General features: G+C 37.2%; 11 protein-coding genes, 1 long non-coding RNA gene and 1 pseudogene across 32 annotated transcripts; 7 read left to right on the forward strand and 6 right to left on the reverse strand.

Moving 5' to 3' along the window:
- Nucleotides 1–3,487: 3,487 nt before the first annotated feature.
- On the forward strand, nucleotides 3,488–4,444 carry LOC113335765 (cysteine-rich and transmembrane domain-containing protein WIH1-like). Its single transcript, XM_026581793.1, has 3 exons — nucleotides 3,488–3,713; nucleotides 3,849–4,032; nucleotides 4,138–4,444. Exons 1-3 carry the CDS (start codon nucleotides 3,698–3,700, stop codon nucleotides 4,181–4,183), a joined length of 246 nt encoding a protein of 81 aa, XP_026437578.1. The 5' UTR covers nucleotides 3,488–3,697; the 3' UTR covers nucleotides 4,184–4,444.
- A 9,869-nt stretch (nucleotides 4,445–14,313) lies between these two features.
- On the forward strand, nucleotides 14,314–15,419 carry LOC113313352 (cysteine-rich and transmembrane domain-containing protein WIH1-like). Of its 2 annotated transcripts, XM_026562119.1 has the most exons (4): nucleotides 14,314–14,463; nucleotides 14,582–14,680; nucleotides 14,881–15,055; nucleotides 15,178–15,419. In XM_026562119.1, exons 2-4 carry the CDS (start codon nucleotides 14,665–14,667, stop codon nucleotides 15,221–15,223), a joined length of 237 nt encoding a protein of 78 aa, XP_026417904.1. In that variant the 5' UTR covers nucleotides 14,314–14,463; nucleotides 14,582–14,664; the 3' UTR covers nucleotides 15,224–15,419. The 2 variants fall into 2 exon arrangements, with proteins under 2 accessions (XP_026417904.1, XP_026417901.1); XM_026562116.1 differs by lacking the exon at nucleotides 14,314–14,463 and having other exon boundaries at nucleotides 14,491–14,680.
- Nucleotides 15,420–15,524: 105 nt separating this feature from the next.
- LOC113313341 (probable glucan endo-1,3-beta-glucosidase A6) lies at nucleotides 15,525–17,418 on the reverse strand. The gene is made up of 3 exons (XM_026562108.1): nucleotides 17,116–17,418; nucleotides 15,709–17,025; nucleotides 15,525–15,623 (listed from the first exon to the last, which is right to left on the reverse strand). The coding sequence occupies exons 1-3, from the start codon at nucleotides 17,165–17,167 to the stop codon at nucleotides 15,586–15,588; spliced, it is 1,407 nt and encodes a 468-aa protein (XP_026417893.1). The 5' UTR covers nucleotides 17,168–17,418; the 3' UTR covers nucleotides 15,525–15,585.
- A 27,459-nt stretch (nucleotides 17,419–44,877) lies between these two features.
- LOC113313389 (aspartic proteinase CDR1-like) lies at nucleotides 44,878–46,362 on the forward strand. Its single transcript, XM_026562153.1, has one exon. The coding sequence runs from the start codon at nucleotides 44,902–44,904 to the stop codon at nucleotides 46,276–46,278; it is 1,377 nt and encodes a 458-aa protein (XP_026417938.1). The 5' UTR covers nucleotides 44,878–44,901; the 3' UTR covers nucleotides 46,279–46,362.
- A 1-nt stretch (nucleotide 46,363) lies between these two features.
- LOC113313365 (protein ACCELERATED CELL DEATH 6-like) lies at nucleotides 46,364–52,305 on the reverse strand. Of its 3 annotated transcripts, XM_026562134.1 has the most exons (7): nucleotides 51,694–52,303; nucleotides 49,412–49,577; nucleotides 48,140–48,634; nucleotides 47,798–47,947; nucleotides 47,615–47,692; nucleotides 47,096–47,520; nucleotides 46,364–46,960 (listed from the first exon to the last, which is right to left on the reverse strand). In XM_026562134.1, the coding sequence occupies exons 2-7, from the start codon at nucleotides 49,515–49,517 to the stop codon at nucleotides 46,403–46,405; spliced, it is 1,812 nt and encodes a 603-aa protein (XP_026417919.1). In that variant the 5' UTR covers nucleotides 49,518–49,577; nucleotides 51,694–52,303; the 3' UTR covers nucleotides 46,364–46,402. The 3 variants fall into 3 exon arrangements, with proteins under 3 accessions (XP_026417919.1, XP_026417927.1, XP_026417913.1); XM_026562142.1 differs by having other exon boundaries at nucleotides 48,140–48,631; nucleotides 49,412–52,305; XM_026562128.1 differs by having other exon boundaries at nucleotides 49,412–52,303.
- Nucleotides 52,306–54,037: 1,732 nt separating this feature from the next.
- LOC113342523 lies at nucleotides 54,038–54,221 on the reverse strand (annotated as a pseudogene).
- A 506-nt stretch (nucleotides 54,222–54,727) lies between these two features.
- On the reverse strand, nucleotides 54,728–55,421 carry LOC113313401 (60S ribosomal protein L27-like). The gene has a single exon (XM_026562163.1). It carries the CDS (start codon nucleotides 55,344–55,346, stop codon nucleotides 54,939–54,941), a length of 408 nt encoding a protein of 135 aa, XP_026417948.1. The 5' UTR covers nucleotides 55,347–55,421; the 3' UTR covers nucleotides 54,728–54,938.
- Nucleotides 55,422–59,039: 3,618 nt separating this feature from the next.
- Nucleotides 59,040–60,695, forward strand: LOC113313420 (scarecrow-like protein 23). The gene has a single exon (XM_026562190.1). It carries the CDS (start codon nucleotides 59,208–59,210, stop codon nucleotides 60,564–60,566), a length of 1,359 nt encoding a protein of 452 aa, XP_026417975.1. The 5' UTR covers nucleotides 59,040–59,207; the 3' UTR covers nucleotides 60,567–60,695.
- Nucleotides 60,696–60,862: 167 nt separating this feature from the next.
- LOC113313408 lies at nucleotides 60,863–64,116 on the reverse strand. 2 transcript variants are annotated; one of them, XM_026562183.1, is made up of 5 exons: nucleotides 63,987–64,116; nucleotides 62,664–63,307; nucleotides 62,220–62,537; nucleotides 61,567–61,944; nucleotides 60,863–61,344 (listed from the first exon to the last, which is right to left on the reverse strand). In XM_026562183.1, coding segments are annotated over exons 2-5 (1,305 nt in total). In that variant the 5' UTR covers nucleotides 63,271–63,307; nucleotides 63,987–64,116; the 3' UTR covers nucleotides 60,863–61,342. The 2 variants fall into 2 exon arrangements, with proteins under 2 accessions (XP_026417968.1, XP_026417961.1); XM_026562176.1 differs by having other exon boundaries at nucleotides 62,220–63,307.
- Nucleotides 64,117–106,138: 42,022 nt separating this feature from the next.
- LOC113358832 (ankyrin repeat-containing protein NPR4-like) lies at nucleotides 106,139–108,621 on the forward strand. The gene is made up of 6 exons (XM_026602542.1): nucleotides 106,139–106,277; nucleotides 106,379–106,870; nucleotides 107,059–107,205; nucleotides 107,300–107,377; nucleotides 107,736–107,878; nucleotides 107,968–108,621. Exons 1-6 carry the CDS (start codon nucleotides 106,139–106,141, stop codon nucleotides 108,619–108,621), a joined length of 1,653 nt encoding a protein of 550 aa, XP_026458327.1.
- A 4,767-nt stretch (nucleotides 108,622–113,388) lies between these two features.
- LOC113313428 lies at nucleotides 113,389–117,559 on the forward strand. 16 transcript variants are annotated; one of them, XR_003341889.1, is made up of 11 exons: nucleotides 113,389–113,665; nucleotides 113,743–114,870; nucleotides 115,018–115,107; nucleotides 115,212–115,301; nucleotides 115,459–115,654; nucleotides 115,866–115,933; nucleotides 116,123–116,185; nucleotides 116,372–116,473; nucleotides 116,869–116,967; nucleotides 117,102–117,156; nucleotides 117,258–117,559. It is a non-coding gene; the product is annotated as an uncharacterized LOC113313428 (long non-coding RNA). The 16 variants fall into 16 exon arrangements; XR_003341893.1 differs by having other exon boundaries at nucleotides 117,265–117,559; XR_003341877.1 differs by having other exon boundaries at nucleotides 117,102–117,136.
- A 4,443-nt stretch (nucleotides 117,560–122,002) lies between these two features.
- LOC113358835 lies at nucleotides 122,003–122,818 on the reverse strand. The gene is made up of 2 exons (XM_026602553.1): nucleotides 122,530–122,818; nucleotides 122,003–122,274 (listed from the first exon to the last, which is right to left on the reverse strand). The coding sequence occupies exons 1-2, from the start codon at nucleotides 122,816–122,818 to the stop codon at nucleotides 122,003–122,005; spliced, it is 561 nt and encodes a 186-aa protein (XP_026458338.1).
- Nucleotides 122,819–134,377: 11,559 nt separating this feature from the next.
- Nucleotides 134,378–137,273, forward strand: LOC113335769 (ankyrin repeat-containing protein NPR4-like). 2 transcript variants are annotated; one of them, XM_026581809.1, is made up of 6 exons: nucleotides 134,378–134,720; nucleotides 134,869–135,363; nucleotides 135,581–135,727; nucleotides 135,852–135,929; nucleotides 136,011–136,447; nucleotides 136,659–137,273. In XM_026581809.1, exons 1-6 carry the CDS (start codon nucleotides 134,615–134,617, stop codon nucleotides 137,247–137,249), a joined length of 1,854 nt encoding a protein of 617 aa, XP_026437594.1. In that variant the 5' UTR covers nucleotides 134,378–134,614; the 3' UTR covers nucleotides 137,250–137,273. The 2 variants fall into 2 exon arrangements, with proteins under 2 accessions (XP_026437594.1, XP_026437601.1); XM_026581816.1 differs by having other exon boundaries at nucleotides 136,053–136,447.
- Nucleotides 137,274–144,179: the final 6,906 nt, after the last annotated feature.

Here is a 144,179-nt window from a genome sequence, read left to right on the forward strand (position 1 = left end):
AAAATTGACCCAAAACATACATAAAAAAGGCAATTGCTATTCTATGGGCGAGGAGAGAATCTTCATTAGCCGCCACCAACTTATCTTCTTTGAAGTATGAGCTTAAATATGTAATTGTAATGAATTACCGATGCCAGACATCCACGATGTTTAAACTTAAATGTTGGTGCGTCTGAAAATGTAATGTCTTCAGTAGCGTGCGGCTTATCATCTTCCACTATAGGAAACCTCCCTAACCCGGGGACGTCGACCTCCTCAATTTGACCGGTAGAGATTAAGTTGTAATCAGCTTCGGTAGATTTTTGTCTCTTGTTGGTCTTTTGGCGACCACTAAACCTCGATATAAACTTGTTCATTCTACGCACAAACATGTTAAATACAATTTCATAATTAAAAGACCAATCCACGAACCATAATAGACATAAATTTAACCGAACAAAATTTCAACATCAAAAAATTCCATAAACATAAATTTAACCAAAAAAATAATTTATCCAATTAACTATATTTATAACTATTTATAATTAACAAAAAATTCAATTAAAATACGAAACTAAATTAACAAAAAGATAAATTAAATTAAATCACGTAACTAAATTAACAAAAAATAATTATCCAATTAACTATATTTATAACTATTTATAATTAACAAAAAAATAAATTAAATTACGAAATTAAATTAACAAAAAAATATATTAAATTAAATCACGTAACTAAATTAACAAAAAAAAATTATCCAATTATTAATATTTATAACTATTAAATAAAACAAAAAATTAAATTAAATTACGAAACAGTAACAAAAGTAATAACATTAACATTAACATACTATTGGATTAAGATGTGATTAACCCAATTTTAATAAGATTTGATTAACCCAATATGAATATCCAATTAGTAATAAAGTCTGATTCAATTTTCAACGTAAAAACCCTAAATAAATTCGAACAAAAAATACAATACATGATATTATTATTACACAAATTGAATAAAGAAAGTAGAAAATACATACCTTATAATGGAGTTTTTAGGGTTTTTGTGGAGTTTTTAGGGTATTTGTACGGTTGGTAGATGGGAATGGAGAAGAAGAATATGAACTGAAGAGGAGCGGTGAAGCAAAGAAGAATATGAACTGTGTAAGAATATGAACTGTGAAGGAATATGAAGTGAGAAGAAGAAGGCTCGTGTAGAAGAGATGGGTTGTGGTTGGGAAGGAGAGGCGGTATTGGTGGAAGGGGCGGTTCATTAAGATTACGCCCGATTTGATCAGACGGACAGGAAGAGTACGCCATAACCCTGAACCCTAATGAAAACAGTGGGACGGAAATTTTTGTTACGCCCGTCTCAGGCGTAATAATATTTTACGCCTGACAAATTCATCACGCGGACAGAAGATGTCCGTCCGTTCAATTCATCACGCGGACACCAGATGTTCGCCCATCTGATCTCACACGTGCTGTGTGACCGTGTTTAACTCGGGCGGAATTTAGTTTTACGTTTCTTCGAGCGGTCATTTGGAATCCGTCTGATCAACGGGCGGAATTTAAGATTCCGCCCCTTACCAAACGTAATTTATATTTACGCTCGATAACAAACGTGATTTATATTTACGCCCGTTTGAAACGTAATTTATAATTCCGCGCAGAAATGAAACGTAACTAAGAAATCCGCCCGTCTTCATGCGTAAAATTGTTTTACGCGCGACCAAATTTGGTCTTCTCCCCATAACGTCACAATACAGATTAAACTCATATTTAGTCTTTTTTTTTGGTCTTTGATCTTTGAGTTTAGTCGTACCATTGCAGTCGCTCTAAGCCTTTTTTTGCTATCTAACACCCTAAAAATATTTTACCTCCTCTTAATAGAGTAGAGTTTCTGGCTCCCCTCTGCCTATAGGTCGATAATCCTTGGTAGTTTCAATATGATCGTTTTTAGGAATGGAAGTGATCAAAAATTGCATTATTATCATGCGGATCGCGTTTCATCCACACACATCCTGACACTCGCTCTAGCCTTTATCGTTTAATGCCATCTTAGAAGTTCATGGGCCTGACGAATTGAAAACTCGGGCTTCTAAACTTCATACATACCCAAGTGATGTAAGACTATTTCCTTTCTCAAAAGATTACATGATCAGGCTACGAGTATTTTTGGCAGACGTCAATCATGCGTCCCCAGTTAATTTGTGGTCGGTAGAAAAATATCTAAACACGTCTGATGACTAATACATATTAATCCACTCAAGTTACACACATGTAATTACCACACCGTCATAGTTTCGTAAATGTCAAATGCAAGAGTCAGCTAAACACATAGTTCCTCAAACACTAGAAATACGTAGCATATTTTTATATTAGCAAATGGTGTATGAGCTTCTCACCGTGATTAGTTTCGTATTTAGGAATATCTACTTTATTAGTATTAGTTTTACATGCATTACAGGTTTTGTTTTTCATAATTAATCAATGACGAACCAATAATCATCATTAGAGAAAGGATACTATAAGCTAATTAATCTAATGGCATTATCATCAGTAGTTAAGCACTCTAACTTCATTGATTTGATTAATTTAATGGTGGTTAGATAATTGGGTCCTAATATCGACCTATTAGCTAGCATTATCTCTAACAATAGGGAAGACGAGCTAGTTAGAGACGAACATCCAAAAATCGGCCCCTCAATGAACGAGTCAATGTCCCTATTCTAGAAGGCCCTAGCTTTGCTCCTCCTTGGGACTGCGGCCCTGCTTTCATTTTTAGAGGAACCCGCAACCAAGGGCGGTACTGTAGTAGTAAATGCAATAAAAACTCTTTATTATTAAGGAAGTGGAAGGTTCCTTAAATTTGATCATGTCATGTGAAATCAGATTGGGGATGTTCTGTTCTGTTCCCACTGGAAGAAGTTTCCAAAAAATCAAAAGTAATCCGATCCTAATCCAACTGTTGTAAAGATGGATAAAACAGAATCAGATACTTGCATGCCGGCCTTCTTTTATGTCATGCAAAGAGAAAAAGCAGTAGAAGAAGAATATGACGTTCCATCTAAATTTCAAACCGTAAAGAAAGAAAGAAAGAAAGAAAAGATAAAACAACAACAGCCCACTTATAATTATTCGAGTCTAAAGTTATTATCATTTTAACTTTTCCATGTTTCCTCTCTTTCAACGCATTCATTTCCAAAGCTTACCCAAAACATCGAAATCATATCTTCTTCTTAGCTAAAATGAAATGGAAACTTCTACGTGTCAAATGTGCACAAGTTTTCACTCCAGTCAAGCCAGGCAAACCGGCAATTTTTACACGTATGGCAACAACTCAAAAACAAACATTACACGAAACGAATTAAATAGAGAAGGGTTTGCTGTCCCAGAATTTGTCTCACCTTCCTCTTTGTTTTTCTTTTATATTCGTCCAGTCTCTCTACGCGTTTTTACCGTATTCTGCATTTTTCCTTCCCTTGGAAGTATCACTTTCTTTCTTTTTATATATATGTATATATATAACACACAGGCTAGGCTTTCGGTAAAGTAAACAAGTACAACCACTCCAATACAATCAAATCACACTTATAAAAGCTAATTCTTTTACTAAACGATTTATACATACCACACCCTTATCCTTAAGAAGAACAAGTTTGATCGTGTATTTGTGTTTCTCTTCTTCTGCTTCGTCAACTTGTGTATTTTTCTTTAAGATTATGGCTCAATCTCAAGGTTAGAATATAATTTCTTTTCTAGTATCTCTTCAATTTCACCATGATGATCTTAGTTTTCAATTTAGAATATTGAGTATGATTAGTTCTTGTTTAGTGTAGAGTTTGATTAATTTTCTTTTGATGTAATTAATAGCTGCATACCCTCCTCAATCCTACCCACCAGCACCAGCTGTAGAGGGATACCCACCACCTGGTGCCTATGCTGCACCACCTCCGGCTGGATACCCAGGCGCTGAGTATGCCGGTCAGCAACAATCTCAAGCACCCGGAGCAACTACTGACAGAGGTGACAAAGGTGACGGATTCTGGAAAGGATGGTAAGTGGCACGATTCCTTTTATTATTGCTTTGTCCTAATCCATTAATCAACTATTAGTCTTTTTATTAGTCAGGTTTGCTAATTAATTTTGGTTGAAATTGCAGTTGTGCTGCTCTTTGCTGTTGTTGTGTGTTGGATGCTTGCTTTTAATCAAGGGATTTCCTCCTCATACCAGAAACATCTTCTTCTCCGTCATGCTGATTAAGTTTTATGAGATTGTGGAGTGATTATGGCTTTAGTTTTCTTGATTTGTTTCTAGATCCATCCATACTCTATCCTTGGATGTTGATATTTGCTTTGTTTTTGCCACGCAATATATTTCCGTGTGTAATTAAAGATGGATCGGATGACGTTTACTTATATGTAGATTAATTTATTGAATTTAAGTTCAACACTGGCTCATTTCTTAAATATGAATTTCAAGGAGTCCATGAAATACATTACCATGAACATTAGTACATTTACCATCAGAGAAAAATTGATGGAAAAAACATTTTAGTGAAAGGTGGGGATCGATGTGATCATGATTAGGGAGAGGAATATCATATGCTAATAGCATTTTCAATAATGAAGCCCTCTGTCTCTGATATGAATATAATGGTACCGGTGGTTAAACACTTGGGTCCTAAAACTAAAATAGCTTCTGATATTCACCTACTTAAAATTTTAATTAATATAGGATAGTTTGACCGGGAGTTTGCTACATCCGGCGGGCCAATGTGTATATTGCCTCCTCTATGAGTTAATTGGGATTATCCGGAACCAGTCCCATAATGGAAAGGGAAAATTAGGCTAAGGTCCAACTCATGAATAACCCATAATATAAGGTCTTTAATTAAAAAAAGTTTAAATCTAGATCCCAAATTATTAAAAGATCTTGATACTCTTATGTATAGAAACCTGATTTGAGACATACTCATTTTTTTCGAGGCATACTCATCCATTATATTATCTAGGGTGGATTTATAAGGAGTATCTAAAGGTAGTGTAATTACCTATATATCCCAAAATAATTTCAATTTGTCATAGTTCCCTTATCCTCGAAAACCTAAAATTAAAAATCAAAATAAACTTTAAACTTAAACATTTAGGACTCCAATTCAACAAAGAAATTAATCAAACAAAGGAAACACGAATCGAAGTGAGCGACGTTGGAATGCGAAATCCAAATCTCAATTGCTCTTAGATGTATTTTAGAATGTATGCGTAACAAACCCATCTTGTTTTTGATTGATTTTATTTTGTTTGATCGGTAGAATATGATTTCAAAGATGAAATTAGGGTTTTCAGAAGATCAGTTCGGCTGATCTTGCAGTATCAATTTTGAGCCGAACTTAGTGTATGATTTAGAGAAACACTATGTTCGGCTAATGCGATTTTACAATCTTTTCAGCCGAACCTCAATTTTCCAGCCGAACCTCAATTTTCCAGCCGAACCTCAATTTTTCAAGCCGAACCTAGTGGATGATTCAGTTTCTGAGTGAAGTTCGGCTGATAACTTTTGAGCCGAACCTCTGTTTTTTGAAATTATACCTAGGTTCGGCTGACAAGTTATCAGCCGAACCTAGGTATAATTTCAAAAAAACAGAGGTTCGGCTCAAAAGTTATCAGCCGAACTGTTCATCTGGTCAGCAGATCTGGGTTTTAAAAAGTCAATTTTTTGGCAGATTCAACTTATAAAAGGAAATTAAACCTCGATAGAAGTTTACCTCTGATTTGAACCACACATTTTGGTCACTTCTAATCACTAAAATCTCAAAAGTCAAAACCCAAGCTTTTTTTCTTCACTTCTTCTTCTTCCTCTCAAAAATCCCAACCCTCTCACATAAATTTGATTTTTCTACTAATTCACCACTAATAATTTAATGTTTAATCAATCCTTAAAATTCATAATTAATCAATTCTAATCATAATCATTTACACTAATTATATAAGGGTGATTATGCCATTATCAAAAATGCTGGATGAGGGGTGATGTTGTTTTTTATTTAGTGACCCTATTTTGACATTATCTAGTATGCCTCAAAAAAATCTAGTATGCCTCAAAATAGGTTTCTATGTATATTGTCAAGCCCATAATTACATAAAATTTAAATTTAGGCCCAAAATTATTAAAATATTACTCCCTCCGTTCCGATTTACTTGACGTTGTAGAGTTTTTCACGGAGATTAAGAAATATCAGAGAGAGTAAAATCTTTCCAAGTTTACCCATATTAATTCTTCTTAAAGATTTAGATGGCCTAGTTTTTAGTTTCTAGATTTTAGGGAAAGTTATCAATCCCGTAGTATTTTACTTGGGATGTATTACCAAATTCTCTATCATTTTGGAACACAATAAAAAATTAGAGTAATTTAAAGTTAGATTACTGATTTCAATAAAAATAATAATATTGTGTAATTCCAAAGCAAGGGAAAATTAGTGAGAATATGAGAAAAATACCAAAACTATCGTCTATTTTGGAACATAGAAAAAACCCTAAAACATCAAGTAAAATGGAACGGAGGGAGTATGTGATGATGTTCCAACCACCTCCGACCACCACAGCCACCGCCAACCACCTCAGACCGCCACCGCCACCACCAACCACCGCCAACCACCTCCAACCACCACCGTCAAACCACCTCCGACCACCCCCGCCAGTCAAACCACCGATCACCACCGCCGACCAACTCCGGCCACCGCTGCCCGCCTCCACTGATAACCACCGCCCCGCCAGCCACCTCCCGCCACCACTTCCGACCACCACCAACATATGGATGTGTACACAAAAGTTACACATGCATATGACATGTGTATCCGGAAGTTACACATCATATAAAATGTGCAACGCAAAGCTATACTTGTACATAGATGTGTACTCTGAAGTTAGACATGTGTAAGCAGAAGTTACACATGTGTATGGCGTGTGTATCTACAAGTTACACATCCATATGCGTGTGTAACCTTTTATTACACATGTTATATGTAAGGTTATCTACAAGTTATTCATCATAAACTACATGTATTACTTTGATTTTCATTTACAATAATTTGTCCGTTCATCAATTGCTACAATTATAGTAATTGGTTGTTTGAACACAATAAACGAATAAAAACACGAGATATGGAAAGAGAAATCCTAGAAACAATCCACTATTATCCTATAATAGAAACGTTTCCTTCCTTTTTTGTCTTTCTTGATTCCAATATATTTGCACATCTGCAAACAAGAATAAACATCCATGAAATTAGGTTGGATGGACAAAAAATAGAGAAACAAAAATATAGAATAATTGCAAAAGTAGCTATCAAACTGGTGTGATGCTAGTGACAAGGGAGTTAGCAACAGGTCAGTTTCAATAAAAACTAAAAATATTTAGTACCTCAAGTTCAATGAAGGGGTTATGATTAGTTGTTTTGTCTTCCAATGTGCTTTGGCTCAAGGACTGCAGTATTGTAAGCCTTAACACGTTCTAGAAATGCAACTGGTACTTCTTTTCCGACAGATTCGACTGTGACAGCGCAGTAGGCTACAAAATTCTGAAAACATAAGAATTGAACATGATTAAAGAGATATACCAATCGAAAATTTAAGGAGGGTAGTGAATACTTATATTATATGAGTACATTACACTTATATATCATTTGACAGATGCTCACGAGAGCCTTGCAGAGATCTCAGCTCGTACTTACTAGTGTGACTTTCGGTTACACATGCATTTTACTAGTGTAACTTTATGTTACACATGTATCAGACTAGAGTTACTAAGGGTAGATACATATGGCATATGTCATTTTTCATAAACTTGCAATCCTAACTTACCTAAAGCAGAGTGAGTTTTTTGGCTCAGTCAAGAGCAAAACATCGAATACGTACATACACTAAGAGAGGGTAACTGAGCACGAAGAAATGGATACAGTTAATTTAGCCAAGTGTGATGTGTTGCTTTGCTGTTACCTTGGTTAGACACGTATACTGCAACACGAACTCAACTATTTTTATCACACCTTAAAGATATGTGCAAGTTTTTGGTGCAGGGCCATCGAATCAACTAATTAAGTCAAATAAACATGCTACAAAACGGACGTATTCATAGCAAGATAACACTGAAAAGATGAAGTTACCTGGAAATAACAAGTTACCCTCTAACCAGTGAAATCAACTCTAAATAGAGCTCGTACGTATAAGCACGTGCATAAAAAATCTACCAAAATCACTTGAAACCAAAACAAAAACGTTCCTTAGATTCACAATCTTAGAATTTAAATTGTATGCAATTATCAGTTCATAGTTTAATGGAAGTTAAACAAAAAATTGACTATACTTACATTGTCCTGCACCACCACTGGATCCAAATCCTCCTCTAAAACCTGCACCTGCACCTCCACCACCAACACCTCCTACAATCACAAACTCAATAGGATAGTTACAACACTTTGCAATTTCACCTCATAAAATCACAAACTCAATCTGAAGGCATCTACTTAATTTTTGCATCTAACTAATAAACAAAACTTCTCATCATTTCTGGTTCACTCAAACTTTTACACATCCAATTAGCATGTGTAACTCGCAGTTACACATCCAATTAGCATGTGTAACTCGCAGTTACACATATAATTAGCATGTGTAAGTAGTATCTACACATCCAATTATAATTGCGTACTCGTAAATTCTGAAGGCATCATACTAAAAGATAATAGTTTATAAGCGTTAACAACAAGTTGATCATTTCTGTTGTTTCACTAGTTTCTCCTACACTTACTTAAACAAATGCTAAAAGCTATTTGGCATTTGAAACCAATAAATAGTTGACTTGAGGAACCAGTATCAACTTACTATTGTTCATACATGTTCTAGCAAGATCATGAGTACCAACATATAAAAAAAAAACAATACAAGCAGAATGTAAAGTAGATCCAACTTACAGTGTCCAGTACAGCTCCAGCATCCATAGCAAACCTCTCAACTTCATACCAAAACACTACCACTAACTCCAAATCCGAATTACCCTCCAAACCTGATGCACTACCACCACTGCCTCCTTATCCTCCTCCAAAAACCTGCACCTGCACCTCCACCATCAACACCAACACAAATTCTTTAACCAAACAACATATTTGTAGGCCAAGACTCAAGATAAGCAAACTAAAATCGAACCAGAATGAAAAGAATGCAAGATTAATGGAAAGAATGCAACATTTTCAAGTAAATAGTCGAACAAAGAGATTCTGACTATCGTCTGAGAGTGATTTAAATGATTCTGTGAAAAAAAAATACACATTCAGTCAGTATGTGTAAATAAAAGTTACACATCTAATTATCATGTGTAACTAGAAATTACACATATATTTATCATGTGTAACTAGAAGTTACACATCCACTTTAGCTTGTGTAACTAGAAGATACACAACAATATGAATATTTCAGTATAATTGTGGTTACCAAGGAATCTTGTTTCCATGCGGTTCCTCTTAGATTTACCGATGCCATTGAACTTCCCTCTGCAAATAAGAGATAAGTCAAGTTAAAGATCATCATTACTTCACATATCAATTTGTTTACTTTACAGTCAAACCACCTACATATCTTTTTGAATGTGAGAATTGAGAAATTATTTCAGAACTTCAATAATACACATATTTCAAAAAACAAACCTATAAAACACTAAAACAAATCATACTTTCAAATCCTATTCACATTAAAAAAAAAAGTGCACACATATTTTATCTTCCTACTCTACAAGTTTTATCCATCAATCACATGAACCTTAAATAGGTTCAAAGAAAATTATCTAATTTCACTGAGTTTCTGTCAAAATCGTTGTTGAAATTGCTTAGATTCAACCGTACGCTTACAGGTATCTTCATTGATTAATATTTCATCTTCAGGGAAGGATTGAACTTCAAACAATCTTCCAAGAAGAAAATCCACCAAAGATGAGCTCAAATCAGTTCGAAAATCAAATTAAATGAAATTCGTATCAAATAAATGGGTAAGACAGATAATGATTCACAAATTTCGAATCTGAAAATCGATTTTCGATCAAGATAAGAGATTAAAAGATAGATTGTTTTTCTTTCAAGAACCCTAGAAATTTTTCTCTCAAAAGTAAAATTGAGGTGAAACTATAACAGATCTATAACTCTGCTTATGATTTCAGTAACAGATTTGAACTGAAATCAAACTATTAAAGTTTCTCAAATGATTTTGTAAAAAATAAAAAACGAAATCTAAGAATTAAATCAACCGATTGAACTGAAACGCTACCTGTTTATTTGATTTTCTAGGAGAATCTTCAGATTAAGTTGCTGTTGATGATGATTATCACTCATTTTCTATTGATTTTCACTGAATCTCCGACGAACAAGAGGTGTTTATGTCGAATTTATGTTTATATAATCAAGATCTTTGGTTGTAAAGCTTAGATCTAGGTTTTGAAATCATTTTCTAAATGAATACTTCGCTTAGAAATCGTCTCTTCTAGTTCTGTTTCTTCATCTAAGAGAGAGCCAAAGAAAATGAGAGAGAGAAAGTGAAAACGAAAATGAAAATGAAACTGAAAAGATAATCTCTAGGTAGTTTTATCACATATTTATACTAAAGGGCTATTTTGGTATTACTAACTTCCTCCAAACCCTAAACTTTATTACCAAGCCCTGAATTCTAAAGTTCTGGGCCTAGAAATATCAAAAACTGAAAGTATGGAGTTGATAATGAAGGATCCATTTAGTGGGGCTTCTATATATTGAACCCATATAGTAGGGGGTTCTGGAATTGTGATGCTTGGGGCTTGGGTAGAAACAGGTGATATTTTAGTAGGTAAATTAACGCCTCAAAGGAAACTTGTCTAAAATTACCTATAGGTAGCAGAGGTCGAGTTATTGATGTGATATGGATCCAGAAAAAGGGGGTTCTAGTGATAATCCAGAAATGATTCGTGTATATATTTCACAGAAACGTGAAATAAAAGTAGGGGATAAAGTTGCTGGAAGGTATGGGAATAAAGGTATCATTTCCAAAAAAAATCCTAGACAAGATGTTTCGTATTTACAAGACGGAACGCCTGTTGATATGGTCTTCAATCCATTAGGAGTACCTTCACGAATGAATGTAGGAAAAATATTTGAATGCTCGCTCGGGTTAGCGGGGGATCTGCTAGACATGCATTATCGAATAACACCCTTTGATGAGAGATATGGGCAAGAGGCTTCTAGAAAACTCATGTTTTTTGAATTATATGAAGTCAGTAAGCAAACAGCGAATCCGTGGGTATTTGAACACGAGTATCCGGGAAAAAGCAGAATATTTGATGGAAGAACGGGAGATCCTTTTGAACAACCCGTTATAATAGAAAAATCCTATATCCTAAAATTCATGGACGTTCCAGCGGGCATTATGCACTTGTTACACAACAACCCCTTAGGGGAAGGGGTAAGCAAGGGGGCCAACGGGTAGGAGAAATGGAAGTTTGGGCTCTAGAGGGGTTTGGCGTTGCTCACATTTTACAAGAGATGCTTACTTATAAATTTGATCATATTAGAGCTCGTCAGGAAGTACTTGGTATTACGATCATTGGAGGAACAATACCTAAACCTGAGGATGCTCCAGAATCCTTTCGATTGCTCGTTCGATAACTACGATCTTTGGCTATGGAATTGAATCATTTCCTTGTATCTGAGAAGAACTTCCATATTCAAAGGAAGGAAGCTTGATCGGAATGAATCAGAATTTTTCTTCTATGATCGACCGGTATAAACATCAACACCTTCGAATTGGATCAGTTTCTCCTGAACAAATAAGCGCTTGAGCCAAAAATATACTACCCAACGGAGAGGTTGTTGGAGAGGTGACAAAACCTTATACTTTTCATTATAAAACCAATAAGCCGGAAAAAGATGGATTGTTTTGTGAAAGAATTTTTGGGCCTATAAAAAGTGGAATTTGTGCATGTGGATACTATCGAGTAATCGGAGATGAAAAAGAAGACCCGAAATTTTGTGAATAATGCGGAGTCGAGTTTGTTGATTCTCGGATATAGAGATATCAAATGGGATACATCAAATTGGCATGCCCAGTAACTCATGTGTGGTACTTGAAACGTCTTCCTAGTTATATCGCGAATCTTTTAGATAAACTTCTTAAAGATTTAGAAGGCCTAGTATACTGCGACGTGTGATTTGATCAAAATTCTTATTTTACAGATTGGGACTAAGAAACTGTCATCCTATTCACTCCGATTGGGATGCCCTTACTCTGACATGTCTCGTGGTAGGCGTAACATGAAGCTCAGAATTATGGATGTATTTAATAATCCAAAAAAGGGAATTGATCTATGATCGATTCCGTAATAGAAAAATAGGAATTGCTAGTTGTACCTCGTGAAAAAGACTTCTTTCGTGGAATTAGCCATTCCATTTCTTTTAGAAAGAAAATATGTTATAGTAAACAAATATGACATGGTTACAAGGGCCTATTCATCGCGTATAGGCTTTAAGGGCATCATGTCATAAACCGTCGAGGTTAATTAGGGGCCTAAAAGATCGAATGGAATGATAAATAGACAAGTAAATCCCTTATGAGTTCCAAGGTATTCTTTAAAAAGGGATTTGACATTCGATAGGAGGTAAACTACTCAATAATTTCACATTTCATTTCATTGAAATGTTGGTTGGTTCTGATTGGGAACTTGAGTAAGGAGTAGAACGTTGGGGGTTTTCTATAAAAAAAATTTAAACGAGAACCCCTTATTTGATGTAACTACTTGAGCCGGATGAGAAGAAACCCTCGCGTCCGATTTTTAAGGGGGGAATCCTATACTATAAAGGAACCTATCCAAATTTTTCTTTTGCTAGGACCGTAGCTAAGAAACTTACTTTCTTACTATTACGAGGTTTATTCGAATATGAAATCCAATCTTGGAAATACAGCATCCCGCTTTTTTTTACTACTCAAGGCTTCGATACATTCCGAAATAGAGAAATCTCTATTGGAGCAAGTGCTATCAGAGAACAATTAACCGATCTGGATTTGCGGCTTATTATAGATTGTTCATCGGTAGAATGGAAAGAATTAGGGGAAGAAGGGCCCACGGGTAATGAATGGGAAGATAGAAAAATTGGAAGAAGAAAGGATTTTTTGGTTAGACAGCAGTTAGGATCAGGTCATGAGTCATGACTGATGACAAAGCTACTGGAAAATCCAAGGTCACTTAACAACCAGCTCATGTATTTGACCATTTATGCCAAAAATAAATAAAATGAATATGATTCACGGGTTAACTATTTTCAACGGGAATCATTAAGAATCAAAAGAAAAATCAAACACATCCTGAATTAAAATTCACGTTTGACTAATTAAACCAAACTGCCAAGACCAAAGACCATCCGGTCCCTGGAGTTAGTAGCTTGAAAAGAAGATGGCTTTAAGCATGAAAGTGATTGCCATCTCGCCTTGTTCATTCCGTCATCCATCCGACTATTCTTTAGTCATCTGATTGGACCACTTGGTCTGGTCTTGTCTGGTCCATAACCTCCTCCTAAACCAATATAGCTTTCTTGAAATGGAGTTCTAACATGGAGAGGGCAGGTTCCCCACAACAACTTTGTTTTTTCACTTTCATGTCTCTTTATTTAATCCTTACTGCAACAAACACACTTTGATGCTTATCGCTTTAGAATAAGGTAGTATAATCCACTTGGAAATGAAAAAGATAAGAGAAGAAACAGAATCATATACTCTCATTACTTTAATTAACCTGCACTAATAATACGATTAATGCCAAGAAAGTGTCCAATCTAATTATCAAAAAAATATAAATTAAAATCAACGACCTTGCAGAAAAATATAAACAATTTTAAGAGATGGACATTTTATAATACAGTAAGTTAAGCATATATGTGTTGTCTATTAATTAGAGTCCAAAGTTAGGTCACCCGTCTCTCTATGTGATGTCAGATGATACCTTTGTCACGCCTAACCAATATTTTCAACCACAAAATTGTCTTTAAGAAACAGTGTCTGACTAAGATTACAATGTCATTCAGATCATATATTTCCGGCACCGCACGATCGACAAATGAGATGGAAATTCGCACAGTTACATTGTAGTGTAATTTTCTTTTTAAGAGTAATGCGGCTGCTAGAAATTCCATTTAGAGATAAAAGGACAAAGATGATTATTTTGTGCGCCGAACGCACTCATGATTCCGGCATATTTACATGTGCTTGTGACAACCACTCGGAAACAAAAATGAATTCAATACTATAAAAACAGTCATCTCTCTCTGCTGTCCGAAAATTCCTGTGTTGTCTTTCTAGTCTAGAATACTAAATTTGGGGCGGGGTATTTTTTTCACTCGGTTTCCCTTTGGTACGTCTTTATGGCGGTCTAATCCTTGAACGCGTTTTGAATTGATTTCTCCTCTCATTTTGTTTTTCCTTCCCCAGTAAGTATCTGTTTCTATAAGTATGCAAGGCCTTAGTTTGTAAACTATTCAATTCAATTTTTATTATAAAACCAGCTAATATCCTCACCTAAACTACACCTTCCTTTCTCCTCAACAGCAACTACATCAGTTTGTATTTTTCTTCTTCTTCCTTCGTTATTATCATCTTCAGCAACTATCTTGTTCATTAACTAAAAGATCATGGCTCAATCTCAAGGTTTGTTTCTTCTCCATCACTTCAGTTCTAATTTCTTGTCATCATCATAGTTTAACTTAGAAGAAATTTCAGTATGATTAGTACTACAGTTTCAGTTTTTCATATATGGTCCGGTGACTTTTTTTTCCTTCCTTTTTTGGTTAATTCCTCCCGCCTCCCTAGCTAATACTGTTTTTCGTTTTGTTTTCTTGAATTTACAGGTCCATACCCTCCTCAATCATACCCACCAGCCCCTGCTGTAGAAGGATACCCACCACCTGGTGCTTTTGTTGCACCACCACCTGCCGGATATCCAGGTGCTGAGTATGCCGGTCAACAACAATCCCAAGCTCCCGGAGCTACCACTGACAGAGGTGATGGGTTCTTGAAAGGATGGTAAGTCACACTTCGCATCATCAATTTTACCTCTCAATTACTAATCAGTTCATAATCTTTTTAATTAGAAAATTTTAGTAGTACTAATTAACCTTTGTTGTTTTTTTGGTTGAAAATTGCAGTTGTGCTGCTATTTGCTGTTGTTGCGTCTTGGATGCTTGCTTTTAATCAGATTCTTCCCTATCACAGACATGATCACGCTTGGCACCTACAGCGATTTCTGTTGATTTAGACGCCTGGATACTGGTTTTTCTTTCTTTTTAAGCACACTTTATTCTTATGCTGGGAATGGGATATATTTTCTTTTTCCAATGTAATTAGCACAGATTGTTTTTATGATATGAGATTAGTTGATTTCTATTTATCTTGCATTGTCTTTATATGTTCTTAATTTTCCGGCCAAGTTAACTTTCACGATCCGAAACGAAAAAACACAAAAAAAAAAAAAACAAATTCATTATATTTTGCTGCAAAGTTTATTACAAGATCAATGTTAAAAATATATAAAAATTACACGTCAATCAACCTTCTCAAAGAGCCACACCAGGAACCTTGCAAGATCCATGACCTACATAAAAACATTTAGACGAGTAAATTAGTAATAAACAAAAATTATACCAGCGGTAAAAAAAAGATGAGATTGTAATACTTACTGGGATCTCGAGAAGTTTGAATTGCGAGTCCATTAAAGGAACAAGAAGCACCACTACTCCTCAACTGAGACCAGAACGAACTAAAAGCAAAATTTGCATGCGAAACTACTGAAATGGGCTGATAACATTCTCTCCCAGGATGGATGAGATCACAAGTTCCATTACCCTGTCCACATGCATATGTTATGGCAGACACCAATTCATTAGTCAAATTCCTTGCTTCATTTGCAACAACACACCAAATCTTACCCTCGTACGGTGCATTATTATTCCCCTTCGGCAACGCTTGGTACTCGGATTGTTGTCTACTCCCGGTCAAGTCGATTTCGTAGATGGGTCTCCCATCTGGATACATAACTCCCCAGTTTCTTTCTGTGCCGGGTCCTGGCTTCTGATTCTCATTGAACAAGGAGAAGATGAAAGTGGGAATGCCCCAAGTTGGTCTTGCCGGAGTACCAATAGTACTTCTAGTGCCTATGATCCGTTCGACGAGATTGCGGTTGTAAGTTGCGGCATTGTAGACGTTAGCTCCGACTTGATCAATATCACCAGCTGAAGGCCAACCAGTTTCAGCAATATACAAACGAACATTTTTAAACCCCAACTTGGTCATTGCAAAGACTACCGAGTCGAGCATCTGGTCAAGAAGATTGGTGTAGGATAAACCACTGAAGGGATCAACGTACGTATAATTATTCTCGTTCAAAAGCGCATAATCTAAGTTAATGTCTCCGGGATTTTCAGACCAAGGGAAGTATGGGTACACATCAAGAAAAAAGAACGATTTAGTCCGATTCAAGAATTGCAACAGTGGTTTTATAACAGGAACGGTTATATCCGATCTAAATGTCCCGCTAGAAGGAGGGAATGATGATTCAATTGCATCCATAGCCAATGGAGTACCAATCTTAATCTTCAAAAGGTCATACTTTTTCAAAGATCGTCTGAGATTTTTCATTGCAGGAACTAGATCAAACCAGAGTTGGCGATCTTGATCAGTACTGTAACTTAGAATTTCATTTCCAACTAGTAAGAAACGTATCATGGTTTTGGGGTAGTATGGAATGATGTTGTGCTGAACCCATAGATCAGCGTAATCTTGGTTTGCAGAAATGGGTGAGATTTCTTCGTTTGGGATCATAATGGATACTTGAATATTAGAACCGGATAGGAGTTGGAGAATTTCTGGGTTTGCATCATAGAGTTTTACTCTACTTGCATTTATGGATTGGATTAGTTGAATTGAAGCTTCAGGTGATGGGAGATTGTTGCCAAGTCGGCCGTAAGCTATGCCGATTTTATTCGACATTTTTGCATCTGTTCAAAAACATAAGTTGGATTAGAAACAAGTTCAATATGAAGATATTAACGAAACAAAGCAAAATGGTTTAGTATTGACTTAATTACTTGAGATAGATAAGAATGATAAGAGAAATAGAGCTACAAGAAACCCCTCCATTGCCACTGCCGTTTTTCTGTGTTCTGGCACTTGATTTTGGTGGCTGTTATGTTCCAGTGTAAATACGTGTGAGACAGTGAAATTAGTGGATTGGGGTTGGTTTTAAAGAAGATGTACAGAGATTAGAGGAAAAAACGCAAAGAGTGAGGGTAGTCTGTGTTTTGTAATGAAGAGGAAAAAGAAAGTGGGAATGGAGGAGAGGTTAATTAAAATAATGATCATGAAAGGTTTGAAGGTTGAACTACTTGCAGATAAATATCCATCCAAGAGACTAATCTACTAATTGAATTCCTGTTTTGAAAATTTTAAATTCGATGGGTTCTTTTTGTAGTTTATTAGTGATCAAGATGGGGAAATCTTTGTTAACTGAATAACAAAAAAGGTTGTTAGTTCAACTGTTTATTGGTCTTGGCCTAAATTAAGCTGTAGTACTGATGGTTTTAAGCGACTTGGTTGGTTAGCATCGATCTAAACTGGTGATTAAGGTTAATCTCTATCTAACTAGTCATTGAGTAGAGAACATGCCCGCACACTATTGATAAGTACATGAAAGGGGCTATTTAGGAACCCAAGCAAAACTAAAAATTGAAATGCAAGAGGCACTACTCTAATAAATTCAGCACGGAAAGTTAGATATTTGGAAAATATCTACTGATCCAGTGTGCCTAAACAACAAGAGATGAGATCAAGGCATCAAGCACGGGAGTTCTCGAGCAGACCTCGCTCCTAGTTATTAGTTCTCAGAATCTTCTCAATTAGTGCAATGCCAGCAAGAGGTCACCAGACTATACATAACGAATCTATTTGTATTTCCTGAATTCAAAAGGATGACCCAACTATAGGAGTATGAAAAATATCACTTATGTGATACATCAATGAAACATTTTATGTGTGCATATGCCATCTCACACAAACACAAGCACACAAAGAAACTTCGTATATTTGGAGACAAAATTTTAAGCACACACACAGGTCAAAGTTTCCTTACATCATTAAATTGCATTATAGAACTTGCTTTTTAGAATTAAAATCAGCAAAATCCATCAAGAAAGTAAAGAAAATAATGTATCGAACAACCAACACAGCGGTACAGACAATGTAGTCATATGCTGACACTTCAGAAATCCAGAAGCAAAGAGCTAACTGAGAATCATGCACCAGGAAAACTTCATCAGAAGGTCTGCTCCAAAATGTCTGTCTTTGTTCAATCCTCTTTCTTTTTGATATCATTGTTATTATTATTGTTGTTAATATGTTTTTGAAAAGGATAACTCCAAAATGTCCCACGAACCATTTCAATGAACAATGGTAACTGCAGAAGTGCAAATGAGATGGGAGGAATACAACTAAACAATGCTATAGGAATCGGAGCCCATGGAAATCTATCTCCAAGCACGATAGAGAGTGATGCACCAAAAGCTACCAGTATAGTGGCCATAGATACGAAGAGGGTTGCAAGACCTATTATCATTTTCCGTGGTAGGGATATCAAAAAGTCCACTTCCGCAAATCGAGAGGTATAAATGGCTAAGAACATGAGTACGGATGTTATGGAAGAGAATAAAGACAAGGCATCTGCTGCAGCAAAGACCACCAATGATGGGCTTCTCAAGAAAATAGGATACCATGAAAATGGGTCATTTGTCCAAATATTTTTAAATCACGGTTCAAATGGACGAGTAAAAAATAGTTTGGGTGAAATGTCAAAAAAAAAAAAAGTAAGGATGAAACTGGTTTCATCCTGTGTAAATTAAAAATAAGAAAAAATATTTTTAAATCACGGTTCAAACTGGTTTCATCCTAATTTAAATTTAAAAAATAGCAAGGATGAAACTGGATACATCCTGTGTAAATTAAAAATAAGAAAAAATATTTGAAAATGGGCACGATGAAACAGGTTGCATCCTGTCTATTTTTACATTTTTGTCCATTTAAACAATATCAAAATCTAATTGTCCATTTCACCCAGGAATTGTTGATTTTGGTCTTTTTAACCAATTTTGTGTTCTTACTACTACTGGTATCACTAATGTTACCTCCTGGAACAGTAAATGCTGCTGCAAATGCTACGGTAGAAACAAGAGCAGCAACTACCATGCATGATCCAGATGTATCTTTCAGCCATTTCTCTCCTTTCTCTACCAAGTCCTTGTATTCCGTTGTAAATATGTATTCAGCTATATCTCCTTTTTTATTTCTGTTGAGAACCTTGTGTTCCTCTGCTATAATGCTTTGGACACCCTGGACAAAAACACAATTACCAACAAAACTTAATGCAGATAATAACAATGAATCAAAAATGACGTATGCTAGCATGAAAAACTACAAAGTGGCTACCACGCCGCGTTAATAAAAAAACTATCAATTCATCTCAGTTAAATACTGTCCAAAATCTAAACTATGAAAGTGCAGGTTTTCAAAGTTTTCTAAGAAATTAAGTACTATGAAAATCATGCAGTTAGATGCCAGATTATAATAATATTTTCACACTCACCTTAAACCACTGCAATTCTCGTTGCATCTGAAGAACTGCTGATCAAATTGAGTTGATATGGAGGTGCTACGTGTGCAGTGTAATGCAAAAGAGTGTTACCATTTTCATCTTTCTTATTAATTAGATCCATCTTATCTATGTCATTGGCGGATTCACATATGACATCAAAAATATTTTCTTTTCGTTCCGCAACAGCCATTTGCAACATTGTTTGCCCACCTAAACCATGCCAAGCCAGGAAAGGAAATCTTCGAAGACACTCTGCTATAACCTCTACGGATCCATGCTTTATAGCTGTCTTTATGATGTTCGGATTTTCACTGAACTGTTAGTCGTCCTTGGCAGCGCCTTTTAAGCTTTATTACTTCTGATAATCTATGCATGTTTGGATTTTCAGGTATCATTTCCGTGGTTCAAGAAACAAAAGAAAAGATATATGTCAGACAATTTTGCAAGAGATACGGTCAGTTCCTGAACGGTTAAGTCTTCTTAATAACACTGTACCTGAACCACTCAACTGCAAAGACTTTCACAAATACCGTGCCTGGAAATTTGCAGACGCAACAGAACTTCGTGATATTCCATCGGTTGTCGCATCGAAATTCAGACTGGTCACATCAACAGATCTCGTCAACCAATTTTAGTTCTCATATTGAGGATGGTGATTACATTGTCCATTCAAAGATATTATGACCCTTCTTCGTATGAAATTCAACTCCACGGATACTATTCCGAGCTCTAAATACCTTAAGGCGAAGGAAGAACTGCATTGTTGGTTTATGTAAAATAGTAACATTTCTTACCAACTTTCCACGTTTCATTCTTTTTTTCTGTAAAAAAAAAACTTAATAGATGAGTACTTTAACATATATATAAATTTTATAAATAAAATATTATTTGAATGGATGAAGTTTCTGTCAATCTCTCTATCAGTTTAATGATACCAAAATTTGGTTGATACCCTTCGGCATAAAGCAAATAGTGTGGCTAGTGGTAGAGGATGGTGTCATATCCTTACTATTAATTACCACGGAAAAATAGGTGGCAAATGAATTTGGATAAATAGCCACAGAAACAAAACCGTGGCTAGCGTAGTGGAAAATAGTATTAGCCACTGGAGTATTTGTTACGCCAGGCCAGCCGTGGCAAGATATCTTTTACCAGGGAATTTTTATCAATTGCCACGGTTCTCTGCCGACACTAAAGCTCAATAATTTTGTAGTGTGATACTGTTTAAATGGACAAAAATGTAAAAATAGCCAGGATGTAAACAGTTTCATCCTACACATTTTCAAATACTTTTTCTTATTTTTAATTTACATCAGGATGCATCCAGTTTCATCCTCACTATTTTTTAAGTTTAAGCCAGGATGAATCCAGTTTCATCCTTGCTCTTCTTTTGGTGTCCATTTCGCCCATACTAATTTTTACTCGTCCATTAGAACCACGTTTTAAAAATATTTGGACAAATGACCCATTTTCTGTTATACAAACAAGACCATCACAGACTTATACAAACAGACAGAACAACAAAGTCCAACACAAAAAAAACTTGCTAATCAAATAGAACCATACTCTAGACATCAACTTCCAAAACAACAACAATAAATAACTTAACTCCTCAGATTATAAAAATCCTTAAGAATATGAGAATTAATAACTGCCTCAGGTAGCACTTCCCACTGATGGGAACATATATTTTTGCGAGCATACTTAGCTAAAGCATCAACACCTCCATTGCACATCCTATTTACAAATCTGACTTGAACTTGAAGTTCATTACATAAACTTACACATTGTTTGTTTGCAGCTGACTCGGTGTCTGGGTCTGAGTCAACCCCTCACTCGCACCGAGTCAGATGTCAAACTGTTTGGTTTTAAAGTTTTGAAGTACCTGACTCGTTGTCTGAGTCAGGGGTTACCTCTGATTCGGTGGCTTTTGAGTCAGGTATAAAAACACCCCTGACTCGATGTGTCCACCACTGACTCGTACAAAAAAAAACGAGATTTACCTCTGCTTCCCGATTGAAAATATTTTGCTTAATTTGTACGATTCGAAAACCGAAGAATCTCTGAATTAGATTTCTAATGTGTTCGAGATTGATTGTTTCCAAGTTCTTCACAAAATCGGGTTAGTTATATGTTTTTTAATGATAATTTTTCTGTAGTTTCTTAGGGGATTTTTGTTTAATGTTCTTGGATGTAATGGTGTTTTTATTAATGGGTCTTAATTATTTTGAGGTTTCAAATTATGGGTATGCATTATCGAAGTGTTCTAGTAATTTTCTATGCATGTATTAGAAGTTTCAACAAAGTTAGGTTTGTGAGATTTATGTGTTTGTGAAAATTCCTAAGAGTAAAATAATGTTTCCTTGTAATTTTTGTGTTGGTTTAGTTTTGTTCAGAGATGTTTTGTTTACTTTCTACAATAATCATGCCATGTGTTGAGTAGTCTATGCAAAGTATCCTGCAAGGATACATGATCATGATATGAACTTGGGATAGCTAGGAAAGATATCACAATGACATCTCTGGACCCTTGATGGATGAGCCGATTAAGACAGATGGACGCAGTAAGTACTCCAAAACCTAGTGTGAAAAATACGACAAATTTTTAAATTGGATTTTGTTTTACTTGTACTAAGGTATGAATAATCTTATATTAAAAAAAAACGGTTCAGTTTCTTTCTTGTTATTTGAACATGAACAAGATTTATGTCACTTGTATGTGTTTATGTGTTGGCTAAGCAGTAAAAGAATCTGTTAGCTTTCCCTATTTGTTCACTTGAATCTCGACTTGACATATCCACACTATGTGAACTACTATTCCAACTGATATGCTAACTTTTCAAATGCATAATTCAGACATTTTAGAGTAGCTCCTGATGTTTTTTCGTGTTGCAGGCATAAAGATGGCACACCCTTATTACTTTCAAAGGTATTAATGTGGATGTTTCGAATGGTCATGGCTCACTGCTACAATATGTTGTTGTTGCTGGCAAACACGATACTGTTAAAGTTATTCTAGAATCTGAATCATGGTGCCAATGTGAGTAAAATTTACCTTTTCTCGATCATGGTGCCAGTGTGAATAACTATTTAAAGTTAAATCCTATATACACGATATATCGTATAGTAAGCTCTTTTGATATGACTAAAAGCTTGCATTTTCTATTGTTGTTGAGTTGATTCCCTGGCTAAAGTTACTTTTTGAAGTTTTCAGCTTACTTATTGGGATGCTAGTGATCATAATACGTTCAATCCTAGCAACGTGCAAAGCCATGTCAAACTGTGGATATTCCAGCAAGACCACATTCAAGATGCAGTCTAGCAAGGTACTAAACTATGATTCCACAGCTATCCATAGGTGTAGAAGCCAAGAAGCTGGGACTTATGGTGACTGGAGCTATATGGACACCCAGGGATAACTGAACCTAATAGGAGTCAATAGAAACATAGGATTAACTCATTTATGTATGGTTACCCCGTCTTATGTAAATAAGATTATAGTTCTAACATTTTTTTTATACCCAGTAACTTGTATTCCTTCTCTTTGTTGTTTCATGTATCGTGTATTTCGAGTCATCTAATCTCAAGGGTGTTTTTTTTCTTAAATATTCCAGTCAATTCAGTCAGCTCTGACTCAAAAAACAAACACATTTTCTGAGTCAGACCTTAGTGAGTCAGATTAACATGAGTCAGGTGATTACAGTCATATCCAGACGACTCAGATGAGTCAGCTGCAAACAAACAAGGTGTTATATATTCTGAAATCATATTTTGATCCTCCCATCTAATTTGTTCAACCTGATGCTTTTGCACTACTTCTAACAAAACTTTGCTATCACCTTTCACTTGCATTCTAATTAGACCCTTACATTGACTCCATTGTAGCACCATCAATAGTGTTATAGCTTCTGCTTGGTCAATATCTCTTACATCTCCTGTATACTAATCTTTTTCCCATCACCAATCACCCAAATATGATATTTTCGAATCCAATATAAGCCGTTTTGTATTTCATTCCATATCCAAGTACCATGCCTCCTTACTTTACCATATAAAGGATTAACATTTTGAAAATATATGGCTTGTAAAAGTTGCACCCACTTAGCATTCTTCTCATTCAGCATTCGCCAAGCTAATTTAGCTAATAATGCTTTATTAAAAACTCGAAGATTTTTAAAACCCAAACCTCTAAATCTTTTAGGAACATTTAACTCCTTTCAGCCAATAAAATAACCACCTTGTTTTGATTTCTTGTTCAACTCGTAATTTATTTGCAAAGATTCTTGTTTGCACCGTACAATATTTTTTTACGATACAAACACGAATCTGGTGTTGATGTTGATCGATCTGCTGCAAAAACCCCTAGATGCTTAAGTTAGCTAGAGTTTTTCACAGGAGTTTGTGTAGAGAAGATTTTGTACCTTTCAGGGTTGTGAACCCCTCTATTTATATGTTGCAGATTAGGGTTTTACCCTAATTTCGAGATAAGCATAACTTGCCCTCCAAGTCTCCTAGAACATTCCAGAATATTCCCCGTGTGACTTGGTCAACAATCCTTCCAGATATTTTTTGAAACTTCCTGTAGGGTTATGGAATTATCAAGCAAAAAGGTGCAAAGGGTTGGTCCAAACAAATGAGTGTAAAATGCCAAGACCATGAAGAGTAATTCACTTAATCTCACAATGGGGCTTATAAATACGCAAGCCTAATCATCCGAGCCATTGGATTGGCTCAGCAAACAACTCAGTTGGCTCAGTTGACTCAGTGGGGAGCAAACATCCGTAAGTATAAAGAAGCGGGGCGCAAACATCCAGGGACCGCGAAGGTAAGTTACCACGTGATTCACAAGAAAACCGTCGTTGCTGCCGGACGGGATTCGGTCCAGCCGCCGAACACAAACACCGGATACAGCCGTCGGCCAACTGCTGGTGTCACCGTCGCCGGAAAAGGCCGCCTTTGCCGGCCAACAACAGATGTTGCTGATGATGATGGCGTCATGCAGACACAAACGACGGAATATGCTGAGAAATCTTCTGACGGCGTTATCACCGAAATGGAATATTCTGACAGCGTCATAGTCAACTAACGCCGTTATTTTTTAACGAAATATTCATGGAATATTTTGACGGTGTTACCGACGTTAACGGGATATTCCTTTCTCCAACGGAATATGCTGACGACGTCAGTCTATGCTGACGTCATCGAACACTGAACTGATGACTGTGGTTCTACTGCTGACGTGGTGCCCTCAACTGGCCCACTTTGCTAACGCGGTAATGGTGACGTGGCAATGATGATCTGGCACCTCCTTTCCTTAACTTGGATATTTGCACGTGGGATTCTATGTATAGTGCTTGTGAGGCCTTTCAGCCATATTTGGCTAAAAGATGAGCGTATTAAGCCCAAGTAAGCCCATTTTTAGTATGAAATATACATAGTACAAACATCTCCCCCTCTTAATCCATAATCTGTTATAGGTTAAGAAGTTCCGGTTTCCAATTCTATTGACGACTGAAATTCGCATTGTTCTGAAATGTTGCATAACTCGCCCCCAAGCACGTTGTTCAGAATGTTATGCAACTCTTCCCCACATATTGTAATGTTTGCACTGAGGTGTTATATATCTCGTCCCCAAGTGACTGAGGTGATATATAACTCGCCCCCTGTATGTAGTTTTGTCATGCTGCTCAATGCTCACGCAAGGGTGCACCTCCCTGCCGCATTTTGCTCGCGCATGGAATGAGAGGTTGAGTTTTTCTTCTATCTTCAATTCGCGCAGGGGGAAAATCCTACTATTCAAGATGCGCAGAGTTGAGATGTGTACATTTTCACATGCCTGGACAGATGAAAATGTTCGTCACATTATCAGACGTCCCATATGAGTGTATGTATGCTTGGAATAAGGTAAAAATGCTCGAACTGTGCATTTACCATATCTTTCAGGTGTTGGAGATATTTTTGACAGCAGACTCGAACCGTAGTTCTCGTCATTGAGAATGACTGTGGATCCGAACCCTCCGCAGTAGTTTAAAAATTAAATACGAACAACTTTGACAGAGTGAGGAATACCAAAATAATGTTGAATTAAATATCTGAATATGAATAACAAGATAAGTACCCACTGCTCGACAACATCTTCGTCGTTAAAACCTTTGCATGGAAAACCCAGTGGGATAAAGCCAACAAAAAGGAAAAAGAGTGCAGCAAAGTAGGATTGGAACGTATTACTCCTATGCGAATCCAACTAATGATATAACTTCTTCAGGTGAAATGAATTCCACGGTTACATGGCTTTGAATCTTGTGTACCGAGATTCTTTAAGTAGTAAGAACCTCGAGATGCTGGCTTGTCCACTATGTATGGACCTTCGCAGTTTGCTCCGGGTTTTCCGCAATTTGGTTCCATTATGGCTGCTCGAGTTTTCTTCAAGACATATTCCCCTGGTTTGAATGATCGTTCCTTGACTTTACGATCATAGCTCAGCTTGATTGCCTACTGGTATCGAACCAACTGTTGCAGGGCTTTTTCTCTCTTCTTCCAGGAGCTCTTTATCCATAGCCATTATGCTGTCTTTTTTCCCAGATTTGACAGCACGAGTTTTGGTGGTCTTAGCCTGTGTGAATGGGGAAAATCCAGTGGATCTTTTTTTTTTGCTGAATCACATTTTTTTATTAGAATAAAGGCAAAGCCTACAAAATTTTTACAGGACAGACTCTAAATTGTAGAAAAACACTGAATGAAAATTAATGAGATCAAATAATCCCCATGTTACAAGAATCAACATAACCTGTAATAAGCTACATTTGGCATTTCAATTCTTCTACGAAATGAAGGTCTTCCCATGTGCATAATTCTTTCACCAGCTCCAAGAGTTGCTCCCCTTTTAGGTAAGGAATCAGCTGAAAAATTAACTTCTCTGAAGCTATGCTCAAACTGAACATCATCTAGAAGTTGCATCACATTAATGTATCTTGTTTTAACAAACCAAAGGACTGTCTTGGTTTTGAATATATTGATTACAGTCTGATAATCAAATTGTATTATCACTCTCTTGCACTTCAAATATACTGCTATTTCCAATGCACACAGAATTGCATATACTTCTGCAACAAAGTTAGTTGCAATTCCAATGCCTCTAGAAAGGGTAGCTACTACTTGACACTCACAATCTCTTGCAATAATACCAAAACCAGCATTCCCTGGATTCCCAAATGATGCACCATCACAACAAAAAAAGGTATATCCAGTCGGTGGATATTTCCAATAATATTCAATTATCTTGGTAAATTTTATACTTCTCTCACCAAGCTTAAAGAAGGAGATTACCTGGTTGTCATAGTTCTGATTCCATCTGCTGCTTTTTATTCTGTGTCCCTCTTCATGCACCAGCTGATATATTCTTCTTTTAAATCTATTGATGTTGGGCTTCACTTCATTAAAAAGTTTTTCATTTCTCTGAAACCATAATTCCCTCATTGTGGCACAAGCTGCAGTTAACCAAATTTCCTTCACCAAAGGACTTTTGTTCTTGGCAGCCTTACAGATATCATTAAAGGATAATGGATTTTTAAATTCAAAGATTTCATTCATCCAGGACCAGATAGCAACGATGAATTTGCACTCCCATAAGGTATGTTGCATACTGTCTCGTTCTTCTAAACAAATAAAACATATTGATGGCAATTCATAACCTTTGTTTCTCATAACTACATCATCCACATACACACCTTGTTGGAGTTTCCAAAAATTACTTGTAATACTTGGATGTACAAATGATTTCCAAATAAATTTAGGCCATGATAAAACAGGTTCTTTGATTCTTATTTTCTCCACTACAATTTTAGTTAAGAATTCTCCGTTTTTGTCTGCAGCCCATACCCTCTGATCTTCACCTCCACTAAAATCTGGAAATGCACTTGCATAAATGAAAGTTTTCATCTCAGATGGAATGACCCATTTATTGTCTTTCAGTAAACTCTTTACTTTCATCCCAATGTTTTCCTTAACATAGTCAGTCATGCCTATTACATTAATCAAAGGATCTTGGCCATACCAAATATCATACCATACAGAAATGTTATTACCATTACCAACACACCACTTGACATCTTCTTTTAAGTAGTTCCAAGCCCATTTTAAGCCCTTCCAAACAGATGATTGCCTCCAATTGGTTGTCCATTGGCCCATTTTATCCTGAAATTTAGCATGAAAGAATATTTCCCATTCTTCTTTTGAATTCAAAATTCTCCACATCATCTTCATTAACAGTGATTTGTTTATTACTTCAAGTCTTCTAATACCAAGACCTCCTTCTGCATAAGGTGTACAAATCTTCCTCCAAGCTAATGTTTTGAATTTTCTACAGTCACTATATCCAGTCCACAAGAAGTTTCTAATGATTCTCTCACACACTTTGATCACTGAAGATGGCCATTTATATATGGACATGTTGTAAATGGGAACACTGCACAATACAGACTTAACTAAAACAAGTCTATCTTGGAAAGATAGTAATTTACCTGTCCAAGCTGCCAATTTGCTTTGTAACATTTCTACTATTGGCCATACCATAGTTGAAGTGATTTTTCCTGGTGCAAGAGGTACTCCCAAGTATTTATCTAGAAATGTTGATAAGTCCATATTCACTAGCTCACAAATCAATTGCTTCATCGGCTGTGATGCACCATCAACAAAGCATTTAATCTTCACTCTGTTTATAATTTGACCTGAACTAGCTTGATATTCATCCAATAATTTAACTAAACTTGCAAGACTCTTTTTGGCACCATTGCAGAATATAAATACATCATCTGCAAAGAATAAATGTGTTGGATGTATTCCTTTCTTGATTATCATAGGTTTTATCTTTCCTTTTTCAACCAATGCAGAGATGTTCCTGCTTAGCACATCCTCCATAAGAACAAATAAGATAGGTGACAAACGATCACCTTGTTTCAACCCCCTTCCAACTGAAAAGAATCAACATGGACCCCCATTTACCATCACATATATTCTTGCAGATTCAAACAAGGTAAGTAACCACTCACACCAAGCTGAAGAAAAGCCATACTTTTGTAATACTTTGAACAAAAACTCCCAACTGACAGAATCATAAGCCTGTGATATGTCTAATTTTATACCAACATTTCCACCTCTTATTTTGAATTTCATCTCATTCACCAATTCTGAAGAAAGCATAACTTGCTCATGAATACTTCTGCCTTTAATGTATGCCACTTGCTGAGGAGAAACCATTTTTTTCCATTAAAAGACCCAATCTTGTTGTGATTATCTTAGTAAAGATCTTGAAAATGACATTACTTAGACCAATTGGCCTGAATTGATTTGCAGTTTTTGCACCTTGAGTCTTTGGAAGTAAAACTAGAAAACTAGAGTTCATACCTTTGGGGATAAATCTTCTTTTCCAACAAAATTTAACAGCTTCCACTAAATCTTTTTGAATGATGTCCCAACAGCTTCTATAGAATATATATCAGAGAAACCACCAGGTCCTGGTGCCCTATCTGGATCAATATTAAAAACAACATTTTTGATTTCTTCAACTTCTGGAATTGCATCCAATTTTTCCTGATCTTCTGCAGTTATGACAGTTGGAACAACATCTAACAATTCTTCAACAATATTAACATTTTTGAACTCAAATTTCTAATCTTCATTTTTGTATGGAAAAAACTTGTGTTAGCAGATCCTTCAACAACCCACTTCACTCTTGATTTCTGCCTAAGTAAAGTGTTAATTTGTGTTTCCCTGCTAGCATGATCATTTTGAGCCTGAACAAGTTGATCCAACACTTCTGTGTTGAAAGGATCATCATCAGATATTTGCATTGCCACTTTAACTTTTTCTTCTGCTTCTTGTAACTTCACATTAACATCCCCAAATACTTTCCAGTCAGTTCCATTCATTTAACACCTTTTTTAAATCTTTCAATTTATGAAAAAATTTATATGTTTGATCACCTTCAACATGTTTATTCCAACATTTTGTAAATACTTGCAAAAAGTCAGGATGACTAAGCCACATCTTTTGAAACTTTCTAGGAACATTTTTAGGCTTTGGAATGTTAGCACAACCACCCAAAAGAGGAGCATGATCAGATACAATCCTCATCCCAACTTTGTACCCCCAATCACCATAAATTTGCAGCCATTGTTGGTTAAAAATCACCCTGTCTAAATTGCATAAAATTCTTCTACTACTATGCTGACCATTTGACCATAATACTCCTGGGAACTCTTCTGTCCATTTCCCTTTCGCCTTCTCCAGACTTTTCTTGAGATTTTCCATAGTAACACGATTGGTCGCTTCCGCCTTCCCGTTGCTCTGAGCATAATAAGGAGCTGAGAAATGTGGCGAATACTCAGGTTCTTACAGAATTCTTTGATTATTCCAGAATCGAACTGATTTTTGGAGCGTGCTCTTGGCATGTATGTCTAAAAGTACCCTTGGGTAAGTAACCTGTGTGCGAGACTTCTTCCCCAAAAATGGTTGCCACATATTCCTTCGTGAGCCTCAATATTTGTTGACCTTCATCGGATGATATGCATCACAAAAATGGCTCCAAATCTACAGGTTTGCGGTACAACTGTCCCTCGATCATCAAATATCTCCATGCATTCTTTTTCACTTTCGAAGCGAGATTCTCATATTCTTGGAGTTCATTGGTTGTCAAGTACCGAATATAAGGTTGACGCCAGTCTGAAGTGTTTAGAGCAAGATCGCCTGAATCTTCTATCACTGGACTGTCAACATCCATATTGCTGTCAATGTTGCCGGTATTTTCCTGAAATGGTGTAGTTACCTTCTATCCCCCACTAATATGTTCGAGGGCTAGAACAAAATGGTCTTCGGAGATGCTAGGTGACTCTTGGAAATCAAGTCTAACGAACCGAGTAGTATCAGTATTGACTGCGGAAGGCAGATATGTTAAAGCGTCAGCATGCCTATTTTCCATTCGCGGTCGCTTACCAATGGAGAACTGGTCGAACTCGTTTACCATCTCTCTCATGCAATTTAAATACAGGGCCATCCTCTCGTCCTTGGCTTTGTAAGTACCAAAAAACCGATTGACTACTAGCATGGAATCGGTTCTCAGCTTCACATTCTTTGCCTCTCGATGTTTGCCATCTTTCAATCCAACAATCGATGCTTCATATTCGGCCTCATTATTTGATACGTGAAATCCCAATCTGGTCGCTTTCTCGATCTTTGAACCATCGGGAGTAAGGATGACACATCCATTCAGCCTCATTTTTTGTATGTTTGGACCTTAGTGTATATATATCCTATGCATATTTTGAGTTTTTTGTTTTCTCCCGACCCATCATTTGGATCCAACTTAAAAAACTAACTCTTTTTTATTTTTATATTTGAGTCAGACCTTAGCGAGTTAAATCCAGATACATCATGTGATCTGAATCCGATCCAGACAAGTAAGATATGGAGATAAAAAATAGACAATTTGTAAATTACCATACCAGATATAGTTGCTAAAGACAGTTGAATTTTGAAGGCATAGCCTAACGAGTCAGGTACAAAATGGTACCTGGTTGAGATTATTCCTACTAGTTACATATATGAGTTGAGCCATACAACCAAGTCATAACAAGACAAACTAGAATGCATCCAAATTGACAAACTAGAATGCATCCAATTCATAAGTACCCATTTTGTACTTATTTCGGTATTTTATCTCTTTGTAGGTGTTTTTGGAGAAATAAGCTTTTGCGACGAAATTGGCTTGAAAAGTTGTTAAAGGCACCTGGGAGGACATTTGTTATTCGGAATCTCGCTTTGGATAAGGGGTAACCCATTTCTAGGCATGTGCTAAAGGGACACCAGAAATGGATAAGGGGGAGGTCACCTTCACCGTTTGAAAACAAGTTTTGGCGGGAAGCATGTTCTTCACACCTGCAGATTTAGGATTCGATTTTTGGGCGAGCTACAATGAGACTAAAGGGCTGAAATTGAATGGGTATCTTCCTTAGGCCTAAACAGGCCTGGTGAAGTCTTTGAATTGCACCCAAATTGGCTAGAAACCGAGTTGGAGCTAAACAGGGAAGGTATTTTTACACGGACCTTATTGAGCTTATTTTTGGAAGTTCTAGAGAGACTAAAGACCTAAAACTCTTTCCAAAGATACATATCTATCTAAGGAAGAGTTTGAGATAAGTTGGAAAGCTCGGAAACGCGTGAAACAATTTTGGGAAGAGATTATTGCCGTAACTGCCAAGAAAAGAAAATAAGAGATTTCGAGAAGTTTTGGGGAGATTAAATCGCTCTGTTGGCTATATATAAGTTGTTGGGAGTTCAAGGAAGGGGTTCGAACAGTTTGGGGTAATTTAGAGAACCACATGAGACAAAAATCAGAGTTACAGACATTCGTTTCTGCTGGTGTAGAAGGAACAACACGAGGAGAATCGACCCTCACCTAACTGTCGCAGAAAACTGTCGTCCTTCTACAGCACTTAGCTTCTATCGTTCTGTAACAGTTCCGCTTGTAACAGAAACAGTCAGTCTGTAACGCTTATAAACGTTGCAAACTGTCTTCTTATTACTTTTTCATTCTTTTAATCAACTTTTGGGCTATAAACATGTATTTTGAGCAAGTGATTAACACGAGGAGCTAAACCCCATCACTGGGACGACGGAGGAAGCCTTATTTCACAATTGTTTGGTAATTATAATTGAGTCTTCATGACTTTTGCACTTGTTTTAAATTGATTTATGATTTTTACTAATTATTTGTGATTTCGTTTGATGTCGTATGCTTAGACTTAGATCTTTGATGCGTCATGCTTGTGATTTACAATTAATGTTGTACAAAATCTACCTTTGGCAAAGAAATAGAGTCTATAAAAGAGCTATAATTGTTTTGAGTCATTATTTGAACCAAGTGATTGTGATTAGTGGTGAAATCCTAAGTCTCGGTACCTCTCGATATTCGTGACAACCTTGTGAATATATTTTTAGTATTTTTATTCTTAGTTCTTAAATCAAACCTTTACACAACCCGAGTTGAACGAATCTTATTACCACTTTTTCTACAACAATTAAAATCATATCAATTTTTGGCGCCGCCGACGCGGATTTGTATTAGGTTTTAGGTTTTAGATTTATTTTATTTCTTTTAGAATTTTTGTTTTCTTTTATGCCTTTGGTATTTTTTGATTCTTTTCAGATTTGGAGCGAAGCTACAAGGAAAAAAAATGCTATAAAAGGAAAGCATCGCCAAAGAAGGAAAGAAAAGAGGAATCTAAAAGGAGTGAAGAAGAATATTTTGTATATAGTTATTTTGTTTTATTTTTAGAAACTGTAAATAGGGTTTTAGTTTTTGTAATTTTTCTTTTTATTTTTGGACACTTTTTGGACTTTATTTTTGGACTGGACATTATTTTTAAAACCCTAAGGAAGGGTTAAGATTAAATATAAACCGTTTGCAGGGAAGGACGACAGTTACGATACTGTCTCGGCCTCTCGGTTTCGTACACTGACATCGGAGTCGGTGGCCTGAGTCGACTTCAACGGTTCATCGCCCGTCTGGTACGGGAGGTAAGACTCTATCCACCCATGAATCCCCTGTCTTTGGGTTTTATTTTGTGTGACAACTCACACCCCTGCAATAGAATGTGGAACTGGTATTACAATAGCCAATACAATGAATATCCGACTGAGTTTCAAAATGGACGTTACTACTTTGACCATAATGTGAATAATGGTTGGGAACATCAGCCTTTTCAAGGTTATGACTCATACCTTGATGAGCCCAATTACTATCCACACACGCACCGTTCATATGAGCAAAATTCTTATATTTCTCCTTTAGAAGAGTCCCTCAGGAAATTAGAGGAGTCGACACGTAAGTTCGCTGAGATGAATAACTTAGTTTATGACGAAAGAGAACTTTCTATAGAGGAGTCCTTCAAGCTGATAGCTGAGACGAACGAAATAATTGCTCGAAATAATCTTAATTTCTAATACAGTGTTTCCAATAATACCCTTGAAACTGAGGATAGTAATTTTCATAATCAAGATGACGAGGATAAAATTGGTAACACTACTTGTTTAAGGGAGGTTCAACCATTTTCATGTTATTATAATGATGATTATGATGAGGATAGTGTTGATAAAGAATTTGAAATAAGTAGGCATAGCGATCAGGAATTTTTTACTCCAGTTGATCTTAATAATAATATTATTTCTAGTTTAAATCCAAATAATTTTAATAATTATTCATCTATTCAAAAGGACGGGGATTTGATTAGAGATACTTCCGTTTTAGACGATGTAGTATTTCCTTATGATTACGAAGCCAACGATGGTTTAGAGGAACGAGTTTTTTCTGAGAATATTGTTTTAGAGTCTAGCGATTTAGAAACATTAGACAAAGAAAGTGAACTCGTAGAGTTGAGTGAGGATGAACCTGACTTAGAAGAATCAATGGACCATTTTCAGGAATCATATGACCTTGAAATTAGGGAAGTTGTGACTAGTGTTTCTAGAGACACCCAAAACTCTAAGTTTGGGGGTGATTATCATTCTTCATGTGCCTTAACTCTTAGAAAGGTCCCTCACTTCGGACTTGACATATGTGCCTCAACCATTTTGCAAGATTATCTTCATACACGTTTTCTTGAACATAGTGATGTCCATAAGGAAGTTCAGTTGTTAGAAACCCATCCTCTGGTTGATGTGGTTTACCCAGCTATGATATCCAGATTGACTTTGTTTTCCCACCAAATATTTTTCGACCAATTGTGGGAACGTATAAGTTTCATATGTGTCGATTATTAAGTTTTGAGACTAAACCTAATTACTTTAGGAGATTAGGGTCGACACATTTGTTCAAGGAAGACCACCACTCTCTTTGTGGTCAGTTGTGCGAGTCAAAACTGATTGACTTTAAGGATCCACAATTATTCAGGTTATTGTTATGTGCTTTTAAGTTTTTACCTGAGTTTCTTCAGACTCTAATACCTGAACCGGACTTTAGCTTTGAGGAATTCCAGCGCATGAAAATATTTTATCTAGACCCTTTCATAGAGCCTGAACCTGAACCACAGCTAGATGTAGTTGTCTTAAACATGAAACTAGACAAGGGTGTGCTTTATTTGTTTATTTTTTTGACAGGTTGCAGATTCCTTTTATTTCTGATAGCTCTATTTGGTTTTGATGACCCACAGAAATTTCGGCTATTAATTTTTGATTCTATGAGGTGATTAATCCTTTCTTATGTCTGGATGAAGAATTTAAACTTAGCACTTCTTGGGAGGTAACCCAATATTCATGCGACACGGTAATATCTTTCCTTATCTCTTTTGCTTCAAATGGTAAATGTTTCTCCTTGTTCATGCTTTTAATTTTATCTTTAGAACATTGAGGACAATGTTAGATTTAAGTTTGGGGGTATGGGAGAAACTTTTTAGTTGCAATAAATAAACTCCAGAGCCTAGAAATTTATGTTTATTAAGGATGGCACTAACCAATCTAAGTGGATGGAAGCATTTTGGTTATAGGAGTTGAGGAACCAATGATTAGATGGAAACATCTAATGAGTCTATTCATAAAAGCACAGAGCTCAGGTGTTAGAAATAACATGATAGTTTCACCATATCTCGTTGAGTCCTTTTCACTTCTATTTTTATTTTATTTTGTTTTTAAACTATGTACTCTAAGTGATTAGGTGGGGCTCACGATTCAAGTTGTTACCAATGCTAGGGTGAATTAGAGTAATTGAGATACCATGGGAAAAAAATGGTAGTTACCAAAAAGTTGAAAAAAAGAGAAAATATTGAGACCAGACCATTTGACCAAAAGGAATAAATTCAATAAAGTCGACCACTGGTACCCTTGTATATGCCAGTTGTGTTGACCTAGAGTTAGGTTATCGACCACTGACACCCTTGTATATGCCAGTGTGTTGATATTAGTCAGACTAGTATTTCAATCCATTAGGATAGGTTCATTTTGGCGGAGGCCTTCAGACAGATATGGGAAACGCCGTTGACTTAGTAAACATCAAAACCATCTATTTTTTTCTATATCCATCTTCTTGATCTATCCATGTGATTAGTTTTGACTCCATCCATAGTGCAACTATCTGAGTAGGGATCTGTCAGTTATGTATTAATTTTAGTATGCTTGAGTGCAAACTCGTGTACATCAATTGGAATTTCGCATCAGGGTACTTCCTCCTGTAGTCAATAAGTATGCCAACCTAGGAGATTCTTTAGTGCATTCCAAGGTTCTGCGTAGATAGCTAGGTCTGGAGTAAAGGTTTTGTGGGTATATCTCTTGTAAGACCTCCCGAGACTATAACTCGGCCACTAGGGACACCTAGGGGTTTAAAGGCTTATTGCATACGCTAAATGCAATCGACGATGCCTGCGACGGTGAGTTGGGATTTTATTTTGTAGTTTTGATTTGCTCGGGACTAGCAAATAATAAGTTTGGGGGTATTTGATAGACGCATTTATGTGTCTATTTTCATCTCTATTGTGTATACTGTTAGTACCCATTTTTGTACTTATTTCGGTATTTTATCTCTTTGTAGGTGTTTTTGGAGAAATAAGCTTTTGCGGCGAAATTGGCTCGAAAAGTTGTTAAAGGAACCTGGGAGGACATTTGTTATTCGGACTCTCGCTTTGGATAAGGGGTAACCCATTTCTAGGCATGTTCTAAAGGGACACCAGAACTGGATAAGTGGGAGGTCACCTTCACCGTTTGAAAACAAGTTTTGGCGGGAAGCATGTTCTTCACACCTGCAGATTTAGGATTCGATTTTTGGGCGAGCTACAATGAGACTAAAGGGCTGAAATTGAATGGGTATCTTCCTTAGGCCTAAACAGGCCTGGTGAAGTCTTTGAATTGCACCCAAATTGGCTAGAAACCGAGTTGGAGCTAAACGGGGAAGGTAGTTTTACACGGACCTTATTGAGCTTATTTTTAGAAGTTCTAGAGAGACTAAAGACCTAAAACTCTTTCCAAAGATACATATCTATCTAAGGAAGAGTTTGAGATAAGTTGGAAAGCTCAGAAATGCGTGAAACAATTTTGGGAAGAGATTATTGCCGTAACTTCCAAGAAAAGAAAATAAGAGATTTCGAGAAGTTTGGGGGAGATTAAATCGCTCTGTTGGCTATATATAAGTTGCTGGGAGTTCAAGGAAAGGGTTCGAACAGTTTGGGGTAATTTAGAGAACCACAGGAGACAAAAATCAGAGTTACAGACATTCGTTTCTGCTGGTGTAGAAGGAAGAACACGAGGAGCATCGACCCTCACCTAACTGTCGTAGAAAACTGTCGTCCTTCTACAGCACTTAGCTTCTATCGTTCTGTAACAGTTCCGCTTGTAACAGAAACAGTCACTCTGTAACGCTTATAAACGTTGCAAACTGTCTGCTTATTACTTTTTCATTCTTTTAATCAACTTTTGGGCTATAAACATGTATTTTGAGCAAGTGATTAATATGAGGAGCTAAACCCCATCACTGGGACGACGGAGGAAACCTTATTTCACAATTGTTTGGTAATGATAATTGATTCTTCATGACTTTTGCACTTGTTTTAAATTGATTTATGATTTTTACTAATTATTTGTGATTTCGTTTGATGTCGTATGCTTAGACTTAGAGCTTTGATACGTCATGCTTGTGATTTACAATTGATGTTGTACAAAATCTACCTTTGGCAAAGAAATAGAGTCTATAAAAAAGCTAGAATTGTTTTGAGTCATTATTTGAACCAAGTGATTGTGATTAGTGGTGAAATCCTAAGTCTCAGTACCTCTCGATATTCGTGACAACCTTGTGAATATATTTTTAATATTTTTATTCTTAGTTCTTAAATCAAACCTTTACACAATCTGAGTTGAACGAATCTTATTACCACTTTTTCTACAACAATTAAAATCATATCACTGAAAAACATCCCGATCGGTTTAACACGAAAATATTGAGATGAACGAAAACTTACTATTATTCATTGAAATTGAGTAGAATTTTCCAAATTCAAAAGAACGTAAACATCAAGAAAATACATTAGAGGCCTCCTTAGTGAAACTATTTTCGTTCTGGCACATGTTTATTTTTGAATTTTGGCATATTAGTAAATAACAAAAGATGTTTTCGATTTTAAGAATATTTATGTTGAATCAAGAAATTTCTTGACATGCCATTCATTTCATACGGTTAATTCTTTATTTGTTTGTCTCCAAGTTTCTGTTTGTAAACTTTTGGAAAAACATCTCCATATATATTGATTTAGGTAAGCAATGAAGAGAATGTCCAAAGATATTCCTTAACAGCTAAAGGAAGAGAATCCCAGGATCGAAACATAAGTAAGTTAAGAATCTTTTAATTAAGGTTATTAATTTCATTTTGTAGGGAAATTTCAGAATTAGTAATGTGCATTTATTAATTAGAATTTCCGACAGATTTCGATCATTATTTTGGACAGAGCATTTCCAGGAATTATGGAAACTGAATTTGTGCTTTAATGAATATCTTGAGAATATTTTCGGTTTTGGAAATTCCTTGGTGTCCAAACTTCCTTGTCTATAAATACTTGAAGTTTTCCTTTCTAGCAAACTAATCCTTCGTAACAACAGACTTCCTCTTTTGTTTTTGTTTTTGTTACTGGTGTAGCCGCCTATTCAGAGAGGAGAGTAACCTAATTAGGCAAAATATCTTACGTCCGCTCAGTTTAAAGCCTTCTTTGGGATTGAGAATCTCTAGCGTGTACCGTTGGTGGGAAACTAGATAATTGCGGTTTATCTTTTGTTTTCGATTGATTTGATTGACTAACGGTGGTTGAAATTTGATTGCACCTAGTTTTTTTATTCTTGAGAATCTTCTCTTCTGATATAAGATTCACTCAAACTAGTTCAGAGTTTCGACATGGATCTTTAGACTGTTGTGAGTTCTAAAGATGATCTTGTGATAATCCATTGTTAACAGACTTTGTTCTGTGTGTGATTGACCACAAGAGATTCAAGTGATTGTGTGTAGGTTTTTATTTAAGATTTAATAAGATTTAAAGACAAATAAGATATTGAAGATCTGACTTTGGTTTATAATCTTTGGTGTGCACAATACTTGTTTCGGTAAAAGAGGATCCAATTAATAATCGGTTTATCCTTGTGGTAGATTGGATTGATTAATTGAGTTGATCGGCATCAACACAATTCTTTTGATTAAGAATGTTGTTGGCTTAATCTTAACGATTACTTCGGTAATTGAACATAAGATAGATCTAAGGACCTGACGAAGGAGTTTATGTTAAGATAAACGGAAGAGACTTTGTCCGACTCATATCACTTGGTTGAATAGAGTTGATACCAAACAGATTTTTTGTTCCTTTACTGTTTGGAATACGAACCAAAGGAATTGTTCCAAGTATGTGGCTTATTTATAAGTTGGAGGTGTGGGATTACAGACGGAACTAGGTGAACTATAGGTTTAGTTCTAGACTACGTGGCTTATTTATAAGTTGGAGGCTTGGTCTCAACTATACGAAGTTAGGTGTAATTTTGTGTAGCGACTTAATCCTGAGAGTATTCAATTCTAGACTAGGTCCCGGGGTTTTTCTGTATTTGAGGTTTCCTCGTTAACAAAATCTTGTTGTGTCATTTACTTTATATTTCCGTATTATAATTGTTTTATTATAATTAAAGTAAATCTCACAAACGTTAATTCTTATTTACTTGATAAGCAATCCTATTGTGTTTGGTCAAGTCTGAACCTTTGTATCAAGTAAACATACTTCTTTGTTGTATTGTCTTGATCTCGTATCCATAGACGATCACACGAAGTGTGAACCGATTAGTTGTATTGTCTCGACTCAGTCCATAGACAATCACTTTCGGATAAAGGACTTATAGGTAGGAAAAGTTTTAGCTTGAGGTATATTTGGGTACCCTCGCCTTTTCAATTGGTATCAGAGCAGGCAAACACGAAAAAATCTAACAATCTGTGTTTGGTGCAATCCAACCTATAAGAATTGAAGCTAATGTCCGATTCAGTTAACGTTATGCAAGAGTATGAATACTCAAATGTTGAAGATGCTACCACTTTGTTGACTCATGATCCAGGAGTTACGAAAACATCTATGTCTATTTATGTCTACCTCTTCATAGGATCGGTTCTCGTTTACCCAGATTCGGTTCAACAAATCACAAACTCGATCATACCATCTCAGGTGATTACTTAACATCGGTTTCACTAATAAAAGTCATATCAATACATAAGTCAAGCCTTTGTGAATAGTTTTACCAAGAACACAAACAAGTCGTGAGCGGTTATACTAAATCACGCATATTGGTTGTTCATAAGATATGCAATGAATAACAAAACCAATAACACCTGGAAATTTCCTTTTCGGTTCACAAACAATTTTATGAACTTACTTCCTTAGAACACATGTAAACATTGTTCCCTATGATGAAATCCTCACCTCATACCCATACATAATCACAATAGCATTCAAATGATTATGGCGATGTCTTATCTACAAAGTTTGATGGTTAAGCAATAAACCTCGTATTGTATTCCTTAATAATATGTCTATCTAGAGTTCAAATATGCATGACTTGAAAGATACGTTAGGGAATGAAACAGTTCAAGTCAAATATCACTAACCTCAAGTGGAAGGATGATTGTTGTCGTTGTAGCTCCTTGCTTCTTCACATCTTCAAGACTTCGCAATACTTGTAATGTCTCACATCCTAATACTTTCAATCTAACCTATACGAAGTTGACTCTAGTACATAATCAAGCGACTCTTAACATGATTTTTGATTCACTAAAATATGACAACCAAACTTGACATACCAACGCTTGGTGGGTTCAACCGAGCCATGCTCTAACACTTAGAGACATCCTCAATGCCTCCCAACTCTCTGGTAAAGTATTTAGCAACAGATAAGCTTGCATTTCATCGGGAATACTCAAATCCATAGATGTGAGATGATTCATGATGCCCTTCATGTTATTTAAATGTTGCGTCATTGAACTTCCGTCCTTGTATTTTAACTTTCCAAGCTTTGCAAATTGAAGAGATTTTGTGCAAGGAGATTGATGGCCATATATCTCTTCCAACTTTTTCCATAAAGAATATGCTAGTGTCTCACTAGCCACATGATGGAAAATAGAATCATCAATCCATTGTCGAATAAAACCAACAACTTTACGGTTAGCAAGACGCCACACATCTTCATCAGTCTTGTCAGGCTTTACTCATTTCTTCTCTATAAGAGCATAGATATCTTTGCCATATAATAAGTCTTCCATCTTCGCCTTCCATATCACGTAATTCTCTCCGGTCAAACTAATCATTCTAGTACTAGTGCTACTTTCCATATTTCCCACGGTTATCCCGACCAACGTAGCTCTGATATCACTTGTTGGGGGAATTACCGATCCGGGACGCTATGCACAATATGGAAGCTACACAAGCAATAATACGCGATACGACGAAAATAAAACCAATCACATAACATCAATGATTAAGGGCAAACTTCCACTATATCAAATAATGGGATACAACGATATCTCCAAAATTGGGTTCCACAAAACTTCAAGGTGCATATAGCACTTGGATAACAATGTCCTCTTTCTCTACTTACTCACCGCTAACACCGCTAACGATGGATAAACAAATTCCTTACCAAATACTTAGGTAAATTCAACCAATAACAAAACAAAGAAGACGAGAAACTTACTACTACTAGGATTTGAACAAACCCTAGAAACCCTTTGAAGATATGTAGGATGCGGTGGATAAATCTTCACCAACCAAACCGATTCTTCGCTAGAACACCCTTCTTCTTCAATCTCACAAAATCTTCACCACAAATCCCTAATGGCGGCTGCACTTCTTTTCTCTTTTCTTCTTGATTTCTTCGCGGCACCAAAACCCCTTTCTCTGTTTTATGTCACGGCTTGCTACACACTTGTTCTCACAAACAAGAGGTTTATATATCACAACCTATTTCCTTTTCTAACTTAACCTAACTAAGCAGCTCCTAGTTAGCTCCCCCTTATTTGATAAGGGTCACCGACTATTGGGCCATAAGGGCGTGAAACCCAACAAGAACTACATAATCGGGTTACAGAGGAGTGATTATTGATACCGGTTAGACCAACACAGCTCTTGTTGCATATGCATATGATCTCTTGCTTGCGGAATTGAGGAAACAGATGATACAGCTGAAAAGGCAGAATCTCTCCAAGTATGACTAGTATTACCTAGTTACGATGGAACAACTTAATAGTATTCCAAAGATAAATTGCCATTTTAGTGGTTTGAATCATACTCTATATGGTTGGAATGCTTGGTCACCTGTTATTTTTGATTGATATAACTCCATTGTATGCCTAAAGTTCAAGCGAACAACACGTGCTCTAACAATCATAGGGTCTCAACATCTACAAAATGTTAATGTCGGATATGATTTGAGTAACAAAGTGATTTCTCTACAAAACAGGGATTGCACCCAATATTAATTAGTTTTTTTATTACGAAATGTTTGTACTAGTTTCGATTATATACATCGAATAAAATGCAATTCTTTACTCAAAAACATCCCTATCTGACTTAACCCGAAAACATTGAGATGAACATAAACTTTTGATCATTTCATTGAGAATTGATGATTAGAATTTTCCAAATTCAAAAGAAGGACTGCCACAAGTACATGCAACCGCACCTATCACTAGTGGAGAATGGGCTTTTCCAGACCCACATACGTGACCCTTAATGGCAGTCAATGGACCGTGGACCGGTCATAGATATAAAAAAAAATCAGAGCACAGAGTAGAGCGTTAAAAACGGTCATTCTACAAGTTTTTTAACACCGGTTATATTCCCCAGTCATCAACTCATACAACGACCGCTAGACTTAGTTGAATCAGTGTTGGTGGGAAATATAACTCGGTTCCCCCCTTTTCCACCTCTTTATCAACGATGTTATATATATCTCATTCACCTCCCCTCTCTCTCCTTCAGTTCATTTACAGAGAAACTCTCTCTCTCTCTCTCTCTCTCCATAACCAGACCACTCCCCCCTCTCACTGAACTCTACTATTGAGAACCAACTAAGCTAAACATCACTAAGATTTACCTTTTACATCTCTTAATTAGCAAAATCATCAGGTGCATGTGCAGTTAGGGTTTTTTATTTAAGTTCTCTATTTCTTATCTTTTTCTTTTACTTGATTTTCTTCATGGGGTTTTAATCATTATTGTTTTGTTTGTTGGTTTCAGGTAAATCTCAAGAGCTTTAGTTGTTTGATTAGAAAAATCATCACGAACAGGTACAGTTAGGGTTTTGGACTTAAGTTTTATTTTCTCTTTCTTTTACTGATCGATTATCTTCATGGGGTTTTAATGATTATTGTTTTGTTTATTGATTTCAGGTAAATCTCAAGAGTTTTAGTTGTTTGATTAGAAAAATCATCAAGAACCGGTACAGTTATGGTTTTGGATTTACGCTTTATTTTCTTTTTTTTTACCGGTTGATTTTGTTCATGGGTTTTAACGATTATTGTTTTGTCTGTTGATTTCAGGTAAATCTCTAGAGCTTTACTTGTTTGATTACCAAATCATCAAGTATATCTGATTTTATTTGATTTGGATGATAGCTCTTTAGTTTATGAGTTTCAATCTAGTATGTGGATCGTATGTTAGGGTTAGTTAAGTTTTGTTGTTGATTCGGCTTGTGGGTTATGTTCTATTTTTATTTTATTTTTGTTGCTGAAAAGAATCATGTTTAGGGTTTTATAAGCATGTGGATTTATGACTTGAATGATTTCTGATTGGGATATTTTTTATGTACAAGCATGTGATTAGGTTTTATAATTTGATTTATGTGTTTGTTGTTAAGTTAGTTACTGAAATTTAATAAGTAATTGATTGTATTAGTGATTACAACATGATTTAGAATCCAACAAGTATATTGTAATTAATTTTTCAAATTTATTTTATTTTAGGAAACTATGCCGAGACTTCCTATTCCAAGTAGCAGTCGATCTCGGTCTGCAAGTATTAGGTCTGCAAGTACTAGGTCGGCAAGTACTAGGTCTGCAAGTACCACTCCTAGGTCAATTGCAGCTACCTGGCCGAGGGCTTTGCTCAATTCACAAGGTTCTCCATCAACTGATGGTAGTCACACTGCTGCAAGTCCAAGTGAAGGGAGTCCCCATGTGTCTTCGTCAGATGGTGATAATTCTCCAGGCCATGTTAATGGGAATCAGGATGGGGGAGATGGATTGCATCAGTCTTTTCATCAAGCAAATATGAAGCTGACAATACTGAGGAAAGTGGGATTAATGTTAACACACAACATTGTATTTGAGTTTCCTTTGTCATATATATAACAGAGATAAATACCAACACGTTCCAGGACAAGATTTAACAAAGATAATATATTTAATACTCTATCCCTGCGACTGAGATATTATATTATATTATATATATATATATGTGTATATGTATGTACATGTATGTGTGTTATCAAGTTACCTTTTAATTTATTTTTGTTTTCTACATATGATCACCTTTTGGTTTATGCATCAACTAATCATTCATTGCAACTAATAAAACGATGTGCCCCCTTCGTTTCAAGAAAAGTGATACTTTCACTTTAGGCTTAATTCTCGAAAATTGAATGCATAATCATTATGCAAACCACCAAAAAGGATGCATAACACACTATGCAACCATATTTTGGTTTATGGATCGTTCCGTTTCAAAAAGAACGATACTTTCACATTCCGTTTCGGGAAAAGTATCACTTTTCTAAAACGGCGCGAAAATATCATTTTCTTCTGAAATGGGGCGCAAATAGTCGCAGACAAACCTCATCTTCAAATTCTTCTTCGATCGTCCCTCCCACCGTGGCAACGGTTGTACTTTTATCCCTTCATTTTTTGGTTTTCCAATTCCTAATTTCTGGTCATTTATTCTCTTTATAAACCATAATTGATGTAAATTAATTACGATAGTCTTTCCTAGAATATGTTTAGATCTCTTATTTAATATTTGCTAATAAATCACCCGAATCATAATTAATAAAAACTAAATTAATGCATAATATTTGTTTCATGCTCATAATTTGGTTAACAAGAAAACGAAAATGCTATATATGCATTTCATTTCTGCACCAAAATAAAAACCACATTCCACTGAATTTAGATTTCAATTTCAGCAAAGCCATGGCTACATTATCATCAATCTCCTCTTCTGCTTTACTACCTCTTCTCTTGGTTCTGATTCTTGTGTCGTCATCATGTTTCATCTTTGCTACTTCATTCTCATTCTCAGACCATAAACCTAGCACGAATCCAGCTGGGTTTTCGGCGCGTTTAATTCACCGAGATTCACCGGAGTCGCCATTCTATGACCCTAAACTTACAGACGCTGAAAGAATGAGGACCGCAGAAGAGCGATCTATCGAACGATATAACCACTTGACAAGACGTCCAAATGGTGTGCGAGCTCCAATTGCTTACCGATTACTCGAGTACACCGTAGATTTTGGTGTAGGTACACCTCTAGTCGACACCCACGCCGCCATGGACACGGCTAGTGATATAACGTGGATCCAGTGCAGACCCTGCGACAACTGCTACTCCCAGGAAAGAGGAGTACCCATATTCGATCCCCGAAAATCGTCTACCTACGTAAAAATTGAATGCATGGATCCATTATGCCTGGGAGACAATGACGTGACGTGCGACAGAGACGGTAAGTTTTGCCGTTACCAGCGGTCGTATTATGACGGTGCGCAGTCACAGGGTGTTTTCTCAAATGAAGCATTCTGGTTTGTAGATACTAGTCATCGTACTGGGAGGATCGGGGTAGGATTAGCATTTGGTTGTGGACACAATAACACAGACGTAGCAGGTCGTACTACTGCAACACCAGGTATTTTTGGTTTAAATAGAGAACCTGCATCTTTCATCACACAACTAGATGTCAAACTCTTTTCCCATTGCTTTGTACCAAAGGCTCGGAAACAAACAAGTCTATTACGCTTCGGAAAAGATGCGATTATCACCGGTGAAACCACTCCGATAGTGGAGTCTGGCACTGGCGGTATAACTGATGCGCGTTATTATGTGAGTTTGGAAGGAATCAGTGTCAACAATACCAAGCTTAATATCCCACAAGGAACCTTCAAACTTTCAGCAGCGGGCGTCGGAGGAGTGATGATTGATACGGGCTCGTCGAACACACATCTTCGTAGAGAGGCATATGAGCTACTGCTCGAAGAATTGGTGAAGCAGATTAAACTGAAAAGAGAGTTTGTCTCAAATTTTGATTTGTGTTACCTGACTTATGGGCTGAGAGACTTGATATATATTCCTGACATCACTTTGCATTTTAGTGGTTTGGATTATATGGTACAAGGTTGGACTACTTGGACGCGTGTTGCTATTGATAATAACATTGTATGCTTCATGCTCAAAAGAGCAGTAGATGAGCTGACAACCATAGGTGCTCATCAGCTACAAGATGTTAATGTCGGGTATGATTTGCCAAGGAAACTCATTTCTCTCCAGAACACGGATTGCCGCAAAGTTAGTTAGTTTTTACAGTCAAATGTGTCTACTAGTTTCAATTATATGGAATGGAATGGAATAAAATGCACTTGTTTACCCGAAAACATTGAGATGAACGTAAACTTTTGATCATTTCATTGAAAATTGATGATTAGAATTTTCCAAATTCAAAAGAAGGACTGCAACAAGTACAGGCAACCACACCGATGAGATATGGTGCCCAAACATATTTATTCCCAAGTGTGATTGAAATCGCTATGCTAAATACAATCATCACACAAACTACTGAGACTCTAAGAGATATGAGACCGTACTTGAGCCTTATCGGGATTATCGACTCGAATGTTGCTTCCGTATGAGTCCTGCCAAATGCAGATAAGAACACTTGGATTGAGTAAGCTGAAGAAAAGAGAGCAATAGCATCTAACACCATGAATAAGAGGAACAACTTCCTTCCCAGGAATATTGGCTTTCCTTTGTTTCTTGGGTCACTGTCACTGAAATTTCCACCAGGTACTGTGAATGCTGCCGCAAAAGCAACTGTAGCTACAAGAGCCGCCACAATTAGACATGATTCCGCTACCCGTAACATGTATGCATCTGCTTTTTTCACTAAATCTTTGTGCTCCCGAGTGAAAACCTCCTGAGGAGTTTCTTCTCGATCATTTCTCACTTTTCTCAATGCAGGTGGTACCCTCTTCTCCACTTTCTTTACAAACAAAAAACCGCAGAAAACAATCAGAAGTATACAACTTATACAACTTCAATTTTAGAAAACTTCTGTAGATGCCAACTTATGTTATATGGACTTATATGAAGAGTAAAATTAATTATTGAGGTGTACCTTAAACCATTTAAGCTCCCCTTGTATTTGTTTAACAGGGCTACGTTTTAGTCGAAAAGGAGGCGCAATTTTTGCAGCAATATGTAAGATATTACCGCCATTTGAATCCACTACGCGGGTAATTAAAATCTTCTCATCTGCGTTCATGTGATCGTACAAGAAATCAAAAATATTGTCTTGTCTATTCTCGGCCGCTAGTTGAAATATGCTTCTTCCCTTGTGAGGAAACCAAAGCTGATCCGGATAAGTTGAAATGCACTTCTTCACAATTTCAAGTGCACCATTTTCTGCAGCGGTTTGTAGGAAATTTGAATTGAAGAAAAAACGATGCATGTCTTCCTTTGTCATGCGCGACATTTCTTCAAAAATGAGATTTACCAACTCAGGGAGAATAACAGAAGATCTCAAATGTTCACTGCGACGAGCTGCAAACGAAATCAATCATCTTACTTCAGTAATTTTAAGGGGGAAAAAAGGCTTAATCATTTATGCTCCCTGTGAAGATTATAGGAGGCATACCTCGACAATTGGGGCCAGGATACAATAGCTTTTCAAGAAATGTAGATGGCTTATCGATAAATTTGTACTGCTGAGTAGCTACAAAAGAGTGGAGGATATTATTCATTTGAAAGCATAACTGATCGAGGTAATTAAAATTAGTCGGGTGGAGCCTTTAATGATTTCAGAGGTATATATACTCACGTGATGATTTGAAATACAGTGCAGATTGTTGAGCAGAGGCCAGCCTTCTCGCAGAGCCCTTTTCTGCTAGAACATCTAGCATAGTTTTGCCATCGTCCTCTCTAGCAGTTGCTAAACTTGGGTGTTCACTGATTAGAGTATATGCCAATTCTGTAAATAGAAAGCTTTGAGAACAATTATCTTTTCAACTATACTCATGTGCACAATAGTGTTCTTAGCCTTTAAGTTCGAAGAAGTTAAGCATAAAGGATATATGCGGAATAAACCAAAGAACAAACTGCTGAAAAATAACCTATTTATGATCTAAAGATGTACTTGTAAAGTTACAAAACTTAAAATTACCGTATAAACCAGCACGAGTTATACTGCATATAAGATGAGCTCCCAAATGACCTTGAAAGGAACTTGAATCTTCATCTTTCATAACACTGCTTAGGTATCTAAAAATCTCTCTATGCTCTACATTGACATGAATAGCAGCATTGAGTAGCGGATTCAACCCCTTTTTGTTACATATATATTTTAAGTTTTCATCTTTTTGCACCATTGCTTTAACAGCTTCATCAAGCCCAGCAATAACAGCAAGATGGAGAGCTGTATTACCATCGTATCTGTCTTTCAGTTCAAGTGCTTCTATGGACATGAGTTTAACCAGTATCAGTACGAATTCTGAGTGTCCTGCACCAGCTGCAATATGCAATGCAGTCCTTCCACAAACTGTGATGGGGACTTCCACTGAACCGGGGTGACTTTTTATGAAATCTCCCACTGATCTCCACTTATTTTCCATTGCTGCATCTAATAAAGGTCGATATAAATCGTGGTTCCTGCCGTCTTCTGTATGAAGTTTCAAAAAGTTAATCACCATTTGACATGGTTTCTTACATCGATCACAAAGGAAACATATAAGAAAAAGATGCTTGGCACAATCTGACTCTATGCCAATAATAGATGAATTTGATCTGGAACAAGGGTGTCTAGTACTTAGGGTGTCTAGTACTTTACATAGTAATGAGAACTTTTAAGATACGTGGTTAAGTCCGCCCTGAAATGCAAATCTAGAACCATGTGGTTAAGTAGAAGCAATATGTTAGTACTATAAAATAAATTTGTCACCAACGAGAGCTTGTAGACTTGATGACGAGGACTATTAACTACCACTATTTATTTTAGCCGTCGTAGACCAGACCGACTCGCGAAGCTTAGAACAGGCGGAACTGATTCCACCTTATCCAAATCGGAAGCTAATCCACCAGCTCCTTCCCCGGAATCTTAACTACTAGTACCTGGAGCTTATTCTGCCATTTCACGATCACCAGAAACTTTTTCACTTTCTCCAGCTGGTGATCTTAGCGATGAGTGACCTAACAAAGGAAGAGTACCTTTCATCCGATCTAGTACCACCAAAAAGTATAGTATAAACAGATTTGGGTGGAGAGTACTTGGGGACATCATCTGGAATGGGCACAAGCTCAGGGAGGGTTGACTCAGTAACTCCAAGAGTCGATCAGTGCACCGCCACTTAAGGATTCTTGGATGGACATCTACATTAATTTACAGTACTAGTACAACTTAATTAAAAGAACATGAAAGATTAATGGAGTTGAAAATTACCTGTTGTCTCATAACAATAGCCGGACTTAAAACTACGTTGCTCTACAGATATACAAATTTCGTTGGCGAGGGCTCCTTCAGTGGCCATGAATCCCCTTCTTTCCATGGCTCTACAGATTAATGCTACCTACTGCTTTTGTTACCCTTAACTCACACACCACTTCCCCTGGAAGAGAACTTTGTCAGAAAAAGAGGGAGAGATTGTTTGCAATCTGGAAACTCTGGAACTGACGAAGAGAAATTATATGCAATTGATGATCATTAGAAAAATATTTAGATCTTGACTTTGTAGATCTAATGTAATTTAGTCTTGATGATATAATTTGTTTTATGTTTTCAAGGATTCTTAATTAGAAGTAAGCATTGATTAGTTCTGTCACTGGAGTGTCAATGGGTTCATTAGTCTGACTTTGTTAATTACGTGCACATGTATGAATTCAAGTCTGATCCAACTCCTTAAGGCAAAAGTTACTGCAAGTGCAAATCTCTGCATCACATATGAAGATTTTGCCCATGAGACTCGATGCGGTCGTCTGATTAAACTAAAAACCAGAAAGATAAGCAATCACTATTCACTTCTTCTTGCTCAAAAGAAACAAAGAAAACAAAAACAATTTTTAAAACTTATTATAAAAAAGGAAGAAGAAAAAAAAACAATTTCTAAGATTCCTCTAAATAACTCCCAGGAACCTTGCTCTATTACTTAACAATGAGCTTTGTAGTTGTGCACGTTTGACAATTCTTAACCACTTCCGGTACATGATATCAATACCCATTAGCATATCCAACTTACAGTTCAGACTGGACTCAAATGTATAAAGATAAACCACTTCCTTTCTCCTTTTTCTTTCTTTTTCTGGTCAGGAAAAAGAATTTCATCAACCTCCTAGTTCATGCCGTGCGCGTTTGATAGTTCTTTACCACTCCTAGTACATGATATGACTATCAAGATCTTATACAACTTGCAGTACAGAATCAAAGGTCAAATTTATAAACTACTCATTCTACTGTATTTCTTTTCATCTTTTTTTGGTTAGGAAAAAAGAATTTCATTGATCAGAAAAATACAACACTCGGGTTGAGAAATGCAGGACTATTCCATCCATTCACAATTACATAACCTTCTAAAATGTTCAGCTTTGGACTGAAAAATGAAGTTTCTACCAACTCACAATCCCACAGGCGCAGGCCACCACATCAACTCATTTTAAAAAAAGTTTGCATGGATCAGATATGTACCAAATAAAGTGAATTCAAAATGTCCAAAACGAGGCTCTCCAACACATCTAACCCTAACAACTACAATATAACAGCAGTCTAATAATTTGAGAATACATAGTGTGAAACCTATTAATCATAATGCTATGTCTGCAGATTAAGTCACCAAAATTGTTGGCACTGCAGAGAGCCAGTCCTCAGCAACAGCAAGAACTGAATTTAGCCGCTACTGTACACTCTCCCAACAATCTATGTTAACTCAGACCATACTCGTACAGACTCAACAAAAATCAAAGTTATACACAGCTGACTCATTCAACCTACTTGACCTACCAAGTCTAAATCATTCTCATTTTGCATAATGGGCATCCGCTAGAAACAATGTCAACACTCAACAATCTAGTAGCCCAATCAAAGTTATACATAAGCAATTAACAGCTACTGATTAGTCAGAATGAGATAACAAGCATAGCCCGTCGCTCTTTTAACCTAATATATCTCAAACACACCAGGCAGCTCCGTTTCTCAATTTAACACAAACAAGCAAAGAAATATGACAGTACCTTAACAGCCACCAACTAGCCTAGAAAACAAATGTGCAGAGGATATTAGCAACAGGCTCATTAAAGGGAATTTGCATAAGGAAACCAAGTCGGAATACAAGCCGAACATAAGGTCATGTTCCAAAGATCACCCTACTACTACTACTACTGTATGTCATAGTGCTACTTATCCAATTATCTAAAATTGTACAGTGAGACGGAGAACTTATCAAACAATGACCAAGACTACTGTACATGAGAAAACTTAAAACAAAACATGAACACTTTTCATATTTTTTGCACAGGCAACTGCATTTCAGTAACAGTTTCGGCATAGTAGGGCAAAAGGATATCTTAGACAAGTAAATCACTAGTATCACTATTTCAAACATGCAAAGAGACGTGCAAAGAGACATGAAGAAAATTGTTGATAATATATGGAAGAGCCCATAGAGTAGATACGGCTAAAATGTCCCATTAAAGAACCATAATATAACACTAATGTGACTCCAAATGGCTTACCTTAATCGTATCCATTTCAAAGACACCCACAGAATTCATCATTTCCTTTCATAATCCGGTAACAATACCATGTTCCTTAACTTGAAACCACATGCAACACACACATACCAGCACCAATACTGATGAAATGCACTATATATGTGAGATGTCGTTAGTAGACTTAGTAGACAAATTGGAACTGTATTAAACTCGTTATCTGCGAGAACCACATCCCTATAGTTGTCTGGCCGCTACCAATTGATTTACGCTAGAGAAAAGTTAAAGCCAGCACACTCAAGTAACCAAATAAATGCAATTGTGAAAAACAACAACAGACACCATTTATCACCAAATTAAGAGAAACTGGTAATCTAAGTTTAAGGCGCGTAAAAGGGAATTTGCATAGGGAAATCAAGTCAGACATACAAGTCACAGACACAGAGCTACTAATCCAAAATCGTACAGAAGAAAACTTAAAATTGAACAACAAAGACTTTTTTGCACAGGTAAGTGTTTTTCTGTGAATTTTTTGCATTAGAAATGATCAACTTACCGTGGGTATTCCCGTGAAAATACCCCGTGTGAGATACGGTGTGGGGCCACTTCAAATCTTTACCATTTGAATGCAACCACCCTTGGATCCTCACACGGAATATTTCTCGGGAATTCCCACGGCCAGTCTAGCATCACCCTTTAAGCATAGTAAAAAGGCTAGCAGATCTCCTAGATTACAACAAAAAGACATGTGATTTGAACAGAGAAATAAATTAACAGTTTCAATGCACAAGAAATATGAATAAAACAGGTTGAATTTCATTTACATAAATCAAATCACAAAACTCCAGTCATGCTAATCACACATTTCAACATATCATTTCAACATATCATAGGAACCTCAATATTAAGCAGGCTACAACAGCACAATTAGAAACAAAAACCTCAACATTACTAGAATCTATGTTAACCAATAGTTACGAGTACAGGTAGCTCTTTCAAATTGCATAGACCTTATGAAATAAAGACTACAGTACATGAGTCAAAACAACACAAACTTTTTTCCTTCCTATTTTTGCACAGGCACAGTAAACTTTCAAATAGTAACAAAGCAAACAGGCATCCTAGACAAAAAAGTATATCACCAGTTTCACTGTATCTAATGTGCCAGGGGACGTGAAGAAAAAAAAGTTGATAATGAAATAGATATGGCTAAAATGACCCATTCCAGAACCACAGTGTAATACGAGTCAAGATGGCCTATTTTAGTCGTATCCATTTCAAGGCCACCCTTAAAATTTATCAATCCCCTTCAAAATCCGATCCGATAATTATACCATGTTCCTTGACTTGAAACCACATGCAACACGCACATACCAGCACCAATACTGATAAGCTAAAAGCATTCCCCTAATCAAAATAAAATAACAACGAAAACAAACTAAATGTTGGATGAAAGGCACTATATATGTGAGACAAGAGTTCTTAGACAAATTGGAATTGAATTAAACTCGTTATCAGTGAGTACCACATCCCTACAGTTTTCTGGCCGCTACCAATTGATTCTAGACGAAGGTTAAAGCCTTCACACTCGAGTAACCCAATAAATACAATTGTGAAAAAACAAGAACAGACGCCATTTAGCACCAAATTAAGAGAAAGACATCAATATCAGTTATCCAAAAACTACCAACCAGCATAGTAAAAATAATGATCAGCAGATACAAGTTTAAGGCACCCATTAAAGAGAATTTGCACAAGGAAATCAGGTCAGAAATACAAAATTGTACAGGAGACCTTACTAAATAAAGACTAATGTACATGTGAAAACTTAAAATTTAACAACGAAGACTTTTACTATTTTTTATACAGGCAAGTGTTGTTCTATGAATTTTTAGCATCAGAAATGATTAATTTACCGTGGGAAATCCCGTGGAAAATCCCGTGTGAGAGAGGGAGTTGGGCCACTTCAAATCCCTTGGAATCTCACACAGGAATTCCCTCGGGAATTCCCACGGTCAGTGTAGAATCACTACTTTAGCATAGTAATAAGGCTAGCAGATACTTAAATTACAAAAGGCATGTGATTTTAAACAGAGAAATAATATATCAACAGCTTCAATTCAAAAGATATATGAATAAAAAAAAGGTTGAATCTGTGGCAATGTCCATGACCTAGAGGCGGCTGAAATGAGCCATTTAATAACCACAATATACTAGTACAGTTCCAAATGTGGCTCAGATTTCAGTTATCTCCATGTCTTGGCCATCAACACAACTTATCATTCTCCTTTACTGATAAGCTAAAAGCTCTCAATTAATCAAAACAGAATAACAATGAAAACATACTAGAGTTGATGAAATGCACTGTATATGTAAGATGGAGTTAGTAGACAAATCGGGACTGAATTAAACCCGTTATCTGTGGATACCACATCCCTACGGTTGTCTGGCCGCTACCAATTGAAAAATCAACTGGTTTTCAATGTGTGCATCATTGGTATATACAAGAGAAAGGATAAAGCCCTCACACTCAATCAACCCAATAAATGCAAATCTCAAAAAACAAAAACAGACAAGACGCAACATATGTACCAAATTAAGAAAAAAGCTCAAATGTTATTTCAAGTATACCAATCATTCTTGATGCCCATATATAAGAAGAAAATAACATAACGGCAGGTTTCCTGATTATCTTACCACCACTAGTCATAGTGTTAAGCAGTATAGAGTAAGTGTCTTCAGTGCCCTGAACCCTCAATTATCTGAATTTTAAAGTCTAAACCTCTCATATACACATAATTTCAGAAAAATTAAACCTAAAAACAGCCACTACAACTAATCATACCTAAAACAGCATTTTTACACATCAAATCACAAAACCCTAGTCATTCAAATCACTACCTAACATTTCAACATATCATAAAAACCATCATTAAGCAAGCTGCAACAACACAATTACAAAATGAAAATCTCTATATTACCAGAATCTAAGTATAACTATGAAAATACCAAAATGTAACCAAAATTAAGAATGTAACCAAAATTAAGAAAATCAAGAGACAATAAGATACCAAAACTAAGATTCAATTTAAGCAACCCATTAATCCATAGACAAAAATTCCATCCATGAGAAATATACAACTTCTCAATCAAAATACTGTTTTAAAAACCTAAATGTACTTGGAAAATAAGAACATATAATTCCTGTGAACACTGTTAAAGCCGCTTGATAATACCTTGACACTACCTCCCAAAATGAAAAGAGATGCTTAAAACCTGAGTTTAGTGAAGAACCACCTGTTTTTACCAGTCTTGAACCTTTCCTCCAACCTCTTCTTAGTCTCCTTAGCAGCAGTAACCTTCTTATCTCTGGATGTCAACGCATCAGCTGTAACAACATCTTTAAGATCCACATCAAGATTGTAACGAGTTGGCATGATGTGATTGTAATTCACAACCTTGATGAAAGCTTTCACTCTCGATTTCTTTGCTGTCTTCTTTGCTGAATCTTTACGGATGACTTTCTTTGGGTATTTCATGATTCCAGCTACCAAACAGTGACCATAAGGACGCTCACGAGTTCCTTCATCGAATTGCTTCACAATCACTGCTTTACGACCAGCGAATCGACCTTGTAAGACGATTACAGCCTTGTTTGGTTTCAGAAACTTCACCATTTTTGCTCCGCCTCTTGCCTCCGCCGCACTCTGGTTTGATACGAAGAAACTGTGTTTTTATCTCTATGGGAAGAAGAAGAGATTATGAAACCCTAGAGGGTTGATATATCCGATGAAAGTTTTTGTATTAGGCCCAGAGTTTGATGGAATTACGTTAGCGCCATTAGGTTTTTTTTTGGGGGGAATAGAAATGTTTGGGTTCTTTAGAGAACCGGTTCAGGATGAGAAGTGCAAGACAAGATTTGGTGCCATCTTTGCCTGGTCAATGTGGTCATAGTGCACCTGACCACGGGACTGGTAAGAAGTTCGAATGTCTAACAGCCTGTTTGAATCGAAGTAAAAGCAGTTTTCAGAAGTCTGAAGTTAAAATTTTGCTTCCCAAAAAAATATTGTATTTTTATTTTAAGTCATTTTTAAACTTGATCTCCAACCTAATTTCTGACTTTTTAACCGACTAGTGCGACGGGACTGGTAAAAAGTTCGATTTCTGGAAGTTGAAAAATCAGAAATCAGTTTGGCAATAATTTTTCAAAATAACTTCTAGAAGCAGAAAAGTCATCTTTTTGTGAAGCAAAATAGTTTTGCTTCTGACTTCTACTTCTTGATGGAATTACGTTAGCGCCATTAGTTTTGCTCCTAAACCGCCTTTACTCTCTTCTTGTGAAGTCAGAAGCACTTCTGTTTTTAGTATCCAAACGCGCTATTATATAGCTCGCCTGGATGTAACTCTGTGTAGTTACTTAAAATCTGAGAGATGTTAGAAGTGGGATTCTAGGGTTTCTGAAAGTGAGTTACGGGAGGTTGAGCACGAACAATCTATGCCTAAACCACGCACAATGGCCGTTCAAAGGCTGCTTCAGTCACATATAAGAGGTTTAGGGATGGCCTTACGAAGGGAAGCAGACGAAGAGAGAGATCAAAAAATTCCAGGGTTTGAAGAAGAATTGCTCTGAGAGGTTATGAGAAAGATGATCGTAGCTTGGAGAAATTGATGACCTATTTATAGCTGAATTCTCTAATCTCAGGGTCGGTGAAGTTCCTTACTTTCAGTGCCGTGCGGAGCAATTCTCCATTCTCTTCAGGAATAAATAAAGATAAACTAGGTTAAGTTTATCTCATTATTCCACCGCCTTTACTCTGTTCTGCAGTGAGAAATAAGCCGGGTATTTCTCACATGTGCCATAGACCGCCAGACCAAAACCCTAATTGTTATCCCCCCATTTGTGTGAAGCTGAATCAGCCTTTGTGGTGATGTGTTGAAAGATAAATATTCTCTTTAGTCGAGTTAGCCAAGATAGAGATATATTCTCTAATTTGCAAGAATATTGACTAGGATGAGTCACATGAAAAGTTATGGGATGCCTCAGAATTCGTGTGCAGAGTGTGAGAGGAGCTGAGGATGAGATCCCTCCCTTCATGACCAGTCACATACGTCATGTGGAGACCGTATTATTGCTTGTGGGTCCCTTTATTGAGCATACGGAGCTCAAGAGAGCTTATCCACGTTTTTGAATAGACATATATAGTTCAGGCTCAATTTTCTAGCCGTGAGTGTGTTTAAGAGGCTGATAAATAGGCTTGAGCCCTAGGTAAGGCGTGTGCCTATAATGGGGAATATTCGGCCATGTTTGAGATTTCCCGAGAGATTTAAATCTCTTTGAGATTTTCTGGAGAGATGTGAATCTCTCCGGGGTTTTGAAAAGAGATGTGAATCTCTTTGAGATTTTGTGGAAGAGATGTGAATCTCTTTGAGATTTTGTGGAGAGATGTGAATCTCTTCGGGATTTTGAGGAGAGATGTGAATCTCTCCGAGATTTGAGTCTCTCCAGGATTTTGAGGAGAGATGTAAATCTCTCCGAGATTTTGCGAAGAGATGTGAATCTCTCCGAGATTTTATTAACAGATCCGAATATCTTTGTGGTCAGTAGGGACTCGTCCTAAAGAGAGAGAAAAGACTTTGTGCGTCCGATTAACGTCTCTGCGAGACTTTGGCTTACTTGTCTTTGACCAACGTATCTTGCAGAGATGTTCTAGGAATCAATTGTGTCCATATAATGGGGCCGACAAGACCAGTGTATCTCGAAAAGATGTTCTAGGAGTCTGTCGAAAGGGCGCAGATTCAGAATAACCAGTGTATCTCGCGAGGATGTACTAGGAATTATTCATAAGCCTCGGTAAGTCGAGACATATCCTAGAGTAGACATGACCAATGTATCTCGCAATGATGTGCTAGGAATCAGTCCTTGATCTCAAATAGGGTGATTCGTGCTTACATGAGACATGTATGTCTCCGCTCTGGGTCATAAGTCCGTCGGGAATGTTTTTATGCATCTACAGAGCCTACGTGACCAGCAGTTTCTCGTCGAGGATGTGCGCTAGGAATCACGCCATCACGACCAACAGTGTCTCGCGGGGACGTATACTAGAAATCGTGGCTATAGATGCCCTGAGGACCAAGGGCTTAATCTCTTCCGTGAGAGTTGATTTTTGTCTATGGTCTTGAAATGACACTGTTGCCCTTATCCAAATTTCACCATCTACACTCTGGAACTTATTTTTTGACTTCTAGAAATAGAAAAGTCAGAAATTAGTTTGGGTGCACAATTTTCGAATGACTTCTAGAAGTCAAAAATATTAACTTTTGTAAAGCAAAAATATTTTGCTTCTGATTTCTGCTTTTGGTGTCCAAACATATTATAATAGCATGTTTGAGCGGAATTAGAAGCAGTTTTCAGAAGTCGGAAGCTAAAAAATTTGCTTCTCAAACAAAAATATGCAATTTTTGTTTTCAGTCATTTTAAAATTCCTTCCTAGTCTAATTTCTGACTTTTCAACTTAATTCACTAAACGAATTACTTTATGAATGCATCTAAACACTCTTAAAACTGGAAAGAAGTCCACTTATTTGATCATAACTGCTCATAATTGTAGATGTTAACATCAGCCGGAGCAAGTTTCACAAGCATTTTCCATTGGTATGACATGTGAGTGTAGGGCGGAGTTTGCAATTATTGCCTAGTGACGTCTTATTGCACTTGACCTCACCAAGAGATTTATGGGGAGGTGGCCACCCAATCAGTAGACTAAGGACCATTGAATTTGAGGTCATATAGATCTCTCATTGATGAAATTTTAGCAAGGCCCGGGATAGTTTTTGGATTTCAAATACACTTCAACCGCGCTAACAGTAAGGTAATGCCATTCCAATTTCTTACACCGTTAATGTGATCCAATACCCCAAAGATGCACAAGCCGTAAGAGTGTGATTTTGTGCAAATTTACCGATGTGTACGTGATAATTCAATCTCATTTTCTCATCTTATTTTAAGAATTATGGAACCAGATATGAATTTTTATGATGCATGATTATCTGTTAACTACTTAACCGGTCATATGGCCGAGGATACTTTAAATTTGTAATGAATCTCCTGTAAGACCATCCAAAACACGACACATGTGTAGATAAATTGGACCTATTAATCCCTTTGGTAATCATCAATAAAATCAAAGAAAACGATATGATTAAGCCTGTTAATCTCAGTCCAACCGCCAAGTAATCCAAAGAATAAACTAATCATACTTCTTCTATTCCTTGATTAATGAAGTAACCAAAGACTAATGAATTAATTAATTAACAAATGACGGTCGGCAGAAAAACTGTTACCTTTTAACGACAAATTAAACAGAAAAAGAACACAATGATAACGGCAAAAAACCCCAACATGAACAAACAGAAACCACCAATTTTCCTTACTTATAACCTGCAAAATTCTATCCTAACAAAACTTGTTTTGTCTTTATTACAAGATTTTGATCTATCATAATCAAAATCATAAAGGAGTACAATTATTGATTACTATTATGATTCAGAGTTGTAGTAGTAATTTTCTTTATCACCAATCATCATCAGAATATGCAGCAGCAGCAAATTCAGTGAAAACCCACAAAAGAATGAATCAGAATGATGATGAATTGTCAATTTTCAATAACAGCTCTGACCAATCAGATGATCAAAACCCACCAAGGAAGAAACAGAATTTTGAAGAACAGGGGAGGATGATGGTTACTGATAATCAGAGTGATGATGATGAATCAAGTGGACTAAGATTACTGGGGTTGTTACTAAAGTGTGCAGAATCAATTTCAATGGATAATCTTGATGAAGCAAGTGATTTATTACCAGAGATTTCTCAACTATCATCACCATTTGGCACTTCACCTGAAAGAGTTGCATCATATTTTGGTCAAGCATTACAATCAAGAATCATAAGTTGTTGTATAGGTACGTATTCACCACTTGATTCTGACAAGACTCTGAATTTGAATCAGAGCCAGAAGATTTGTAACGCGCTTCAATCGTATAATTCGATTTCTCCATTGATCAAATTCTCTCATTTCACTGCAAATCAAGCAATTTTTCAAGCACTAGAGGGTGAAGACAGGATTCATATTATTGATCTTGATATAATGCAAGGACTTCAATGGCCAGGGTTGTTTCATATCTTAGCATCAAGATCAAAAAAGAAGATCAGATCAATGAGAATTACAGGGATTGGTTCATCAATGTTGATGCTACAAGCAACAGGGAAACGGCTCTCTGATTTCGCGAGTTCACTCGGTTTACCATTTGAGTTTAATCCATTGGAAGGTAAAGTTGGTAACATAACCGATCTCAGTCGACTCAGTCCAAGACAAGGTGGTGAAACGACAATAGTACACTGGATGCACCACTGTTTATACGACGTGACCGGTTCCGATCTAGGTACATTAAGCTTGCTCAAAATCTTGAGGCCCAAACTGATCACGATCGTCGAACAAGATTTAAGTCATGGAGGTAACTTCTTAGGTAGATTCGTCGAAGCATTACATTATTACTCAGCATTGTTTGATGCTCTAGGCGATGGATTAAGCGGAGACAGTATCGATAGACATCAAGTGGAACAACAATTATTCGGCGTTGAAATTAGGAATATTGTGGCAGTTGGTGGACCAAAGAGAACAGGAGAAGTGAAAGTAGACAGATGGGGTGATGAGCTGAGAAGAATCGGTTTTAAATCGGTTTCACTCGGTGGCAACCCAGCAGCTCAAGCAAATTTGTTACTGGGCATGTTTCCATGGAAAGGTTACACTCTAGTTGAAGATGAAGAAACTGGGTCTCTAAAATTAGGCTGGAAAGATTTATCTTTACTCACTGCTTCTGCTTGGCAACTGTTGGAATAATCAACCATTTCATCGTTGATCTTTCGAGAAAATCTAGAAAAATCTCAATTGTACAATAAGAACCATCCATGTTTTGCTTTTTTTCTCCGTGTGGCTTCACTTTTCCCTGTAATTCTTTTTGTTTTGCGTTTCAGTACTATTCTGGGTCAACTATAATGTCCTGTCGAAACTCAACTCCAAACTTTCATTCAAGAATAATATCAATGCTTAGATCATCTTCATGCAACAGAATTTATTAACAGTCACAATAAAACAAGATATAAACTTTGTGATTAGCAGAGAATCTTGTATTAATCTTAATAAGGAATCAAGTTTTGTAGCCTAATATGTATTAAATCTATAAACTAAACCTGTAAATATTAATTAATCCTGACAAGTGACAACAACAACCTAGAGAGTGAAGTATGCCCAAACAAGGGCGTAACATTTTTTGTTTGTTCTGTGCACATCTTGCATTGTTTGACATGGTACACGGACATAGATATTTACGTAAAGTGATACAGGTAGAAGAACAGAAAGAACTGGTAAAAGGAAGATGATATATATCATTCTTTCAAGTTCTTTCTGTAAGATCTATCCTAAAAATATAACATTGCTTTTCTTCAAAGGATAATGAAACAAACATCTGAGACATACCGTATACAATCATGGTAATGGAAGAACTCCAGTTTATTACTCTGTGAATGCGGCTTCTATTTACAATCCCACCACTATAAGTTAAATGTCAAGTACTCTGGCTGATCCAAAATAACAAAAGTCGAGGTGATCCAATATATTCCTGCAAATTATGAATACAAGTGCAGCTTCTATTAGTACTGGATATAACTATATCCAATTGACTTCGAAAGACTTGAAAGCAAACAAACTTTTACCTGTGGAAGAAAAAGGAACAGTAAGTAACGAAATTGAGTCTCTTAACCATCAAAGAAGTTCATATCTAAATTTTATATAAAGCAGTAGTGCATAAAAGAAATTTAAGAGTACTGGGTAGGAGCATTACAATTAGATGGGTATTGACTGGCCTGTCCGGTTTCGATTAGACTCGACTCTACATCCTGGGAAGCCGTCCAACCAGGTTCATACGCTTCAAGGAAACCAAGCTTTGCCTTATTTGGTAAATCGTGGGGATGAACAAATGGAACACCAGGCGGCCATCCGATCTCCATCCTTATGCTTCCACAAGGGCTATCTAGGCTCTGTATGTGACTTTCGCAGTCCTTCAAGCTGCAAAACCTCAGCTTAATGCCCTTCTTGTCTGCTATTTCCTGAACTCGTTCTTTGAGGACTCTTTGAGCTTCAAGACGCAACCTCTTTGACGGTGGCAGTGGTTTACACCTTGTATTTGGCTTCCTCCTCTTCACCAACGACTTCAGAGATCCTGTACCAGCATGGCATCGATCCAATGACCTGTTATTAAACGCTACTTACTAAGGTATAAAAGTGGTAGAAACAAAATAATCAAACTTCAAGAAAACCAGGTCAGAAGAATAATTACATCTTGCATCAATGGCACTGCCCTGCCATGTTCAAAATAAAATCTGTCCATAAGTGACCCATAACCTTGTAATGGTCGTCTCAATTGGACTGTCTAATAAATGCTATTTTCAATAAAAATGATTAAATGAAATAAATTTATCAACATGCTGACATTACCATCTTGAGCAGCTGGAAAATTGTAATTTTGGAAGCTTTGCCTGTTATGAAGTTGGTCAACTGGGTGCGTTCTCTGCATGAAGTCATCCACAAGTATTGGAAGCTGAAACTGAGCTTCAATTCCGTGACCTGCTGCACTCATCTCCGAACCACTTAGACTTGCCATGGATTTAGGCATGAGCTTGAAAGCTAGAGAACAGCGTCCATAGCCATGCAGGCTACCTGTATCTATTCGGTGGGTCGCAGGAGTGACATACCCGGCAGTGGCATAGTACAGCGCGAGTCCAGGGTAGACTATGGCTTCATGAGGACCAAGATCTGCGTCCACAAGCATCCAATTGCCATGAAAGTCCCTTATATGTAAACCTGGTTTATCTGACTTAACAAGAGTTATTAAACCTTTATCGACCTGATGCTCATGATCAGAAAACATTACCAACTGACCATCATCTTGAGTTGTCAAACCATGTTGTTGTCCTTGAAATGCTTGCCTGCTTGAGTGACAGCAAACAGATAACACCGATGATGAAATTTCCCTATTTCTCAGTGGAACATTATCGAGTATGCCGTTGAATGCAGAGCTACGCAAGTTCAATGAAAAGGTAATGGCATCCAAAACATCTCTAGCAACTCTTGCAAGCAATGGAAACATATCTGGCAAACCAGCCGGAGGGTATTCCATTGTGTTGTTGTTAGGCTCTGTTGGTGTGAGACCTGGTCTGAAATCATATGTTTCTTGGCACAGCTGAGGTTCTGCATAGTAACCAGATGTCCTGCACCAGTCTCGGGAGTCATGGTTATGTACCATATGTGCATTGGGATACGAAGCTTTTTGATGGAAGTACAAGTGAGCAGATTCCAAACCAGATCTTAGAAGGGCTCCATCACTAGCTGGGAGTTGAAGTATTACTGCAGAAAACTGAGTTAAAGACTGGGACAATGTCGAAACCGAAATTTTGTATGTATCAGAAGGAAGACCTTCCGAGGCTATGAGATCCGTAAGTTTGACGCGACCAAGAGATGGCAGGCATTGGCCTGCCACAGCACCCATTCAATACTTTAACTACCCTATTTGTCTCCGTTATAAGCTGCACATAAGTAAACCAACTTCAGTTGGAAGGATAATAAACAGAAGATCCAAAATAGTATAGAGTTCGTATGACCCTCTAGTTCCACTCAAACAACAAATGACCCCAACCAATTTCAAATAATATTCGTAATAAGGTTATTCATATAATACAGTCTAGCAAGCTACCAATGTCTAGATAAGCATATAGCATTACATTCGACTAGCGGCAAAGGTACCAAGTAGCTCGAAGAAAAAGAACCCACTGACAATAAGTATACATTGCAATAACACCTAACAGGGGTTCTTAAACTTTGCAACACTAGACAACTGAGAAATTCAGTTTACAGTTTATACCATCGGGCTTTGATTGTTTAATTCTCTGTTTCCTTATTTTATGATGATCTATGCAAAAAAAAAAAAAAAAGTTCAGTTTTGTCACTTGATTTCACAATTGGCAAACTAGTACTGCTGCTGCTTCAATCAGTGAGTCCTTGAAAAGGTCTGTAATAAAAATTTCTGATCTATCTAAATATGGTATATGTAAACAAGATGCAAGGAGAAGAATATGACAAGCAATGTAATTCAACAAAAAGAATCAAAGGGAAACCCTAATTCACAAATTTGACCTAAAAAATCAAAATCAGAACAGCAATTATATCCAATATTACAGTAAAAACACTTTGATAGTATCAACTGACCTTTGAATGAAGTGAAATTGGTACTCAAGTTGGGGAAATTAGGGTTCTTCAATTCTTCGTCTGTAGATTCAGAGAGATGGGAAGAGGAGAGTGAGAGCAGCTCTCAAGCAGGCTGTGCACGTGCACACTGTAAGAGTCAGTTTTAAATGTTTTTCCAGCTCACTGAGCTGACTGTTCATCTCGGCTCGTGTTGAATAAGAAACAGATCGGGTACAAAACAATACATTGTTTTTTTTTTTTTCAAGGATGCATTTATATATAAGAAGGGTTAGGTTACAATTTTGCGGTACCCACATAGTCGTGGAAGATAATTTGACCAATAACAATTAGGATTCTCAAATTTTGGTTGAAAAATCTCCCATTTGACTTCCATTTGTGGCATGATTGGCAATGCCATCTGTCGTCTGATTTCCTTCTGGGTAGTTGTATTGGATAGCTGATTACATAATTTGTTGCATCCTATTTTTTATTTCATGAACCATTTCCGCGTCACGGTGGAGCAGTAGGAGATATGATGAATCAGAGAAGGTTTTCAGAATCGGTCTCAAAAAGAACCTTTTGCCATTTCCTTTCTGCTGCCGTTCTGGTTGCTTGGAGCAGAGCCCAAGTTTCTGCTGTTAAGGCAGTCGTAATTCCTAGAGGTTGAGCCAGCGCCATCACAGTTCGTGTTTCTGAGTCTCTGCAGATGAATCCTGCACCTGCAAAACCTGGGTGGCCCCTGACCACCCCATTAGTGTTGATCTTTATCCAGTTCAGGTCCGGGATAGACCATCCCACAGAGATTGTTGATATCCTTTAGGTGTTTTCAGAATGATTAGATATCGGAAAGTCACCTGGTAGCACAAGAGGTGATAATTTTAAAGCCTAAAAATACTCTTGTTGTTGCTTTATGCTAAGCTATAATTTCATCTGTTGTTGTTTGCTTTTGTCGGTATACCAGCTCATTGCTTGCTAGCCATAAGGTCCAGAGTAAGAAACATAGAGAGGATATGCAAGGTGTATAAGCAGATTTTTGTAAGAGTTGGTATATGGTTGTTTGAGGAGTTATGCCGATTGTGGGAGTGTTAATGGAGTTAGGTGTGTTGGAGTGCTGAGTGAAGAAGGTATTCCTAGCTGCAGCCGTTATTGAGCATTAGAGTAGTATGTGGTTCACCAATTCTTGATTAAAGTTGCATTTTGAGCAAATGATTGGATTGGTTGGGTGGATATGTGTATGATAGTGAAGGTTGGTAGCCTTTCGTTTATTGCTTCCCACAAGAAAAGATGAATTTTTGGTGGACATGGAACTGTCCACATGAATTTGATATATGAGAGGGGGCTCTGAGGAGTTTGACCAACTTGATGGGTTAGATATTTGTATCCTGAGGAAATAGTTTATTTACCAGATTTTGAATGCGGACAAATAATGTTGTCTTGGGAATTATCACGGGGCAGGTGGATTTTTATGATTTTTGGGATGCAAGATGGGGCAGAGTGTATATTTTTTTCTTAAATACAGTTATATGTACGATCATGTCAATGATATCCGTCACTGTTTGGATGGGGTAGCACTGCGCTGGATCTAGGTTTGGGTACTGTGGAATCCAATTTGCTACGATGGGTGTTGTTAAACCATTTCCAATACAACGGAATGTCAATCATTGCATTGTTGGGACTGGAGTTGCTAGTTGCCTCCATTGGGCGCTTGAAGAAGATGAGATGGTATGAATACCCTGTAGGATTGGTTGCTGGCTGAGATATTTCTCGTTGCATAGTCTCTCATAGATGGAGTCAGGTTTTCATGCAGATTCCATATTCTTTTCAAGAGAAGAGGTTTGTTATGTTCACTACTTTTCCTTATGCCAAGCCCTCCTTCGGATATTAGTTTTTTTACTTTAATTGGATGAAGCTTTTTGACTGACGAGTCGTGTCCCCAAAGAAAATTTCTGGTGATGCGGTCTATTTTTTTTGTACTTCGGTGGGTAGAGTTTGTGTTTGCATAATGTGGTTTTATGTGGGGGTTAGGGAAGTTTTAATGAGCATCATTCTTCCTGCTTGGGTTAGAAATTTTGTCATCCATCCCTTTGTTTCCTTACCAGTATCTGAAGTAGAGGTGCAAAGGTTTGTATAAAATCTCTTCTTTGTTTGAATTGAACCCTAAGATAGTTAGGGGGTCTGATGTAGCTGACATGTTAAAAAAAATTGATGTAGTTCGGTCACCTTGGATGGGTCTACTCTCGGGTGATGAATAATATCATATTTGGAGGTATTTATTACCTGCCATGCTGAAGATCCGTAGTTTCTTGAGTTGGTTGTTACTATGGGTAGAGGATTTGGAAGTGATTAGAAGATCGTCATCATATATTAAATGGATGATGGGTGGTGCTTTGTTCGATATGTTAAGACCTTTTTACTAGTTGTGGGTTTTGAAGGTTTCCCAGGTTAGTAAAAAGGATTTTGGCACAAATTATGAAGACATAGGACGAAAGAGAGTCTCCTTGCATAATTCCTCTTGTTGGGTTGATGTATCCATATGTTGTACCATTAATGTTGATTGAGTATGTTACAGATGTGACGCGTAGCATAATGTAGTCCACAAATAGTGTTGTAAATCCAAGCTTGATGAAAGCAGTTTTGATGAATCCCAGTCTAGACTATCGTAGGCTTTCCGGATATCCCGTTTGAGATCTATTTTTGGGTCTTTGGTGAGGCATGAAGTTCTGAAATGATGGAATAATTCTCCAGCAATTTCTATGTTATTGTGTATTGATCTCTGTGGAACAAACGCACTTTGGGATGGGCTTATTAAGAAAGGAATGAGTGGCCTAATTCGGTTCACCAGGATTTTTGCGATGATTTAATATGTGACATTGCAGAGTCCTATGGGTCTGAATTGAAAATGTTTTGATGGATGGTCAATTTTATGAATTAAAGTGAGGTTTGTGTGATTCATGAGTGGGTGCATATTCATATTATTGAAAAAACTTTTGACCATATCAATCAATAGAGTATGAGTTGTTCCCAAGAAAACTTTGTAGAACTTACTTGTGTATCCATCTGGACCATGAGCACATCGGAGTTTATGGAGAAGAGAGCTTGTTTGATTTATGTTGTAGATACTTCCTTGGTAACAAAATTCATTTTCCTAGTAGTTAATCTTAGGTTGATATCTGCAAAAAGATCAACATCTATCACCGTATATGGAGCCGTGTATTGTTCAGAAAAATGATCAAGAATGAGTTGAACCACATCATATTTATTGTTAGGCCAGTTGTTTTGTGCATCTTAGAGTTGTTGAATATTGTTACAAGATCGGTGAATGGTTCCTTTAATGTGGAAGAATGTTGTATTTAGATCGCCTGACTGTATCCATTGAATTCTGGACCTTTGTTGTCAGTATGTTGCGTGACATTGTAGGAGACCCGTATGGTTGCTTCTTAGATGCTTTTTTTTGGACCATCCAGAATTCTAGGTCACTTTTTGTTTGGGTAGCATACTGATGTTGAGCTATTTTTATTTTAGTTGTTGATTTCTTGATCATAGTTGGTAGGTGACCGAAGGTTTCTTTATTCCATTCTGAGAGTGACTGAATGGTTGTTGTGAGCTTCAATTGAAGGTCTAGGGTTGGTTCAGTATCTTGTTGTTGAATCCAAGTCGATTCAACCACTTGTTTGAGTTGTGGGTGAAATAGCCAAATATGTTCGAATTTGTTCCTTGCCAATCTATTGCTTTCACTTGCACTAGGATTGGGGCATGATCAGATGTTATCCTTGGGAAATGAGTAACTGCTGCATGAGGCTTTTCTGTTCGCCAATGTTGGGTTGAAAGGGATTTATCCAGTCTCTCTTGAATGTTATCTTGTCCAAGTCGATTGGTTGTCCAGGTGTAGGGGCCGCTCGGAACCCTAGGTCCATAAAATCCATCTGGTCCATCATTGTGAGGATTGGTTGGAATTGTACATATGTTGCTTGTCTTCCTCCTTTTTTTTCCCTGATTGATCCAGAAAAATCTCTTAGCAAAACCCAAGGTATAGTCGGGTTGATGTTGTTGAAGATTGAAGGAAAAAATTTCCATAGATTTGTCCGTAAATCTGGATATGGTGGACCATAAATGCTAGTACATAGCCACAATTGCTCAGTGGGTGGTGGGGTAACTATTGCATGGATATAGTTTTGTGAATGAGTTAAAATTTCGAGGTTGAGGTTGTTGTCCAATATTAAGAAGAGACCACCACGCCTTTCTATTGGAACTGAGAAACGATTATGAAACTGAAGAGATTGAGCAGGCCTCTCATGGGATGATTATTTGATAAGTTTTCAGAAAGAAATACAATGTTGGGACTGTGAAGGATAACTAATCCTCTTAAATGTTGGTTAGTGATTGGTTAGTTTATTCCTTGACAATCCCAAGCTAATATTATCATTGGAGAATTAAATTATTTTTATTGAGTTATAAGAATTACTTCAGCAGGGAGAGTGTGATGGGTATGTGTTGTTGGGTTTGATAGAAAGTTTTATGGACTTTGTGGGCTAATATGAAAATGAAAGAAGCTTCAAGGAAGTATTAAGAGAAAGAAATAAAAAGAGTTAGATAGATATGAGTGATTGGTTAGGGGGTTCAGATAAGGTTTTTTTGAGGGAATTATCTAGGGAATAAAGGTGCAAAGGTTTAAAGAGTTTGCATTAGTTTGAATGTATGAGAATTACTGATAAGAGGTTGTTATGTTGAACAACGATCAAATATCAGAGAGGATAAGGACATAATTAGGTCGAAAGTTGGATATGATCATCCAAGAAGAAAAATAATGAAAAGGTGATTAGAAAGATGTAATGTTTATACTATTTAGGTAAGTAGCTAAAAAATGCTTAGTAATGCTTAGCAAGAGACTTTTAAACAGTATGATACTATTTAGTTAAGTAGCTAGAAATGCTTAGTAATGTTTACTAAGAGATTTTTAGACATTAGAGGATCGGATCCTAAGTGCGGAAGAAAATACAGACTAGAGGATAAAGTAGAAAGAAAGACTTATATGGAAGAAGATAAACACTGAAGGACTGAAATATACATAAACTACATAGTAAAACTTAGACTTATATGAATGAAATATAGATAAACACTGAAACACTAAACAGTTAAACTTGTACACTATTATATATATCATAATCTGAGCAGATACCTGAAAATGATCTTATAACTAAAATTGTAGTAGATTGTAATCAAACAACTATATGAAAGAAGATACAGTGAGCTTAAGCAAAAAAAAAACTGGTACGTCCACCAGCTCAAAGTAACCTAAAAGATAACTGTACTAATAAACAACTAACACAATAAGTAAATAGATACAATGAGCTTAAGCAAAAAAAGGTGGTAAGTCCACCAACTCTATATATCCTAGTAAATATCTAAACTTATAAACAACTAAAACAACCTAATAATACAAGCCATAATTATATGTGAAAACATGTTTAAACCAGGAAATATTGAGAGTAACCACACGCCCCTTAGATGTGTCCGAGTTTAGAAATTTTGAATGTGTCATAATTAGTTGATGGTGCAGTCTTTGTTAGCATAGACTTGATTTGGTGTTGGCTGCTGATTGTGCTGAGATAGGTTATTTGTTGAATAGTTTTCTCCAATTTAATCAGAGGTCTCATAATTGGAGTTAGCTAAAGAGGTTGACTGAATCATTGTTGAAGATTTTAATTGTTTCATATGTTGATATTGTTGCGTCCATTGTTGAACTTCTTCATTTGAAACATTTCTGGCATGACTTGCTCCATCCGAGGTCCCAACTCATGTGCTATTGAGAAAAGCTTGTTGGTCTGGATCAAATCTTTTTATAGCTGAGCTTGCAAACATGTTCCAATTTTCAGAGTCTGAGAGGAATTCATCATCTTCTTCATATGAGACAATGAATCTAATAGGGATATGAGGTTGTTGATCTTCAGATGTAGTCAATGCAGGAACTGTAACTTGAATAAATGATTTTTCTTCAATGAGATTAATGTAACACAGTATAGTGTCAGCACCATACCCATCAATTGGTGTCACTAGCTCCAGATTAAAACGAGATAAATGAAAGTCATATGAAACGATAGAAGTTAGATGCACATGCAGTTGTACTTCTCGTACTTCTGGTTGTCGGGAACATCACAAAAGCATTCTTCTTGTAAGCACAAAACTCGACCACGAAGACATTTTCTGCCATAATCAATTTCTTTTTATTCGACAAAACTCGACCACGGATTCTTCCAGCATAATTTTCAATAGTGGTATCACATTCACAAGCATTAACAGATTTATGAAACGACACAGAAGCATTACCAGATGATGATTCAACAAGCTCTTTCTTGTTATGGGTTATATCGGAAACTATAGGCTTATTATTTTGATCAAAATTAGCACATACAATAGCATCACGAACACGAAATCCAATGTCATGTGTATTTCGTTGAACATCATACAATGATGCGGTCACTGTGGTAGAAGGATCTTTAAGAAAACTCTATCCAATACCTTTTGATGTAGACCATTGCACAAACCTATCTTTAATGCATATATTATCATAGGAATATACTGTGCACATCAAGCTTTTCAAATTCGACAAAAACTTTTCAGCTAAAACTTGTTTACCGATGTAATCTTCCACATAAATATATTTCAGAGATAGTTGTCCAATCACATGGATAGACATATCAGATAACACAAAAGATTCCATAATCAGATCAAAACTTCTCTCACACCAACTACAAACCATCTTATGCAAACCCAACTTTTCCCTGCACATGTACACCAAAAATAGATCGGATCAACATAAACTTCTTTTGGGGGCATGAATCCTCAGTTAGAAAACTTCATACTTTGTGTGGTGACAAATTAACCAAACCAATAGACGAGGGAGGGCTGGGCATTAAGAAAAGTAGTGACCACAATAAAGCTCAACTCATGAAGAGGATATGGAGTTTACATAATCAGAAGATTCCATATACACAAGCCTATGTAACGAGAAATACCTCAATAATCAGGCAATTCGTCAGGGAGACATCACCATTGCACCTTTAGCCAGCCCACTTTGGAAACAACTGACATCCCTCATACCGACTTTCCGGAAACATACTTTCCACCAAATAGGAAACGGTTTGCCAACCCCTATTGAGGCTACCTGGATCCCACACTTCACAAATCTAGATCCAACACAATGCAACCCCATCCAAATGGTGGCAGATAACATTTATCCAATCTCTCATAACTGGATCCATGAAAAGCTAAACAACCTACCCCCCTTGCTTCACAAAGAATTAGAAACATACACCTCCCTCTTAGCGACACAGAAGATGATATCATTTGGCCGCACTCCAAATCTAGGAAATACACTACTGCCTCTAGTTACAAATGCTTAATCCAAGAAACACAACCTCAACAGAACCCCCTACCAGCAACCAAATTCTTTGGACCTTACCATGTCCAGCAAAATTCATCTTTTCTTGTGGAAAGCAATCAATGAAGGCCTACCAACCTTCACTATTTTAAACCGAATCAATATCGTCAATTCAAATGTATTCCATCGTTGTAATTCCGATACAGAATCAACGAATCACTTACTCGTACGCTGCCCGGTAGCGATTACAACCTGGAACACTTTACTAAATCAACTCTCCTACACCCTAAATACCCCCACTATCATCCCAAATGCAATAACACCTCAAACAACCATCTCCCAACTTCTACAAAAACAAGTCCCTCCCGCAGTCCTCTCTTCTTTCTGTTATCTCTTTTTGTCACTCTGGTTGACTAGAAACGATTTTGTCTACCTTCAGAAACAAACAACATCAAATGACATTTTATTTTTAACCCTAAAGTAATAACAGGAGTATATTTGGGCTCAAAATTCAGTACCCCCTACTCTTCCAGGCGACTTACCTACTTCCACTCCATCAAGAGGAAACAGAACGACGACAACAATATTGGTAGGATGGTCCTATCCCAGCTCGGATTGGATAAAAATCAACACAGATGGAGCTTCCAGAGGACACCCCGGATTGGCAGGGGAAGGATTCATCTGCAGAGACTCAAAAGCAAAAGTCATCATGGCTCTCGCGCAACCGCTAGGAATTACTACTGCTTTAATAGCAGAAACCTGGTCGCTGCTGCTAGGCACAAGAACCGCAACAAATAGACAATGGATGAAAGTAATTTTCGAGATGGATTCTGAAACTCTTCTGCACTTTGTCACCTCCGCTACAACACCACCTTGGTATTTAAAGAGAATGATAAAGGAAATAAAACACCAAATTAATCAGATATCACACAGAGCCATCAAGCACAACTATAGAGAAGGAAACCAAGTGGCAGACGGCCTTGCTAATCACACAACAGATGGAAGCCAAACGGGGAATGTTGGAACCAAAATTTGGGAACATACAATCCCAAATTTCATTAATCAAATTGTACTCAACGACTCCATGAGTACTAAATACCCTCGTGTAATTTCCTCCTAGTTTTGTTATTAATTACATGCTTCAAAAAAAAAAAAAAACACAAAAGAATTCTGCTGGGTTAATTCCATCAGTTGAACCTTGTTAGGGTTTGCATGCAATACCATTCGTGTATCCACGTGATCAAAAGCTTGATTATTATCGACAATAGAGAAAACATGCATATCAACATCAGAAGTTATTAAACTAAGATCCGAAGGATTACCATAAAGTTCTTGTGAAACATGTGGTTCTTCTTCCTTCTCATAAGTTGATTCAATACAGTTAAGGCCAACAATAGTAACAATATTGGTTTCAATTGAAGAAACATCCTCCTAACTCAACGAAACATTTATATCATTATGTGATTCCTCCTCTTCGTCGACCAAATTTTCTTCTTTCTTTTCTTCTTCAAGAACAGATGTAGTCAAAACATCTTTAACACCCACAGATGATAACGAAACCTCTTGAGTTAAAGACGAAGCTTGTTTATCCTAAATTTCATCTTTCTCTTTAGAAATAGCTTTTATCTCTTCCACGGGAATAACAACTTCCATCTCCTTTGTGTTAACTGAGGTAGACGAAACAGATACAGAAGCATTAAAACACGATGAATTCTTTTGAACTTCTTTACCGAAAAGTTTGGCCAAAGCCAGTGAACGTCTAACTTCAGCCAAAGCAATCTTAAACCTTTCAGCTTTTTTACGTTTAGCTTCAACAATCAGAAATTCGTCAGGCTCCTCCAGTATTTTCTTATTCTCTTATATGGCAATAGAATAGTTTCTTATTTTTCTTTCATCATCTTCATGAGGATAAAAACTAAAACGAAGGTTAAAAATTTCACTAGAATATTCTCGAATAATTGTTTGTAAATCTTGTTTAAGCTTCAAAAGATCTTCCATAGGTGTTTCTTTCATGATCAAAAATGAAAATACAAGATTTTTTTTTAATTATTATTATTATTTATTTATTCAGGGTTTTGAGTTTTGCGGAAGCAGTTATGGATCGGTTTCTAGATAAGAATCTAAAAACTATGTATCTGATACCAACTAATGTATCACAGATCAGGATTGATAGAGGTGAATGCAAACTAGTTGCTGAGGATGTGAAGAGAGTTTAAGTTCCGTCAGAAAATTAATAAAATCTGATTCTAGGATCAAGACTTTATGTTTGATAATGATAATAATAATATTGATAATTGATTGATAAAAAAGATTGTATCTCTAAACAAGAAGGCAAAGCCTTTAAATAGGTTCACATGTACCGAATAAAAGAAAATAAAAAGGAATTCTACCTAAACTAGGAAAGTAAAGGACTTGCAAAGCAAGTAAACTAAAACAGACGCAAGGGATCAACAATCATTTTTGATACAGACGAAGGGATCAACTATAATAGTTGACACAATGAAAATAGGTAGATGTCCTACATCAGAGATACAGTTCTCTTAGAGTCTGAGGAGGAGTCAGAATGAAATCCAGAGTCTGAGGAAGAGTCAGAATGAAATTCATGTTTCCGATATCCTTCACCATCTGAGAAAGAGATTGTTGAGTTGTCTTGGACTGAAGAAGCAGAAGATATATTGTGTTCTAGACTCCAAATACTCCGATCACTCTCTAGTTTATCTATACCCACATTATGAAGCATTTCTTTCCAATAAACATCATCATCAGACATACGATCATGCATGGGATCAATATCTGGTTGTGCAGATTGAGGTTAAGCTCGAGGTGGTGCTTGAGGTTGGAGCTGTTGGTGATTAAGCAGAAAAAAGTCTGAACGTTCTACATCTAGGTGTCCTAATATGTGCCGAAACTCACAGAATAACCTAAGAATTTCTCGATAGTAAAATGCATTCCAGTTGAGACCATGATCATTAAGTGTTAGCAGCATACTTACTAAAGCTAATAGGTTGTGATATATAAATTTATTTTGAGTCTTATTCTCATGGAGTTGTAACCAAAATGGGTAGAGATTGGGACATTATAAGCAATGAGTTCTCCTAGAAAAGAAGTGTTATGAATCACATTTACTAAGCAGGTTTGTTCAGGAAAAAGGCTATGGAGAGTGATCTGAAAAACTTCACAATACATATCAAAATTTTGAGGTAAAATACCGAAGTTACATATTTGAATAAAAAGAACATCCCCATATACCACTCTGGTTCCTTTCCTCCAGACTTCAAACATTTCATTTTGACATTCATATTTCAAGAGATAAAAACCTCTACCTAATTTGCTAACAAAAAAATCACCAGAAAGCATCCATCTAAACTTTAAAGCTTTTTTTTAGGAAACCATGAATTTATATCCATCTTAGTTAAAAAAAAGTACCCACTAGCTTATGTCATTGCTTAATAAGAATCACAACATTCCTAGCATCATTCAGAAAAGCGATTAAAAGGAACATCACAAGTTATACGACTTGACCTATTGAAATTAAACTAGAGCAAGCAAAGAAAGGAAGAAATCTTTTTAAAAGAAAGGGTAAGAAAGCAAATTGATATGAGAGAAACAAGGGTGAAACATAATGTGGTTTTGGGTTGAATTTATAGGTGAAATGGGTTCATAAAAAAATAGGAAGAAAAGAAACATTATGATTACAATCCAAAAGAGGAGAGGAGATTCAGAGACGAAAACATAAGCAGGAAACTGGGAGTTGAAATTTCTAAAATGATAAGTGATTAACAACAAGAATAAGTCTCAGATCCTAGTTGTAAACCTCTAATAGTACCACTTATAAGTTCTGCATCTCCAAGACTTGGATAAAAAATTTCTGAAAAGATGAGATGATACCATCCTGATGGATGAACAATGTTACTTTGGTAATAGAAGTGCAATCCATTATCATGATGAAAAACAGGTTCAAAGGAGACGGAGATTAAACCCAATTTCAGAAGACCATTCAGCATCAAGAACTAGAATTGAAATTGCAGACAACTAATATATGTGATAAGATTGTCCATAACCAATCAGTTGGAATCGGGACCAAACCCTAAAAAATAGATCGATAATTTAATCAACAGCAAAAGCTCTTCATTTAGGATTTTTTTTTTTAAAAAGGAACACCAGAAGAGTTAGAACACCCAAAATTGAACATTAGAAAAATTGAACACATCCAGAGAGAATATGAGACTACATCGTTAAAGGGACCGGTAGCAAGGGGATTTAGCTAAGAGCATCTCCAATAGGGGGTGAAAAATTTATTTTCTTATGACACATAGGATTTTAGACCCTCATTTACATAAAATGCATCTCCAACTGTGAGTCCTATTAATTAGGAAGGGTTTCAAAATAAATACGAAGGTCTTAGAGAAAGTCTTATCTAGACCTTGAGAATAACCTCCATGTCATCTTTTTAATTATATTTTAAATTTTTATCTTTAAATAAAATTTTCTAAACCAATAGGAAAAAGGGAATCAATTTTATCATTATCCAAAATAACAAATCTTAGAAATATGACCCCTACCATTGGAGATAGTTCATAAGAGCATCTCCAAGAGAGGGTGTATCTATTTATTTTTATTGACACATAGTATTTTAGACCCCCATTTGGCATAAATCCATCTCCAACAGTAGGATCCTACAAGTTAGGAGGGACCAATTACTAAATATGAAGGTGTTCAAGAAAGTGTTATCTACACCTCCGGTTGCACCTCCACGTCATGTTTTTAACCAATTTTCTTTTAATTCTGAGGGTTAAAATTCTCACTGTTGGAGATGGATTTTTTGATATGAGGTCCTATATTTACTTTATGTGTAGACCCCGTAAATAAAAGGACTAAATAAAAAATCCACGTAGGATTTTTTACACCTTCTGTTGGAGATGCTCTAAGCAAAGCATTACTATTTTTACCACATACATATAACCCCATAAATAAGGATCTAAACAAAAATTCCATGTAGGATTTTTAACACCCAGTGTTGGAGATGCTCTAAGGAGGATGAAGGTGAAATCTGGTTTTGATTTAGGAATTTAACATTTACACGAAAAAAACCTTGAAAATACCGGGTTTTGGTGGGGAAGCGATAGTGGTGCGGTTGGTGTATTTAGTTCTCATGGTCATCCACTCGTATCTCTAAGTGAAACCAATTATTTCGACCGCAGGGAAATAGTTTTGAGAGCTATATATGACTAAAGTGGGGGTTGAATGTGGAATATAAGACCTAATCCAACTAGAAGATAATTGAAACCAAATACTCAATTTTCTTTCATACCCACCCCCACAAAAAATGATGTGGAAAGAACTGCTCACGGCGCACTGCAAATTTGATACATACCGACGCGAATACAAGTTGCTGACATTTTTATAAAAGGTCTATCACATAGTTCAGCTTCAAACCAAGCTTTCACTCAAGGTTCAACTCGTTCAGCTTGAGGGGGATGTTAAGCTACCTTAGTTATTTTAGAAGAATATTTCAAAAATATATAATAACGATTTAGCATATCATGAATCAATCTCCATTGAATGTGATTGGATCCTCAACTATAATTCCAGCCGTATCATCTCTGTCAGATGATTTATAAATAGTGCACCTGATCCTCTCTATCTATTATCTACAGGGATCCTCTCTATCTATATAGGAATAAGGAAAGGAAAGCTTTTCTTTACAATACTGAGTCGGACAATAATGGACCTCAACTTACTCACTACCAATGATATATGCCCGGTCCGGGATAGATAGAACTAGTCAATCAATCTTTTAATCAGAGATCCTTGCAAAGACTTTATACATATATAACTCATCAAAAAGTGTTTGTCTAATAATCATCTTCTATCGTTTCATTCCATAGCGTTCATATCCCAAGAAAATTTCTCTCCCTCTCCTTTTCTAAGTTCTCTTCCAGGGCATAAGCAGTTAGCGAGTATATTTAACAAAAGCCAAGACTAGACAAGCGAAAGCAGGGCGAATAAGGCCACCCAGGTAGCGTACGGCGAGAAAAATTGTATTTCTAATCAGAATACAGGTAACTATTATCACCATTCTCAACTTATTAATGACCTTTATTTAAGTTTGTAGGATTAGTTTTGTCCATTTTAGAAAAAAAAAAATACTAGTATTACTTTTTTAATTTGACCTATTGGTAGACCAAAATTCAAAAAAAGTAAATGATAGCTAAAAATGGAGTAGGTAGCATAAATTAAAGCATGTTGACTTTTCTCCAAAGATTCCCGGATTTCAACCCGATCGCATGCGATCAACCAATGCCCTTCTCTCTACCGCTTATGCCCTCCAAAGAAAAAGTGCGTCATGCCCAAATAATTTGCATGACACTGGTCTAACAATGTTATGCAATTGGATTTCAAAGTAAAAACAAAATTAATTAATTGAATTACGTTAACTAATACTGAACACATTACTTCATCATATATTAGATTAGTACAGTCGTTATCATGGTGGGAGGGCCGACAAAAAAAGAATGTGAAGATGAGGTTTATCCGCGATTACTTTCGCTCTGTTTCACGAAAAATGATACTTTCGCCTTGTTTCAAAAAAAAATTGATACTTTCGCTCCATTTCAGAAAAAGTGATACGTTCAGCTTGTTTCAATAAAAAGTGATACTTTCTCTCAATTTCATAAAAAGTGATACTTCTGCTCCTTTTTAGAAAAAATATCACTTTTCCTGAAACGGAATGTGAAAGTATCACTTTTAAAGAAACACAAAATTAGTCGATCCATAAACCAAAATATGGTTACACGATGTGTTACGCATCCTTTGTGGTGTTTAGATAACGGCTATGCATTCAATTTTTGAGAATTGTGCCTAAAGAGAAAGTATCACTTTTCTTGAAAAAAAGGAGTACATCGTTTTATCAGTTGCAATGGAAAATTAGTTGATGCATAAACCAAAATATGGCTACATAACGTATTATGCAGCCTTTGTGATGGTTTGCATATTGGATATACATTTAATTGTCTAAAATTGTGTCTAAAATGATAAATACCTCCGATTTTTTCGTAAAATCTCTAAATTTGATATTGTTGTTTGTACTCATTGCGTAGATTCTTTTATAACTTTTCCAACGAGATAAAAATTTTAAAATTCTAAGGCACGGTTTTTTAGATATGTTATATTAAAGTTTGCTTTCCAACTATACCCCGAAAAGATAGGATACATAAGGAGTTGTAGTAATTTGACTAAAAAGGAGTGCACACCAAAAAGAATTACTAGAGAGAAATCCAATTTTTTTGTTTCAATTAATCACTTAGATTTTGTAAAAAAAGTGGCCATAGAAGGTCCTCCATCGCTTCGCTCGGTCGGCCTAATTAGTGCGTGTGTTACACACCAGGCGTTATTTTTTCTTTTAGATTTGGTGTGCCCCGCCCCGATGCATAAATAGCTGGACAAAAAGTAGGGAATATGCGAGGATTTAATTTATTTTTTCTTTTATGTGGGATCCTTCTTTATGTATTAATTTGAAAAAGAGTCATAATATGGTAGGTACTCGTCTTCCGAATTGAATTTGGACTTCCATAAAATTCCGAACACTGTAAGTTAAGATTTCCTTTTGAGTTTGTAATTTTAAAACCAATCGTTGCCAAGTGTCCTCACCAGAACCCTCGTTTCACAAAACTCAAAAAAGGCTTATTTCAGTTAATAGGAAGCGGGGGTTTCCTCAATGTTCAACATGGGAACTCCATTAGTCTAGGCTTTTAAGTCTTTAGATAAGCTTCCATTTTATGGATACCTAATTGCAGGATCTTGAACTTCACAATAATCACACAATAAAAATAATATATGAGGAATACCTGGTAATCCGTGGTCCTGTCATCGATAGTCGTAATACCTTGTGGAGTTCTCGATATCTTTCTCTTGACCCAAGCCATAATGAGTAGTAATTCCTTTAAACACTATATTCATAGGTACCGTGTTCCTTTATCGGTAGAGAGAGGACCAAGTTCATAAGATTTTAGTTTTAGGTTTAGATCTGGACTGTCCATCAAGGAAAAGCATAATTAGAAAATAAATTCTTAATGAAACCTAATAGGTTGATTCGAATGATTGTTATAAACTCTATTGTCAATCCTGTAACCGATAGCGAACTTAAATCAGAGTATTATCATTAATGCATGTGAGGCTCGCCTTTTTCCGGGAAAGAAAAAACCTTAATAAGTTTAGCAACTTCCAAATTAGTCCATGTTTATATTTTGATGATTTAATAAGATCATCACGGAAATCGAATCCTAACCTATAACTTGGAAATTCGACACCTGACTAACTGGGCTAATCATCCGTTGGTTATTATCACATACACTAAATGAGATTAATCGACTGTATGCAATATGTACTTGAGAAATCAGCTCACTCAACTGTGATTTTTCCCATACAATATTAATGAGGTATGTATAATGGTCAATATTAGTACTTAGGCTTCCAATTCAAAATCAATTGACAGTGAGTGGAGTAGTCCTCATGCTTATTTTGAGGAGTCATGTTTAGGAAGTAGTCTATGTAGGACTATTTACCTCCAACATGTCCCCTCCACGTGTATGGATCTTTGCGTATTTTACATCGTGGACCGCTGTATGGTTAACTGGTACAAGAAAAATGCTACGTTTCACCTTTATAATATTGACAAAAAGAGTATATACCCAACTCTCAAGCAAATAACTCGCTGTATTATTTATGTAATTTTCTTGTGTCTCTTAATGTGATTTGGTCAACTATAAGAAAACATGTCCATGGTGACAAACTTTCTGAAACTTCATACAGAAAACGACATGGACCTCGATTTATATCGACCTTTATTAGATGCTGCCATGAATGATGAGTGGGAGTCAATAGGAAATTTCATTGATAGTCATCTCGAAGTTCCAATCACATCATGCGGAAGGACTGCATTGCATATTGCAGCTGGTGCAGGAAACTCAAAGTTCATACTAAAACTGCTCGAACGCATGCCAATAGAAGCACTAGAATTGAAAGACGCTTATGATGGTAACACAGCTCTTCATCTTGCTGTTATTGGTGGGCTTGAAGATGCTGTTAAAGCAATGGTGCAGAAACATGAAAACTTAAAACGTATGTGTAACGGAAAGGGGTTGAATCCGCTACTCAATGCTGCTATTCATGTCAGTATCGAACATACAGAAATTATTAAATTCCTTTGTGATGAGATGAAAGATGAACCAAGTTTCTTACAAGGTCCTTCGGGAGCTCATCTCATATGCAGTATAACTCGTGCTGATTTATATGGTAATTTTCTCTTCATATTAATTTCGAATTTTGTATGTCCCCTACTCTTAATAAAAATCATGAGATGGTGTGAGAATAATATGACTACTGATTCTTCTCCTATAAGAATATACATGGTCTTTTATTTTCTTCATCGCAGATGAGTATAATCCTCTTTATTGATGTCTATAAGATTAATTTTGCAGAATTGGCATCTAATCTAATCCGTGAATACCCAAGTTTAGCAACTGCACGTGAGGGCGACGGCAGTACTTTGCTAGATGTTCTAGCAGAAAAGGGTTCTCATGTCAAGTTATCATTTATGCCTCTCAATGTTCTATTCACACTCCTGCCATCTTTAAAGGTTAAATTTACACACAAACAAGCCTATTATTTTGAAACGGAAGGAGTATATACTTAATAAAGCTTTAGTTGTTCTTTCTCGGTTGGGCATTTTTTGTTGTTTAAATTACACAATGGGTTACCCATGTTCCAATGGTTGCTTTCATTTGCAGCTTATCGCCGTGAAAGGATGAGCTTTTCAACATTTCTCCCCGAACTACTAGATATTATCTCTGAAGAAATTGCGTGCATGACCAGGGTAGACATGCATCATTTTTTCTGGGGCTTCAATTTTCTAAAAACTGCGGCAGAAAATGGTACAATTGAAATTGTAAACTTGTGTATCTCCACTTATCCGGATCAGCTTTGGTTTCCTCAAGAGGAAAGAAACATACTTCAAATAGCGGTGGAAAACAGACAAGACAGTGTATTCGATTACTTGTACGATCACATGAATGCAGATGAAAAGATGTTAATTAAACGCGTAGTAAATCCAAACGGCGGTAATATCTTACATATTGCTGCAAAACTTGCGCCTGCTTGTCGACTAAATATTTATAGCAGCATTGTTGTTCAAATTAAAAGTGAGATCAACTGGTTTAAGGTACGTTTGCTCCATATAATTTATTCCCAGACAAGTTTTTTACTATTGAAGCTGTATATATGAACTTGTATGCTACTGAAGTAGCATGTTTTTTGGGTTTTGTATAGAAAGTGGAGAAGAGGGTACCACCTGCATTCAGAAAAAAAAGAAATGATGATGGAGAAACTCCTCAACAGGTTTTCACTCGGGAGCACAAAGATTTAGTGAAAAAAGGAGAGGCTTACATGATACGTACAGCCGAATCATGTTTAGTAGTGGCCGCTTTAGTAGCTACAGTTGCTTTTGCTGCAATATTTACAGTGCCGGGTGGAAATTTTAGTGACAGCGGAGATCCAATATTCTTGGGAAAGAAGTCATTCGTTGGATTCATGGTGGTTGATGCTATAGCTCTCTTAAATTCAACTACGTCAATTCTTGTGTTTTTTTATCCGTCCTGGCTGGTAGTTATGCAGAAGCAGATTTTGAGATGATATTGCCGACAAAGTTAGTGTTTGGTCCTGGAAGTCTTAACGTATCAGTAGTCAGTGTGATAATTACATTTAACATTGCACTTGATATCATACTTGGGAGTAGATATGGATGGGCTCCATTTCTGATAGCCGGGTATACATTTGCTAGTGTTTTGTATATTTGGGTTTACTGATGAACTTGCAGGGGGAATTAATCGGCTTCTATCGATTTCCCAACCAATATAAGCCGCCTGACTTTGACAAATGTCTGATAAGTGTAGGTACACATTTCATCTTCCGCCACGTGCCCACAAAGACACACGTGGAGGACATGCGGCTAAGGGCATCAAGATATGATATCACGCGTGGACAGCTAAGAGTCACTTTATCCTATCCCTATAAAGATCTAAGATCTACGGCTGGGGATAGTCAGACTGACGCAGACAAGACAGGGGCAGAGGACAGCTGTCTACCGCGGACAGACATCTCAACTACCCGCATTAAATACCCTCAAATAACATACGTGTCAGTCAGCCTGTATTGGAAGCGCAGATAATACTGCGTATCCAAACAGAACACGCAGATGCAGCCGAGAACACGAAGACTTCTGCGTGAGTGGCACAAAACACAAGAGGATAAGGTTATAACGGGCTTCAAAAGTGGACCCCACGTAACCTCCCTATAAATACCCCTCTCTCCCAAGTGAAGAGGGAGGCCGAAAAACATTGAGAGGAGAATAGGAGAGAGACTGAGAGATAGAGAAAGTGTAAGTGAAGTTCCTCCTGCTACGCAGGCTTATATTGGTCTCAAAGTCATTCTACTATTTCTGTAACCTTCATACATATAATGAAAAACCCAAACCCGTAGAAAGAGATCTGAGTGGTGAATCATATAAGTTAATCGTTTCATCTATATTCATGCATTTATACTTTATATATTCAATTCGATACTTATGGTATATCATGTTCGTACATTTTATATTTCATCCACTATTTATCTTATTGTATGAGCCAAGAACAATGATTGTAGTTGATGAGACGAGGAAGAGTATTAGAACTCTGAGTCAAGGATTCGACATAACCTATCCATTCCCCTCAGGCGCAACTTATTTACTGTATTGTCATGAGTCTGCGCGCATTATTTGTGAATACTCAGATGACACCAGATCTTTGTGTTCACAATCTGGCGCTAGAAACAGGGATCTTCATCCCGGTAAAAGATTTATCTTCTCCTGTGACTTGTTTCAGGCTTCGTTTTCTGAAAATAACGATGTATGGAACACTACGGCTTTTTCCGTTCATGATTTCAAAAACCAAAATTTTTAACAGATCCGCGTTTATCTAAGTAGATCTGATTCTTCATGCATTTTCTAAGTTTTCACGTCTTTGAAAATCAAAATTATGAACAGATCCGCGTTTATCTAAGTAGATCTGATTCTTCATGCATTTTCTAAGTTTTTAGGTCTTTGAAAATCAAAACTTCAAACAGATCTGCGGTCATCTACACAGATGGATGCCTTAAGTATTTTCAAGATTTTACACCTTTGAGGACTCAAAACGCTAATAAATATCACGTGGAGCCCATTGTCTTCGTGATTTTTTCTATCTCTTTCAGGAAAATATTAAAAGATGGAGAGAAGCAAAGATGTCGGGAAGGCTAAAGCTCCTTCAAAAGAGATGCCAAGGACAACCCCAGTGGTAACTAGGAGTAAGCAGAGAGGTGAAAAGCTAAAGGCATCGGATAGGGCGCAGGATAATGCAGAAAGCATGGCCCCATCAATGCCAACATCATCGCAGCAAACGCAGTAAATGCCGCGGCAGCCAAAGCAGGAGCTTCAAGAGCTGGTGGATCCAAAGTTGGAGCTCCCAGAGTAACCAATGCTCAACTACAGGAACATCAGGAAGTCGTGGCAGAGTCAGGAATACGACAACCCCTCTATGGGATGCCCTTAACCAACGAACAAAACATACCCTTTCCAGCCAAGCAACCGCTTCTAATAGCAGGCCAACCCTCACAACAACCGTCGAGGTCCCAAGGTGCACAGTTAGACCCACCAGAACCAGTAATACAAATCGTGGATGAGGAACAAACCATAGCCGCTGATGAGAAATTGCGGGCAGGAAAACCAAATCAAGGGTCAAATTATTCCGCTCAGATGATGGCCGAGCTGACAGAATTAAGGAAGAACCAGAAGGAATAGCAGATGTTGTGGCGATATTAGCACAAGAGAAGCAAACACTAAAGGAAAGAATCATTCATAGCGCAGAGGTAGAAAACCAACGCGACGAAGCCAACTCCAAGGCTGTAGCACCTAATCAAGATAGAAGAATGGTGATCGCAAACAACCCACTTCCATTGAATCGAAGAGGAACAAGGAGCAGCCAAAGATCAATTCCTGATTACAATCCCGAGAACTCGGACTAATACGACGGTACCATCTTCCCACGAGCAAAATCTACCATTCATGAGGAACACCAGATCGCAATGGAAAGTCTGCGTGCTGAGATGCTGGCAGAAATCAAGGAGCTAAAGACTAGGAAGGGAGGCGGAAGGCTAGATTAAGTGATGAAGGAAGCAAACACTACCCCACTGACACCACACTTGGCCAGGGATTCCATACCGCAGAAGTGTTCGGTTCCTGCTTTCGATTGCTATGACGGATCAACTGATCCCGCGGCTCATCTTCGATATTATAATCGAATGATGGCCCGTTGGGATAACGAAGACTTCATACTGTGCAGATACTTCCCATCAAGTTTAAAAGGGTCCGCGTTGTCATGGTTTGATAACTTGCCATCAAACTCCATCACTCCTACGACCAACTCACAGAAAAATTTCTAGCAACATACATGTACAACAAGGTTGTCAATACCGGCATGGACAAACTATTCTCGCTGGAGATGAAATACAAAGAGACCATCAGAGAATATACTAATAGATGGCACAAGATTTGCCAAGATATTGGCAACGTAGATCCCGTGGTTAGTATCAACTTCTACAAATGGGGGATGAACAGGATGAGTCCTTTATTTGTCGAGATCCACGGAACCATCCCTACCACCGAAGGAGATCTCCGGATAATCATAGAAAAGCATGCAAGGTTAGAAGAAATTCAGCGTGAAAATCTCAGAGCTCATACTCAACGTCCCACACGCACAAATTCCGCGGATCAAGCCAGCGGGTCCAAAAGAGGAATCACAGAAGAACGTCCCAACGAATAAAGAAAAGAACGAAGGGATGATAGACGCAGAGGTGATCGAAAATTTGAAGATCAAATCTATACCAAGCTGAACACCAGTTATTCGCGCATCCTGAGAGAGATCAAAGGGAGGGAGAACTTCGATTGGCCATGGTCCAAGGGAAAGCAGCCTCCTAGATCAGAAAAATCCAAGGAATACTGTGAATACCACTGTTTCAACGGTCACCAAACAGAAAAGTGCAAAAATCTCAAGATAATGATTCAAAAACTAATCGACGCAGGAGACCTGAAGCAATATATACAGAAGATTTATAACGAAGATAAAACCAAGAGAGGCAAGCAGGTTCAATTACCAGAAGGCAACCGCACCCTCAACACGATTTCATGTTCAGAGATTCAAGGACCATCCCTAACCTCCCAGATTGGGAAGAGATTGAGAAAACAATTCGAAGATTATTGTGATCTTTATAAGATCGATGGGAAAGAGGTAAACGAGCACGAACAATGGATGGACCCACCCATGACTTTCGATGTAGACGATGTGGAAGAAGACATGGAAGACCATAATGATCCTCTAGTCCTCACACTCCGAATAGCAGGGTGCAACGTCAAGAAAATTCTCATCGATGGAGGAAGCTCAGTCAACGTCATGTTCTATGACACGTTCAAACGAATAGAACTCAACAACGAGCAACTGCTGTCATCTTACTACACCATTTACGGATTCAACGGCGCAGCTACAAAGCCCCTAGGGAACATTGCCCATGAAAGTGGACACTCGATTCAGCGTCGTAGATGCACCTTCACCTTACAACGCCATCATCGGAAGGAGATGGGTTCACAAGCTCAATGGAGTAGCGGAAACCTACCATCAATATCTCAGATTCCCAACACCCCAGGGAGTCATGGAAATTAAAGGAGACCAAGTAACTGCGCGGGAATGTCAGACCTTACAGAATCAGATCAATAATGAGCGGGAAGAAAAGCACCAGTCCCGAAGAGCCAAAAATAAGGAGATAACCATAGATACATATCTGGAAGAAATCTCCGGAAAAAGCCTTCTGAACGTAAGCACCACTGGCAGCACAGAAGCAAGCACCTCCGCAACAAAAGAAGACGGAGAGCCCATCAAATAGCAATCAAAGAATGTTCCTCTCTTGGGGGAACCAAAACCCACGTTTACACCTGTCGAAGCAGCTAAAGAAGTCAACATAGGTACTGAGGGAAACCCGAAGATTATCAGAATAGGCACCTTGATGGATGAAGAAAGAGAAGCCGCGCTAATCAAACTTCTAAAGGAATACGCTGACATCTTTGCTTGGAAATTGGGGGACATGCCGGGAATTGACCCAAAGTTAGTTCATCACGAACTTTGAATAAAACCAGGTACCCCCCCTTTTAGGAAGAAGGTGCGCAAAGTAGCTCCAGAATACCATCAAGCAGTGAAGTGGAACTCCGCAAACTACCGGACGAAGGATTCATCAAAGAAGTTAAGAACCCAACATGGATCTCTAACATGGTCATCGTACCGAAGAAAAATGACGGAGTAAGGATATGCATCGACTTCACCAACCTCAATAAGGCTTGCCCTAAAGATAGCTATCCACTGCCAAGCATTGACCAACTTGTCGAGGAAGTTGAAGGATACGAAGAAATGTCATTCATGGATGGATACTCTGGATACAATCAATTATTCCTAGCAGAAGAAGATCAGCAACATACATCATTCTATACACCACACGGCCTCTATTGCTATGTAAGAATGCCCTTTGGACTGCGAAACGCAGGGGAAACCTACCAAAGAATGGTGGATGCAATTTTCAAACCATGGATTGGAAGTACGCTGGAAGTATATGTGGATGATATGCTCGTTAAAAGCAAGCCGCGCAAAGATCATCACCAAGACCTAAAAGATATTTTCCAAGCAATGAGAGTGCACAACATGAAGGTAAACCCAGAGAAGTGCACTTTTGGTGTCACTTCCGGAAAGTTCCTCGGATATTTGGTGACGAAGAGGGGCATTGAAGTCGATCCCGCTAAAATTGAAGCCATCGTAAGAATGCCATCCCCAAAGAATTTAAAAGAGGTTCAGAAACTCAATGGTTCGCTGGCTGCGCTGGGGAGGTTCATATCCAGGTCCTCGGATAGATGTAAGCACTTTTTTAACATTCTCAAAAAAGGAAGCAAATTCGAATGGACGGCAGAGTGCGAGGAAGCTTTTCGAAATATCAAAGAATACCTGGCTGAGATCCCTATATTACAAAAACCAGACCCTGATGAAGTGTTGGCACTATACATAGCAGCAACAGAAGATGCAGTCAGCGCAGTATTGGTTAAAACCAACACGAAGATAGAGCAGCCCATCTATTACATCAGCAAGACTCTGAACGCAGCAGAAAGGAACTACACGAAGATCGAGCCTCATCTTGGCATTAGTATGGGCAACCCTGAAACTCAGAACTTACTTTTTGACTCACTACGTCCGCGTCCCATGCAAAGCTCCGCTAGAAGCAGTCCTTAAAAACGCAGGAAAAGTAGGCAGAATTGCAAAATGGAATACTCACCTAGATCAATTCAATATCATCCATGAGCTACAACACTCTCAGAAGTCACAAGTATTAGCAGATTTCCTAGCAGACTTACCATTGGATAACTGCGAAGAAGTCATCATCGAAGGACGAAAGGCAGCAGGACTACCAGAAATGGACGAAGGTAAAGACCCTATAGACATCTTGGAACCAAAAATCCTAGGCAATGGGAAGTCTTCGTAGATGGGTCGAAAAATAAAGAAGGGGCGGGGATAGGCATCGTAATCACCACCCCAACAGGAGACAGGATCATACATGCTTTCAGGTTAGAATTCAAGGGGCATACCAACAACATAGTTGAATATGAAGCAGTGGTGCATGCCCTTCAGTTGATAATAGAAATGGGCATAACTGACGTGCGTCTGACAAGCGATTCACAGCTGGTCATCCGACAAATAGGGTTGCAATATAATGTTTATGACAGAACATTGTCAGCATACATGGAATTGGTGCAAACACTGGCATCACAAATCCCAAACATCAAATTCCGACACCTGGCAAGGAAGGAACTCAGGCACGCGGATGCCCTGGCCTACATATCATCGATGCTCAGAAACGAGGACGTCAAAGCAATCAAAGTAACCAGGATTTACGAGCCTTCAATTGATATTCAAGAACTCTGCGCTGCACAGCAGAGGAACCACGCAGAAGAAGATATTGCAGATGATGACGTGGGAGAATTCATCGCGGATGATTTCCAAGAAGACGACATCATGGCTAAGGCAGATCAAGATGAAGACTTCAGCAAAGAAGAAGATTGGAGATCTGAGATTCATCTTTTCCTAAAAGAAAGAATACTACCCTCGGATCTAAAGCAAGCCAGAAAAATACAGTCAAAGGCAGGAAGATATGATCTGAGAAAATTTTGTACAAAAAATCTTTTCTCGGACCATTATTACGTTGCCTATCCAGATCCGAAGGACATTTTTTTGAAAGACATACACCCGGCGACGCAGGCAATCACAGCGGAATGAGATCCCTAGCAGATAAGGCGAAAACTCAAGGATATTACTGGCCAACAATGATACGAGACGCTGCAAGAATGTCACGAAGATGCGAAGAATGCCAGCGTTTCGCCAAAAAAATCCACGCACCCGCAACAATGTTGAACCCAGTAGACAGCCCTTGGCCATTCTCAAAATGGGGCATAGACATCGTGGGTCCCCTAATCGAAGGATCAGGGAAGAGAAGATTTTTGATAGTGGCCACGGACTATTTCAGCAAATGGGTAGAGGCTAAAGCCCTGGCAAGGATCCGAGACGCAGATGTCTTCACATTCATTTTTCAAAACATCATTTGCAGGTTTGGCATACCAGCTGAGATTGTATCTGACAATGGCAAGCAATTCCAGGGAAAAAACATCGACTTACTCTTCGATACTTTCAAAATTCGAAAGAACAAGTCAACACCAATTTACCCTCAAAGCAATGGTCAGGCAGAAGCCACAAAAAAACCCTCGCACTCATCCTCAAAAAGCAGTTGGACGAATACAAGAAGCGTTGGTGTGAGCAACTACACAACGTTTTGTGGGCTTATAGGACAACTCGAAGATCAGCCACGGGAGAATCCCCATTCTTACTCACCTATGGAGCCGAAGCTATTATCCCAACAGAAATAATCATGCCAACTACGAAGACTGAAGCATGGGAGAAGAACCTCACAGCGGACATGATGTTGGAAAGGTTGGATGATCTAGAAGAGAGGAGGGAGGCAGCACTACAAAAAATGGAAAACTATCAAAGGAAACTAGCAAGGGAGTATAATAAGAGGTTAAGCTTAGAAATTTCGTAGAAGGGCAGTATGTGCTGAGGACCATTCCCCAATACCAACGAGAAAAGAAGTGGGGCAAATTAGCACCAACATGGGGGGGACCCTTCGTCATACATGATGTTGCAGGAAATGGGTCTTATTATCTGCGCAACCTAAAAGGGGAGATCCTCAAACACCCATGGAATGCAAAATATCTCAAGCCATACTACCCGTAGAGGGCAACGCAGACCTGCATCTGCGTGAAGAGCGCCAGAAGAAGAAAACGACGCTTGCGATCGACATGTTTCTATCTCTGAGAGAGGAATAGCAAACCTCAACCTATCAATCAAGAAAACTTTTGGCAAAAAATAGTCACAATACATGGAGCAACATAGTAACAAGACGACTGCGTATAAATATAACACCTCACGAGAACCCTACACCTGTAAATACAACCTCCGCGTCAATACTTCATCCTCCAGTTTTTTTACTATTTACTACCTCAGAGGTTCCATCAATGGAATTCTTCTAAATGTAACTCAACAACTGAATAGACACTTTAACCCTCTTTCACCCGTGGACGTAGACACTCTGCTGTGGAACCACGTAAACACTGGTGTTAATTGTTGTTCTATTTTACTTGCGGAAAGTAGTCACCTACAATCTCTAGGGACTCCCCTATCAGCATGTATAAGTGTAGGACCATGGGGAAGGCATCCAGCGGAAAGAGATACCCAACCAATCTTATGGTAGCGGGTTGACGGAATGAACGTACATTCCAAACAACTCATATCCTAGAACACTGCCCCGACCCCCACCGTATGAGAATCCTCTGGCCCAGGATTAGCCAGCGGGGTGACAGGTCTCAAGACGTTCACGAAGATACACATATCTTCGGGTTCGCACTCAAACACTTCGTTATCCCTTATTACATTCAGTCGGACAACACAGATAATAGTTAAAACAATGATCAATTCATTAAAAGTTGATTACAGGCTTGGAAATGATACGCGGAAACAAGAAAATACAAAAGGAATCTTACGAAGACTCATAATCAACAAAGATCAACTCTCTACAAAAATCTACTTGGATGGTTCAACCCCACCAGCAGGTTTAGCAATCTTCCCCTTCCACGTTGAAGGTACGCTCCCACCCGAGGAAGGCCCTGAAGAACCAGATGTAGGGGGAAGGGGTTTCTCACGGCGCATATAGCTCTTGATAAGGCCTGCTCGGTCTTAAGATCATACTCGATGCTATCCAGAATTTTGTTAGTCTCTTCCACTAGTTGATACCGAGCCTTGTATGCAATAACAGTATTCATCATCTCAACCTTTGACAACAACGAGGAAAGACGACTCACTTCCTTCGAAGCGGCTTGGGCATCCTCGTCCCTTGCTGTAGCTAAACCTTTGTGATAATTAATCTGGCTTTCCTGATGCATTAATTGAGATTGAGCCTCCGCAAGCTCTTCATTTGCAGTGCAAAGCTGTCCCTGGAACTCTGCAAGGAAAAGAAAAATGCAGATGGTTAGGTCCAGGAAATTACAGAATCACACTCGATAATATAAACATATACCTTCGACTCTCGCCGAAGCTATTTCATATTCGTTGACAACAGCATCACGGGCTTCATCAAGAAAATCATACTCATCTGACAACTTCTTATAATCCGCTTGAAGGGTTGAAAGGGCGTACTGACTCGCATCTAATTCTACCTGTTTCATTGAATCCAAGTGACGAAGATGGTTGACCTCATTGTTTAAACCCTCCAGACCCTTGTTGAGCCGATACATATTTACTTCAAGATTTCTCTCAGACTCAGCTTGGCGTACCACATCAGCCCTAGACGCAGCTAAAGCTTTGCTAAGAGCACCAGCCTCAGCCCTAGCGTCATCTCTCTCCCTAGCAAGACGCTGAATGTAATCTTTAACATCAGAAGACTGAGAAGAACGAGCTTGACGCAATTCTTCTTCCAAGAGATTGATTTTAGCTTCCAATGATGAGACCTGTTCTCGGGATTCACGAAGATTATCACGCGTCCACAACAACGTTCCATTAAACAAACGACGATCATTGTTATATTTGTTTGCATATCAATCATTTGGACTCGTCTGACCCCCACTCCTCTGCCAGAGCATTATGTTCATCGGCACGAGCATTCCACTTATCAGCCTCGCTCTTTATCTTCTCTACCAACTCTGCGATGCGAGATTTCTGACGCTGCCGCTCTTTCCGAAGCCATACTAACTCAGGAACTCCACCCACTGAAGATAGGGTGGGGGAGGGAGACTCAGACAGAACACTAATTACAGTAAAGGACAACAACAAGGAAGAGAACAGATAATCAAACCTGTAACAGCCGAAGAATTCTTCTTGGCCTCCTCCAACTCACTACGAGCCATAGCAAGATCCAAGCGAAGCTTCTCCTCTCCTTTTGTTGCTCTCTTAGCCTTGAGGAGACTCTTCAACTCACATATCTCCCTATCCCTATCAGCAATGACAGTCTCAGCCCAGTAAGCTCCTCTTCCCGAAGACGAAGCTTAGCCTCCAACTTAAGGGATTTGGCCTTAAAAAACTGGTACAACATGTGATTGCAATGCTCACTCCTCATCATCTGCGAATCAGAAGATTAGAACACCCTGACTCTAAAAATTGCTAAAAATTGATACAAGGCAAAATGATAGAGAACTCACCTCTAACATCCGCTGTTGGGGAAATCCATACTGATACCCATCAGCCAACGCCATCATATCAGCAACAGTCGAGGGAGCGTCGACTACTAGAGCAGCCTCCAAGGCCCGAAGATTCTTATCCCACGCTTCTGCAACCTGGTCCTCGGGAGACAATTGCATCATCTTACGGGTATAGGCATCAGATTTCTTCTCACCCTCCACCACAGGAGCTGGATTGGGTACGAACATCAAGTTCTTCTTTTTAAACCAAGCTAAGATGGCATCATCACCCTCAAGGATCAGTGAAGGAAAATCATCTCCAGAAGACCCAACCGAGGCCTTAACCCATGTCCGTGAATTTAGCACCCGAAGAGTTCGAGGCTACTCCCGCATCCAAATCTGGAAGGTCTCTAGCACCGCTCCCCTCTGGAACATCACTAGCATCCACGACTCCCTTGCCCTTTCCATCCGCCTTGCTAGAGTTACCAAGCACATCCCAATCATCGTTTGGGGAAAGCAGGTTGAACTCAGAAGCCAGGCCCAGGGCAGCGTTTATGTCAAAACTATCCTCCGCAGAATAAATCCGACCAAAGGAAAACTCCTGAGACATAGCAGGAATTTCACCACCAACACCCTCATCACCAAGGCCAGTGTTATCATCACCAGCATCACTGCAACCCGCAGGATTAGCTTCGGCACCAGCATCATGACAACCTGCGGGATTAATTTCACCACCAATACCGCTGCCACCAGCGGTAGTATTCCCTTCAACAAATTCTTCATCATCATGACCTGGAGGGGATGTATCAGTACGCTCTTCCATATCAGACATATCTTCATCCTCTCCAAGCTCAGTCACAGGACTGTTAACTTCTTCATAAACCTCCGCCTCCTCGATTGTTGCGGTGGTGGACTGCTTGGGATTTATCCTCCTCTTCTTCGTCGCCTAAAAAGACAAGGCACAAGAATAAAAATCCCTGACTTTGAAAAGAATTAAAACTGCCTCAACTAAAGGACAAGGCATATGGAAATCTTACCTTGACAACCGCAGCATTCTTCGCCTGAAGATCAGCATCGGAACTCTCTTCGTCATCTCCATCAACAACATCGAGGGCATATTGGAAATTCATCCTCAAAATTCAAATGCCAAGGACGGAAATTCCCATAACGAGCAGGAGGAGCCGCACGTATCTGGCTATCTGCGGTAGGACGCCATCCTTGCGGACCTGGAACCCACCCCCAAGCCCAGGGACCAACAACCTCAATAACAGTTGCGTGCCATTCATAGTCATGATCACGCTTGATCCGCTCACGAGTAGGAAACACCAGTTTGTTAGTAGAATTCTCTGTACCCGGGACGTACTTCACCTTAGCACCACTTACTTCACTCAGAAGGCGGATCTCACCACGAGGAGCGGCAATATTCCGAAGACTCACACTCCACGGTTTACGATTCCTACTGTTAACATAGTCACCGAAAGACTTGTTAAAATTCTCAGGCGTATACCACTCCCTTTCCTCAGGATTGGGAACATAAAGAGTCATCATTGTCTCTCCTTTGCTCCGAAGATAACACTCCCTCAGTGCACGAAGATAATTCCCATGAAGTTGGGAAATAGAGCGACAGTGTGTGTTCTTCGAAGAACCCTCTCGACCAGCCAGCACATCATAATAAAAAGAATCCCCAGACTTGTACAAAGGCAACATAAGACCCGCTTCAAAGGCCCCCACCGTGGTCAGCAGATGAAATTCATCAAACTTATATGTCGATATCATCTCATAAGTAATATCATCATCAGCAGCGTAAAAACGAACATCGAATAGCTGAAGACCATGCTTTTCCTTGAAAACCTCCAGATCAATATGTTTGAAGGTCACTTTCTTCTCCCCAACAGCGACGCTACGTATTTCCTGAGAAATATCTTCCTCCTCCACGGGATCAGGCGCAGAACCCTTCGAAGGGTTTCTATCGGAAGCTTTCCTCTTAGGATGAACCTTAGATACATCAGTCTTCGAAACCACTTCTTTCGAAGACCTCCCCTTGGGTTGAGACACTGGAGGGGGAGGTAGAGGATGTTGATGAGACGCGGAAGGAGGCGCCACTGACCGAAGAGGTAGGACATCCCGCGTTCTCTTGGGATCATCACGCGGATTAACTAAGGGACGAGAAACAGCATACCGGGAGCCAGGAGCCTCTTTTGGCCGGTCCCCCTTCTGCGTATTCCCTCTATGCGACTCACCCCTCTTAGAAGATAAGTGCCTCTGACCAGAAGAAGACGAAACCCTATGAACGCGGGCATCACCTTGGGAAGATTTAGACGAACCTCCACCAGGCGGAGAAACATCAGGATCCCTACGCGGAGGAGATCTACGCGGACTAGGCGGTGGAGTTTGATAAGAAACCCGCGGACGGTCAGCCATGTCTGCGTAGTACACAAACAAGTTTCAGATTTCCGCGAAGACAAAACAGAAATCAAAAAACCCAATTTCATCCAGTTCTTCATAATCATGAACCAGATGGAAAATAAGAAAAAACCCTAAATAAAAGGGGAAATAACAAATAGGGGCAAGCATATACGAAGGAAGAAATCATTACTGTTTGTAATAAAGAACATGGGCAATCATACACACACTTATATATATGTTCTTCATCACAAACACATATAGCAACAGTTCATCAAAAGATAATCAAGACACAGTAAAACCACCTACCTATAAACAAAAAATTAAGCAGAAAGCCTCGACGAACAGTAGCAGCAGCAGAAAACCTCGACGAACAACAGTAGCAGCAGCAGAAAACCTCGACGAACAACAGTAGCAACAACAGCAGAAAACTTTGAGGAGCAACAGTAGCAGCAGCAGCAATTAATAACAAGGATACAAAAGCAGAGAACAAAGAATGAAAATTCCGAGGAAAGAGAAGGAATGAAATTTATGATTAGAGAATTTTCACATTCCTTCTCATATATATATGCAAAGAGAAATAAAAACCGCCCCACTACCCAAGAAGAAGTTATTGCAAATAGTGGGGAATGTTCCCTAGAATCTAGGAAAATAATAAAGAGAAGATGAAGAGAGTAATACGATTCTTCCACTACCCAAGAAGAAGTTATTACAAATAGTGGGGAACGTGCCCTAAAATCTAGGAAAATAGTAAAGAGAAGATGAAGAGAGTAACACGTTTTTTCTTCCCACTTCGACTAACCTCCCAGTAGGAGGAAAAGGGCAAATCGTAGGTACACATTTCATCTTCCGCCACGTGCCCACAAAGACACACGTGGAGGACATGCGGCTAAGGGCATCAAGATATGATATCACGGGTGGACAGCCAAGAGTCACTTTATCCTATCCCTAGAAAGATCTAAGATCTATGGCTGGGGATAGTCAGACTGACGCAGACAAGACAGGGGCAGAGGACAGCTGTCTACCGCGGACAGACATCTCAACTACCTGGATTAAATACCCTCAAACAACATACGTGTCAGTCAGCCTGTATTGGAAGCGCAGATAATACTGCGTATCCAGACAGAACACGCAGATGCAGCCGAGAACAAGAAGACTTCTGCGTGAGTGGCACAAAACACAAGAGGATAAGGTTATAACGGGCTTCAGAAGTGGACCCCACGTAACCTCCCTATAAATACCCCTCTCTCCCAAGTGAAGAGGGAGGCCGAAAAACATTGAGAGGAGAATAGGAGAGAGACTGAGAGATAGAGAAAGTGTAAGTGAAGTTCCTCCTGCTACGCAGGCTTATATTGGTCTCAAAGTCATTCGACTATTTCTGTAACCTTCATACATATAATGAAAAATCCAAACCCGTAGACAGAGATCTGAGTGATGAATCATATAAGTTAATTGTTTCATCTATATTCATGCATTTATACTTTATATATTCAATTCGATACTTATGGTATATCATGTTCGTACATTTTATATTTCATCCACTATTTATCTTATTGTATGAGCCAAGAACAATGATTGTAGTTGATGAGACGAGGAAGAGTATTAGAACTCTGAGTCAAGGATTCGACATAACCTATCCATTCCCCTCAGGCGCAGCTTATTTACTGTGTTGTCATGAGTCTGCGCGCATTATTTGTGAATACTCAGATGACACCAGATCTTTGTGTTCACAATAAGCATGGAATTCCGCATCAGTTTCTGAATGTATGATCAGAGGTTTACGTGTATTTCGATTTGTTTTGAGGTTAAGTTAGGATATTATTCAGGAACGCATCCAGACGATGGTTGGATGGCTAGTTACCTATTGTCCGGAGTAAATTTGGAAATCTCAAAACATTGTTGTCTTTTATATTGGTTGATCTGAAGAAAGTAATATATTCTCATTGGATTAGAATGTTCGACGAATTTAAATGTGAAAATTTGATAATATTTGCGTACGAACATGTCATGGTCCTGTGGTACCCGACAACCATCGTGAGGATGTCTTTATCTTTCAGTTTAATTAATTATATTCTTTTTAGTAGTTAATCATATTTTACGTTACTTTAAGCTTGTTAATTTGAACGTTGGTAACTCGACCACGTGTAGGGTCAGTGATATGATTAGGGTCCAGTCCTAGGTCTTCTTCTCCTTTATTATGCTTGTAACCGCGTTAAAAGCTATCATGAAAATAGAAGGAAGGGAGGCAGTACAGTGGTACTGAGTTACTTCATTACTAGTTATATCTCCATTTTTATAATATATTACATCATAGAACGTTATAAATGGTATCATCCAGGAACTTCCTCTTCCTTCTACATCATGACAGGCCCAACCATCAAGGATGTAGATTCTACCACCCGTGAACTTTCACAACTCATCAAAAATATTACAGATCTTCACACACGTGAAACTGTTGAATGAACTGCTGCTGCTTAGAGACAAGATACCTTACTTGCTTCCTAAGATTTCTGAAGCTAACTAAGAAAAGTTTGACTCTCTCATAGAGATTCTTTCTAGATATCAGTCAGACCCTCACACTATACCACCTCCTTCTTATACGCCATCATATTTTGGTAGTCATGCTGAAACACATGAATCTGGACATTTCACCACATTCTCTAAAGCTCCAAAAATTGATTTTCCAAGATTTAGTGGAGACCATCCTCGCAACTGGATTCGTAAGCGTGAGAGATACTTCCAGATTCACTCCATTGGTGATGACCAGAAGGCTGAGTTTGTTTCCTTGCACTTAGATGGTAAAGAAAATTCTTGGTTTCTCGATTTTCTTACTGGTAAAACATCTGTCTCTTGGCCTGTTTTTGTTGAATCTATCTATAATCTTTTTGAAGATCTAGCAAATGATAATTATGTGGGTTGTTTTAGCAAACTTTTCTAATAAACATCCGTTGAGGAGTATTTTGAGCAGTTTGTACAATTGAAAGCTTTGATGCTAAGTAAAAATCCTCATCTCACTGAGGAGTACTTTGTTTTGAGATTTATTAGTGGGTTAAAGGAGGTATTGAAAAGCTCAGTTCAGATGGATAAACCTACTACTCCTTCTCAAGATTTTTTCTTAGCAAGATTGCAGGAGGTAGCTCTTTCTTCTCAGACCCAACCTTCTAAATCCCTTCCACTTAAACCGCCCACTACTAACTTCAACAGATTTTCTACTTCAAAACCAATTATTACCCCCTCCACTGCTGGGGCTTGTACATCCAACAACTCAACTCCTCGAAACCCAACACCTAAATCTCCTTATATACCTCATATAAAAATATTATCTTATAAACAAATGAGTAAAAGAAAAGCCCTATGACTCTGTTTCAATTGTGATGAGAAATACCAACCATGCCATAGATGTAAATCACATCAGTTGTTCATGATGGTGCCTGATAATGAAGCTGATGAGCTAGATCTACCACCTATCCAAGACACCCATGAAGATAATTTAATTGAATCTGACATCGAGATTTCCCTTCATGCTCTTACTGGGAATCTCAATCCTGATACAATTAGGATACATGGATTCATTGAGAGGAAAGCTATAACTGTTCTGGTTGATAAATGAAGCACCCATAGATTCATTGATTCTTCTCTATCCACTCAGTTAGGGTGTGAAGTCCAACCTACTGCTCACATGTTGGTAATTGTGGCTAATGGTGCTAAAACTACAAGTACAGGGTTCTGTCAGAACTTGCAGTGGACAATGCAGCACCAACAATTCTTTGCAGATTTCAGATTAGTTCCTCTAGGTGTATGTGATTTAGTTTTGGGAGCTGACTGGTTGAGGACATTAGGTGATGTCACCTTTAACTTGTAAAAACTCTCTATTTCCTTTCTACACAATGGTCAAAAGATCACCCTACAAGGTACCTCCACTAAACCAACACTCCTGATGCTTAGTAGCAATGCCATGAAAATTTTAATCAAAAAGAATACTCCAGCTCTGGTTGGTCAATTTTTCTCTGTTAGAGCATTGCTCGGTCGAACTCGGAAGCTTTGATATCTCAAGCTTGTTTGTCAAGTTTAGTTGATCAAAACTATAGTCTTGATTTCTAGTCTACCTATAAGAGTTTCTGACTAGGATAGATTGTATAGTTGAGCTTTAGACTTCACGGCGCTTACAACTGAAGACGAAGATCTACTGAAGAACTCGGAGGAACTTCATCAACAAAAGGTATGTGGAGACTAAACTTATATGTCCTCAGAAGTCTATTCTATTTTTACTTATCTCCTATTGAGATAAAATTCGTATACGATATAGTCTTTCGTATCATACACATTTGATATTTCGAGCTGAGTATAACTCACTTATCTATTTCTCGAAATACGTGTTTGTAGCTTTCTGTCTTAGCTACATTCATCATTATTTTTGAATTTATGTCAAAAGATGATCATGTATAAATTGCCTTGAAACGTCTTACATGATTTGTGTGAGATAGTCATTTGATGTCGACTTGGAAAGTTTCGTATTGATCATTCGATCACTTGAAAATTTCTTATTAGCTAATGGTGTGTGTGAGACATCCATTGTCGTCTTATGAGAATGTTTTAATGATCGGAATGAGAGTTAAGAGATAAAACTCATGTCTGGATATATTACGGTTTGTGTACTAAGTCTGCTAACTGTTTTGATATAATCCAGGACCAGAAACTAAGTTTGTATACCCGTTCGCAAACTGTTTCAACTGTTAAGTCAGGGTACTTAAGTGTGCATACCCTTTCACAAACTCATTTAACTATTGAAGCCCGGGAACTAAGTCTGCATAACCGTTTGCGAACTTATTCACCTGAGTTTGGTCCGTAACTGAAGTTTGCGTACCCGTTTGCAAACTGTTGGTTTATGACCAATGTCTGGAACTTAAGTTTGTGTACCCGTTTGCAAACTTAAGTGGTTCAAGTTCTTAAATCAGTAAAGTATGATTCCATACTCATGAACAAATACATTTATATATTAAGGAATGCAGTCTTTGCAAATCGTGGCTTAAATGTTCATGAATTGATTCTTTCGAATCATTCTGATTTTGATTCAATTAGATCATATATACTTCTATGTGATTGTTAACAACTGAACAACCCTATGAAGATCACAATTAGATTCTTTGGTTATCATTCATGATTGATTGATCATCATAGTTGATCTAGATGTGTTAGATGAATGTGAATTAGACAAAATTGTTCATATGGCTAACTTTGGTTAACTATTATTGATCCCACTTTATGTACAAGTTTAGGTACGGTTACTCATATCTAAATGAAGTATATTTCATCTGCGTGCTAAGTCCATCTAACGGTAGAGAGATATTGCTTTAGTTTGAAGCAAAACTTAGCTTGCATCTTAAATCAGGATTTCATCTGACGGTGAATAATGAATGCTTTGTTTCTAAGGTAACCTAAGAAAACCCTGATTTGAAAGCTATATAAAGGAGAACTCTAGCAACTGGGAAACCTAATCCCTACACCTCATGTGTTATACTAGTTGCGTACTAGAGTCGATTCTCAATTAGCGTAGGTTTTTCCAAAACCGTGTAGGTTAACGACTTGAAGACTTCATTGGGATTCTGAAGCCAGATCCAACTATTTTATCTGTAGTTGCATATATTCTGGTCTTACTTGTTCTATCTTATAGAGTACTATCTTATCTAAGATTGGCTCGATATTTATCTCTGATGGGTAAGATATAAAAAGTAGTCACAAAGCTCTTTATCTCATTCTTTGTGATTCCATAATAACTTGTTCTACTACCATATATATAATTAAGTTATTGTGAGGTGATTGATATTTCTAGGTCGTTTTACGGGAATATAAGACAGGATTATAAATTGGTTCCTGTGCACCTTGATTTATCATAAGACGTAACAAAACTTCATATGTGTTTCTGTGGGAGACAGATTTATCTATCAGAATAGACATTTCTGTGGGAGAAAAATTTGTTTATAGTATTTCGACTTTGAGTCGTAGCAACTCTTGGTTGTGGGTGAGATCATCTAAGGGAATCAAGTGCGTAGAGTCCTGTTGGGATTCAGAGGCGTAAGGAACGTGATTGTACCTTGATCAATGTGATATTAGTTAGGGCTCAACTACATTCCAGTCCGAAGTTAATCTTGTAGTAGGCTAGTGTCTGTAGCGTCTTAATACAATGTGGTGTTCAATCTGGACTAGGTCCCAGGGTTTTTCTGCATTTGCGATTTCCTCATTAACAAAATTTCCGGTGTATGTGTTATTTCTTTTCCGCATTATATTTGTTTATATAATTGAAATATCATAGGTTGTACGTAGCTCAATTAATTGGTAAATCCGACCTTGATTGTTGGATAGGAATTGATTGGCACTTGTATATTGGTCTTTCTTACCATCCAAGTTATTTCTCATATCGATGCGGCTCACAGATCTTCATTTGTTTGATTGCAGATTTATTTGAGAAATTTAGATATAACTCTTGGATACTTTTCGTGATTGAGTCTGACTATCTAGTTGATTCTCTTGGAATTGTATTGGAATTGTCCATACATATTGCAGAACGAAATATTGGTTGTGGTTGTTAGACCCCCGCTTTTTCAGTCTCTATTTCTCTGACTCCTATACCGTCTGAAATACCCCCACCAGTTCAGGAGCTAATCAATATTTTTACTGATGTTTTTGTGGAACCAACACAACTACCACCACAGAGAGTTTTGGACCAAAAACATCACTCTTAAACATGAGTCCAATCTATCAATCTCAGACCTTATAAATGTCCTTATATTCACAAGTCGGTGGTTGAGTCATTTGTTCAGGAAATGCTCAAAAATGGTATTATTCAAGACATTCATAGCCATTTTGCTTCTCCCATACTTCTAGTCAAGAATAGCGACAACACTTGGAGGTTTGTGCTGATTACAGGGAACTCAATGCCATCACCATTAAAGATAAGTTTCTTTTTCCTGTCATTGATGAGCTCTTGGTTGAATTACATGGGTCTAAAATCTTTACTAAACTGGATTTGAGAGATGGTTATCATCAAATCAGAGTTCATTTACCTAACATTCATAAAACAACCTTCAGAACTCATCATGGCCATTATGAGTTTAAGGTTATGCCATTTGGTCTCACAAATGCCCCTACAACTTTCCAAGAACTAATGAATTCTGCATTTGGTCCATATTTGAGAAAATGTTTTCTTGTGTTCTTTGATGACATTTTGGTTTACAGTCCTAACATCCAAGAGCACGTGCATCACCTCTTTAGTTCTTTCTTTACTTAGAGAACACAAGCTTTTTGTCAAATACTTTAAATGTTATTTTACTCAATCTTCTCTAGAATATTTAGGACATATCATTACTGCTTATGGGGTCGCTGCTAACCAATAGAAGATTGCTTGTATGCAATTTTGGCCTATCCCTATTAGTCTTAAACAATTAAGGGGTTTCTTAGGCCTTACATGTTATTATATGAAGTTTGTGAAAGGCTATGGTACTATTAGTAAACCTCTTACAGATTTTTTGAAAAATAATGCCTTCATTTGGTTTCCATTGGCAGAGGAAGCTTTCACTACTCTTAAGAATGATATGTGTACTACTCCCGTGCTTGCCCTTCCCGACTTTACCAAGTAGTTTATAGTGGAAACTGATGAATTTTCTAGAGGCTTTAGGGATGTACTCATGCAGTAGGGTAGAGGCATTGCTTTCTACAACAAACCACTAGGTCCAAAAGCCTTTGGGTGATCTACTTATGAAAAAAGCTACTGGTTGTGGTCAATGCAGTCACCAAATGGAGATGTTATCTCCTTGTCCACCACTGCATTATCAAAACTAATTAACAGAGCATAAGATACTTCACGGAACAAAAAATTACAACTTTATTACAGCAAAGATGGCTCGTCAAACTTCTGGGGTTTGATTATACAATTAACTACAAGAAGGGACTAGAATATAAAGCTTCAGATGCCCTTTCTAGACTTCCTGTGGATATTTCAACTTCCACATGCAGTGCTCCGACCTTATCAACTCCCACAGAGACTGAGGACATCATTAAAATCTATACAAATGATGTTGTGGCATCTAAGCTCATTCCACGGCTGCTAGTTAATGTTTATGCAGTTCCTCATTACACTCACTTGGAAGGCATTCTAAGGTTCAAGGGCAGGATATATGTGGGCACTACTACCAATATGAGGCAACATATCCTGCATTCCATTCATTCATATGCAATTGGGGGCCGTTCAGGTATTCATGGCAGCTACCTTAGAGCCAAAACTCATTTTTATTGGAAAGGGTTGAAACAAGACAATTTACTTTTAGTCAACAAATGTGACACCTGCCAAAGAAACAAGCTGGAGCATCGTCACCCTCCTGGTCTTCTACAACCACTCCCAATACCAGATCAGGCATGGCAAAACATAAGCATGAACTTTATTGAAGGTCTTCCTAAGTCACATGATAATGATGCTATCCTAGTGGTGGTAGATAGATTCACTAAGTATAGTCATTTTATAGGACTTACTCATCCCTACACAACTCTGGTCTTCCTAAGGCACATGATAATGATGCTATCCTAGTAGTGGTAGATAGATTCACTAAGTATAGTCATTTTATAGGACTTACTCATCCCTATACAGCTGTCACAGTGGCTCAACAGTTCTTAAATAACATTTTTATTGTCTCACACAGAGACAAAGTCCTCACCAGCAAGTTTTGGCAAGAACTTTTCAGAACCTTGGGAACACATCTTAACATAATTGCCAATCTGAGAGAGTTAATGCTTGCCTGGAAGGTTACTTAAGGTGTATGAAAGGTAATAAACCTAAGCATTGGTTCAACTGGCTTCCCTTAGCTGAATGGTGGTACAATACCAACTTCCACACCGGCATGAAGATGTCTCAATTTCAAGCTCTGTATGGGTATGTCCCACCCCACTTAGATTTTCCTAATGTAGCCAATACATCAGCAGCTTCAGTTGAAGAATATATAAAGAGAATAGATGCAGTCCTTGAAATTTTGAAGGAAAACTTACACAAGGCACAAGAAAAAATGAAGTGGTTTGCTGACAAGAAAAGAACATATAGGTCTTTTATTGTTGGGGATCTGGTTTACTTGAAGTTATAGCCCTATACACTAACATCCATGGCTTTGCACAAAAATTTCAAATAATCTGCTAGATATTATGGGCCACTCCTCCGTGTTCTTCAAGTTTTACCTTGAATCCTTTTAACCATGTTCACAAAAGATCTGGTGCCGGCCAAACTTTTCAATTATGTCTTTCCAGATTGAAAACCATGCAAATTCATGCTGTTATGATGTATAATAAACTACGCTTAAATCAAAACCGCTGAATTCTAATTTATTTTAACGAAAGGAAAGGCACAAACGGTAACAAGTTGTTTAGACCAACCATATTAGCCACCCCATTACGTTTTGACTCTATCCGTTTCCTTGATGGTGGTACAGTAGTTTGTGAAATTCAACTCTCCTTCGGTAGCAAATTGCTAGTATTATTCGTGAACTGCAGTGCAAATTGCTAGTATGTAAATTGATTTTCGTGAATGTAGTTGACATTTTCCCCCCATAAAGAACTTATCAGAATTTAATGTTCACCCCAATGGTTTACAAAGTCAGCTTCTACTGATCTCCCTAAGAGCAACCACAGTCACGGCCAAATTTGGGGACTAAACTCAAATTTGGTCTCAAAATATGCCGCAACGGAAGGGACCAAACCCAAATTTGATCGCCAAAATTAGGGTTTGAGACCAAATGTGGTCGTTAACCCAGACTAAACGAAATATAGTGGGACGGAAGTATTAATAGCGTATGAAAGCAGACGAGATTTTAGTGACCGTATGAAATCAGACGGAAGTATAATTAACGTATGAATCAGGCGCATCTATAAACTCCGCCTAACCAAACGCATGTAATACATACGCCCCAACACAGACGTAGTTATATTGTACGCCCCAATGGGACGTTGGTATATTTTACGTCCCAATGGGACGTTGCTTTAATGTACGCCCCAATGGGACGTTGGTATATTCACTCGTTTAGTGGGCTAATACGTTATTAGAAGAAGGTTAGTGGGCTAATACGTTATTAGAAGAAGATTAGTGGCTAATATTTATGTAAATTCACTAATCAGGCGGTCATTAAAAGTGCGCCTGAATCAGGCGGTCATTGAAAGTGCGCCTGAAATCAGGCGATCATTAAAAGTGCGCCTGAATTAGACGGACATTAAAAGTGCGCCTGAATCAGGCGCACATTAAAAATGCGCCTGATATCAGACGGTCATTAAAAGTGCGCCTGAATGAGGCGGACATTAAAAATGCGCCTGAATGAGACGGTCATTAAAAGCGCGCCTGAACTGGGACGGTCATTAAAAGTGCGCCTGAACTGGGGCGTTTGTTATACTTCCGCCTGACTAAAAATAGTCTTCCACGACTGTGGTTGCTCAGTGTAAAATGCCAATTTTTTTTAGCTTTTGGTCTGCTATTTGGCATTTGGTCGACTCCATGACTGTGGATGCTCTAATAGGACTAATAATATGCATATAATACTCCCACAGGCGCCAGAACTAATCATTGTATATTATCCACTTGTACGTAAAACGAAAATTGCCAATACTCAACATTCGTGCCTTCTTTTTACGGTGTTCTTCGTGGTTGGAGGGTTTGGTCTTCACCAAAATAATCCGCTAGCTCTTTGATAATTTTCTTTTCGAGGTGTTTGTCATCGTATTCATGATGAAAGTAAGATCATTTATTTTGTTTGGGACAATGTTTTCCATGTTCTCGAAGTTTTACCTTGTATCTTTCTAATTCAATCCATCGTCTTCATTAACGCCTAACATCCAACTTCTCAACTGCTATTCATACGAACTCCACAAATTAATTCCTTACAAATCAAAAACCCCAATCCATGATAATCCTAATTTGTTTTGATGAAAAAAAAAGAAAAGGCACAAACGTGATTTTATATAAGGGGTGGCAAAATGATTAGACCATACCATGAATCCAGCCACCTCATAACCACTTATCGTGGATGGCGATAAAGGGATGGTCTTGCAACTTGGCTCTGTCCACGTCTTGGTTCTATCCATCTCACCATCATTATTTAGTGCTGAAGTTGTGCTTGGTTGAGCTTTCACTAATTTGCGAGGTCAAATCCACTTCACTAGCAAATTGTTAGTACGGAAATTAGTACTGTATTCGTGAACTCTAGTTGCCAATTAATCATTGAATTAAGAATTTATCAGAATTAATTGATGTTCACCCCAATGGTTTAGAAAGTCAGCTCTACTCATAACATTCATATAATACTCCAACAGACACAACTAATCATTGTATACTAACTACTTGTACATAAAACAAAAATTACAAAGACGATTTGGAAAGATCATCACCATATATAATCTCTCTTCTAGCTAGCTTTACTTTTATCAGTTTTGCAGATTACAAAGTATTTCTCAAGTAAAAATCTTTTCCCAAGTAAAAAAGTAGTGGACTGAATCATGGGAATTATAAGGAGGTGTTTCAATGCCACCGTAGGAGCGGTCTCAAACTCAAAGGAAGTTCGTATTTCAGCTGAAGAGGAACTAGAAGAACTAGGTAGCAGCAGTTTTAGTTACGCCAGGAGTTATCAGACTACAGGTAAATTATGGAACTCCGACCTCATGAACTTCCACTAACCTCAATTATCAAATTGCAGGTAAATTACGGTGACTTCATTAACTTGTTGAAACTTGTTACAGAATATGGCAGGAAGGTGGAATTTTATCGACCTTTATTAGCTGCTGCAATGAGTGGTATGTGGGAAAATGCGGAAGATTTCGTAAACAAAAACCCCGGTTCTGTTGAAGTTGCGATCACAGTATGTGGAAGGACTGCATTGCATATTGCAGCTGGTGCAGCACACTCAGAATTCGTATTACATCTAATCAAAATGATGTCCATAGAAGCACTTGAGTTGAAAGACAGTTATGATGGTAATACAGCTCTTCATCTTGCTGTTATTGCTGGACTGGATGAAGCTGTCAAAGCAATGGTGAAAAAACACAGACTCTTAACACGTAAGTGTAATAGAAAGGGGTTGAATCCGCTACTCAATGCTGCCATCCATGTCAATAAAAAGCATAAAGAAATTATTAGATTCCTCTGTGGTGTTATGAAAGATGAACCCAAGTCCTTTGAAGGTCATTCCGGAGCTCAACTCATATGCAGCATAACTCATGCCGGTTTATACGGTAATCTTAAATTTATCTAGATATACTATATTCTTCTTAATGTCCTAGGACCAGCTAGCTTTCGAGTTTCGTCACTGATATCAATTAAATATTTCCGTCCGCCAAGGGAAAAATGTAGTGTCCCGAGCTTTTATTAATATATTTTTATTGCATATAAAATTACGTGAACTCAAAGATTAATATTTCAGATTTGGCAACTACTCTAATCCGTGAACACCCAAGTTTAGCAACTGCCCGTGAGGAAGATGGCAACAGTACTGCGCTATATGCTATCGCAGAAAAGGATCTTTCGATCCCAATCGCCTACGAGGAATCAATACTGTCACTCCTAACATGTATTACATCTCTGAAATCCATCATTAAATTCCTCTGACATATTTTACTTTCCGCGAGACTTTAATTACGTACATAATCTCCTCTCTTTTGTAGATCATCGCCTTTGCGAAATCAGTGAGAAGCCATCTATATTTCTCAAAGTGCTATTTTGCTTCGACTGCAGATCTAAAGGTATGCCTCCAGTCACCCTCGTACTTGATTAAGCCTAACTTACGTATATTTTGATGATGGGTTTTGCTTGCAGCTTATCATGGTCGCAAATTGAAATCCAAAGTTGTCCTGCAATTGGTAAAATTAATTTTTCAAAGAATTTCTCTCATGACCGGGGAAGACAGGTTTCATTTTTTCTTTGGCTCCAATTTCCTAAAAACTGCGGCAAGGAATGGTTCAATCGACATTGTAAGAATGTGTATTTCAACTTACCCGGATCAGCTTTGGATTCCTCAAGAGCGGAGAAACATATTTCAAATAGCGGTCCAAAACAGACAGGAAAACATCTTCGATTACTTGTACGATCACATGAACGCAGATGAGGATATTTTAACTACTCGGATAATTGAATCAAACGGCGGTAATATCTTACATGTTGCTGCAAAAATTGCACCTCCTTCTCGGCTAAATATTTATTCTAGCCCTGTTGCTCAAATGCAAAGTGAGATTATTTGGTTTAAGGTGCGTTTTCTATAATTTACCAATAAATTTTCCCATAATCTATACGAAATGTTATTAATTGTAATCTGGGTTTGTTATCTTGTGTAAAGAAAGTGAAGAAGAGGGTACCACGAGGTTTACGAAATATGAGAAATAAGGATGGTGAAACTCCTGAAGAGGTTTTCACTCGGGAGCACAAAGATTTAATGAAAAAAGCCGAGGCATACATGATACGTACAGCCGAATCATGTCTGGTAGTGGCAGCTCTGGTAGCTACGGTTGCATTTGCGGCAGCAATTACACTACCTGGTGGAACTTTCAGTGACGGTACTGATACAACTGAGAAAGGAAAGCCTGTACTCTTGCGAAAGCAGTCATTCCTTGTATTCATGGTGGCAGATGCTCTGGCTCTCTTTTCTTCAACCACAGCAATTCTTCTGTTCTTATCTATCTATATTGGGAATCATAATGAAGGTAATTTTGAGCTAATATTGCCAAGAACATTGAAGAGAGGTCTTGGAAGTCTCATCCTATCGGTATTGAGTGTGGTGACTGCATTTAGCATGGCAATTTCAATCATACTTAAGGATAAATATATATGGGCTCCATATCTGATATTTGCGGTTGCCGCTTTTACTTTTTACATATCTCTGAATCGTCCGTTCAAATTGATTTTCGAATTGGACGACATCGAGAAACCACTCTATTGGACGACATCAAGAGATCACCAACCTGATGTACCACTTCCTTTGCAAAATGTCTGATCAACCTGGAGCATGTTGTTGGAGTTTTATTTAAACTTAAACTGTTACTTGGTCATTTCTTATTAGTGCTTCCTAGCGTTTACGGTTGTTTAAAATGATTTAGTCATGGGTTGTAATGTCCTAATAGTTAGGAGTCTGATAAGATTTGTGACTTAATGCTAGTAGTCTTGTATTGCCTATAAAAAAAACACTGTTAACTTTTAATGAAATTGTCAAATTCTTCACAATGTGTCTCTTGTGAGTTTCGTTCTTCCTCTCTACTCTCTCTCTCTCTATGCCTTGATTTTTCATCACATCTGATTTATGTTTAAATAGAACTTTAGGAGACGCGTGCATCTCAGTGTTTCCAGGTTAAGTAGGCATGTTTTTCAAGAACGTAGTAGAAGGCCTGGCTAGCTTCCCGGAGTAAAATTGTAAAAAACAACAAAACCGGAGGATGTCTGTGTTTATCTTGAAGATTACTGGAGTAATGCGTTTGATTTTATTTTTCTTTTTAAATTTGACGACATATAGTGGTGCGAACTCCATATATAGTTCCAATATTTTCTAAAGTTTTTCCTCTTTCTTCGTTTACTGATTCAATTTAATAGTCAAGCCTTTTTTTTTTTTGAGAAAAAAAGGACAAATTGGATTAAAATATAACTCTTATCAAAACGGCGAAAGTTAACAAAAAAAAAAAAAATACAAAATTTTGCTGCAACCAATAACAGCTCCCAAATTACAAATTAAAGTGCCCAAAGTAAAACCCTCAAATAACTTAGAATGGCAGGACCAATTAAACATGGTACATTTGCCAGCCGTAACCAAACATGCTTGTGATAGCAAACATGCTTGAGATAGCAATGTTAGTTTTGATCACTAACATTGGCAAACGTGCTTGAGATAGCAACGCATGCGAGTTCGACCGAGCAATGCTCTAACAATCTCCCCCTTTGTCAATTTTAGTGACAAAACTATCAATACATATGAAATACAAAAAAGATAAAGAAACTTAACTAGCTCCTATTCCACATGTCTAATCTTCAACATTCCTCGAAATCTTCGTCACTTCCAAGTACTTCAATGATCCCGATGGTTGTTAGTTTAGCATCACCGTTGTTGAAGATCCGTAGCTATAGCAATGAGAAAGCATCGGTCTCGATCATTGTTATTCAGTGTCATAGTATTATTACACAGCGTCAAAGTTCAATTGTATCACAACTTCAACAATAATACTATGGTGATATGTATCACTCCCCCTTAGTCAATACTCCATCTCACATGGAAACCACGCCCCTTACATAATGACCCGAAGACCATATGTATTTGTAGTGTGAACTACATATTAATTCTCCCCCTTTTTGTCAATAAAATTGGCAAAGGTACAAGAACGGGATCATAATGAAATTTCCGTAAGAGACATTTCATGACTAAAAAGAAAGAACACACATCATCTTATTTAGATGCAATCATATAGCCGAATCTAATAGCATTCATCAAGGAGTTTAAAGATACAAGATAACCCCTCTAAAATTCCACAGCCACACACCCCTCAAGATATGACCATTAAGCAAAAGTGTTAGAGCATAGCTCGGTCGACCTCGCATGCGTTGTTATATCAAGCATGTTTGTCAATGTTAGTGATCAAAACTATGAGTCTTGATTTCTAGTCTATTATAGCTAAGTCTCGGACTAGGATAGAAAAGTGTAGTTGAGCTCAAGGACTTCATGGCGATTCATCATACAACGACGAAGATCTACTCAAGGAACCGTGGAACTTCATCAACAAAAAGGTATGTAGAGACTTGAACTTATCTATCACTCAAAGGTCTATCTATTCTATTTCCTACTTCTTATGAGACAAAAAGTCGTATGCTATATAGACTGGATCATACACATTTGACATTTCGAGCTTTGTATTCACTACTTATCTTTTTCTCGAAATCGTGTGTTGGTAAAGCGTTTCGCTTTGATCAAGTTTATCTTCACCTAGTGACGAATGTCATGAAAAGTTTAATTACTTTGAGAATTGCTCTGACGTGAAACGGTCTGTGAATAACGGCTATATAACGTCCTCTGAGAATGTATCAATGATTGGAATGAGAGTTTAGATTACATAACCATATACTCCTTAATCCGAAGTTTTCGAACTTTGTTGATTGAGAGAAACCAGAGGAATTGGCTTTGCCAAGTCCGCGAACTCAGTCCGCGAACTGAAGGAAGTTCTCTTGCCGAGAATTTCTGCTGGGATTTTCCAAAAACTCGTTTGCGTGTTTATTCCTCGAACCTAGTCCGCGAACTGGCGGAAGTCTCCTTGCGGAGATGTTCTGCTGAGTTTGGAAAACTCTGCCAGTTGCCTTAAGTCTGAGAAATTGTTTGTGAGCTTAAGTGGTTATGATCTAAAGATGTGCTCTGAACATGAAACTTAAATTACTAAGGAATGTTTCATGCAAACCGTGGCTATAAAGTTCATGAGCCGATTCAATCGAATCGAATCATATTTGTTTCAATTGTGTCTTGTGTAGTTACATAAGATCTCATAGCAATTGAGCAACTCTCTAACTAGTTCATTTGAGTCAATTGAACTAGTTATGGTAAAGAAGAACTAAGTTAATATGAATTGCTCATATGGTTAACCTTTTGGGTTACTATGTTGAACCAACATACACGTACACGTTTGGGCATGGTTTTTACAAAACCAGTAAACGTCTACCCAAGTGTGTGTGACAAGTTAAGTTTTCGATCTAACGGTTGAGAAATATTAGCTTGAATCTAAATCATATTTTCATCTAACGGTGAATATGGATTGCTTTATAACTAAGGCAAAACCTGATTTGAAGGCTATGTAAAGGAGACATCTAGTATTGTGCAAAACTAATCCCCACACGTCTGTGTGATACTAGTGCGCTCGCTAGAGTCGATTCTCCTTTAACCTTTGGTTTTCTTCTCTAAAACCAGGTTAACGATTTAAAGACTTCATTGGGATTGTGAAGCCAGACCGATACTACTTTTATCGTAGTTGTGTGATCTGATCTTGCATCTTCTATCGTACGAGTACAATCTTTGATTGGCTTGAGATCGTGAGAGTTCTCCGATAGGCAAGATAAAGAAGTCATAAACATCTTCGTCTCAGTGTTTGTGATCCCTCGACAAACCGCTTGTGTAGTCAAGAAGGATTGTTGAGAGGTGATTGATTAATCTAGGCTGTTCTTCGGGAATATAAGACCGGATTATCAATTGGTTCATGTTCACCTTGATTTTATATCTTAAGATGGAACAAAAACCTAGGGTTTTTCTGTGGGAGACAAATTTATCCTTTGATAGACTTTTCTGTGTGAGATAGATTTGTTTATTATCAAGTCTGCGATTTTTGGGTTGCAACAACTCTTAGTTGTGGGTGAGATCAGCTAAGGGAATCAAGTGCGCAGTATCTTGCTGGGATTAGAGGCGTAGGAGTACAACTGTACCTTGGATCGGTGGAAGACTGATTGGGGTTTAACTATAGTCCAGTCCGAAGTTAGATTGGAGTAGGCTAGTGTCTGTAGCGGCTTAATACAATGTATATTCAATCTGGACTAGGTCCCGGGGTTTTTCTGCATTTGCGGTTTCCTCTTTAACAAAACTTCTGGTGTCTGTGTTATTTCTTTTTCGCATTATATTTTATATAATTGAAATAATACAGGTTGTGCGTTGAGATCATCAATTGGAAATCCAACCTTTGATTGTTGATTGATATTGATTAATCATTGGATATTGGTCTTTGGTACCGTCCAAGTTATTCCTTGTATTTGATAAAGACTCGCTATTGTTTTTAGCTTGAGTAAAAATCAAATCAAGAGAGAGATATTAACTCCTTGAGATACTTTACTGTCTAGTTGATTCTCTAGCAAAGTATTTCGGAGTTAGTCCATACAGATTGCTAAGAGAAATATTGGGTGGTGTTGTTGGACCCCCGCTTTTTCAATTGGTATCAGAGCAGGCAAACATGCTTAAGACCTAACAAGTCCGTGCTTGTAGCGATCTAACTCTATGGACAGAGGTGCTATCTCTATTAACGTACCACCAGTCTTCGATGGCTTCAATTACTTATGGTGGAAAATTGTTATGCGAGCTTTTCTTCAATCGCGTGATTTTCAATCATGGGTATATGTGGTTAATGGCTATGATGCTCCCGTTGTGGCAGTTGGTGATGTAAACGTTCCCAAACCTATTGGTGAATATACCACTGTTGAGATAACTGCTGCAAAGCAAAATTCCGACTGTTTGAATGCTATCATACATGCCATTACCCCAAATCTTCAGCATCATGTGACAAACTGCACTAGATCTAAAGATGCTTGGGATATCTTAGAAACCATATTTGAAGGAAACTCCAGTGAAAAGGATGCTAGGCTTCAAAACCTTAATTCTGATTGGGAGAACCTTCGTATGGCAGATAAAGAAATATTTGATGAGTTAAATCACAAAGTGTCTGAAATTGTTAATGCATCTTTTGCATTGGGTAAGACTATTCCTGAAAAGGACACTGTGATGAAAATTCTCAAATCGCTGCCATCTAGATACGAGTAGCCAACGCGACAATGCCTATAAAGGTCTCAAAGCAAAAATATGTGTCTCTTTAATTCCTAATTATTAATATTAATAAAGAGACTTTCTGTTACCCTTATACGTGTCTCTGATACCCTTATATGTGTCTTAGCTAGCAGGATGTTTTGGTAATTTCGGTTATAAGTTTTATATTCTGATTTTATTTTCATTTTCATTTTTATTTCATTGTTCACTGACGCGAGCTTTTCTTTTTTCCTCTTATCTCGTTTCTTCTTATCCTTCGGTCTTCACAAAGCTAATAAGAACCCTAACTTACCAGAAATTAGATCTATTACCACAAATCTGTCGTTGACCAGAGCAGAAAGCACTTCGAGCCTACTAGAAAATCATATCTATTTTTCCTTGTTAGAAAAACCTTAAATTACCAGAAATCAATCCTAAGAAATCAGTACCTTTTAAATCACCAGAAATCAATCCTAAGAAATCAGTGCCCTGACTTTGCGTAACCTAATCTCAGGTATAAAAATCTATTTTACAGATTTTGACTATTCTGATTTTGTAAACCCTAGAAATTGATTTTTATTCTTGATTTAGAATTTGCAGAAGAAGATTCAAGAACAAACCCAGACGATTCAGGTACAAAACCTAGAAGATTCAAGTACACTGATGAGATTCAAGTATAAATCCTAACTCTGTTAATTTCTTGTTTTTGGTTTTCCATCTTGATTTGAGGTTATTCTGCTGTGAATATACGGTATGTTTTTCTGTAGATCTTGCAGTCTGTGTGTTGGATTAGTTGATTTCATAGAGTTTTATAACATGGGTATTTTAGGACTTCAGTCTTACAAAGTCTTTTAATTTTGATTATGTCTCTTTCAGTGTTTGAGTATTTTATTTTGTTGTTAGCTTTTGTATCAACTGAAAAATGGTTGTATGGTGTCTTTGAAGATTTTGAGTCTGGTTTTGTTGTTTATGAGCTGAGAAAGGGATTGGTATCAAGTTTCAACTGAATACTAGTTTACTTCCCGAGGACTTGCTTAGGTTTCAGGTTCAGCTATTTTTATGACTTATGTCCATTGACAAGTTTTTCTTTAAATTTTGTTGGATGTTATCTTGGTGGACAACTTTTTTTCTCTCGTGATGTTTGTGCATTCCCTATCTGTAGACCTTGTTATGAATGCGATAGGAAAGACGGGAACCAGTCTTGTCCTCGTGTGTTCTTGCGAATTCCTAGATTATTCACGTATCAAGTTATGCAAAACCATGGAGAGATCTTGTCTTGGTACAGGAACACTTGGCACAGATTTATCTCTTTCTATCACTGGTTCAGTGAAAGAATTGGGACATTATCAGGTTTTTCTACTGCGCCTTTTATTGGGGGATTCTCGGTACTGGAAATGGGCATGGTACTTTTTTTTGACAGAAGAAGCCATGATAAATATGTACATACATAACAAGCTAATATTTTTACCATTTTGCTGTTATCTAATTTTTATGGTGATGCCTTGTGTTTCAAAATCTCTGGTGACCGAAATGTATATGTGCTTTGGACAAATCACACTATTACACTCTTTGTTCCTTTTAATTGCTGAATCTGATAGGTAATCTTTAAGTTCCGATATTAAAAAAGTTCATGTATTGCTCTCTCTGTACAGGATCTTCTGCCGTTGAATTTGACGCCAGTATCCCACATGAGTATCATCACGGTTGTGGGGAACACAGGTAATTGATTCACACTATACCATGTTCAGGATGTGAGGATAATCTGCACTAGAATATCAAACGTGGAAACCCAGAAACATATTTCTTCCCGGTGCATGACTTGATGGATGCTTGACAATTCTCAGCTAGTTTTCTTTTCTTTTTTAGACGTTGACATCTATTTGCAAAAGAGGAACTTATTAAGTATGACCCCTGTTATAGCATGAGTATGGGATGGGTAGGCAGGCGAAATATGAGGTGAGCAATTCCTTCTATTTCGATAAGCTGCATTATGTTAGAACTACTGGACTTTTAACTAACTATTAGATTAAATGGTTGTTTCTGTTCTTTTTATGCTCCAGGTCAAAGCGTTAAGAGCGGAAAGTTTCAAAGACGAAATCATCACCACACTCCCAGCTACTTGTATGATTAGTTTCCTTGAAATGAAAGAGGTCTTTTCTTCTTGGCACTTTCCATTTTCTTATTTCTTTTTCTCCATGATTAGATGGATTTTTCAAAGAGTGGAAGTAGATGTCCCTTGTAAGTAGTAATGTACCTACTGGTTGAACTCATATAATTGTCACAAGTAGTCTAACTCTTGCTGAACAGGTTCAGGTGTCATCAGTCCGTACAAATGGACCCTACATGGCTACATATTGAATCTTGATTCTCATCACTACATAAACAACATAAACAACGTCAAGGTGTTGTGAGTGGATATGTTTTTAATGCCTTTAGTTTCTTCAAACAGTGGACAAGTGGTATACACGAGGTTGAAAGTCATAATCATGTTCTTGACCAAATGGTGAGTAAGCAGGTTGTATTTGGATGAATTTTTTTATTATTCTTGCACATGGGTTGTATTTGATTTAGGGAAATGAAATGGATTCATCAATGAAATGGGTAGCGAGTGGATAATTTCATCATTTTCATCCAATTGGAATTGTAATTGGGTTGAGTAAGATTAATTTTTTTCTCTCCATAACTATAAGCACTACATTTTTTTTTCTTATCAGGCTTGGAGTATCAATACCAGAAGAGGTTCTCGATCCTGTATATGAAAAGATCCAACAACAAAGATAAAGTAATAATACTGGACAAGGATATTGTACACAAGTTTTGCATTTATAGATTGGTGTATAATAATCTACTAGGTTGCATATGCAACCTTAACTTCAGAATTCCTGGAATTTAAGTGAAACTAAATTATTGTTATTGGCTAATATTTGGGCATTGTGCACATTTGAATTCTAACACTTCTCGGTTTGATCAGATTGAAGTATTATGGAGCAAAGAAGATAAACCACTTCCTCCACTCCACCCTCTTCTAATAAAGGTAGAAACCTTTATAATCTTAAGACGACGAGACATGTCAGTCCAGTTACGAGGATATAGTTTTTTCTGCTGTTTTGGGCGTATATTATTTTTTCGGTTTTGCATACTCTGGAGCAAAACTTCGTTCACATATTTTATTTACGGGCAGATGAGAAGATGACTTTATTCGTTTCTTGTGATATGGCAGGGGTCCACCTTCATCCTTGAATCTCCTTCTCATTTTACAGAGTGCAGGCTTTTGTGCTGCATCTGATGCTACCTGGGTCTTGATTCTTCTAGTTTACTGAAGGTAAGTTTTATTTCCTTGTTTCAGATGACTCTAATTTAGTACTCACGTAATATCCAATTAAGAAACCTAGTTTTTCGACACTAAGAAGTTGTGGATGATGAAATGGTCTTCACATAAATTTACAAACTAGCAAAAATGCGGAAATATGTAACTTAATATGAAACATCTGAAGTATTTTACTGGCATACATAGAAATTGCAAAGTATCTATTTTAATCCCTTCATTACTTGGCAGTGTCAACGGCATTGTAAGTTCCTTCATACTACTTACTTTCAATTCATGAGCTCCTACTAAATGCCAATAACTTTAGACTTGAGATGTATGGTTATGGATTTCGTCATTCTCTGTTCTTGGTTCATCATCACTGACTAAAAAGTATTTTGTTGGTATTGCAGGCAGTTTCTTTGTTCTTACTTGGATCAAATAGAAGTTTCTAGAATAATGCACCGGTCGTTGCTATTTGTGCCCTATTACTGTATCTTGGATGGTACCAGGTATGGAAGACTTTGTTTTCATCCCCTTGATAAATGATATTTGGGTTATACTGAATTCAGAGGAGAGTATAAAATTCTACTCCGTATTATTTCTCCTTCGTACTGATATTTGGGCTGTTGATCATTCTTTACAGATTGAAAGAAGCATGATGAAAACCTTTTCTCCCTGGTAATGTCAAAGCTTTGTAGGTAGTGACAAATGATACTCTACATGGTTCTGAATTTGCTATACTCTACATGATACCAGTAAACTGCTAGTGATATATTATCTTGGTGTTTTGGTGCTGAAGCCTGCAGGTTGTAGCTTACCTTGGAACTAAGTGTTGGTCGCTCCAAAGGGAAGATAAATTTGCAGCATCCGTGCTCGTAAAGTGATAAGAAGATCGATGAGTTATTCCGCTAAAAGGTGTATGTGTGCAAGGAAAATGTTCAAGTTTGAAGGAGTTTAAAATTGTATAAGAGTGCTATAATGTTTCATAGTGCTTGAATTCAGTTTGTGTTTTGAGATACTGATTTCATTTGTTGGAGGCATAAAGTTATTGATTCGGGACGTATGCAGCTTCATGAATATATAATAATAAAATTTCTGAAATTGCTAATTGTGATTCTTTATTTTTTTTTTATAATTATTATATAATTTGAGACGTTTATATGTGTTGTTTTAATTATTATAGATGTCGCTTTAGTAACGTCGCTAATTAAATTAAGAGACACTTATATGTGTCGCTTTAGTTAATTAAGAGACACTTATAAGTGTCGCTTGAAACGTCTCAAACGATTCCGGACGCACGATTTGAGACACTTATATGTGTCTCTTAAATTCAAAGCAACACCTATAAATGTCCCAAAATCGTTGATTTGGTGTAGTGATGCCATCGTTGAAGGGAATAACCTCGATAATCTTTGCAGAAACACCTTGGTTGGAAAGCTTAAGATCTTTGACCATGAGCATACATCCAAAGTCGGTAAGGATGTTGCCTTTAAAGCATAAAAGAACACTAAATTACTTGTCAAAGGTAAGAGTGTTCATGTCTCTAAGGATGATCAGTCTAAGGATGATTTTTCGGATGAATATCTTGACAAATCAGTCTCCTTGATCACAAGACAATTTAGGGATCTTCTGTTGAAGAGAAGTAAACGGTTTTCAAGAGACAAACCTAAGTCATCAGACAAACTTCACGGTCGCTTACCTCCTAAAAACAGGGATGCTGACGAGGCTGATGACGAGGACATGCCTCAGTGCTTTAAGTGTAAGGGTTTTGGCCATTTTGCTAACGAATGCCCAAATCGTAGAAAATACACTGGGAACAAAGGTCTAGGTGTAACACTTGATGAAATGTATGAAACTTATGATTCCGATGAAGATAGGAAATCAAGTGTAGGGATTCTTTGTGAAAACATCGATTTTGATACTTGTAGCAATACATATATCAACCTCAATGGGTTCGGAGAAGAGGGAAACCCAATCAAGCTGGAAGATTCACTGAATCCGATAACTGGAAACCCTATCAGTGATGTTTCAGGATCAACAGTATGCCTAACTGCTTGCACATCTCAGATGCCTGAATACTATCCAAGATTGACGTGCTCGTTTTGTTCGATGAAGAGACACGAACTATCAAGGTGTTACAAATACAAGCACCAAATAAGGCACGCCAGCAAACTTCAATGAAGAGCCGATCGATTAACAAGGAAGCTGAAACTTGCTCAGAAGACCACCGAGGTATGTAGGATCTTATCTTCCTCTCAGAAGTTAGTTTCCAAGGATAGAATAAGACCATTTGAAAAGAAAATATGGTCAAATCGTTTTGATAGACAGAGATCAGAGGATTCCTCCCACGAGGAAAAAGATGGACAAATCGTTGTTCATCGCAACACAACTTGATTGTGTTGTTGGGAAAATCTTGTCTCATGCGCCTGTTCGAAAAGAGACAAGATTGAGTGTTGATCCAGGCTTCAGAAAAGTTTTTTCCTTCTTTTCTTAGATTTGTTATTTTTTTGTCTATCTCAAATAAAAGAAAGGGTTATTATCGACAATTCTACTCTTTATAAGGTTTTAGAGTTGGGCGTATACGAACCTGTCAATAGGTTTCAAACCCTACATTCCTTTCTTCTTTTGACATCCTTTATAAGACTGCTTGTTGAGTTAAGTGATTCCATCACACAAATCCAGTTGTTCATAACTGTTCTCAAAGCACTATGTCGTCAGATGGAAAGGATGTCAACATGATTGTTAAGTCTTCAATCAAGGAAAAAGACAAATCTCCTGTTTCTAAGTCCCTGAAAAGAAAAAGAAGGAATACAAGAAAACCCAGGGTTGTTCCTTCTAACTCTCAGAAGTTTTCCGATGTTCTTGATAAGTTAAAGGAAATAAGAAGGGAGATTTATGAAATAAAGACGTTCGTGTCTAAATCTTTGGGAATTCAGAGGACCCTAATTCGACCTCTTCAGCCAAGACAGTTCATGGGTATTGACACTTATCTCCGTGAACCTTATGTCCCGATGGTTGCAGATAACAAGGAGTTCGAGAATGATAAAGAATTTCTCAAAGGAATTGTTTCCTAGTATGTCTTCTTTTTGGATTAGTTGGAAGAATAACTAGTGCTTTGAATAGCGAAGATTGTGACTACACATAGCTATTTTTGTTTTCATCTTCTTACGATTATTTTTTAGGTTTATTGGTTTTAAATTCTAAAAATATTTGGAGGATGATATTATTGCAGTATTAATCTGTTTTGAAGTATTGCAATATTTTTATGGGATATGTATTGTTTGCGTCCGTGAACTTGAAGGTCCCATATTGTGTCAAAAGTAAAGTCGTTCATAAATTGATATTCGTATTGATGAAAGGACGAATGGACTTTTGAAAAATTACAAAATTTATGCCTATGCAATCATTTATTTGATGGAAAATAGGATGAAATCTTTTGTTTGACAAGGATAAAGTCTATTATGTCGTTATGCAAATAGTGATGGAAAATAGAATAGATCCTTGTATGTTATCCACGGTATTGATCTTCATTGATCCATTTTGTTATGTTTTACCGTGAAGGCTCCATTATGTATCTTATGTTGAGAACCTTACAACTATGTCAATTAATATTGGCCTTGTTGGTTGTTCCATGAGATACTATATGTTGAGCATTCTTGAACTAAATTAATCATCTTGATTGGTTATTTAGTTATTTGCTCCGAAAGTCTTCTTTTTTCGAGCAAAATCTTTTGACAATTAAATTGATTGCTTCGGTGATTAGTTTGGCTGTGTATTCCAATTAGATTAATTATAGGTTCTCTTGTAATTAATCTAGTTGAGTTTTTCATATATTCCACAAGTTCTTGTGTTGAGTATATGAACGGCTATACTAATCATGTTCTATTGGTTGTTGTAGTCGTATATTCCATAAGGTTTTTCTTATATTTAGTATTTGAATGATTAAGGTAGTCATCTCCGTGTGGTTATTATCTTAGTCATAGCTCCGTGAGTTTTCTTATGTTGAGCACAATCAATTAAATTGATCACTTTTGTGGTTTGATTTAGTTGTGTATTCCAATTAAATTAATCATGGGTTTAGTTGTGATTAATTTGGTTGCGTTTTGGATATAGAAAATCATTTCCATGGTTTTTGGTGTCCAATTAAATAAATCATTCTTTTCTTTCGAAATTAAGGTCGCTCTTGTTGTTCTTTCGGGAATGACATCAAATGGGGGAGAGTTCTTTTGAACCTGTTCTTAACGGTAATATCATGCGGGGTGTGTGGCTGTGGAATTTTACAGGGGTTATCTTGTATCTTAAAACTCCTTGATGAATGAATTTAGCTTCGGCTTTATGATTGCATCTAAATTAAGTTGGTATGTATTTTTTCTTTTAGTCTATGAAAGGTCCTCATTATGATCTCGTTCTTTTACTTTTGCCAATTTTATTGACAAAAAGGGGGAGAAATAATGTAGTTCACACTACAAATACATATGGTTTTCGGATCATTGTGTAAGGGGGAGTGGTTTCCATGATCGAGATGGAGTATTGACTAAGGGGGAGTGATACATATCACCATATTATTGTTGTTAAAGTCGTGATGCAATTGGACTTTGATGTTACAAAATGATACTATGACACTGTATAATAATGATCGAGAATCTCGATTTCTCTCATTGTTATAGATACGGATCTTCAACAACGGTGGTGCTAAACTTACAACCTTTGGGATCATTGGAGTACTTGGAAGGACGAAGATTTCAAGGAACGTTGAAGATTAGAATATGGAATAGGAGCCACTAAAGCTTATCTTTTTTGTATTCCATATGTATTAATAGTTTTGTCACTAAAATTGACAAGGGGGAGATTGTTAGAGCATCGCTCGGTCGACCTCGCATGCGTTGCTATATCAAGCATGTTTGTCAATGTTAGTGATCAAAACTATGAGTCTTGATTTCTAGTCTATTATAGCTAAGTCTCGGACTAGGATAGAAAAGTGTAGTTGAGCTTAAGGACTTCATGGCGATTCATCATACAACGATGAATCAGACTTGTACTCACCACCATTGTCTGATCTTAAGGCCTTCACTTTCCTGCCGGTCTTCATCTCGACCTTATTCTTCCACTTCAAAAATATTCCCAAAACTTCATCCTTTCTATTTATGGTGTACACCCATACTCTTATGGTGAAGTCATCTATAAAGAAGACAAAGTATCTTCTACCTCTCAAAGATGCAGTCCTTGAAGGTCCCCATACATCTATGTGAACATAGTCTAGAATTCCCTTGGTGGTACTTTTACCGGTCATAAATTTCGTTCTAGTTCTCTTTCCCTTCTCACAATGTTCACAAAATCCCAACTTGCTGCATGATTTTGTTCCTTTCAACAAGCCTTGTGAAATCAGGTGTTTCAAAGACTTTTCTCCGCTATGCCCTAAACGCATATGCCATAGTTTGGTAATGTCCGACTCAACACTATCCGATACTACTGCAATTCCTTCACTCACACTTGTGTTTCCTTGCAGAAAATACAAGTTTCCATGTTTCAAACCTTTCATAACAACTAGCCATTTGAATAGACCTTAAAAACTCCACCTTTCAATGTCATCTCAAATCCTCGGGAGTCTAGTTCACCTACTGAGATCAGATTTTTCTTCAATTTCGGTACATAACGAACATCATCAAGTTCTTGAATGACGCCATCATTCATATTCAAACGAATCTTCCCAATCCCTTCAAGTTTACAGGTATTATTGTTACCCATAAACACCCTTGGTCCATCAAACTTTTCAAACTTAACGAACCAGTCCTTCCTAGGGCACATATGGTAGGAAGCTGCGCAATCCATAATCCACTCAGTTATGTCTGCAACTAATGCGGAATCATGAACAGTCATCGGGAACTTGTCATATTCATCATCTTCAATAGCACCAGACTTGATTTTAGCAACGTTTGCGTCTAAATTCTTCTTCTTGTCCTTGTTCTTTTCTTTAGGACAATTCTTCTTCCAATGTCCAGTCTGATGAAAAAAGAAGCATTCATCGTATGCTGGGATCTTTGATTTGGACTTCGGTTTGAACCTTGATTTACCTGAATTCTTCTTGTCAGACTTCCCTCTGACTGTCAAGGCCTCACTAGTCGATTCCCTGTTCAAATCTCTATCCCTTTGCCTAATATCATAACTTATAAGTGCAGCAGCCACATCATTAAACTTGAGTGTTTTATCCTCTATCTTATTTGATAAACTATCAATGAAAGTCTCATACGAATCAGGTAGAGATGCCAAAAAACAGCAAGTTTTGGTTTCATCTTCGAGTTTCACGCCAATATTAAGTGCATCAGCAATTAATATTTTGTACTCAGCGAGGTGTTCAACCATAGAGGTACCTGGTTTTTTGTTGAATCTGAAAAGTCTTCTCTGCATCATGATTCGGTTGAAACACTTTTCACTACATACTTATCTTCCAGATTCTTCCACAGCTTGAAAGCTACATTCTCAGTCATCACATCGTACTTTATCTCCTTTGTAAGGCACAAACGTATTGTGCTACAAGCCTGACGATTCATCTTTGTCTATTCATTGTCCGTCATCTCTGGTGCAACAGGTTTTGCTTCTAATAAAGCATCTTTTATGTCTTGCTGACTCAAAGCATCACGAACTTCACATTGCCACATGGTAAAATTGTTCTTACCATCAAATTTCTCTACTTCAAACTTTGCTTCGACATCGACTTATACATCTTCACCTTCAAAATCTATTTCTGACTTCAAATAAAATAATTCTAGATGAAACCCTAGAACTGGCTCTGATACCAGTTTGTTGTGCTAACATTAGCTACTTCCTAGACACCCCAAGATCTTTCACACAGAAAACTATTGCGGAATTAAACAAGAACACAAAGAATTATAGTGGTTCGGCAATGTGCCTACTCCACTGCAGCAATAAACTTCTTATTGAAACTTAGAGAATAGACTTCTTCACACACCTATACAATTCAGACTGAGATACAATAACCAAAGGATTATCACTCTTATTTATAGGCCTAGGAATAATCTAGAATTTCATAGAAATAGAAGTCCTAAATAGAGAACTATTTCCTAATGTAACTTAGAAAACAGATTCCTAAAATACTTGAGGAGGTGCAAACTGATTTAGGGAAATCAGTTTGATCTTTCCTAAAACAGGGTGTTTCCTAAATCAAGCCAATAACTAACATTAAGGATGTACTACTTCTTCACCCATATGAAGACCCGGATCAACTAAAGTTCCTTAAACATCGGGAGATCCTACTGAACTATTTGCTCAACCACAGGTGAATTTGTATGTATATTGGATAGTATATGTGCTCCCACTACACTATTACTATTTGTTCATTAAATTCAGGAATATCAAAAGTTGTAAATCCAAAATTAGAGCATCTTTGTTAGACACTTCATAGTTTACTGGAAGTGAACTAGAAGTATTACTAACTCCCACTGAACCAGTTTCACACAACTCTTCAAGTACAACTTTACTTCGAGCCTTATAGTATAATCATCTTCAAGTAACATCGCATTAGTACTTACTACCAACTTTTGTTCCTTAGGATTATAAAATAAACCAGATCAATTACCTTTTTGAATAACCTACAAGCAAGCAAACTTTTGACTTTGACTCTAGTTTACTAGGCTTTCCTTTTTGCACATGTGCTAGACAACCCCATATTCATAAATTCTGTAGACTTGGCTTACGCCCAGACCACAACTCCCTGGGTGCCTTAGGAACTGCCTCACTAGGTACCAAATTTAGAATGTATGCAACTGTTTCTAAGGCTAATCCCTAAAAGGATATTGGTAATGAAATATAACTCATCATAGAGCTTACTATTTCTAAAATGGTTATGTTCCTTCGTGCTGCGTCACCATTCTACTGTGGTATTCCTGATGCAGTCAACGAGGATATAATCCCATGTTACACTAAGCATGCACCAAACAAGTTTGAAAGATACTCACCGCTTCGATTTGATCGAACGACTTTCAATTTCTTTCATGTTTGGTTTTGGACCTCCACCTTGATTCTGTGAACTTTTCAAAAGAACCAGACTTATGATGCATACGATAGATGCAGCCGTATCTAGAATAATCATCAGTGAAAGTGATGAAATACTCATAGCCACCTATAGCTCTAACATCCTTCGGTCCACATATATCAGTATGCACTAACTCTAATACTTCATTGGCTCTAACACCTTTCCTTTATAGAGTCTCATGCTCATTTTACCTTCCAAATAGGATTCACCAATAAACCATGGTTCAATTTCTAATGAATCAAGAGATCCATTTTGAGCCAACCGTTTTGATCCTGTTATGGTTAAGATGACCAAACCGTAGATGCCATAAGTATGTAGCTTTAGTCGAAGGACTTTTCCTTTTAAGAGTGATAACAGATGGTATACATTCACAATTTAAAACACAAGGAATAATAGGAGAAATAAGATATAAACTGTTTTTAATTATAAAAACCTTAAAAGAATCAAATTTCATTGTCAAACCATCTCTAACGAGACAAGACACTGAAATTAAATTTCGTTTAATATATGGAACATATAAGCAATCTTTCAAAAACTGAAATCTTATTCTCATTAATACTACTACTACTACTAAGACGAATTCTTCGCTTAGGTAAATTTCTTCTTTAGTTAGTTGTCTGGTTATCTGAAGCCCCTGCAATGAATCAGATTCATGACTAGTGGATCCAAAAGATATACACCAAGTTTTTGGTGTATAGATGGCAACAATTGCCTCAATAACTAAAGATTCAAAAAATACCTTTTGAATTCGTCTTAGCTAAGTATTCTTTGCAGTTGCGCTTCCAATGACCAGTCTCATTGCAATGGAAACACTTTCCCTTTGCAACACTTTCTCCCTTATCCCTTCTAACACCCAAAGCATTATCTGCACCAGGGGATGCTTTTTGAGCTTTCTTCTTTGGATTCTTTCGTTTGGGTTTATGCTTAGAATCCTATGCTAAGTAAACACTTCCAGCTTCCTTTTGGTTGTTCAAAATACCTTCCGCAGTTTGCAATTGGTTAAGAACTCATGAAGAGTTAAAACCATCTTATTCATGTTGACATTCAACTTGAAATGTACAAACGAAATAGGAAGGGAATTGAGAACAATGTCAACTTTCATGTCACCATCCATAGTTGACCCAAGGGTTTCTAGCTCGTAAAACAGAGACATCATGATAATGACGTGCTCACGAACTGAAGTACCTTCTTGGATCTTAGTGTTCATTAGATTTTTAGTTTCCTCAGCTTTGGTGGGACGACTATGTTCAGAACACATTTCCTTGAGACCATTAATGATATCACCAGCTATCTCAAAGCCCTCATACTGATGCTGCAATACATTGGAAATAGAAGCCATGATATAGCACTTGGCCATATCATTAGCCTTCTTCCACCTTGCATGTGCACCAGCTGTTTCTGCGGGTTCAAGGAGTATAGGTTCTGGCTCGTTTAGAACAAACTTGTAATCTTGTACAGTGAGTACAATATCCAAGTTTCTTTTACAATCAACATAGTTGGGACCGGTTAACTGGTTTTCTTTCAAGATATTTTGTATGGGACTGAGGTTTGACATCAACATCTAAACATGCATTACAAATAAATTGTAGTGAGATAATACAGTTCTTAAAAAATTAAAACAAATCAAAAGTTTATTTATCGCAACTCCCTAGTATTAGGGTAAACATCGGATTCCCAAAACTTTACATACGTAACATTCTTTAGGGAATTAGTTGTGCATATAGTTTTTCAGGTGGAAGAACTTTTCATTGATTTAACAACCCTAAACATCTCATGTCATATTAAATCAACAATCCGATATATTCGGTCTCTAAAATAAATATTTGTTTCCTTAGGGAAAACAAATTACTTAATTTTAGTTAAGTGTAACCCATAAGCAATTTTCAGAATCTTCATAAAATTGAATTGTCTCCTTAGGGAGAACAAAACCATTCACATAATCTGATTTTGTCTATGGAAGGCCACAAGATACAAAATCCCTCTCCCATTTAATTTCTTAGAAAAGGGCTATTACTGTTCATACATGTCATGCATAAACAAAATACAATATTGGGATTTCATGATAAGCAATCTAATTATCCCAAGATGATACTACAGCTTATGTATATATATGCCTGGATTCCAGTCGTCATTATGTAAATTCAACTTGAATAATTCAAACTTTGTTCACTAATTTACATCAATACTAGAATCACCAAAATCACAAAGTAACTTTACCGTAATAGGATGGTATAACGTTTCAAATTGATAATTAATTGTTCATTATCTTTGATGAACCAAACCCATTACGATCCTGTTTTAAACAATCTGGAACAAGACACTGTCGGTCCTGTCTAAAACAGAATATGGGCTTTTCACCAAAACGTAGAACTACATTACCAATTTAAACAAAATAGAGTTTTGGTTCCTTTACATTCGGTGTAAAGAAAACATTGGAATTTTAAAAAACACTTTTAGAAATCTCAAAACTTCTAGTTCACACATCACATGTGGAATAAGATTTTGACCAAAACTCCATATTCATCCTTCCATGTGATTTCTATTCTAGAACATACATATTGGTATCCATATACATAGTTTTCATCCCATGAAAAATTCAGCCAATACCCAAATAATACTACGTATTTATGATTTCCAATCTAATTAATATATGACGATACTGTAACTTAAGCATATGCCTAAAAACCAATAATTCACTTTACTACTAGATTCCCCAAAATCACCAAACAAGTTTACTAACACTAGATTGTGTTAGTAATCGAAAGTGATAACTTGCACTTGTTTGTAATATTTCCAATCCAGAAAATTTGTCTTAGGCAAGCTGGACCAAAACGTGTTGGACCTATTTATAACAAATTACTTTTGGATTCTTGCTACAACAAGAAACTCCATTACCAACTTAAACTAACAGCAACTTTCATCTTAAATGTTCTCAATCTTAAGTGGTAGAGTTACCGTATTTGATGTAATGTACCAAATCCCTTAAAACTTTGATTTAGATAAATATAATACACACCAAAACTGTTTTGGACTTATAGAATAACAATTCCCGCACAATAATCCAAGGGAATACACATCCGAAGCGGATACCATATTGAATATGTATATTCTTACTGTGCACTCACAAGTATCCATCTTACCCAGATATTGGATCCAACCTAATGACCTCACTGCTTGGTAAGACAAGATAGCCTGAAATACACCTAAGGTATATACATAATCTCAGGTTTAACAACTTACGTAAAGTAGTAGCTTAGATCCATCCATTAAGCTGATATACAATGAACAGAGCTAACCGACCGGTTCGATGTAATCCAATTACATCAACCTGCTAGATTTAGAAGTCTCCACTTCTATGATTGAGATTCATCATAATACATATGTATTTATCATAGCAAGTTATAATCTAAACGAAGAATTAAGTTCACATAGATTACGAACAAACAAATGTCACCAATATATTATATCTCCCACTGTATAAATTACAAATAATATATTCGACCATATCTCACGTAGCATGTTTAAAATGAACTGTTAGATAAGTTTGAAATGTAATATCAAACATATTGTTTTTGGACATAATCCCAACACTTATGCACACATAAGTACATGTTACTTCTTATGCTGACATTAATATTTCTATGCACCCTTCAATTACTGCAATTTTTTTTGAGTTTTTTTTTACTTCCTAGTATAGTACTCAGGAGAGACCCCACTGTCCTATGTTGACACTTTTTTTTTAGCGGTTTACATATATACAAAGACTTGGCCCTCCTAACCAACGAGCCAGGGACGGTATTAGGGGTGGCTTATCTAGGCTGAAGCCAACCCCAAAATTTTCGAAAAGCTTATTTGTCCATGTAATTCTCGACATTTGCCAAATTTAGCCCATGTAAAATTTTGAAGTGAAAACTACAGGGAGACCCATTTTTCCAATTTCTTCCACTGTAAAACCCACGCCCAAAAATTTAAAGGCGCGCACCCATTTTTTAAGAAAAAATTATTCTCGGACCCAAAATTACTGAAATCAAATTTTATCGCGAAATTTTATAAGTTCATCGTACTCTTCTTCTTCTTCTTCTTCTTCTTCTTCTTTCTCCTCCATCTCCGGATCCGATCTAATTTCATTAAAATCCGAAATTTCTTCATTGAAAACAAGTTTTAGCTGTAGATCTATGATTATCAAACCTTGTTTTACAAACCCATTTAAGGATTTTCTCTGAAAAACAGAAACATGGTGGTTTTAGCCTAATTTGGGTTACCCTCTGTGGATGAAATTGAGCGAACATTTACGTATCCTTCATATTTCATATGATATGAATTAGCTCGGCTTCATATTGATTAATCACTAATAAAATTCTTAAATGGGTTTATCGTGAGATTTGTTGATGCAGATCTTCATTAACAATCATCCCATTCATTTTCAATGTTTCGTACTTTATCTTTCTATTGGTTTGAAAGAAACAAAATCATTATGGTTCATGATTAAAGAATTGGAATGAGCTTTGATTTTGTGGTGATATACCTACATCTTGGAGGGTTAGTCAGAGATCATAAATAACATTACGATATTTTTTTCTCGAAGTAAGTTATTCCTGATTAAGATCTAAAATATGTTTTCTATCAGGGTGATGCTTTTCGTTTGAATCTCAATTTCCAGTATCGACATTTAATATCGTTCTTCATCTGTGGTTAGTTAAAAGAATTAGTAGAGTGATTTCAAAGTCTTTTCACTCAAGTTAGAGTTAACATTTTCCGATGAGTCTTCTATCATTGTATCTTCTTGTTTGACTGGACTTCGATTCCTTGATAACTTCCTAATCGGTGTTGTTTCGTTACCAGCTGTGGTACCTCACTACTTCCACCGATCACTTCCCCCTGACTACCACTTGAGATATTTGCTGGAGTTCGATGCGGCATAAGCTCCTCACTAACAACAACGGTATCCTTCATCAACTTCCAAACTTTGAAATCAAGCCGAAGAATGAAATGGTTGTATGCGGAAACTCCTGAGGCAACTTGTTCAGGTGTAGGTCCATTTTTTGGAGTAACAAAGTGGCGACCATTTGAATCAACAATTATCCTAACTCGACCATCTTTCACCAAAAATGAAAGAGCAAATAAATTCTCCACCGTTTGAGCAAAAGAAAGTCTGTTCAGAAGTATGATTTGTTGACTGTTATGAAAATGGGTGATTTGGGGGCAGCTATGAAAATAGATGCAAAGTTGATTTTTTGTTGGTGTGTGCATAATGAGTTGGTGGATCTAATTTGGTAGTTCATGGTGGTAACTGAAATAGGAATGATGGTATTGTTGTTGGTTTGCAATGGGTGTGTGCATAATTGGTGTTTGCAGGTGGAGTAATGGATGCATAACCTGTTATGCAGTTATGAAAATGGGTGCATAACCTATTATGCAGCTATGAAAATAGATGCAAAGTTGTTGCATAACTTGTTATGCAGTCCAGAAAACGGTTGCATAACACGTAATGCATCTAGTTTTTTCTTAGTATTGAAACCAACAAAAAATAAGGCTGCATAACTTGTCATGCACCTACAATAATATCTATTTAACATGTTATGCAGTCATGAAATGGCAGCATAATGCATTACGCATCGAGAAAATTGTTGCACAATCTTTTATGCATCGAGAAAATAGATGCATAACCTGATATGCATCCATAAATATGGATGCATAGTGCATTATGCATCAATTTTTTTATGTGCACACTAAAATCAACCAAAACAATGGTTACATAACTTGTTATAGATGCATAACTTTGTTATCCAAATGCATAATTAATTTGTTATGCAGTGGAGAAAATGGTTGCATAATTCGTTATGCGTCTACAGAATGTGTTATGCATCTTTTTTGGTGGCTATGTATCAAGTTTTCGAAAATTTTGCCTAAAATGATGATCACCTCCGATTTTTTCGTGAAAAACAAAAATTTGATATTCTTGTTTGTACTCGTTGCGTAGCTCTCTTAAAAATATTTCCAACGATATAAAATTTGTAAAATTCCAAGGCTCGGATTTTTAGATATGTTATATCCAAGTTGCGTTGCCACTTATGCCCATGATGCATAACCCGTCATGCGGATGCATAATCCGTCATGCAGACATTTTTAATAATTTTATATAATTATGGGTGTCATGGAAATAATTATGGGTGTCACAGTACCTAAAATTAATTGTGGGTCTGATAATGAAAATATTTTTTTTTTGGCATGCACCTAATTTTCCCAATTTTAAATTAGCCCATTAGGAGATACGATTCTACACGGAGGAAATTCAAATGGAATTTGAAACACGGTCCCACGTGGATTAATCTAAGATAAACAAACCTAGTCATAAAAACACAAGGTGACCAAATTTGTGGTACAAAACCCCACTTAAATATTGGGTTCCATTAAAACTCCATCGTAAACTAAATTGATACAAAAACCCTAAATTTTTAAAAATTGATACAAAAATCCCAAATTTGATGAAATCAACATTTAAATTTGAGATTTTTGTGTTAATTTTGTTTTGCTGGGGTTTTTTGTGTTACTTTTATTTTGATGGGTTTTTTGTGGAAGGATGGTGACACCTCTGGGGTTATAACTGGCGGACCGTAAGATAAAAGCACAGTATATCTTAAAATCAGTTAATATTAAATGGTCTCACCTGCTAGGTGTCAGTCGTATAAACCCGTTTCTCAATCTTTGTTTAATTTACTCCTTTTACCACTCATGTATAGACTAGCAAAGGGTGTGCAGGGTAACCAACCCCACTTCCTCAAGTCAACTAATTAGTCGTCCTTAGTCCAAAATTGCCACCAGTACGTACCCCACTTAACTAGATTATCACTTCTTAGTTGTTTAGCTTTTCATTTTTCTCCCTCCGCAAACACAAATATGTTGAAGATGGCACGAGCGCGAAGCAGTATTCCATGAGGATAAAAACGATTGTGTAACAATTAAATCGCAACCACCTCAGAGAATGGCGCTTAGGGAAGATTTCAGGAGTTGAAGCCGGAGAAAAGAAAGGCAACATGTCACGTCCTTTGCTACAAAAAATCAAAATAGAGTATTGGTGGAGAATTTATTTTTTAGCCCACCCAGTCATAGAATCCTGGTTCCGTCGCTGCAACGAGCCGTATGCGCTTAAAAGAAGAGCCTCCAGAAGAGTACGGAGATACTAGGCTTTTTTATTCCTCAACCTAAAATATGGAGAAGCAGCCGTCAGCAACAATGTCAAGCCTTCCCGACGAGATCTGCACAGAAATCTTTCTGAAGTTACCCGCGAGATCAATATTCATATGTAAGTATGCTTGCAAGACTTGGTTTGCCCTAATCTCAGACCCTGCTTTTGTTAAATTGCACCTTAATCGGAAAAACAACCCCAAACTCATAGTTAAAAACTACTATGACAAACCTAAGCAACATTACGTATGCAAATCCGTAAGTTATGATTCGTTATCATCAGAAGATGATGTTGATGGTGTTAATTGGATGGATTGTTACCCATTCAAGTCTTTAGTAGAAGGTGATAATAAGAAATTTAATGTGCGATTTGTGGCTTCAAGCAATGGTCTGGTGGTTTGTCTGTTTTGTTACAATTTGTTTTATCACCGTCATGTTTGCATTTGGAATCCAGTTACTAGAGAGTACAAGAAAGTACCTGCATCTCCGTATAAACGCGCGGGAAGCACTATTGGCTGCGGCTATGATTTTTATTATGATTGCAAGACCGACGATTACAAGTTGCTACAAATTGTTACGAGAATAAGGATAGTTTGTTCTTTATCTATACATTAGGAACGAATTCATGGAAAATCATTCATACCACCAATATCCCTTGTCGGATCAGACATCAAATGGAATCTGGAGTACTTGTGAATGGAGCGCTTCACTGGACGGGCAAAAAGCTTGGCAGACAATTCTCTTCCTGGTCAATAATCTCTATGGACACCAGCAATAACAAATTTAAAAAATTGCAGCTTATACCGAAAGAATATCCATAGGGTGACCATTTGTCTTTAAGTATAGGAGTTTTGGAAGAGCGCCTTTGCGCACTTGTAGCTGATACTAAGGTTCGTGTTGTTGAATTGTGGGTGATGCAAGATAATGGAATTGGAGAATCTTGGATTAAACTTCATGACATTACCGATGAGAAAATTGCATCTACCTATTGGTTTAGGCTGATGTGGTCTTTTAAGAATGCGGAGATGTTATTCACGACAAGCAACCATAGTCTTGTTTTATATGATCCAGAGCGGGGAAGTGCTAGTGTACCAAAATTTTGTCGTAGTTCATTATTCTCAAAGGGAAAACAAAATTATCTTGAAAGCTTAGTTTCACTTCACTCTGGTACTTACGTGGGAGGAGAAGGGGAAATCAAAGAATCAGTTGGAACATGGTGATGAATAAGAATTAAGAAGCCCTAAAGAAGAAAACATGAGTGTGTTCTTTGTACTTGCAACATTTGCTATACGTGTCTTGTCCTTGTTTTCCAACTTATTTTGATATAATTAAGCATGTATGAAAATTGTGTTTTATTTTTTTTTAAGCTGTCTTGTCCTTGTTTTCCTACTTCATGTTCTCTGATTAATTATGCAGGTTGGTAAACAGTGGAGATGGGCGACTCGAGTGAGCTCAACTTTTAATGGGCGACTCGAGTGAGCTCAACTTTTGATGAACTCTGATAAGTTCACTACGTTCTGCGAAGAAGAGGAATCAAAGCATTGAATCAATGTCCAATGACCCAAGAGAAATCACTGGCTGTTGCATCTCCTAAAAGAAGCAGGATGCAATTTCTTTTCCATTTTTTGTTAACATTTCTAATAATTCATGTTTCATCTTATATAGTCTGAAAATAAAATATTTCAGTTGTCCTTTTGGTTTGCAAAGAGGAGTTTACCTGATAATCGTGAAACTGCTAGTTTTGTTTTTCGGTCTATGTGCTCATGCTTAATACATGACAAGGTCTGCAGGGAAAAAGTGTGCATATCGTGACAGAATAGCGCAAACTATATTGCAAAGACATGCTACGCTACACTTCAAGTATTCAGGAGAGACTCCCTTTGTCTTCTCCTGACATTATTTTCAGTGCATTGTAGGCGGTCCGTATGCAGCACAACTCTGTATAAAGACCAGAGATGATTTAAAACACTGGCATCTTACCCCACGAGAGGTATTCACTTAAAAGAAGAGCTCCCCAAAGAGTAAATATTATCCTAGTTTTTTATATATATATTCCAACCTAAAAAAAGACTGCCGCCATTGCAACAATGTCGAGCATTCCTGAAGATATCTACATAGATATCCTTCTAAAAGTACCAGCGAAATCAATATTGACATGGAAGTGTGCTTGCAAGAATTGGTATGCCCTAACCTCTGACCCAGCTTTTCTTGCACCTTAATCGTAAAAACAACCCCAAACTCAAAATATCAAAATGGGTTCCACACTTGCTAGTCCCCTCTTCTTTTGTTTTGTTTTTAGGTAGAGGGGAGCAAAGAAGAGAGAGAGAGAGGTTTATTGGATGCTTTCTTGTTTGACTCTTTAGTGTTGAAGTATTCTTGATGTTTACTGGTTGACTTGTTATTTGTCATGAGCTTTGGCTCCATGCACAACTTACGAGTTCAGATCCGCTTGACCAGCATATTGTTAGTATGAAAATCAATATTCGCGAACTCTAGTTACCATTATTTCCATTAAAGAATTGCCAGAAATGTTAACCCCAAGAGTTTTACAAAGTCAGATTCTAATAATCAACCTTATACGACTAATAATATTGCATATAATACTCCCCACTGACAGAACTAGTCACTGTATACTATCTACTTGTACAAAAATTACGAAGACTTGATCCATGTATGATCACGAATTAGCTAGGAACTATCTTAATGATGATCATCATCATATATAAGCTTTCTTCTAGCTCCTCTAGAGTTTGTATAACATCACCCATTTACATCCAGAGTTTTCAGGTTACGAAGAAGTTCTCCTCCTCATCGATCAAACTGTGTCTTTCTCTCCCTCTCATTTTCTAATTTCTTTTCCAGTGGAAGCAGTTAGTGAGTAAATTTAATAAAAGCAGCACAGACTACTGGTAAATTTAATCATGGAAACAAGGGGGTTTATTACCACCGACGGAGCGCCCGCAAAGGAAGTTCGTATTTCTATAAGGCAGCGTAGTTTTAATTACGCCAAATGTTATCAGACTACAGGTAAAATTATTAACTCCGATCTCAACTTCCACGACCTTATTATTTGTAGTATAAATCAAACTCTTAAATAATGTTTCCTCTCTGGTCGATGTAATCAAATGTCCGCAGTGACTAATTAACTTTTTGAAACTTGAATCACTTGATACAGAATATGGCAGGAACCTCGAACAATATCGACTTTTATTAGATGCTGCAATAAAAGATAAGTGGGAGTCAGTGGAAGATTTCATAAGAAATGATCCCAGTTCAGTGGAAGTTCCGATCACAGTATGTGGGAGGACTGCATTGCATATTGCAGCTGGTGCAGGACACTCAAAATTCGTACTAGAACTGGTCAAACTCATGTCCATAGAAGCACTTGGGTTGAGAGACAGCTACGATGGTAATACAGCACTTCATCTTGCTGTTATTGCTGGGCTTGATGAAGCTGTTAAAGCAATGGTGCAAAAAGATACAAACTTAGCACGTATATGTAATGAAAATGAGTTGAATCCGCTACTCAATGCTGCTATTCATGTCAGGGAAGAGCATGAAGATATTATTAGATTCCTCTGTGATGAGATGAAAAATGGAGAACCAAGTTCCTTTCAAGGTCATTTGGGAGCTCAACTCATATGCAGTGTTACTCGTGCTGGTTTATACGGTAATCTTAAAGTCCATCTAATTATACATCAATGTAGGAATAGTAATGAGCTGTGTTACTAGGTACTATCATATTCAGCCATGAGCATTTACAAGAGAACTGTTGGATTCTGAACTATCATGCACGGAACTTTGGAACATATCTTATTGGCTATTTGGAGACATTAGGCTTGAGTAAAATTGAAATGATAATTGATCTCAAAGCTTAATATTTACAGAATTGGCCTATAATCTAATCCTTGAACACCCAAGTTTAGCAACTGCACGAGAGGACGACGGCAACACTATCTTAGACGTTCTAGCAGAAAAGGGTCCGATTTCAAGCCTGCCCTCTGTTCGACATGGAGAACTGTCTTTCCATTCAGGTATATCTTATCTCTCCCTATGAAATCATAAAATCCTCCACCTGACTAATTTTCATTACTTCGTAATGCTTATTAATTTGATTTTGCAAATGAATATGAAGAATTTCCTCCGCTTCTTTTGTAGATACTCAGCAGTGCAAATTCATCGATAAGACACCTACGTTACTGAAAGTTCTACTCTTTCTCGACCCCGGATATCAAGGTATGCCTCCAACGATCTTCACAGAAAACATACCCCGGCGGGCCTCATAATGGGTTACTTATTCATTGATTTTGTTTGCAGCTTATCACACTAAAAGATTGAGATCTTCTATTATGGTGACAGAATTGGTTAATACAATTTTTGAAGAAATCTCGCACATGACCAAGGAAGACATGTACCATTTTTTCTTCGGCTCTAATTTCCTAAAAACTGCGGCAGAAAAGGGTGCAATTGAAATTTTAGAAAAGTGCATTTCAACGTATCCCGATCAGCTTTGGTTTCCTCACGAGGGGAGAAACATATTTCAAATAGCTGTCGAGAACAGACAAGAAAAAACCTTTGATTACTTGTACGGTCACATGAACGCAGATGAGAAGATTTTAACTACTCGAACAGTGGATTCAAATGGCGGTAATATCCTACATGTTGCTGCAAAATTTGTGCCTTCTTTTCAAATTAAAGGTGGTCTACGCAGTAGCCCTGTTTTTCAAATGCAAAGTGAGATTCAATGGTTTAAGGTACGTTTTCTATGATTTACTACTGCTTTTACTCCTTATACGCCTCTATAGAGTCGCTAGGAGGTAGATGAGTTAACTAATAATTTTACCATAATAGTTGGTATCCTAGACAAGTTTTTCTACTATTGGAAGTTTTATGTATGAACTCGTATACCACTGATAAGGTACGAAGTGTTTTCTAATTATTTTCTGGGTTTGTTTTCTTGTAAAGAAAGTGGAGAAGAGGGTACCACCTGCTTTAGCAAAAACGAAAAATGATCAAGGAGAAACTCCACAAGAGGTTTTTACACGGGAGCACAAAGATTTAGTCAAAAACGCTGAAACATACATGTTACGTACAGCCGAATCATGTCTAATAGTGGCCGCTCTGGTAGCTACAGTTGCTTTTGCAGCAGCAATCACAGTGCCTGGTGGAAATTTCAGTGACAGTAATGCAACCAATAAAGGAATGCCAATATTCTTGGGAAATAAGTCATTTCTTGCGTTCATGGTGGTAGATGCTATAGCTCTCTTTTCTTCGACTTTTGTAATTCAAGTGTTCTTAACCGTCTTTGTTGGGAGTTATAATGCAGAAGCAAAATTTGAGGAAATAATGCCACGAAGGCTGGAATTCGGTCTTGTATTTCTTAGGATATCTGTAGTTAGTGTGACAATTGCATTTAGCATAGCACTAATGATGCTTGGAAATAGTTATCCATGGGCTCCTTATGTGATATGTGGGGCAGCCTTTTGTAGTTGCGGTTACTCTCTGGGTTTTATTTCAGCGGTAACTTGGAGATTTTGTTTTCTTTCAGAAATGTAATTTGGAGATTTATGGTTAAAATAAGAAGGGAATTTTAATAAAGTGCCACACTTCCCATTTCATGTTTAAGAAAGTGCCATTGTTTTTTCCAGAATTTTTTAAATGTCATACTCTTGATCTTTTCCATCCAGTTTTTTCCAAGAAACCGTTAGCTTCCGTTAGTGCCTATGTGGCGTAAATCAGTCTTAGTAAAAGACATTTAAGCCCCCAAGTCATCTAACAAGGAATGCTTCCGAATCAACTTTAGTAGCGCGAGTCACTACCAAGTGGAACTGCTATTAGAATTGGTTAGGGAACTCAAAGGGAACTTCTATCGAACACGTGATGTGCGTACTGATGGTGAACCATGGGTACATCTCTGTTGATGTTTTAAGACTCCTTTACTTCCAATCTTCCCTGCAAATAAGAATAGGATGAGACCCAACAATCAAAACATACACATTTTCTATAAGGTCACCGATTTAAGCTATGCATCTTATAAAATTAGCGACAACAATATTTCATGTCGACTGTGTTCATGGCAGCAAACCCTATATTTGCATCACTTCAGAAACCCTAGATTTATTTCTTCAATCAATTTCAGGAACCCGAGATTAAATCCTACTTCTCGGCAACTCAAAAGATCACCTCCAACTTCTGATTCCTCTTCTTCATCTCGTCAACTGCATCTTTCTCAATTTCTGCCATTAACCTCTCTATTCCCTCTGTTGCAGGAACATGTTCAAGTGATCTTTTGAGCTTAAAATCTAACCAAATCTGAAACGAGTTCACACCCTTGTCTTGTATCCTAATCAACTGCTGAAAACCCATCTTAGTCATTTTAAAATCATCCACCAAACAATGACAACATCAGATCCCTTCCCTGCCAAGTCTTGACCCATATTTAGGGGAATTCTCTAATTTATAATTGATCGGCTGAAGTTCAAATAAACATTAATAAGATGAATTTTCATGAACCCATGGATGAAGAAGAAGGTACTGTTAGAAAAGATGATAGGGAAGGGAGGATAGGGTAGTAATTCCGTCTCCAAAATTGTTCACAATCACGTGATGAATGGACTATGTCAACGAGAATTTATCAAAAATGTGGGCCCGTACGGAAATGATAACAGAGATGGCATTTTATATATTTTGAAGAAAAAAAATGACACTTTGTTAAACTAGAAAACCAAAATGTGGCACTTCATTAAAATTCCCAAACAAGAATCAGGATGCAAATTTATCTTCCATGTTTTCTTACCATTATTGGTACTTTTTGTTTCGTTCTCCTTTTTTTGGATGACAATTCCGACTTCAAGTTTCATCTTATAGTCTGAAAAGTAAAATATTTCAGTTGTCCTTTTGATTTACAAGAGGAGTTTAAAAGAAGAAGCAGCCGCCAGCAACTTTATAAAGACTTGGGCCTCCTATCCCAGGAGCCGAGGGTCATTGCCCAAAAGTGATGCCTTTGGTATTCAAATTCCCAAAAATGTTCACTTTTTTGTAAATTTCTATAAATGTTTTATGGCTTTTTTTTCTTCCTATTTTACCCTTGAACTAAAATTATTATGACTACTGAGTCCCCACATTATATTTTTTTATTATTTTTTGGAAACCTTTTTAGAAAAAGTACGATCTTAATTAATATTTTAATTGATGTAATGTGTTTACAGTGTTAAACATTGTCATCACAAGACGAATCATCATTTTTTATAATTTATAACATTGTGTCCACAATATGACCATATGTGTTCAAAAAAGAATGTGTACTCACTGTGTTCACAATTGATGTGTTCACAATAAGGCCAGAGATGTATTGGAAAAAGAATCTGTACCTACTGTATCCACAATATGACTATTTGGTTCATAGATGTGTTCAAAAAAGAATGTGTACTCACTGTGTTCACAATAGATGTGTCCAAAATTGATGTGTTCACAATAAGGTCAGAGATGTATTGAAAAAAGAATGTGTACCTACTGTATTCCATTGTGTTCACATTGTGTTCATAAATGTGAATAATAAGAATGTATACCCATTGTTTTCTATTGTGTCCACAATAGGGTATAATTTGGATTGTGCTTCCACTGTATTCCTAATGTGTTCACAATAAGGTCATTTTTCATTTAAATTAATGAATAATAAGAATGTAGACCCACTATTTTGTACTGTGTTCACAATAAGGTATAATAAGACATACCCAGCGTATTCACATTGTGTTCACAATAAGGTCATTTTTCATTTTAATTAATGAATAATAAGAATGTATACCCACTGTTTTTTATTGTGTTCACAATAAGGTATAATAAGAATGTATACCCACTGTATCCCCATTGTGTTCAGAATAAGGTCATTTTTCATTTTAATTAATATATAATAAGAATCACTAGTACAAACCTTCACATTGGCCACGTTTTTTGGTTTACAGCCTAGCCACGTTTCGGATTAATTACGTGGCTACTGGTTATAGGTATAACTATAGCTACGTTTTATGTTACCATGTAGCCATAATGTACCATTTGGTCATGGGTTTAAACCTAATCCATTTGACTGTAGCCATAAGGCACCTTTTGGTCATAGGTTTAAGTCTAAACCCATCACTCGTATCCATAGATGACTATGTGGCCACATTTACCAATTTTGTATGTGTCTAATGTTTTGGGCGGCGTTAGACACGCCTATTCGATCGAGGCTGTAAGTGAATTTATTTAGCCACTTTGATTTTTTTTGTCCAAAATGTAGGGTTCATACACATGTTACATGTCCAAATCATTGATATTTTGTATACCCACCTACATGAGTATAGTTTGCGCCACAAGTATCTTGTTTTTTTTTCATCCTTTGACATCTGATACACTGTAATGTAAATTTTTCTTACCAATTTAGGAATCGGGATCTTGATCAGTTAATCTTATCATGTAGTGGTCATATTTAACGAAAACAGTGTTGGTCACTAAGCAAAAACTATGCACCATTTAGGGTGTGGTGCACTGAATCCTGTGATGCTGTCACATCATGTGCTAAAGCATTAACAATACTCTTTCAAAGAGAAAACTTCATAAACATCAATGGCTTTGCCAAAACTAACATCTTTGCAGAATGTAAATTTCATCATCATCACCGGCTTTGCCAAAACTAACATCTCCCTAGAACAAATTAAACGACAAAAAATTAGGATTGCAAGGAAAAATCCAGTAAACCACGAAGTAAATAAATCCACTGTATTCAACTTCCTTGATCTCTGGTCCAGCACCACCAGCTCATGCTGCAAGACCATCATCATCCATCCCAGCAATTCCCATAAGATAGAATGAGAAATTAACTTATGGTGGTCAGCTGCATAATTTGGAGTCCTGTAGTCAAAAACAATCAAGAAAGTTATTCTAAGGCTGAGCAAAAATATTTCGATGGTACTATTACCAATTTAGAGCTAAAAGGAGTATATCTGGTGAAAACTTGCTATGGAAAATGTGTTGTGTATATCACCAGCAATGAAAATGTGAACATCTTCACAGGGAATATATGTAACAAACCTGGGAAGTCTGAGCAAGCCTGTGAACAAGTGAATGTTTTGTTGTTGTAGGAACAAAGTTTTTTCATAAAGCTTCCTTTTCTTGGATATAGATGGAAATCGCATAGCCAGACGACTCAATAACCCCAGTTACTGCAGCAGTGGCATCTACCTGCTTCATCTGTAAGGTATTACTATGATTACTATGATCCTCGTGGAAGAGAGCAAGTCTCTCTTCACTACTAGTGTAGTTCTTGCAGTCCATACATTTACCATTTTCAGAACAAAGAATGTTTCCTTGGAAGCATTTGCGGTATTTCTTAAGACATCCTAATTTCTTGCAATGTCATCCCTTATGGTGTTTGCGATCATTGAGATGTCACCATTTTCCTCCTAATTATTTGGGTTTAGACAGTCCATGTTTTTCCAGAAAGAGAAAGTGAGAATCTATCAAATGGGAATATGCGAATAGCAAGTTTTAGTGTGAAGTTCTTCACAGACATAACTTGTTAAATTGGTAATGTGAACATGGGAATCTAGCAATATTTGAAATTAGTCAACTTCATTTTCTCATGTCGTATGTTTCTTACATGTTAATTTGTTAAACGTAACCTAGCAAAATGCAACACAGACATGTAACTATGGGAAGTTTGGGTTTATATTTAGTTATTTACACATTGGTTGTCAATCAAAGACCTATTTTGAAGTAACCACGTATTAGATAATATTGTAAGATAAACAAACAAAATAATAGATGTGTGTCAAAATTTACCATTCAAAACATATGTTAGATGACAACACATATTTGTTTGATCGTGTTCAAGGAAGATTGAACAGTAGAAATCTCATGCTCACAAATATCTCTAGATTAATAACTCAAGTTTTGCTTCAGCTGAAGAGGATGATACACCAAAAATAATTATGAAACAAGATGGTCACTACAACATAATTTTCATCAATTCGGAACCATCCATTAACGAACATGAAAGATAATAACCCGTGGACACGTTTTTTAAAAACATAATGAGCTAGACCACATACCTTAGTGTCACAAACTCCATGAGAACTACTAGCAATCTTTGGCCGGAATGCATTCGGATAACCGCTCTAAAGTAGCTTCCACAGACTTTTGCCTAGAGATTTTGTTCTCAACATTGTTAGAACAACTTGTGCAGTTGCATCTCACGGTAAACTCCTGAACCAAAGTAGTCACTAAATAAAATTAGATAACTTAGGAAACCTCCAAATTTAAAATAATAAAAAAAAAATCAAATTAATACAGCCCCGAAATCAATGTGTGACTACAGGGAACAAGGTATACGGGCATACCTTCTTTTCATCATCTTCAAAATCAATGTGCTTTCCCTTCACCGGTTTTTCCGAGAAGCTATGCCAGCCCGACAAAAATGAATACATATAATGATATCAACAAATGATCCTGAAATCAAACTGACATTATCAAAATGAGTTGAAACTCCATAATAAATGGATTATATCTACAGATAATTCTGCTTTCACACAAAACAAATAAAAATACACACTTGAAGGTTAATTCTAGTGCCGGTCTTAATAAACTAAGGAATTGGGTTATAGCTACCACTACAAATAATGAATTTCGAGTCAAAGAACTTCTGAACCGGGATTCTTACTGCTCAACACAATCACATAAATTCAAAGTATCAATTTCTTTTTTCTTTTTTTCCTAACGACAGACTTTCCTTAATTTCAGTGAAAATTGAATGGCAAGAGACATCAAGGCAAAATCGGTTAGCTAGAGAACTATTCAATCAAAACCGTTTAAAACTCACGAAGGGAAAAAAGATCCCAAATTGAAACATCATGCTCATAAATATCCAGATAATTAGAATAATGCTTCTTCAACAACCCTCAACCAAAATAATGTCATTTTACGCGGAGTCTTTCCAATGATTTCAGAGAGTCTAGCAACAAAGGTACCCGGTGGAGCAGCATGAACGTCTCTAGGCAAAGAAGTCACTGCTGAACCAGAATGATTTCTCTTTAGGAAAAGTTGAACCTCTGCGAGTATCTCGCACATATTACAACGAAATTTATAGCTCATCTGAGGGATTATGCATGAACTTAACTAAGAAACTCAAGGTAAATTGAATATAATTTATAACCACTGTAAAGCCATTGCATTACCAGCATCTTTCTTTGTCGTTTAACAACTGATGTTGGGGGATCTTAGGCGCATTTTTCTTCAAATAAATCGATATATTATCTTTTTCTCCATCTTTCAAAATCTCTGAAAAATCAATGAGGTGGTCCCTTTCCTGTATCCTGCAAGCAATCATATCTTAAAACACTTCACAATCCAGCTAGTCTTAATTATAGACTGCTGAAAGTTTGATGTACCTTCATTCTGGGATGAATCTGTTTACTAATTTTGTTAATCCCTGGCGGACTCCACCTGGGAGATATCATTCTTATTGTCTGCTTCTTGTTTCCCTCTCCTCATGTTTTTAAACCTATCCTCCTATCCTGCCACTCATGTGTTTCTCCCTAACCGCACAACATTTCCAAAAATGCAACGATTCACTAATTGCGACCAACAATTCTACAGGAGTTCAAATCAATTTATACTTTTAACTACAAGAACTTAGAACTTAAACACTGCACAAGCCCTGTTAATTATAATCAAACCATCATGAAACCACACTCATTTTATTCAGCAAGTTTCTGAATAAGAAAAAATGACCCATCTCTTGAAACAATGAACAGGGAAGAAACTTTTCAACAACTCAACAAATTTTAAATCAAATCATATCCATAATCTGAAAACTCGAATAATTAAATCTATAATCAACCATGAACAATATGAGAATAATAAAAAGGCCTAGCTTTTGTTGATTTTGAGCCGATTCATATGAATCCAGTCAAATAATAATTCACATAATTAATAATGAAAAACAGATCTTCATACCTCCAAAATCAGTGTAAGATTATTGGAAAGAAGATAAATCTATATATCATCTTTTTCTCCATCTTCAAAATCTCTGAAAAATCAATAATTAATAAGATAAAATCTCAATTTACCAGATAGGTTTTGATTTATGGTTGATTAACCACTCAGAGATGTATTGTTTTCTGATTTTGTTTGAGAAAAAATATTCTACTTCTTGTTTATTGATATTTTGGTGGTGAACGGTGGAAGTGGTGAAGTTCTGTTCATTAGGGTTGTTCATGGTCGGTTTTGGTTCGGTTTCTAGCCAAACCAAAACCGAAACCAATACTATCGGTTTCAAAAAATCTAAACCAAACCAACCATTAACCATTGGTTCGGTTTCCAAATGGTTCCAGCCGGTTTCGGTTTGTCCCAATGGTTTTTGGTTAACCAATAATTATGTCAAACGACTCAAACAAAAAACAAATACACAAATTTACAGATAAAAAAATAGAAACTGCTGATAGTATTGGTTTA

Source organism: Papaver somniferum, chromosome 1, assembly GCF_003573695.1.
Source record: "Papaver somniferum cultivar HN1 chromosome 1, ASM357369v1, whole genome shotgun sequence".
NCBI lineage: Eukaryota > Viridiplantae > Streptophyta > Magnoliopsida > Ranunculales > Papaveraceae > Papaver > Papaver somniferum.

Bases quoted from the DNA above. Each gene is read 5' to 3' on its own strand.
- LOC113313420 (XM_026562190.1), top strand. From the start codon at position 59,208: ATGATTCAGAGTTGTAGTAGTAATTTTCTTTATCACCAATCATCATCA.
- LOC113335765 (XM_026581793.1), top strand. The intron at 4,033-4,137 runs GTAAGTGGCACG...TTGAAATTGCAG, and splicing joins GACGGATTCTGGAAAGGATG to TTGTGCTGCTCTTTGCTGTT.
- LOC113313401 (XM_026562163.1), bottom strand. From the start codon at position 55,346: ATGGTGAAGTTTCTGAAACCAAACAAGGCTGTAATCGTCTTACAAGGT.
- LOC113313365 (XM_026562134.1), bottom strand. From the start codon at position 49,517: ATGGAAAGAAGGGGATTCATGGCCACTGAAGGAGCCCTCGCCAACGAA. The intron at 47,693-47,797 runs GTGAGTATATAT...ACTCTTTTGTAG, and splicing joins ACTGTATTTCAAATCATCAC to CTACTCAGCAGTACAAATTT. The intron at 46,961-47,095 runs GTACACCTCAAT...TTGTTTGTAAAG, and splicing joins GGGAGCTTAAATGGTTTAAG to AAAGTGGAGAAGAGGGTACC.
- LOC113313352 (XM_026562119.1), top strand. The intron at 15,056-15,177 runs GTAAGTCACACT...TGAAAATTGCAG, and splicing joins GATGGGTTCTTGAAAGGATG to TTGTGCTGCTATTTGCTGTT.
- LOC113313341 (XM_026562108.1), bottom strand. From the start codon at position 17,167: ATGGAGGGGTTTCTTGTAGCTCTATTTCTCTTATCATTCTTATCTATC. The intron at 17,026-17,115 runs GTAATTAAGTCA...GTTTTTGAACAG, and splicing joins ATCATTCTTATCTATCTCAA to ATGCAAAAATGTCGAATAAA. The intron at 15,624-15,708 runs GTAAGTATTACA...GTTTTTATGTAG, and splicing joins TCAAACTTCTCGAGATCCCA to GTCATGGATCTTGCAAGGTT.
- LOC113313389 (XM_026562153.1), top strand. From the start codon at position 44,902: ATGGCTACATTATCATCAATCTCCTCTTCTGCTTTACTACCTCTTCTC.
- LOC113358832 (XM_026602542.1), top strand. From the start codon at position 106,139: ATGGGAATTATAAGGAGGTGTTTCAATGCCACCGTAGGAGCGGTCTCA. The intron at 107,206-107,299 runs GTATTACATCTC...TCTCTTTTGTAG, and splicing joins AATACTGTCACTCCTAACAT to ATCATCGCCTTTGCGAAATC. The intron at 107,378-107,735 runs GTATGCCTCCAG...ACATGAACGCAG, and splicing joins CTTCGACTGCAGATCTAAAG to ATGAGGATATTTTAACTACT.
- LOC113358835 (XM_026602553.1), bottom strand. From the start codon at position 122,818: ATGGTTGAACACCTCGCTGAGTACAAAATATTAATTGCTGATGCACTT. The intron at 122,275-122,529 runs GTAAATCAAGGT...TGGATTGCGCAG, and splicing joins GTCTGACAAGAAGAATTCAG to CTTCCTACCATATGTGCCCT.
- LOC113313408 (XM_026562176.1), bottom strand. From the start codon at position 63,270: ATGGGTGCTGTGGCAGGCCAATGCCTGCCATCTCTTGGTCGCGTCAAA. The intron at 61,945-62,219 runs GTAATGTCAGCA...ATGCTGGTACAG, and splicing joins TTTTCCAGCTGCTCAAGATG to GATCTCTGAAGTCGTTGGTG.
- LOC113335769 (XM_026581809.1), top strand. From the start codon at position 134,615: ATGGAAACAAGGGGGTTTATTACCACCGACGGAGCGCCCGCAAAGGAA. The intron at 134,721-134,868 runs GTAAAATTATTA...CACTTGATACAG, and splicing joins CAAATGTTATCAGACTACAG to AATATGGCAGGAACCTCGAA. The intron at 135,930-136,010 runs GTATGCCTCCAA...TTTTGTTTGCAG, and splicing joins TCTCGACCCCGGATATCAAG to CTTATCACACTAAAAGATTG.